The 124,470-nt window shown below is 38.7% G+C and overlaps 4 protein-coding genes across 5 annotated transcripts; 1 reads left to right on the top strand and 3 right to left on the bottom strand.

The window, feature by feature from the left end:
• Window positions 1-52,515: 52,515 nt before the first annotated feature.
• LOC121503652 (homeobox protein Dlx4a-like) lies at window positions 52,516-67,983 on the top strand. Its single transcript, XM_041778163.1, has 3 exons — window positions 52,516-52,840; window positions 56,498-56,694; window positions 66,471-67,983. The coding sequence occupies exons 1-3, from the start codon at window positions 52,516-52,518 to the stop codon at window positions 66,711-66,713; spliced, it is 765 nt and encodes a 254-aa protein (XP_041634097.1). The 3' UTR covers window positions 66,714-67,983.
• Window positions 67,984-84,153: 16,170 nt separating this feature from the next.
• LOC121503774 (homeobox protein Dlx3b-like) lies at window positions 84,154-92,988 on the bottom strand. The gene is made up of 3 exons (XM_041778326.1): window positions 92,637-92,988; window positions 90,053-90,237; window positions 84,154-84,585 (listed from the first exon to the last, which is right to left on the bottom strand). The coding sequence occupies exons 1-3, from the start codon at window positions 92,986-92,988 to the stop codon at window positions 84,154-84,156; spliced, it is 969 nt and encodes a 322-aa protein (XP_041634260.1).
• A 3,698-nt stretch (window positions 92,989-96,686) lies between these two features.
• Window positions 96,687-108,705, bottom strand: LOC121503671 (26S proteasome non-ATPase regulatory subunit 11A-like). The gene is made up of 13 exons (XM_041778189.1): window positions 108,584-108,705; window positions 107,757-107,858; window positions 105,932-106,128; window positions 103,419-103,476; window positions 103,013-103,207; window positions 102,730-102,874; window positions 101,812-101,872; window positions 100,288-100,350; window positions 100,004-100,129; window positions 99,147-99,182; window positions 98,978-99,029; window positions 98,637-98,780; window positions 96,687-97,137 (listed from the first exon to the last, which is right to left on the bottom strand). The coding sequence occupies exons 1-12, from the start codon at window positions 108,672-108,674 to the stop codon at window positions 98,638-98,640; spliced, it is 1,269 nt and encodes a 422-aa protein (XP_041634123.1). The 5' UTR covers window positions 108,675-108,705; the 3' UTR covers window positions 96,687-97,137; window position 98,637.
• A 1,337-nt stretch (window positions 108,706-110,042) lies between these two features.
• rpain (RPA interacting protein) lies at window positions 110,043-120,819 on the bottom strand. Of its 2 annotated transcripts, XM_041817075.1 has the most exons (8): window positions 120,732-120,819; window positions 120,107-120,185; window positions 119,838-120,008; window positions 118,800-118,875; window positions 118,464-118,575; window positions 118,286-118,349; window positions 110,414-110,557; window positions 110,043-110,150 (listed from the first exon to the last, which is right to left on the bottom strand). In XM_041817075.1, exons 2-8 carry the CDS (start codon window positions 120,176-120,178, stop codon window positions 110,121-110,123), a joined length of 669 nt encoding a protein of 222 aa, XP_041673009.1. In that variant the 5' UTR covers window positions 120,179-120,185; window positions 120,732-120,819; the 3' UTR covers window positions 110,043-110,120. The 2 variants fall into 2 exon arrangements, with proteins under 2 accessions (XP_041673009.1, XP_041673010.1); XM_041817076.1 differs by lacking the exon at window positions 120,732-120,819 and having other exon boundaries at window positions 118,800-118,872; window positions 120,107-120,298.
• Between the last annotated feature and the right edge of the window lie 3,651 nt (window positions 120,820-124,470).

Consider the following 124,470-nt stretch of genomic DNA (forward strand, 5'->3'; position numbering starts at 1 on the left):
GTTCCTCCCCAAGTCTTTTGACTTTAGCCATTCAGGCCATCTCCTGCATGATATAAGTGTTAAAGTGGAAATATCTGACCCTTTTAAGACAAGTTTATATTGTTCTCAGAGGTCCCCAAAATATGCCTGTGAAGTTTGTTGCTGAAAAAACACTCTAGTATAGGATTTTTGCACGTCTAAAAGTCCTCTGTTTCAGCCCTTCTCAGAACAAGCCCTTTCTGTGTCTGTGGCTTTAAATGTTAATAAGTTGTCTGACTCCGCCCCCTGACCACTCCCCTCTAGGGAAATGGATGTGCCACTCCTGATGTTAAAATGTTACAGACACTTAACCCAAAGTTAAGGACCTGATTGGGATTCAAACCATCAATCTCAGCACGGTAACCCACTGAGCTATCCAGCATCTCAGCTGGCAGCTGTCAGGTGACCTTGACCTTGGCCTTGACGTCCACTATCCAAACAATTTATCCTTGAGATAGAGTGAGGATTTGCGCAAAGTTTGAAAAAAATCGCTCAAACGAGATATCATGTTCACATGAATGGCCTGGATAGAGGGCGGGATGGATAAATATCACACAGATAGACAACTTTGACATCTGGCCTCAACTATTGCAGGAATAGAGAAGTATAACTATATAGGAATAGTTAAAACTCCCATATGATGTTCATCTACCCATCTTTTTTAGTGTTTGTGTTTCATAACCAGTTTAAAGCATCTCAGTAATAGTCATGGGTTAGTCACACCTGTGGTTACACCTGTTTTTTGTTTTTTTGTTTTTTTTTAACAAGCGATAGATTAGCTGAGAATAAACATGTCAGTTTTGGCAACCCTTATGGATAATGGGGTTTATTATATCTCATGCTAATGCTTTATACATCTTAAGTTTTCACAAAAGTAGCATGTCCTCTTACTTCATTGTACATCTATTATTAATCTTTGCAAGGTGAGGATTACCACAGTCTGTTACAGTCAGTATGCCGTTATCAGGTTGTAGGAATCTCATCAGTTGGCAGCTATGACTGGACTTTCAAACATTTATATGGAAAAAGTCTTCAGTCTGATGATCTGGCTTGCTTTATTGAGTCTGTTTCATAACCTGTTTTCACAGCAGTTTTAATAGGATTGACTTGGATTTACATGGGCTTTTGTTTGTATCTTCCTCCACTTTCCTCAAAGCAAGACTCAGAGCTCTTTCTTTCTTCTAAATACCTCCAAACAAAGAGGTAGTAATCAACGAGCGTGCTTGCACCCACACATACCTCCCATTGGTGCTGTCAGTTACATACTAGAGTGATAAAGGGTTAAAAAGAACATCACAACAGTAATTCACAAAGGACTCACTAGAAGTGATGGTGTGTAAAATGCAGCATTTTTCACCAAACAAAATTAGAGGTTCTTTTGAAGCCTGGCAGACAGCTTGTGGGCACATGCCCCCTGGCAGTGTAGACACCCACAAATCCCCGGCGGTGCCACCCTGCCCCACTGGTGCCACACAGAGACTTGAAACGCTAAATTAGAGTCAGTTGGGATGTTCGATTTGGATGCAGAGTCAGGGTGGGCTCATTGCTGTGGCTGGGGATGTTGGTGAGATGCGGTTATGTGTGGGTATAAAGTATTTATTTTGGTGATAGCGGGCTGTGTGTGTGTGTGTGGTCAGTGTCAGCATCTGTGTCTGCATGCGCGTTAAACCAGGTCTAGTCTGTGTGTCCAACCATGTGATCTTCTGATTAGAATGTCACAACACAGCAGATGGAGAACTAAACAGATTGTCGGATCCAGCCACAGTATATTTTACCTGTAAACAAACACCCGTATCTCCCCTATCTGTTACTCTTTAGTCAAATCTTGTGAAAATTTACATCACAAATTTAAAATTTACATCTACTCTACTTTCTTTTTTTAAGGGGTTGATTAAATCATAGAGGAAAAAATGCTCCACCAGATGTCTATGGTGGCTTTGGGGATCAAAACACATCAGCAATTTAAAAAAATGTGTGATTTACCAAGCACAGAAACATTGCACAAAAGTGGCATGTTATTATCTATACTGTCTAACAATATTTCAAAAGAAAACAAGAAAACTTTTAACCTAAAAAAACACGCAATAGATTTCAATAACCAGATTCAACACTTGTTATTGGCGTAACCCCGGCCTATAACTGCCACAGTTACATTTCATTGGCTTCATTAACTGAAGTGAGAAAGATGAGATTGACTCTTGGAGTGCTGAGGGAGTTAGTCAGGGTGGACACTCCAGGGGCGTCAGTTCTTCTAATGTAGGCACATCAAACTCAGTCAGAGCAGGGGCTGGATTCTGAATTTAGGTCTAACCGGGGAGCCAAACAGGATCAACATTTCACCGTAATTTATCAACCTCATTTCATCAGTGATAAATTATGGGGGGGGAAAAACTGATTCTGAGATTAAAAAAAAAAAAAAAACAAAGTGATTGGTCAAACGTATTAGTTCAAAAAGTCAAATTACAAAATTAAAAGTCAGAATAATGTTTTAAAAAGGCAAACATATGAGAGAGAAATTCAAAATTATGAGTTTATAAAGGTCAAAATATAAGATAAAATTCAAAATCTTGAGTTTAAAGTCAAAACATGTAATTAAAAGTCAGAATAATATTTTTAAAAGGCAAATATGAGATTATATATTTGAAAACTATAAGTTTAAATTATCAAAATACGAGATGAAATTTAAAATCATTAGATTGAAATGTCAACTTCAAGATAAAATTCAAAATCTTGGGTTCAAAAGGTTAATGCACCAAATTAAAAGTCAAAATCATGTTTTTAAATATAAATATATGAGCCAGAAATTCAAAATGATGAGATAAAAAGGTCAAAATATGAGATAAAATTGGAAATCTTACGTTTAAAAGGTCAAAATATGGCATTAATAGTCAAAAAATGTTCTTTAAAGGCAAATTTATGAGATACAAATTCAATATGATGAAATTTAAAGGTCAAAATTTATAATTTAGAGTTATACAATGTTTTTTTAAAAGGCAATTATATGAGACAGAAATTCACAATGAGTTTAAAAGCCAAAATATTAGCTAAAATTAGAAATCTAGAGTTTAAAAGTTCAAAATATGAAATTTAAAATCAAAATAAGGTTTTAAAAAGGCAAAAAAATATGGTATAAAAATTCAAAATTATGAGTTTTAGGTCAAAATATGAGCTACAAATTGAATGTCATGAGATTATAAAGGTCAAAATGTGAGATCAAATTTCAAATCATGACTTTAAACGTCAAGAAAAATTGGAAATTTTGATGTTAAAAGGTAAAAATATGAGTTAAAATTTTTAATTGTTAGTTTAAAAGGTAAAAATATGAGATATAAAGTCAAAATATGAACCAAAAAGGTTCAAAAGTATGAAATAGTAAAAAAAATCAGACGTTTAAGTGGTAATTTTGAGATGCAACATTGAAAATGTAAAATGAAAAACAAACTTTTTTCCAGCATTTTTGACTTGTTATTTAATTATTTTTACTTACTTTTCAAATTTTTTGACTTAACAAGAATATTTTAAATCATCATGGTTTAGTTTACATTTTTATACTTGAGGAAATCTAAAGACCTCATATTGGTGGGTCACTTAAAAAAATGCAGGCCTGGTATAACTGTTGCACGGGCCGAATATGTCCCCCTGGCCTAATGGTTAGATTAAGCCCCATCTACTGGGGCTACAGTCTCCCTCAGGGTCAGAGTTGGTCTCTTATTCAGCCCTGTAGTTTCATGGCTCAGAACAGCCCACTTTAGTTTAAAACCTTTAACTGAAGAGTTATAATTGTGGATTAAGCATTCTTTAAAACAACATTCAAATATAGATTTTTAAAGCATTAAAAGTTATTTTTAGCATTTAGGTACAGACATTTTGGAACTTATTTTATCATGTGCAACTATTCACACACAGCAGGACAACAGCATGCTTGGGCTTTGTGAGTTACTGACAGCAACAATTACACTGAGCTCAATACTAGGCCTCGCACTGCAACTGACACAAAAAACAAAGTATCATTGCACATTGCATCTTATACTATGATACCAATGCTTCTGTCCCAAAACAATGCAGATTCTGCCATTTTGGTCATTAAACACAAGACATTACCAGATGGAGGCGGCCTAGGATTGATATTTTTGTTTCAGAAGTTTTGAAAATGTGATCGATACCATAAAATTTTTAACCTTAAAACTGACATAAATGCAACAGTTCAGGCTCAGAGATAGAACAAGTCATCCTCCAGTTGGTTTGGGTGGTATGGTCCTTTGCCCCCACAGTCCACATGTTGAAGTGTATCCTAAAGCTATGCCGATGGTTGTGTGTGAATATGTTGAAATGTAACTAGATTGGTGTCTGTTGGTATCAATGATTAAACTCCATAAGTGGAGGTCTCTCACAGTTTTGGCTGCCACTTTCTCATTCCTCTTAAAATGATTCTTGTAGGATTGTTGACAGACAGCAAAATCACACAAGAGGGAGTGCTGTTATTCTATATGCACAGCTGTGCAGCCAAGAAGCAAACCACTGATATTTACTACAATAGTACAGTGTACAACCTCAAATGCTATTTAACAAATCACCTCTTCCTCTGTTGTAATCTGAAATATTATTTTCGTTTGTTTTTTAGTGAGCACTACTGGATATGTTTTCAGTTTGAGATGAGAGTAATGAGTGCTCATTTCATTCTCTTTGTAACTTCATTTTGAATCCCTTGTGAAAATAAGACACATCATAAACAGTCAATGAAAATGCCCTCCTTGTATTCCACCCATTTCTCCAGCACTGAGAACACCCGTCTCTTTTGTTTTTGCCTAAACTCTGGTGAAATTCCAACATGAGTCGAACAGGGCAGGAGAAGGACGAAGGAAAAACATGCTGGAATTTTCTTCTCCTCTCAGATCTTCAGGGTTTCTCAGCAGCAATTACACAGAAGTGTTACCAGATGGTTCTCGCCATTGTCAGACCTGAAACCCCGTATCTGCACAAAGTCAGATTGTCGTTCAAGATGGAGAAATGCTTATTTTTGCCAGTGGAGTTTTAAAATTTCACAATTTATTATTAATGAAATACCACAGGATTAATGAGGCTCAGTGTGCACATTTAGCTTGTACAAAAAATGTTGGGATTGCAGTTATATGGTTATTTCCTGACAGCAAAGTTTGCTTTCTGCAGTCATATCTTATCCTTGCCTGCTGGCTTTCTCCAGAGAAAACAGACTTACACAATCTTTACATGTTACTCTACATGTGCAGGGCTACACATCAGATCTATAATGAATATGCTTTGGTATTACATCTTGAAGATACAAACGTGCATCAACATGTTGGTAGTTGTGAAATACATAAATATGAACAGATAGAAAAATGAGCTGCTTCATCATAGTTGTCTTAGTCATCTAAAGCCAAACCAACACCCATAGTAGGCATACAGTGTCTCCACCAGAATGTCACCAAAAATATTCCACTTCAAGTACACCTGGATTTCAAATCCTACATGAAGTATTAACTATTATCAGCACAATTAAGTAAAAAAGCAAGATAAAAGTATTTAGAACGGCAAGCTGGTTCTGTTAGTGTTAAAAATTGTGGAAGATGCAATTATTCTGCAAAACTTTCACTATTGTGAGACTTCTCTGTAAATGATACAGTTCTTTTTATTTACAAAAGCAGATCTAATATTCCTTAGCCACAAAAACAAGACTTTTTTTTTTTTAAATAACTTGGTGTTCTGCTATGAAAAATATAGTCACAGTACCTCCCCTGAGTTTTTCTTTCCAAACTTTTTCATAAAAGGTTTATATCATAAGTTTCGATTTTACTGAGACAATCCTCAGTTAATCATTTTCCTGTGCATCTTGCACAGAAGTTTGCCACACTTGGCACAGACACTGAAGCCTGCACCGCTCCATGCACACTGGTGCACATGAATCAGAGCAATTTAAAAAAATGCTGCGGAGCAAACACCACAATAAGGACAGTGGGAATAGAACAGAGAATCCCCCCATGTTAAAAAATGATAAAGCAAGTCAATCTACAAAAATATCCCCATCTCTACTTAATTTACTAGTATATGCTGAGGAATGATCACAGCCAAACTAAATGCAGAAAATAAAACTAAAAAAGTTATCAAGATGTGCACAAGGCTTAAAGAAATACTAATAAGATTAGATCATCTTTTCAACTCAACTATACATGAATTTTTGCACCATGTTTATTATGGAAAATGTCCTGCAAAATAACTTGTAAAGTGAAATACTTCCATTTTAAATTTTAAGAAGACTAACGGTACTGTAAAACAGAAAATACTTTCTGTGATTTAGGGCTGTGATGATACCTTCAATCTGCAATTCAATGTCACTTCCAATTTAAAGGTCATACAGGACAACATTTCTGATTCAAACATATTGTTTTGTTCCTCTGTTATCCTTAATATATAAATACTTCTTAAAAATAGATATACATTGTGATTACTAAAAAAATATAAGTATTAATACACTGAATTGAGCCACAAGGCTATTTTTCACCTTTGTTGGGTGGCTAGAGGGGAAGTTAGTGGACTAAAAACATGATACAGTATATAAGATGTCAAACAGACTATGTGGACACACAAAGTGAATGAATCCATTTTTACAGGAATATTCCATCCCTTCAGCTATCAAAGTAAACCTAAAAACTGAGATTGAAATAAATTCATCAGGAATGATTTGATAAGTGGTTTCTGTCAGCCATTATTAGTGATTATTTAACCAGTAGTATAAGCTACTGTCCCCTAATAAGTTTTCTTTTTAGGGCTAGTTGTGCATTGATAGTAACAGCCAATAATAGGTTTAGGTAAAACAAATCCCCCTCTAATCCTTCATCCTAACACTTATCAAACATAAGGCACGCAGGTTTAACATTTCTGTAAACTGGCATAATAAACAGTCCAACCTTGATTGAATCAACAGCTTTCTTTGAGAAATTTCAGCTTGAGGCTCTTTAAAACTGTAATTTTCCCTGCTTGCAAAGCAGAACAGAAGACCTGTTTATTGCATGTTTTTCTCAACTATGACACAGCATACCTGTGTAACACCCAGTGATGGAAAACCATAAACTTTAGTATTTAGACTGGACAACAAGACAGCCCCAGAAATATGCATGATGCATTTTAAATGCAACAGAAATATAAGAAACAAAAGACGAGCAGAAGCAATGGAAGGAAACACCATTTGTTGTCCGTCTCATTGTTTCCCTGTTGTTTACAGGACAACTTCATCTAGGAACAGACTGCACCTACAGGAACTGTTACATGTGCCCTGTTTACTCTGCTACATTAAATATTTTTTAAATAGGTTTTAAAGAGCAGATTAGTTACTCTTGGTGTAAAAGCTTTGTTTTAAAAACTGATGAGTTTTACTGTTGTTCAGACCCTTTCTACTATCACCCTACCCATAGTCGATTTTTAAAATTTGTTTATGTATTCTTCTTGAAAGTTTGTGCTTTTATTTCCATCCTGACAGTGATGGTGCTCAACCACAGTGGTCTGGAGAGACAGGCATCTGAGAGAGACGGTCCACAGCCACACTGTCTGGCAGCTAAAATCTCAATCACCTCCTTGTGGTTGACTATAATACAGGCACCAGATACTAATCTCACCGTTAAAGACTAAAAATAACAAGAACTCTGGAAGAAAACAATGTATATAATGGAATAATGTTGGAATAAAACCAACATTTACTCTGTTATGGTTTATTTGAAAATCTGGCCCTCACAATGTCTACCAAGACAAAACATGGCCCTTGAACAAATATAGTTGATGATTGCCCAAGTACTGCATTTCATTATTGCACTGTATGTAATGTTTGCAACGGTAATGTTTTGTTACCAAAATAATGCCACTGTTTTAGTGAATTCCAGATAACATTTTTTCTTATATAGCCTCTATTTTTACAGATATTTGTGCATGTACGTGCATGTGCCCTCATACTACCACTGTTAAATGTAAAAGTTCAGTAATGAGAGAGCATCACAGGTCAACAGTCTATGACTGGCATGGGGGCAGTTCAGCTAAAATCACAACCAATCACAGGGCTGACAGTGCCCAATAGCTCTGCCTCCTTTGAGTTGTCGAATCTCATGGAGGACTGTGTGCGTATCAAATACTTCAGACACAGGCTGCTGTGTATCCATCTCAACTTCAGCCTGCATCAGCCTTCCGTCTTCAAAAAGCAGGGAGCTAATGGTAAATACAGAGGAAACTAAATACCTCTTGTGGGCACACAGAGGGATTATGGGTATATTTCGGTTGTATGGGTGAGCTAAATTTTCTTACATAGTCGCTTTTTGATTTAGAGCAGAAACCTGTTTGATATGTGCAGTCAAACACGCAGATGCACTCTGTAGCTAGCACACACATCTCATCCACACATAAACCCACACTAAATTTTACTCAGTCATTCATGCACACACACAGAGAAGCTGCCTATGCTCTCAGTTTCTCCTGGTGTCTCAAGGGAGAAGATAATTGCTGCGGAAGCCGAGCTACTGAGCGCCAGCCGTCTGTTTGGTTGATAGGGATCAGCGGCCAAAAAGAGGTTGGGAAGAAACTGAGTCCAAGGCAGACCTTCACAACACTGAACACACAAGTTATTTTTTTTTTTCCTGATCTAGTCTTGTTCTTTTTTCTGCTAACAAACTACTACATGTCTTTTTAGGGTCACTTCTTGTAACAGTTGGAATCAATGTTATTGAAAGGAGTTTGGAGATGTTAAGTATTTGTAAAAATTAATCAAGAAATTTGCTTAAAACTCAAACACCAAACTACAATTTGTTGGTCAATACGTAAATATCTACAGTATATGCAGTAGTTATCAAAGGCAGAAAGGTCTGAGTGGTCCTGCTGACAGACTCACTAAGAATGAATTCTTGCTCTTGTAGCTCTACCACAGCAAATTTGGCTACATAAAGATGTTGAGTGAAGAGGGAATGGTTAATTTCTCAAGTGTACCATGAGATTTGACTTGAAAAATATGATGTGAGATTCACCATTTAAATCAAAGCATCTTCCCTTAATGTCTTGAATTTGCAACAGCTCTGTGGTCTGATTTATCATTGTTGCGTACGCACAAAACGGCCTGAAGCTGGGATGTTACTTGATACATCAAGTGTGAAAACTAATTAAGCTTTCGTACAAGTGTTGTCTAACCAGTCCTTCATTTAGATGAACTTCAGTTTCAGTGTTAGTTTCTTTTTTTTTTTTGCTTTCTTCTAGTTGCTGTCACAATTCATTGAAAACCTTAAAATGCCCTGTTTTTTTTCTCAGAGAACTTTACATTGAAGGTTGAATGTAGGAGTGTGACAGCAAAAAAGGAGCCTGATCTATGTGCACACATTTCCTAGATTGAATTTTAAGATTATTTTATTTTTAACACATGTGCATTCACTCACCGTTTCATAAATGACACCCGGTCACGTCAACAATCCCAGACTTAGTGCCCCCTGATTATGTCAAAAAAGTGATATGAAATACCACATACAGACTACTTTACTAATCATACATTTTGATACAAATATGTTTTACATATCACTGGAAAGTTTGTGTCGGGCATTTCTTTGGAAAAACTGCAGCACAGTCACCAACATCTGCTCAATATCCGCTGCCGTTTGTGTATGATTTTTTTTTTTCAGTGTTGCTGCTTTGCAAAGAAATGGGCAATTTTTCCCCTAAATGACTGCACAATGTTAACCTTGCAAAGCAGATGGATTTGCCAGTCACTGGGCAGATCCAAGTGCAACACTCCAATCAACGACATCTATGCAGATCCAAAATAAGTTTGGACTAATCAGCATCAAAAGAAGAGGTATCTATGAGCATGCAATGGCTGATGGAGAAAAAAATGTCATGACGGAAAAGATGTTTTCACTCCTCTGCCGACCTGCTTGAGGTTGTATTTGGCATGTGTGGGGTTGAGCTGTACTGTAAGCCACCTTATACAATGGCTACTGCCATGGCAACGATTAGCTTGGATGTAATCGTAGAAAAGCGTAGGTTCAATCAGATCTTGACCACATTTCTTTGTTATACTGAGAGCAAAGAGCCACTGAAAGCATCTCTCAGCAGAGAAGTTATCATTGCATGCCACCCAATAAGTTCTGCATTAATTTTAGTCACCAATAAGCGTCACTGTTCAGTAACAGACAGAATGCTCAACCAACATTTTGGAAGGTCTTGCCCTTCCCAAACGCTTTCTGTGGGAGGTTTTCCAGATGAATAAGAAATATATATATTTAATATCCATGCAGCAGATTTATAAAACAGTCTGGTTAGCATAATGTCCCATTTAAATGCAAACAGCACCAGCAAATGAAGATGCTGTTTGTTCTGCAGCATGGAGGAGTTTCTTTTTTGTGTGTCATTTGAACAGGTTAAGGTGGACCAAAATCTGCACAGTATTTATGTGAATCAGTCCTGGCATGCCCTCAGCAATGGCCCAAGGATTGGACCCTCTTCACATGTGATTAATATGTGTGCATATAACAAATGCGTTGGTCCAGTAGTTTTACCTTCTTTTGGAAGTAAAAGGCATGTAAAACAAGTAATTTCTGAGTTTGTTGTGAGTGATGTATGTTCCCTTGAAAGTTGCCTCAGTTTCTTCTCTTTTCTCTCCCCTTGAATTTTGTCATTACATGGATATGAGGTTTGATGTTACTAACCAGATGGTTTATTTCATTGGGTAAATGCACATTGTTGGATGTGGATGTGCCAACTGAACTTATGTGGTCAGTGGAATAGGAAGACATTTCAAATAGCAGTTATTTGCAAAATAGACAACAAGATGCATGCATATTAGAATAAGGTGGTTGGCTTAGTTTGAAAAGGCTGCTTCATTAGTCTAACACCTATGACTTCAACTGCAAAACACACAAATACTGACGCTATAATTCTTTAAAATTGTATTCAGGATTGCATAATTACAATATATCTCTACAAATATCCACGTTTTTCACAAGTCTTTTTTTTTTTTTTTTTTTTTTGGATCCTCATCCTGTTCATATGGCTATTGAGAGGCATGCTGAAGTAATTCCTCTCTTTCATGTGGCAGTCATGCTGTTCTGTTATATTGGAGGACATTTGTCTTCATCCACACTACCTTGCTGTGACATAATGTGACCTGTCATCCTCAGTGTGGCATTTGTGTGGTTTGCATGGGGGCAGCATAAACAGCATTTTAGAGGAATTCAGTTTGATGTGATTCCCTCAGCATTGGGTCGACGGCTGCACAAGGGTGGACAGCATGTTTTGAATTTTGAAGCCAAATTGAAGACAGGGTTACCAGAAGCTGCACTTACAACAGAGCATATGAGAGACACAAACATTTATGTAGAGAAACCACAAACACACACAAATGGATGCACATGTACTGTGTTACATGGTTACATAAGAGATTCATGAATGAACCAAATACAAAACACATTGACAATTCGTTGATGATCAGGTGGTGTGCATCTTAATATCGTGAAAAGGATGATGTCAAGATTTATGCAGGAGAAAATTAATGTGAACACACAGAGATGGTAGCAGCGGCACAGACCCCCTAGTCTGTCCACATATGGCTACAATTGACCAGCAGGGTGGGTGGATAAATGGCAGTCGACCAACCAGTGGTATAATTATCTGACCAGCCTCTTTATGTAGCCTTAAATAGCAGCCTTGTTTGCACTAAAAATAAACTGTCATTTCAGCCTGCCGAGGTTTGACCCCCGACACCTGACCCCGGGCTAAAGGGGAAAAGGTCAGCCATCTTGGACGTGGTGCTAAATATAGCAGGAAAAAACACTTTACCCTTGAACCTGAATCAAAAAAGACATGTTTCTTTCTAAACTCAGAAAAGAGTGTTCCTACACTTTCAATAAGTGGAAAAATGAGAAAAAAGATTATATATGTAATGCTAGCTTTGCACCTGCCTCATACTTGATAACATAAATAGTTTAAACTTAGTATTTTTGAATAAACACGTCTTTTAAAAGCTTGACAAGGAATCCAGATGACATATGGATATATGGATTGTACTCATGAAAAAAATTGCCAAATCTTCTCTGCCAATGCCAAACAGCTTAAACTCTTCTTTGGTGTTATTTGGTGGATTTGATGATGGAAGTCTGAAGAAACAAACATATTGGCAATTTAACAGTTTATTAATTTAACAAACAGGAGCCTCAAGAGCGTGTGGAAGACAAACGTCCACACAGATAGTACTGTGCACACAGTGATAGCTTGTCGTTGCTAGATAACAGCCGAGTTTGAAATGGAGGATATGTCGAGGCTTTCTTTAAGTGAACTATTGCCCAATTTGTCTACTGATAAGCTAACTCTGAGAGATGATGCTTTTATTCACATCACTTCTCACACTCGAGACAAAAATTCTCTTTGTGCTTGATCCAGCATGTGAGTTGTACCAGAAGCTCAAAACAAAAGTCAGAAGCAACAGCAAAATAAGTTGCTTGGCATTGGCAGAGAAGATTTTGGCAAATTTTTCATGGGCACAACCCAAATTAGTCATTGCATAAGTGGGCTGGATAAAACCTTCAGAATAATAAAATTTCGGGAAAAAAAAGAGCGTTCTTCTTCACAGAAATGCCAAACTGGGCTTTTACAGACTGGCACTTGAATGCATTGACTGTAAATGTTCTTCCAATGTAGCCCTATATCGTATATAAATAGAAATGTATCTGCAAAATTATGTCAAATATGGACTATAAGTTTAAATAGAGAACAGTCAGTGATGGGATAAAATACTCTATGCAATTCCTGTCTCTCATATTAAAGGTGTTTCTGAAGGCAGAGCGAGTTGAGTCTCCATTTCTGGGGAAGAACAAACTCTTTCTACTCTGTCCTCTGTCTCTGAACACCAGATTACCACCTGTTCACCCTCACAACACACAGAAAAAATAAAAAACCTTCCTTCCAGCAGTCCCATTCACACACAAAGGAGCTAATGACCCTGACCTGTGATTTATGGCCTTCGGCGTTCACCTGCAACTCTGCTCCAGACACACACTCACAACAGCAGACCCCTAACCTCAGTAGTAACACACTGAGCCAGATGTGGTGGCAAAACTACTCTGCAAGCGTATAAATGCAAAGCAGTGCATGGGGGATGTAGGTGTCATTTATACATTTATCAATAACAGCTACAACTTGTAGGAGGCTGTCTTTTAGCTGATTAATTACGATCAACCTTCGAGGTCCATAAAACAGCTCTGAACAGCTGTAGACAAGAGATAACAAGATCATAGAAAACTATGAGTTCACACAGGAGGTGGGAAATTACAATATAACAGAATTTGCTGTTCTGCTTTATTTATTCTGCTTTATTTTAGCTTCTACCATTGATGAGTACATCTGGAAGTTTAAAGTTTTACATAAAGGATATTTGTGTTTGTATTTTAGAAAAGCCTGTGGTTATCCACAGTGCCTTTATGGCACTGTAACAAGCTGGTGACTTATGGCTCAGGAGGTGATGTAAAGCTGATCTTGGGATGAGCTTTACTATAAGGATATGGTTGATCTGCTTTACGTATATTGTTGTGTTTTTGCAGTAGCCTGTACAGAAAACACACTCAGTGCATATCTTGAGCGTAGCAATATGGAGTGGCAGATACTGCCGCGTGTGATTGCCTTTTTTAGCCATTCAGATGTATTCATCATGTATGTGCACCAAACTGAGACAGGGGACAAATACAAATATTGTTATACCCTTTATTATGACCCACTGAGGGAGAAAAGCTGTTAAAAAGCAGCACTACGGACCTGGTACATGTTATTCATCTCAAATTTTTTTGAAGCAAAGTGGCGAGTTGCAGCACACAATAATCATGGGAAAAATTTCTTTTTTCAAAGGCTCTGCCCTTTCCCAAATGCTATGTATGAGAGGTTAACCAGATGGATGTGTGAAACAAACCCATCTAGCGTCAGGTTAACTAAAAGTAGAAATTGATTTTGCGGCACATTTTGGCAAAGCAACCCTCTTCAGCATTTTAACTCTGCTGCTGCCGCTTGTCATTACCAGCATCATGACAGGACCACGTGGCAACCTCCGGTCCTGAAAAATGAAGCCAATGCATAAGTGCAAAAAATTGCAATATGGCGAGTGTCCACTTGAGGCTGACCGCCCAAACACCGGAAGTCATGTACACAGCACAAGTTAAAAAGCAGTTTTTTACGCTAGAAATAAACAGGTTTACAGCCTGGTTTTAAAAAATCTAACGTGTCTCATTAGCTAATGTCTTCATGTGCTATCACAGGTTGGCATGTCTCATTTGATTGACAGATAGCTTGACAGGCAGACGCTACCTTTCTGTCAACCACAATGCTAGCTATCTTAGCTGACAGGAACTATAGCTCAGTGGGCAGGCTCTTGCCTACAGTTAGGTTGATGCAAAGTTTGGATGAGACAGCGATTTCAATATGGAAGCCGCCTTGGGTTGGCTTCAAAAGTTGTTTGAGCCTGCCGTTTGTAATCAAACAGCTGACGTCACACAGGCTTTGTCCAATTCTTTTTACAGTCTACGAACAGAACATGTCTCATTATTTTATACTAGAATATTCATCACACAAAAGTACACATAATAGAGCTCACTAGACAAAAAAGGGTATAAAACATTTCAAACACGCTGGATTATATGGTACTTAAAATGAAAAGAAAAACCAACATGTAAGTTTAATAATCCAGCAGACATTTGAGGACCATGTGTTCATATTTACCCTCGATGCACAGTATACATTTTTCTCAGATTAGTTCTGTGCATTGCTATGTTTGGCATGTGTATCATCTCTTTGAATCTCTTTGGGTTACACGGTGTGCACAACGTTCCAGACACTGGAGAAGGGGTTGTTGGGTAAAGTGCTCTCACAACGGTGTCACATTTGATGAGATATGACATGGAAATTGCTCTTTACAAAATTGCCACCCGAGCAAGGAGTTCATTGCAATACTACAACTCTGTTCTAGGGTAAGTATGTTTTTTCTTCCCCCTATCACTACTGCTTTAACCCATCTACTATTTCAAATTACAGCACACAGAGCCACACCAATGTCAATTCAGTATGTGCTGCAAAATCTATCAAATTACTTCTCTAGATATGAAAACATGAATGTGCTTACATATTGTATAAATATATTTTTGGGCCAATATATTTTTTTTTTTCTGTTTTCTTTTTTTTTAGCATGCTTTTGAGTTTATCTGCACGCACTTTCATGCTTAGCTTCAGAAGTTATTCATACAACAAAACATTTTGCTATTTGACTTGTTACATCTCTGAAATATCTAAAGCATTTCTTTGGTTTTATTCATTTCTAAGATGATCAACTCTGCTGTCATTACTGAGCCTCTTATTTATGTCTCCTGCTAAAATTCCAGCATGTGAACTAATGCATAGGCATGATTCAATGTCTGTTGTTAGGCAAATTCATCTTGCAAACCTCCAACCTGGAATGTTTGAAACTGGTCAGAGAATTAATAGACCAATCAGCATTATTTGATGAGGAGGCAGTAGCTATGGGCATGGTTTAGTTGACCTGAAAGCTGGTAAATAATGGTGAATTGCAATTAGTTTGCTTGATAGCTTTGATTCATCATGTCTGGCTCCACAAAGCATGGCCACTACATCATATGTTTTGTCACTCTGATTGGCCTGTAATGAACGTTACAAACAAAATGTTCCTCCAATAACCCTTCAAGAATTTTTTTTCAAGGCTCTGCCTTTCTGAAACAGACTGCATGCAGTTCCGCAGATGGATATGAAGTAGCTTATATTCCATGCAATAAACATGTGAAACAGTCTTTCTGGCAAGTCAGGTTACAAAATCAGTTTACTAAATTTTTTTTAATACCTCTATCCTCACCATTTTTGTCATCAATTTTTTTTTTTACCTTGTGTTGTTTCCTTTATTATAAAAATACAGTCTCTTTATAGTTAGATTAACAGATAAACACTTTTAACACTGGTCAGGGTCAGGCATGGAAGCATTAAAACCAGAGATTCTGGTAACTGGCATTTTCGGTCTTTGGCCAGTTTCAAGGGCGGTTTTCTGGCAGATAAAAATGGTAGGCTACTAGTCAAAATTTCCAACAGAAAATGTGCCAATGGCCAGATAAGTGAAAACTGAATACTTGCATGTTAGATTTTATGTTACACAGATAATATATTGCGAGAATCATTTCATACAAAGTCAAAGTAGTGTTAAAACACATCATTTCCATACAGTGCTGGGGTTGTTTATCTCCCTGGCAGCAAGCACATGGCTAATTAAGGTACGTATATTCAATCCATGATGCGGATGATGTCAAACCAAGCCTATCTCTGAGTGAGTTTAGCACTACTGGAGACTATGCAGGGAAAGTTTTAGTAGAACACCATTGGAAAACAGAATTTTAATCTCAATGAGGTTTTCTTGAGGACTGCTGGTCTTTTTGACTGGAGACAAAAAAAAAAATCTATCTGAAACTCTGACTGAAACTGCACTTTATCAGTGTTGGTCCTGTACTGCTCTGGCCTCCTGATGGCCATTCTCAAGGCCTGCAACAGTCCCATGCCCCATCTCTCCAGATATCCTCCCAGCTGCTTCCTCCACAACGCACGTGTTTGAACCCAAAATCTGGACTGAGCCACTGTGTCCATTGAATCAGTGTGCAATGAGTTGGATCGGTACTTGGAAAAGCACACCATGTGCTGGTAAAGCGCAACTGCCGTACCCATACCAGGTAGCTTACCCTTCTCATCCCCACTCTCCTGAGCACATCAGCATTAGACATGCAGTCTTGCCAACAACACCCAAAGATGCACAAAAGAGAAGTTGTCATAAAAAAGTCCTACCATCAGCCAACATCCAGGCCTCACAGGTGTATAGTACACTGGGAGGACCAAGGACAGGAAGACTATGACTTTTGCCTGCATGCTCAGATACCAGGAACACCACACTGTCTTGCTCAGCTAATCTATTTACCCATGCTCAAGTACAAGTCTGCAGTTGATCTCAGCCTTGCAGTCAGAAGATTGATGGATTATGTTGCCAAGGTAGGTGATCTGCTCTAATTCTTCCAATCTCTCCCCATTCACAGACACAGATTTAATGATCTAAGGCATCCCAAGATGCCTGGATCTTTGTTCTGCATTCCCAACACTTCAGCCTCCTCACTCAGCAAATTAAGTGCCCCCACAAGGACATCTATAGTCTCTTCAAGGATCACAGCATCAGGAAAGTCCAGGTCAGTGATCTAGACATTGTAAAATGACACCACAGTTCACTGTCACCTGCCCCATTATCCAGTTCATGCAGGTGCCAAGTGTTGGGGCTAAGAGGCACCCCTGCCTCACCCCAAAATCAACTGGGAAGAAGTCAGAGATGAAACCACCATACTTTATAGCACTCTCTGTACCAGAATATGGGGAGGACATCAGCTGGATGAGCGCACGTGGGATCCCGCAGAGCTCCAGAATCCTCTGGAGGGCATCTTTACTCAATGAGTTGATCATCTTCTGGAAGTCAATATTGGCTTCTACCAACCCTAAATTAAATTCCTAAACTAAGAAGGTGTTTTAGTACTACATTTACTGCCTGCTGAGCATCTTAACACTGGAATAGTGATAGTGAGCATGTTAGCATGGCGTAGACTTTTAGTTGTAATCCTGCTTAAAGTTATGACACAAAGAAAAAAAGCACACAATCTCCTTCTCATCTCCCACTCTAATCTCATATTTCCTCTTATTTTCCTTCACAATAAAAGACCTTACCTCTGCAACAAACACAGACATCTCCCATAAATGTGTAGGTTTTCTATTTATGTTCTTCTTGTGCTCCAAGGTTGAAATCAGTGCAGATAATTGGGTCAAGAGGCCCGAAGGCCGGGGGACACAGCTCGGACACACTTCAGGACAGATGTCTGCACACATACACAAACGGACATAGGAAGCAGGGAAACTAAAGGAAGCTATGGTGACAAACCATTTCCCCTGTTCAGCAATTACTAACAATTCAACTGCGCACCGAGGCTCATTACACGCAGGCCTGGAATGACATTTGGAAACGGTTGAAGGGGGCCCGCTCAGCACTGCACTTTGTTGTTGTTATTATTATTGTCTGTGCTGAGAGGAACCCATTAGCACACACTCCAGTCCTGCTTTTGCCTCTCAACACCTGCACACGTTAGAGAAGCTCTTGTCTCAGTTCAGAGGTCTATTGTACAGCAAATTTTACAACTCTGCACACACTGACAGCACTGTGTTTACTTAGATGATAAAACAATATCTTTACAAATTTGAATTGTGCTAAATATGCACACCATTTCTCATAACATTGTGTGTACGTTTTAATTGTTGTTTGATGTTGTTCAAAGTGAGGCTAATACAAAGGTAACAGAAGATGTCTTATGTGTGCATTTTTACAACACTGATTGGTGTCAATTCAATGTTTTAATTACTCATCGTTTGCAAATAAAAACATCTTAAATAAGTGAATCATATAAAAATTTTATATTTATTCTCTAAAAGAATTTTCATCACAAATTCCCATTTTATAAAATACATTTTTTTCCATAAATAGAAACCCAACTTTTCTCAGTATGAATAAGACTAAGTGAAAGATGCAAATAAAAACAAAGTTTTGTACTTTTGAAAAAAATCTGTTCAACTTTTGCATTATGGAATTTAAGTACAAAACTCAGTTACATTTACATACAGTAACATCAATCATACAAATACAGCAGGAAGATTTAAAATGTGTTGGAAAAGACTAAAAACAGTGCTAATTTTCTGTTTTATTGCTTCTTACATGATGATGTACCTGACATTATTTCAGACAAGTTCTGTTGTTTGAAATGTCTCAATTCTGGTAATTTTGTGCAAGTTGCTAATTTTCCCATCAGTGAAATCCAAAGGGCTATGTCTGTAATTGACATTCCACCACTGTTTTTTATTGTTTTTATTATTTTTATAATTATTGTGTCATATGTTATGATTGTTGGGCACTTAAATGACAGAAAAAATAATATATTTAAACTTCCATTTCTTCCAACCCTTTTGATTTTCCCATGACCTTATTGAATAGAAAAAACACAACAGAATTTGAAGTTCAAAACTAAAAACTATTTTTTAAAATTATTTCATTGATATTATAACAAAAACTATAACCTGTGATAATTAAGACCAGCATTAATCCCTATAGGCACAGCAGTAATTAGCCCCGTTACAGTAGTGACAAAAACCTTCCCTCTAAATTTGTTTTGCAGACAGGAGCCTCAGTGTTCCAGAGATAAGATCAATAAATTCAACAATAGTATTCCCAGTTCAAGACATACAGATCAAATACATCAAAACTAACAGTTAAATGCTGAACATTGCTTTCAAAGAAACCCAGTCTAAAATTTCTAACATCTTTACAAAGTTAAAGGGAGTGGTCTTGTGCTAGTTTTGTTGAAAATGTTTTGCTTGACCACATTTGCTTTGATGCATTCATTCAACAGTTGGATAAATATTGTAATACTAAACCCAATTAGACACCAAAAGCATATAAACCCCAGATTAAAAACTGATAAATATTGCAAAGGTATTAAATGTTTTAATCTATCACATTGACTTTTCTTTTTGTTTAACATAAAGCAATGAACTAATCATCTTTCTTTCTTTCTTTTGATACCCATATGTCATTGTTTGTTTATTTTTTAATATTATGACCTGTAAAACTAAACTGAAACTCCTTTTATAAAAATAAACTGGCAAATTTTAATTCAAAATAGGCAACATGACTGGTAGATCAGGATTAATGCTTGTAGTCACCAATCTGATAGCCCATGGTTAATACTCTATTGTCAGCAGCTGAGAGTAGCAAGGTTAGAGTAATTGAATAATTGAATAATTGAATAATTGAATAGTCAGCTAATAGACACTGTGCACATCAGCATTGTGAATCAATAAACTGAAATGCAGCAGCTTCTGAAACAACTCCATTAACCTGTTTGCTTGGTCTGTCATCCACTTAAAGCAGCCTTGGTAAAATTTGTCTCGAGTGAAATCCAAACTTTGTGCATTAACACAATAGATATGTTGGAGTGAGGTTGCTGTAAACACGTGAAAACACTGACATTTATGTGTGAATGAATTTTTGATGCAGGCTGTTAGAAAGTTCTTCACTTCTGTCCTGGCTTGGTTTTATTTGAGCAGGGCAAATCTAGGAGCCCATGACATCACCAGTCTTGATGGAGGATTGTCCCGCCCAAGCAGTTCATCTCAGTACATTCTTATATTAGCTGATGTCACTGCTTTCATTGAAAGTTAACAGTAAGCTACATGGGGGGGGTTTTCTCATCGTGAGGAAAATTTTTCAAATCTATCAGCTTAAAAGTGTCGTAACAGAGAGATCTGTGCCAAAATTAAGTAAATTTAACCCCCAATTTCTGTCTCTCTGCTCTAGCGCAGAGCCTGGCAGCAGCGCTCTGAGAAGGATTTTTTTTTTATTTGAGAGGATCATATTTCTCTGAGGGGGCGTGGCTTCAGCTCATTCAACTGACACACCCACACCATCCTAGAGGATATCCTACTGCCTTATTTTTTTCATGACTTTGAAACTAACTTTAATAAATCAAGAGATGTTTTTCGTGACTTAAATTTGGCCTGGTGGTTCAAAACATAAATTTTTAAATCACTTTACAGGGACTTTCAAAATATTTATTAAGCAGGATAAAGTCACCTACGTAACTAAAAATGGTAACATAAAGTCAGATAATGATGTGCTCACGGTATGTTTTGAAAAATGACGATAAGTTTAATAAAATGTTACCATGATGTGTTTTAACGCAAATTTAAAAGTGAGTAATTAGGGTTTTTCTGTACATCTGTTTGGAAGTCAAATCTGTGTTTTTCATAAAATAATTGCATCAGTTGCATAACACTACAGATTATTACACTGCTTCATCTAGCCTCTAATTATTAAATTGTTTTCTATGTTAATAATTGTGGTAGTAAATTCCCATTAATGAATGAATGCCACATTATGTTATTCAGTTATGGTTACTTGTTGCACTGCTCCTTGGGAGCTTTTTGTAGTGTTCTGGTACAGACAGTAAAGCATATTGTTGACTGAATAAGAATGGCTTCTCTGCTCTTTTAAACAGATTGTATGAGGTTCAAGCAAACTACAAAGTAGACCAACCATTAACTACACCAAAGTACAAAGTATGATTGTTAGACTATCGCTGTTAGAATCAGCTGGTCTCACTTAAAGGGGATTAGTGGCTGCAGCAAAAACCTGTTTTCTTTCTTTCTGTATTAGTACTTTTTGTCTTCTTTCTGGTTTTATCATGGCTCTTTAAGTGATGCATAAATTCACAGTATTTCCTGTGCAGTTCTAATTGCATCTCTATTAAAACTCATAAGATATTCAAGATAAAAAGAGAGACAAACCCCTAAAACAGCTGTCAGTAAGTGTTCCTGGGGTGATTTAGGGTCTGATCAGGTACTGAAATCCTCAAAGTAAAACTCTAAAAGCCTTAGAAGTGCAATATTAAGAACAAGACTAAATAACGTTAAAGGTAAATGAGAGAACTTTTTCTTTTGAGTGTTCAGACCTTTCAAAGAGCAGACAAACTCGGGCTAACCTCAGGAGGGAGGTAGAGGCTTCCAGGTCTCTCAGCCTCTTTTATGGAGGGAAAAGTGTCAAAATTTCCCTCCAGCTTTTTCCACTGCTTAAACACTGAGCCAAAGACGACCACAAACACACACTGACAAGCCTGTTAGAGCTGCAGGAGAACAATAAGACAGACAGTGAAAAATCAATGACAGAAAACAGTTGATGGTGAAGCACACCTGGAAGAGTCAATATGTTTGTCTATGTATATGTGCTGTGCTTATAGAAAGTATTCACCCCCTTGGATGTTTATCCTTTTAAGTCAGTCATATTCAATATAATTTAATTTTTTAACAAAAACAGTTACAAAAAATCTCTTTTAAATTCAAAGTGAAAACAGATTTCTACAAAGTAATGTCAATCAAACAAAAATATGAAATGTAGAATATGCGACTTCATCAGTATTCACCCCTTTAAAGTGACTGACCTAATTCAACAGAGGTTCAGCCAATTGGTGCTAGTCGTCTCACAAGTAGTGAAATGGGAATCACGTGAGTACAGTGAATGCGTCTCAAGTGATTGCACTAAAGACACCTGTGTTTCGAAGGTACAGTCACTGGTTAATCAGAATTTCTGGCTACCATTACACCATGAAGATAAAGGAACACTCCAAGCACCTCAGAGAAAGGTTACAAGTCAGGGGATGGATACAAAAAATCCAAGACATTAACATCCCCTGGAGTTCATTTAAATCCATCATCAAGAAATAGAAGGAACATGGCACAAATAAATCTGCCTTGATCTGGCCGTCCTCACAAACCAAGAGACCATGCAAGACAGACTAGTGAGAGAGACCACCAAGACATCCATGACTACACTGAAGGAGTTACAAGCTTCAGCAGCTGAGATGGGAGAGTCTGTATACAATCACTGTTGCACGGGTTCTTCACCAGTCAAAGCTTTATGGGAGAGTGGCAAAGAGAAAGACACTGTTGAAGAAAACTTGTATTAAATATCAACCAAAACTCACCAAAAGGCATGTAGGAGACTCCATTGTCAAGTGGAAGGAAGTTCTTTGGTCTGATAGGGCCAAAACGGTCCTTTTTGGTAGATAACACTGCAGATCACCACAGACACACCATCCCAGTTGTGAAGCATCATGCTGTGGGGATGCTTCTCAGCAGCAAGCCCTGGAAGAAGATTTATTTCCTGGCAAGACAATGACCCAAAGCATATAGCGAAAGCTTCAATTGTCCGTGTTACCTCTCGGAAGACTTCTTGGATGTCCTGGTTCAAAAATGCTGTCAGAAATATGTGCGTATTGTCAGTAAGACCCTAAAATGTCACCATTCAGGGATTTCCCCATGTGTTATGAGGTAAGTTTCGAATGTTACTGCATCTTAGTGCCAACAGAGGGCACCAGAGCAATATGCAACGTGGGTGATTATGTGGCAGAATTGAGAAAGTTGGTGCAGAACTGTGACTTTGGCGATTCATTGACAATGATCGTTTGATCGGTGGCATAAGTGAAGACAGGATACAGTGGATGCTTATGCACAAGGTTGCATAAGTTTGCAGACATAGTGGATTTGCACGGCATGAAAGAGCCCGATAAATGGAACAGAGTGGCAGGGTTGGTGAACAGGGTCAGTGGCACAACCCAAGCCCCAGCTGGACATAGAAAATGCCATAAATGTGGTGGAGAAAACCACCTAGCCAAAGACTTCAGGTTTGCCTATAAAAAAATATCGGAACTGTGGAAAAGTAAAACACACAAAAAGAGCCTGTAGAAACAATGCAGGGAGGTAAAGAAAATACTAAAAGAAGAATGAAACAAGAGCTAATTTCATTGGGGGGGGGTAGTAAGAATGAGGCAGTTTTCACATTGTATAGCATAAAAGTTTTCACACACTCTGCTATTTTCGGATGATTTTTTTTTCAGATTTGTAAACAAAAAAAAAATCACACACTCTAATTTGCCAGATTCATAGAATGTGGCAAATGCTGAGCTTGGTTAGCTATTTGAAGCAGCGGGTGAAGTTGAAGCAGTTTCTTTTTTTTTTCTTAACCTGAAGACAGTTGATTGTACCAGATTTTGTTTTTATTTGATGCCAAATACTGACTTTTTTGGGTCAAAATTCAAGTTTTTCTTTGTTTATTTGCTTTTTTGTTTTGTTAAATAACACTGTTAACACTATAGATGTGTTTCATTCAAACTAAGCATACATTTCATCAGAGATATGATAGAAAGTCTACTTCTAGCTCACCTCATATCGTCTCTAAAAAGGTTGTTGAATATTTTTTTGGTATATTTTTAACACTCATGGGAAACCTGCTCTAACTCTGAGCTACACTTGATGATTTTATTCCTCTACCTTCCACACTACAACCTAGATTATTTTGCTGCTTCTGTTTCCAGCCATGTAAGTAATTTGGCTGCAAAGATCTTTGTGGATTACAGTGTGTCCTCCACTGTGGTCCAGACAGCCATAGCTTACTGTCACCTCTGATTTGCTGTTATCGTATTTAGTACATTTTTTAGCACTGCATTTAAAAATCTCTCTTTGGTGATCCATTTTCTGTTACACCACCACCAGATCATAATGAGTGGTTTTGACTTAACTTCTCAACAACACTGCTATGAATTAATATGGATACATTACCTGTTAGCATATCCTTTATGCTTTCCCTTAGGACTATATTTTGAGTATATAAAGAACCGTTCAAAAAAATAAAATGTTTAATTAATATCCAGTGATTTCCCTTTCTTATTGCTGTCTATGCTTTAAAAATAACTTACCTTAGATGTTTTCTGAAACATGCAGGACACCAAGGCAGCTTTTGTTACATACTCAAACTAGAAAAGCACTCAGAGAGCACAGACCTCCACAATTAGCCCTATCTCCCAATAGTACAGAATCTTTTAAAAAATTCCTAGATCCAGACGGTGATCCGGATCACTCCCAAAATCGAATCAGTTTTTGCTTATGCCATTTCTGACATTACCTGAAAATTTCATCAAAATCCATCCATAACTTTTTGAGTTATGTTGCTAACAAACAAACTAACAAACTAACAAACCCTTTCGATCACATAACCTCCTTGGCAGAGGTAATAATGTATTTAATGATACATGCTTTATTCCCCAATGCAAAAATATAATCTTGTTAATTTTTTGGCTATGTATGGAAAAGACCCATCAATTTTAAGAATAGTGTTATTTATCTATTTCTCTAAAATAAATCCCACTTTTAGAGGGTAAGGAAGAATTATTTGTTTATAATTGATAGCAGGGAGCGAGAGAGAAAGAGCATCAATGGTTGAATCATCTACACTTTTAAAAAGCACCTTGTCATGTCCTCTCTGTATTTTTTCAGTGTCAGTAGGAATTGTTTTTAAAGTTATTAAATTAGACGGGGACTCTTTGATCAGAAGTAAGGAAAAGGTGGTCAGAATCATTGAGAAGTTTTCTGACTTTTACCTGAGTGAAAGTTGAGTTTCTGTCTTGACTTTCTGTGTCGATGCCCTTTGTGAGTTCAACTTTACATTTGTTGAACAGTTCTTTGGGAAGCTATTAAGTAAAGGTATTTCTGTCTTTTACTAGTCTCTCCTAATTGAAATATTCTTACGGTAGAGCAGGTGGTAGAGAGAATTCAAAGCAGAGGGGAGAGGAAGTTGACAATGTTGTTCATAATTTCCATTCAAAATGTTTGTGACTTCTTTCACCTGTTGCACCTGTTGACTGTTGCACTTAAGTAAAAATTAAGTCCTTGAAGAACAAGTTCATTTGACCTTTCAAATTTGGCCAGCACTGATGGAGCATGACAAACCCAACATGCTAGCTTGTCTTGTTGTTTTTCAGTTTAAGGCAGTTTCGTCTGAGCCTGCATCACATGGAAAAATGGGAATGTGAACTCCATCCTTTGGTACCAAAGTCATGAGGTTTAAACCACATCTACTCTGAGCATGTCCTTTAGATTCTATTACTGCATGTATGCATCACTTTGTTCCCTATAAAAATAACCCATTCAGGAACAATGTACCATCAGAATATACACTTAGAGGGGGTAATGGCAGGTTTGTTTAAACTGAATAAGGTGACGAAACAAAAGGAGTACTAAGAGCATGTTAACAGTGATACTACAATAATAATTGCATGCTTGAGTGGTTTTGAGGGATAATTTCCCTCCCATTGTCTTCAAAATGCACAACACAATTAAAGAGGTGTAACTTTACAGTGTAGCTAGGTAGAAACATACACACCCAGTAACACTCATTGTTATACAATGTTCCAATGCAAATTTTAATCAAGGTGTTCCCTCACAGACTCACGTGGAGTTCCCATACACCAAAAACTATCACGTCCCAGTGTTGCAACATGAACGCACATCGGTTTTGTTGAAGTGAAGGTTGAAAAATAAATATAATAGATGTCCCTGACTCACACGAACATTCTCAGTTCCTTGGTTGGTGCTTCGTCTTTCCCCCCAGCTGTTTTGTTCTGGTTGTCTTTGTGCCAAACTCATAGAAGATACAGCAAAACTGCATCAGAAAGTTTAGGTTCTACCATTGTTCAGCGTGCTCTTCTGTTTCTTTTTCTGCCTTGAGCCATTCTGCCTGCATAGTTGGAGACCGTATTGCAATGTTTGATCCACAGCAGTAAGCTACAAGAGAACGGACAAAATACAGATGAGATTAAAGGGATATTTAGGGCTTTTTGAAGTTGAGTCATATTAGGTAGTTGGTTATAGTAGTGGCGTTAGCTTCCAGTTTTTTCTGTGAAAGTTGCTCCGGTAGTTATTATGAGCTCAGAGAGAAATGTGGCATAGTGGCTGTAGATGGGAACGCTTTATTCATGTAGTTTAACAAGTTTTACATAAAAATGGGCCAATAAAGTATGTTGGCCTGCCTGTATGCTCTGTTGAAAACGTACAAAGCACTTGATTTCTCCTAAAAACCCCTCTGTGTCAGGCACTAACTTACAATGTAGCTGTCGGGATTTTGTTTCCTTCAGCAGCGCACTGATCCTCTGATCAGCTGTGTAGGTCTGCGGGCTTCTACAGGAATAATAACACTAAAACAAGCTAGAACAAAGATAATATGAGCTATTTCGACTTACCTGGTGGTGTAGATGTGGAAAATGCAAACCCATGCTCGGGATTGCTCCACCTCAAAACTTTCAAGTGAAATATCCCTGCACTCTCTTTCAACCCGCTGACCCTCTATCTGTATAAGTTCTTCTTCAGTGTATTGTCGTTCATACAAATATCCTCTTGTATCTACAGTAAACAGTTCATCATCGTCACTGGAGTCAAAATCACTCATATTATCTTTGTTCTAGCTTGGTGTGGTGTTATTATTCATGTAGAAGCCTGCAAACCCACACAGCTGATCAGAGGATGTCAGTGCGTGGCAGAAGGAGACAAAATGGCAAAAGCTGCATCATAAATTAGTGCCTGGCACAGAGGGGTTTTTTTGGGACAAATTAAGTGCTTGTACATTTTGGACACAGCCTACAGGCGAGCCAACATACACTATATTGCCAAAAGTATTCGCTCACCTGCCTTGACTCACATATGAATTTAAGTGACATTCCATTCTTAATCCATAGGGTTAAATAAGCAGCAGTCCGCCCTTTGCAGCTATAACAGCGTCAACTCTTCTGGCTTTCCACAAGGTTTAGGAGTGTGTTTATGGGAATTTTGGACCATTCTTCCAGAAGTGCATTTGTGAGGTCACACACTGATGTTGGATGACAAGGCCTGGCTCTCAGTCGCCGGTCTAATTCATCCCAAAGATGTTCTATCGGGTTGAGGTCAGGACTCTGTGCAGGCCAGTCAAGTTCATCCATACCAAACTCTCTCATCCATGACTTTATGGACCTTGCTTTGTGCACTGGTGCACAGTCATGTTGGAACAGGAAGGGGTCATCCCCAAACTGTTCCCACAAAGTTTGGAGTCTGGAATTGTCCAAAATCTTTTGGTATGCTAAAGCATTCAGAGTTCCTTTCACTGGAACTAAAGGGCCAAGCCCAGCTCCTGAAAAACAACTCCACACCATAATCCCCCCTCCACCAAACTTTACACTTGGCACAATGCAGTCAGACAAGTACCGTTCTCCTGGCAACCACCAAACCCAGACTCGTCCATCAATTTGCTAGATGGAGAAGCACAATTCATCATCACTGCATCCGACGCCTAGCATTGCACTTGGTGATGTATGGCTTGGATGCAGCTGCTTGGCCATGAAGCTCTCTAGGCACTGTTCTTGAGCTGATCTGAAGGCCACATGAAGTTTGGTGGTCTGTAGCCATTAACTTTGCAGAAAGTTGGTGACCTCTGCTTACTATGCGCCTCAGCATCCACTGACCCTGCTCCATCATTTTACATGGCCTACCACTTCGTGGCTGAGTTGCGGTCGTTCCCAATCGCTTCCACTTTGTTATAATACCACTGACAGTTGACTGTGGAATATTTAGGAGCAGGGAAATTTTACAGCTGGACTTACTTACAACTGGACAACTGGACCATCGTGGCTGTGAGAACAAACACACTATGGATTATGTTCCATGGTTGATATCCACATATATAGCACATCAGTGTTTAAAGTGAGGTTACAGTGTGTGACATAGACAGTAACATTTCATGTGTCTCTGTCTCATTTTCGTGCTGAGGTTTTGTTTTTTCCGGAACATTTTTAGTTTCAAGCTGGAGTAAAGTGGGGTTAAGAGATAAGTAAATGGACCTTCAGGAGATGTGATCGGACCAGTCAACTGTCATTATAAAGGGCCAGTGCCACCAGTGTTGGGCAAGTTATTGAAAAATAGTAACTAGTTACAGTTACTAGTTACTGCTTGCAAAAAGTAACTGAGTTAGTAACTGAGTTACTGCTTTGTAAAAGTAACTAGTTACTTTGAAAAGTAACTCAAGCATTACTTTTTTCACTTCAGTCCTCTTTATTGTACACATCACATTAATTTGTGTAGTTATGACAGTGTGAGAGGAAATAACTCAAATTTTATATAACATAGTAGCCATTATCATTATGTTGGAAAGTTGTGAAACAATAGAACTCAGTAGAAATGTTTCTCAATTTTTGACAGTATTAAAGCATTTTTAACACTGTTTAAGAAGTCTAAAATAGATATAGGCTACTCTACAGACAGAGGCTTTTCTCTCTCCCAGGATGCTGATGTGCTTACCACTCTGTCACATCGTCTGCCGAACCGGATGTTTACTAACCTTCATCAACGAGTTGTCAGCTGTAAAAATAACGAGTAACTTGTGATCTAAATTCCCAGTAACGGTAACGGCATTAGGCATTATTAATTTTGAAAAGAAACGCATTACACTACTAGTTACCAATAAAAGTAACGAAGTTACTGTAACGCGTTACTTAGTAACGTTACTTAGTAACGCGTTATGCCCAACACTGAGTGCCACTATGGAGCTGGTGCATAGCGGAAATAAATCATACCGGCCCCAAAGATTGGGAGTGTCTCAGTTATAAACAATCCAGCATGGCAAGGGAGACAGGACTCTGCATTGGTGGTGTGCTTAGCCAGCAAGTCGTATGGGCTATTTAAAACTCTACAAACTCTGGGTGACTCAATTCATGTCAATAGTAAGAGCAAATAACTTCAGTCTTATCTGACATGATCTGAAAGCTGAACCTGCCATTCAAAAGTTTGATTTTTATTTGCTTTCACTGCATCACGACTGCACCACTTCCTGTATTCCCAAACTACGGGATGGGTCGAGGGTCGCACGGAACACATGTGTGTTAATCATGCAACAACAAAAAATATAGTGGTGTTAAAAGTAATTTGAGTTAACGCAAAAAGAGCATGTTAACTTTGAAAACTGTACCTGAAAAAAAAGTAGAAGTTTAAAACTTGACACCATCAATACTTTTGCACTCTAATAGCGGCATGTACACGTGTGAGTCAATTAAAGACATGCCCCGTGAAAAAAACGATAAATAAATAAAAGAAATCTTTTAAAAGATGCCTATAGAGCACGGAATAAGAAAAATAAACACCTGTGACAGCCTTAGGTTAAAACTCAGTCAAATTCATGCACAGGTGCTGCACCAGAGACAACTCTGAAGGAAATGGAATAAGAAGCACTCGCAGAACTGAAAACTGATGTTCTGCTGAATAAGAGGTGTTTACCTACAAAAATTATAATATATCCAAAAGGTAGTTTTGTCTTTAATTCGAGTCTTTTATCAAGTGGGTCACGTTTCATTGGCATGGTACCTAAAAAAGTTACCAAAATCTTTGTTTTGATTTGATTGGGTAGGTATTGGACATGTTGGCACATGGGGCCACATTGGTACCAGATTTTGGTACTTATCCTTACACATCACTGCCAAAAAGCTATTCTGCAGTACAATTTTTATGCCAATCCCCAGTCCTGCCCCATTTTATTATACTGCAGTTATTGCAAAGAAGACAATCAAGAAGAAATTGGGGAAGTGGGATGAGTACAGATGAGGCAGAAGACAGGGGAATGTATTCCTCCTGGCTCATGCATGACTGATATTCCTGCAAGTTTGACTATTTGTAACACCATCTGCAGACATTTATTTTGATTGTTTGTTTGTTTGTTTGTTAAGATCAATTAACGGTATGGGCCTCTACTTTAACCTGCCAATCATGCAGACAAAACACAAACTGTTACCACAATAGGAAACAGGATTAATGATGAAAATACCATCATGAATCAAGCCATTAAAATGTATGATGGTTTAAATCCTATGAACAAAAAAGCTATAGCAAGGTCTCTTTCACTCACTGAACTAAACATACAGCTATATTTTCACGCATATAAACTATTCATCTTCTAAACAGCTCCTATTGAATGATGCCTTTCACCATTTGAACACAATGGGCCAAGGAATGTGTTCTTTCTTTATCTTATGCTCAGACCAATTAGCTAAATCTGCTCCTCCAAGCTGGCACACCCACTGCACCCCTCAGGCACCCAGCATAGTTAAGAGACACACAACCACACAGCAGACCCATGTGCTCACAAGTTTTCAATACAAAACAAACCAATTCCCAAGGAGGCACATGCATAGACACACACCTAGAAACATCAAAGGTAGCACACCTATAACCACCAGTCCGAGCACACACACCTTGACGTGAATAATCAGGGTGTGAAATTAAAATAAATGTCAAAGACATACGTGAGAATACACATATAGGAGTAGCAAATTCACACATTCCCATAGACCAAACTTGGCCATCATATCTGAGGCACTTGAAGGTTTTGGCCCGAGGTCCTACTTCAGTTGACATGGAGCCTCAAAGAGATTAGGGTGTTTGAGTACATGTGGTTTTCACAGGCAAGTAAGTACCGCATCTGGTGACAGATGTGACAAGCATCATGATCTACCTGCCGCCAGTGTCAAAGAGATCACAAAAGATGTTCAGTCTAATTGCCCACTCCAAAGTACCAAATGTACTGATTTCTGTGTCCTTCTTATCTGCCACCTGCCCATCCTCTTAAAAACTTGTTTAAGTTTTCCGATGCGTTGTTCATTTACGTCATGGTATCTTCATTAAAGTGCTGTTTACAACTGTTGCTATGAAACAGGTCAGTGCCTGTTTAGACATCTTCATAGGAAATTAAAAACAATAGAGATCAGGACCGAGAGAGTGCAACATCAAAACAGCTCATACCAAGCAGTCGTTGGTCCTCTGTATTTGCTCTACAAAAAGATGGTGTCAAGGGGGGATCCTTGCCTTTTATTGACCAGTTGACAGGCTACAATCAGAAAGCTAAAAGTGTACTGTAAAATCTGGATTCACAGAAAGAAAAAGCCATGATCGTCACTAAAAAAAAATAATGATTAATTAAAACCTACTGAAAATTAACTAATGAAAATCAGACACTGCTTTTGAATTGTGGTTTAACAGACTCATTTAAAAAAAACAAACTGATGAAACTGGACAAAAATGATGGTACCCTGAACTTAATATGTTTTTGCACAACCTTTTGAGGCAATCACTGCAATCTGCAAGTGATTTCTGTAACTCTCACTGAGACTTCTGCACCTGTTGACAGGTATTTCGGCCCACTCGTCGTGAGCAAACTGCTCCAGCTGTCTCAGATATGAAGGGAGCCTTCTCCATGTGTCAGCTCCTTCCACAGATTTCCAAAAGGATTTAGATCAGAGCCTGCAACCGAGATCAAGCTTTCTGACACTAGTCAGCACATTTCACTCCAGAATGCCTTGATAGTCTTGAGATTTCATTATACCCTGCAAAGATTCAAGCCCCTCTGTGCCAGATGCAGCAAAGCAGCACCAAACATAACTGTGCCGCCCCCATGTTTCACAGTGGGTACAGTATTTTCTTTGTATGTTTCATTTTTGCGACTGTGAACATGGGGCTGATGTGACTTGCCAAAAAGCTCCAGTTTTGTCTCACCTGTCCAAAGGACATTTTCCAAGAAGCTTCGTGGCTTGTCAATTTGCACTTTGCAAATGATTTGCTTTTAGGGGTGTGGACTCTTCGTCAGCTGTCTTCCATTAAGTCCGCTTTGGCTCAAACAGTGAGGGATGTTGGTTCTGACACTGATGTACCTTGACCTCTGAGTTCACCTCCAGTCTCTTTGGAAGTTGTTTTGGGCTCTTTGGCTACCATTTGTATTACCTGTCTCTTCAGTGTCAGGACTTGGACATGGACTTAAGTTTGTGTAGCACTTTTCTAGTCATCAAACTACTCAAAGTACTTTTACACCACAGGTCACACCTAACCATTCATACCCTTTCACACTCACAATCATTCACTGATGGCAGAGGTTGCTATGGAGAATTGGCTGTCAGTATCAGCTAATCCCATTCGTACACTTTCATACCCATTTACACGCCACTGACGCAGCAGTGGGAGCAAAAGTGTTCAAGGTTGAAACCCCACAAACTTCCGACTGTGGGACAACCAGCTCTACCTACTGAGCCACAGTCGCCCCTTAGATGTAAGTTGCTTGAGAAAGCAGTGAGATTTTCAGATATTTAAATTTGATATCTTGGTTGTTCAGGAATAAAAATTGTTAGTTACAGCCTGGCAGTTATATTGCTCATCCCATGTGCAGAGGCCATAGTTGGCACCATTTGATTCTCTGCTCTCTACAAAGTTCCATTTCTCCATCCCTGTTTCTGCCTCCGTCTGCTGCCCCGTTCTCTGCTATAAAGCCTCAAAAAGTCCTGTTTAATCCATCATTATTTTTTGTTTTGTGGTGTCTGACATGTTGCCACCCAGGTTAAGCACTGAGACAAATAAAGATGAATTCATATAGACCTAAAAGACTGTATGTGTTCATACACAATAAAAAAACAACACTGACAGTTTTAAAGGGGACATATTATGCAAAAATCACTTTCAGGCTTATCTAACAAAAATATGTGCCCCTAGTCTGTCTACAATCCCCTCAAACACCAGTAAAATCCATTCCCTTTCACCTTCTTTTTCTCCACCTTTCAGAAAATGTGTGCTAAAACAAGCCGCTCTCAGATTTTACCCTCATGATGTCACATGGGGAGTATGCACCCGCCCCTGCTTGGAAGAAAGTTCCATGCGCCTCTCAGATGCCAGCTGAGATGCTGGATAGCTCAGTGGGTTACCCTGTTGACTTTTGACTGGGAGATTGATGGTTTGAATCCCACTCAGGTCCTTAACTAAAATTGTCTGTAACATTGTAATATCAGGAGTGCCAAATCCATTTCCTGAGAGGGGTGCGGTCAGGGGCGGAGTCAGACAGCTATATACTATTTAAAGCTACAGACACAGAAATGGCTCGTTTTGAGAAGGGCTGAAACAGAGGGGTTTTTAGACATGCAAAAATCCTATACTAGTGTTTTTTCAGCAACAAACTTCACAGGCATCTTTTTGGGACCTCTGAGACCAATATAAACTTGTCTTAAAAGGGTGAAATATTCCCCCTTTAAGAACATCATGAAGTCTGAGCTGACTGTTTCCAGGACATGCCTCTTTGCCTGGGAACACTCCAACTGCTGGATTTTCCTTGAACTAAAAACAAGAGTATCAAATTTGACAACACAGGGGATGTTAACGTCCTGAAAAGTTTTCCGTAGGTTAACCTGTGAAAGAAATGTCTTCAAATACTAGCTTCAGGGCTTCTGTATGAGCTTAACAGAAGGATTTGGTTTTGGCCTTGCTCTTCTTACCACTTCAAAACAATCTGACCACAGAGGTGATAATTATTAGTGCGAAGCGTTAAAATGTTTTGAAGTGGTTCAGCAGAGTAGAACAGATGATTCAGCGGCACCTTCTCCATGTAATCCTTACTATTATTCAGGGATTACAAGATTTATTTTGTACACATGATATGGCTAAGTGAAACATGCACAAACATGTGAACACCTGTGTTCATGTGTACATGGAAAATGTGACCATATATAAGTTTTTTTGTTGAGTTCTTTGCAATAAAAAATGTCTTCTATGTCTAACCTTAACACAAGAGGGGAAATGTATGCTGAAATAGCTGCATTACAAACAGTAATCTAACTTAATTCTATGGCATGCATGAATGCTGTGGAACTACTGACAGTTGGTCTGATCAAAGTCAACTAATGGTTGCTTTTGTAAATATGCAGATTAGTCAATTTTACTTGTCAGATTAGGCCTCAGAAACATAATGCTATTGTTACACAAGTTTTCCAACCTGGAAATTATGTGACTACGGGAAGGAAAGCAGCCAAGGTTTATCTGTATCACATCTTTAAACTTTGTCGCACCAGTCACACAGGGCTTCAAGGTGGAGTGAAAGAAGGAGCATGCAATGAATGAATGATAAAGTTAAAATGTGAAATTAAATCTAAAAGGGGATTCCTTATTTGTGGAATGGCTAATGCTAATGCATCATACATTTGATCTGAATAAAACATGTCAACTTCTGTCTTGCCAGTCAAATCCACCCAAAATTTACATAGAAGGAGAAATCCTTTGCTGTAAAGAAACTGCTGTCATGATACATCAGATCACTCTGGTTTTTAACTCCTCCGTTTATGAAAATATTGGATTGTTCTACTCTCTCATGTTTGTATTTTATATTATATCCAATCAACAATTCTAAGCTCTGGTTTAGAGTAATGAAGTTGTCTAGGCTACAGGCCAGTTATGTTTTTCTTCCGCCATGTTTCTGCCTATTCCAGAAATAACCAAGCCAAATGACGTCCTGTCACGTGTAACAGACATGCACAGTAAGACAAAAATCAAAGGGAGAGACGATTAGATCACGCGTTTCCATGGATGCAGATCCAACAACAATCAACACAATCGAATCACAATCATTCTTTTGATGAAAACAGAATTTCTTTTCAAATGAGCCAGATCAGAGGATTTTATTCTGAATGAGTCGTTTCTATGAAGGATTTTTATTTGGATCAAGCACTTCTACAGATTCCAAGTTGTCCACGTAAACATAGCTACTGACGCTAAAAGATGCGATTTGATTCAGATGTGCATGCTCATGCATTTGATCTTAATAAAACTGCTTTGACATGCACAGTATTGTCCCGCTGGTCAATCTACGCCTTTGTAGTAAAGAGACAGCCAATACTATGCACCGTCAGATCGAGAAAAAAATCCATTGAAACATCTTTAATACTGGTCCTTTACTGAGAGCAGAAACCTCCACCTGTGGAGGGAATGAATTGAACTGAACTCCCAGATTTCCGAAAGTTTTTAGGAGTTTTGTGTCAGAGTGAGAGCACTACAAGTGGCAAGGAACTGTTTGTTGGTTAATTAATGAAAGCTATTAACTTCAGTTTTGGGTTGATTAAGTATAATTTTGTCATTCCTCACATGGTTGGTCAAATGACTTTAAATTTGGCAGACTAGACTGGGAGGCTTAGGATAATAATCTCCTTTTTTCTTATAACTCAAAGTTTACACAAAGGACAGAAGTCATCCTCACTGCATCCAACTGTAGACAGTTGTTTGCCATACAGCTCTTGTTTTTAAAATTTTCCCCTACAAATAAAGTTTGCTCATCTGGTTTACATGAAAGATACAACTGGATATCATTTACATATAAGGATAGTTGTTGCCCAAAGTACTAATAATCTGTTCTACTTGTCACATATTTAAGAGAATAAATTGGGTCCAAGAATTGCTCCCTGGTGTACACCACATGACAAAGATGTCCCATCAATGCCAGCATGATAGTGAAAAATATCCTTTTTTTGTGAGACAGGAGGATGTCTATTTTAATGTAGTCATTAGCATTGATTGCTAAGGCAAATGAAATAACATACTTATAAATAAACAGCAATGCACAGTTTCTAGCATCTGAGGACACTGAAATATAGTTTAACACCTTTATGGATGCTTCCACTCGGAAGGCTGAGTTTTCTTGCTTTTGGTTATAATTGACACCATTTGAATTTAGTATATTATTGTGCTTTAAACAAGTTTAGTATGTCATTAAAATCTTACTTCAACAAATTGATCAAATAGGACGTATATAGAAGTGTATAGTACCAATCCAAGCTGTCATTGGACAAGAGGCAGGGTATACCCTGGATTGTCAAAGTCAATCACAGTGTGACCAACAGAGACAATCAAATAGTTACACTCACACCTACGGGCAATTTAGAGTCACCAGTCAACCTATTAGGCAGGCCTTTGGACTTTGGGAGTAAGCCAGAGTACCCAGAGAGAACCCACACATGCATGGGTACTATATTCAAACTGCACACAGAGAGGTTCTGCTCAATTATGTACAGAACTACACAATGTTTCCCTCAGCATTAACAGTAACTGTTGGAGCTGTTAATGGCCTGACTTGACAAGGAGGGCAGTGGATGAAGCTGTCGGTTATGATAAAAAAGCCTTAATTTCTATGATGTCACTGCATCTGGTCACCCTGTCAGCTGTGTGAGGGTCAATTAAGTCATGCTACACTTTCCCAGGAACATTTTACAGCAGCGGGCAGAGTAGTCAAAACGAGTTGATAAATACTCTGTGGGGTCAAATGGAGGATATGGGCAAGATCTTAGAGCACAGCTGCTGAAACTGCTATCATCTGTCCTTTCATCTCACCAGTAGACTGTTAAGTTCACGCAGTGGTCAGACCATTTTAACAGGCCGTGTAAAAAGAGAGTCTGAATAATCGCTTATGCCCTGATTCCATGATTGCTTAGTTCTCTAAGTTCCAGAGTGCTAAAAAGCGAAATGGTTCACTTGTGCGATAAAGAAAAAAGTTTCAGTTTAATTCACATACAGTAAATATTGCACCATCCTTCACAAAAAAAGTTGAAACTAACCCTTCTCCTAAGTTTAAAGAGTTTTCTGAGTCCATCCACTTGTTTGCAGGGCTGATGTTGAGTAGAGTTTGAGTTTAAAAGTAGTTTTGAAATAATTTGAGAGGACAAGTTGTGCATGAAATTAGAGAGATTTTCAGAGATTTTCAATTTTTTTTTTCAGTGACGAAGCATACAGTAGAAATGCCCCACCTCCCAAACTTGAAAGCTTTTCCACATCTTACAAGCTGTTTAAAAGAGCCACAGAGTTAAGGTGTTTGCACACTGGGTCCGTTATTTTCAGATGCGATTTTTCTGATATCCAATACGGAAGGGAAATAAAAACCCAAAACTTTACTCACTCAAACCTTGCACACTGAGTCCATTGAGCTTTTATTTGTATGGAAAATTCGTAGAATGTGTCAAATTGTTTCATACTGCGACATAAATAGGCAGTGAGGATGAGCTTGTGGCTTTGTCATTCCTCTTAAATAACTCTGAATCCATCCATTCTGACAGAGATCTTCATATGGCACCAGCTCGTACATCACAGCTTGAGGTTGGAGAGATGGAGAGCAACTTTTTAATTTAGTCTATGTTAGGTGGCAATGAGAACAAACTAATGCCTTTATATGTTTTATTTACATGGTTGATATCCACATAATAGATGGGCAAACCATGGTGTTTCGTGAGGTTTCCATGGGGGGGGTAGGAGCGAAGGAGGGAGAAGGAAACAGCAGTTGACTGATTTCATCAATTCCCCATCAAAATGACTAACTGATGTGAAAATTGACAAAACATCAAACCCATTCACAAAAAAAAAATGACAGACAAAAATTTAAGCATCAGTGTAGTTAGCACAACATGAAAGCAATTTTATTTTTTAACATGGCCAAAATTTGGACCAAATAAACAACTTAGTGTGCAAAGGCCTTTAGAGTTAAGTCCAAAACACACCGGCGTGGACTGATGCACATCCAAGCAGTCACTCACATTATTTTTGACCTAGTAACCCATGCCATGGTAGGCAACACGCTGAGGCAATTTATGCCACTGAATTATTCCCAGCAATTTTATGAGACAGCCACTGTTTTCTACATCTCAGCTGCTCTGAGATCACAGAAGAAATTTCAGTGCAACCTTTTATCCTAGGTGCACAATAAATGGGATGCCTCAGCCGCCAGTGAAATATCACTGCTCTAATCTGTTTTTTACTTACCCAGTGAGGCTGTGAAACAGTTTGAATGTTGACACGCTGCTGTCAATGTGGCAATTTGGGTTCCTACAAAACACATTTCATCAACATGAGCCCTTTTATCATCATCATTAATAATAATTATGCATTTTATTTAAAGGCGCCTTTCAAAGCACTCAAGGTCATCTTACAAGGCAAAGTTCGAAACAAGACATATAAGTAAGTCAACAAAAATATACACAAGTTAGCACTGACTTAAAACTTTAAATAAAACCGTGTGCAGGTTAGCTGAAAAAAATCAGTCAGTCTGAGAATGCCAGTTTGAAAAGACATTTTTTGTGAGTTAATGGTGCAAATGTCTGGGAGGGGCAAAGCAGCTGAAGGCTCTAGATTCCATGGTGGTCAAAGCAGGCAAGTGGGACAGTGAGGTGGATAGAGGAAGAAGACCTGAGAGTGGGTGCGAATGTGAAGGAGGTCAAAAAGGTATGGAGGGGTGACTTTATTTATGGCTCTAAAGGTGAGGAGCAGAACCTTAAAGTCAATGTGGAAGTTGACCGGGAGCAGGTGGAGCTGTTGAAGAATCAGGGTAATGTGATTACTGGATGGGGTATTGAAAATGATAAGGGCAGAGGAATTTTGGGAGTTTTTCTGAGAAACTGTAGAATGATCAGTTGTGAGGGAAAAACTGTCCTATTTTGCTGAGTGAATCTAGTTTCAATAAGAAGAACTTCAGTTTTCAGTTTGAGGAAGTTGTGTTGAGAACCAGGATTTGAGTTTCTGTAAACATTCATAGAGGGAAGAGGGTGGAGCTAGGTTTGGTTGATAGGCAGAGCCGGGTGTCATATGCACAGCATTGGAAATTAATGTTAAATTTATAAAAGATGTGACCAAAGGGAAGTATAGATAATGACAAGAAGGGGGGCCTGAACAGAACACTGGGGAACACCACCTGAGACTGGAAAAGGGTGAGATTTGAGGGATATGAATTGTATGAACTGAGTGCAGCCAGTAACATTATCTTCACCAACATATATTTCACCAAATTACCAATTGTTAGTTATTCACAAAGAGCTGAGTTTAAACTTTTCAGATTAAGAGTGGGACAGTGCAAGCCAACTGTCTTTTAAACACTCAATCTACCACTGGGGAAAACAGAGGAGAATTGCCTAGTGCTCCTGAAGAGCTGGATCTTCTGCTTTTTCTTGAAAATAGAAAGGGACTTTTTTGGATCGAAGGGAGTTGGGTAATTGGTTCCAGCTTCAGGGCCAACAGAGAAGAGTTGAGCAAGGAACCTGGCCCTGATGTGAGGTGCCTTTCAGTGGGAGTGAAGACCTGGATGTGGGAATCCAGGTAAACAGGAGAAGTATTGATTCCTATTTTGTAGGCAGTTAGTAGGGTTTTGAATTTGGTTCTAGCTGCAACCGAAAGCTAGAGGTGAATAGTGGAGTGACGTGCTGTTGTGAGTTGGTTGAAGACCAGACGTGCTACTGCATTCTGTGACAGTAGTCGATGCACAATATTACATGAGCCTGTACCAGGAGCTGTGTTGCATGTTCTGTTAGACAGGGTCTGATCCTTTTGATTTTAAAGAGGGCAAATCAGCACGAATGCACAATCGAAGCCATGTGAATCTTGAAGGTTATCATCAAAAACAATAACAAGATTTCAGACAGGCTTTGTAGGCATTTATCATTGTAAGGGAGAAAAGCTTAAAAGTGACCTTGCTTGTTTGTACTGCAAGAGATCCCAGAATGCTCTACACGTAGCTCTGCAGGTCTCCACTCCTCATGTTTTGTAAATGTTTTATATTAAAAGCCCCTGACAGTAGAATTTACATACTGTGTGCTTAAGCGTCTGTTAAGCAAGTTCAACTCAATCTGTGTTTTTTTTTTCTATTAAACACAACGCTGACCAGCTTTCTGCACAAAACCAATTTAAAGCTGTGGAAAACATGTTGGTAAACAAGCATGTTGATCAGATAATAGAGTAGCCACAGATGTCTCCAATGTTTGCCAACCCTTCACTTCTCTCTAGCAACAACTGGTGATAACACATTGGCTGTTTAATTCATCTTTTTCTCTATTATATTGTATGCACTTACACTTCATATGTTTTGATTGTTACTTTAAGTGCAATTATTTTATTTATTTTTTTTTTCAAAGGTGCAAAGGTGCATTAAAACCCCATTAACTGGACTTCATACAGGCACAGTCTTTATATCATTTTCACCTGTTGGTTTTATGTAAACTACTCAAAATAATTTGCCCTGGAAGGGTGATCGTTGATGATAAAACTTTCAGTCATTTGAAGAAGATGATGGTTTTATGTTTGAGGTGAACTCGCCTTGGTAATTCATACTTGCATCATCAATGTGCGTATAAACGAAGGTGTACTTCGGAAAATCTTACTGGTATGTTCACCGTACAGTCACATTGACAAATCCATCACAGTCAGGCTTTCTTTCAGTGTACCACACACCCTCTCCCTTCCCTTACCTCTTTCACACACACACACACACACACACACACAAGAAAGAGACACACGTGGGAGGGTTGACGCCACGCTGTCTGCAGAGCGTTGAGGAGTATTGTTATTAACTACAGTGTGAATAGAGGCAGCAGTACATCCCCTGCTCTCCGGCTGCTGCAGGGCTCGCCTTTGTTCTGCACTCCATAATGGCACGCCATAATTACAGTCTTAGCAGAGGAGGCACAGGCAGTGTCTACCTTACCCCTCGCCTCACATCACCTCGCAGGGTTACACAGTCACACACAGATATACTGAATACAAGTGTGTATTCATGGCAGTATGTCAAGCTGTGATGTGTGTCACTCAAAACAGGACAGTACTGCTCTGGTTGGCTTTCACCTCGAGACACTATTTTGGAGTGGTCAAACAGAGAGAGAAGCAAAACTTGTACCCCTCATCATTCAAGGAAGCAACAGTGTAGATGTAACTGATATAAGTAGAGGACACATCTGTGCTACCCACCTTCTTTTAAGCTCATTATTTACTGACACTGGAGAAGACATAATGTTGGCATAGTGATAAAATATAGTTTGGAGTCTTACATTGACTTGTATTTTGAAGTTGACTGGATGATTTGTACATGCTTCTTTCTGTTTGGATCCATCTGCCCTAAGGGAATTAAAACATTAATAAGCAGACTCCACCGAAAATACTCTGAGGTGCATCTGTACAGAGCGGAATGGTCATTCTGTGAATACCAGAGACGGGCCAGACGAGCGTGTGCAGTTGGACTGCGAAGATAGACTAGATAGGGAGCGGTTACGCAGATTGCTGCTCACACGGAGTATGTGGAATTTGAGGGTTAGCTTCAGGGTGGAAAATTAACTTTTTCACCTATCTGCCACTGTAGCTGGTGAATTCAGATATCTACTGGCCAGTCACTTTCTTTTTCTGCTAGCTGATTTATTACAATGAGCAGCATAATGGCATGATATAACAATCAAGACTTACAGTATTCAAGCCATAGGCTATTAAATGAATTGATTTTTTTTCAAATATTAAAGAAAAAACTGGCATACGGTGCCCAAGAAAGGTCACAACAATTGCAAACACCACAACAAATGCAAATGCCACAGCACAACGACATTAAGCCACAACACAATTGCAAAAGCCTCAACAAATACAAACGCCACAACACAACAACATATTGCCACAACGGAAGTGACAGGGACTCCAATCGTACAATTGGGTTGCCTGGGACTCCTGTTGCTGACGGACCAAGTGACTGAGGCGGAAAGTTTCAGAAGTTTTTATGAACAAAGTTGGAAAAGTAAGTGAAAGTAAGCTATTGTTTTGTAGCCGTGATCAATGTCACTTTCTGATGGTCATAAATCATCAATATTGTACTTTTCAAAGTATTTGTTTGTAGAGTTATTTTTTTCTGCCAGTCACTGTCAGGTTTGCTGCAGACCTAATTATTCTAACTTCAGTGTTAACTTGTGTAATACTAAAGCTGCGTGAGAGGGTCAGTGACAGTTTTATTAGTAGTTATTTGACGACAGATGTAAGCCTTCAATTCTGCTTCCCTTTGTCACCGGAACATGTTATGTCCATTTTGTGGAGTGAACCTTCAAATCGTTGTGTCTTACAGTGGCTCATGTGGAAGAAATGTGCGGTTTTTAAGAGTCTTCATACTGAAGGTAAAGGTGTGGGTATATAACGACTATCATTTTTTTTTTTTTTTGTTTGATACTTCGCATTGTTTTTCAAATTTCTGTTACAACTTAGAGCATAGTTATTGATTCTCATCTCAATACATCCTATTCACATACATTTTATTTGAAGACTTAAAAGGGTAGTTATAAAACATCAGCACTCATATGCAAAAGGTATTTTAAGTCACCTTAAACACAAAATAAATCCACCATGAAGGGCATAATCCATAAAAGATTTTCTTCGTATTTTAACTTGAGATCCTGTTAACTCAAACTTTTGTCTTTGCAAGTTCCCTTATACTCTGAAAATTAAAACATGAAAGCAAGGCTTTGTCAATGGGATGCTTGGTTAATATGGACATTATTCTGTACCTGCTCCTAGATTTCATGGGAGGAACTGCGGATACCCAACATCTTCACAAACCCAGCTCCTCTGCAGTGGGAATGTGCTGTAGAGAACTACATCATACTGAAGGGCATGGCTGGTTTTTAAAACCAACTCTGCTATCCAGTGAACCATTTAAGCGTTTAAAGGATGGAGGATGTAAAGAACACAGAAACTTCAATAAAAATAAAAAATGTACAGTGTCATCTCCTGACAGTTTTTGTAGACACTGCCATAATATTGCCATTTTGAGAAAAGCAGAGTTGTGATGAGCTGATAGGCTCAATCAGGTTTTAGTCAGCTCATTTTGCACTGGTTTTGATGTAAATTTCATTTAAGTTACAAAATTACAAACTACAGCTTTATATTTGTCTGTAATGCAATATTTTCAAGCACATATAAAAAACAATCAACAAATTTAGTTAAAATAAATACAGAATACTCTGGTCTTTTTTTTTTTAATATGAAAATAGAAATGAGCAAAAGCTGCCCACCCAACTTCTGAAGTGCTGATAACTGTAACAATTCATATCAGCACTTTGTCACTGGATACAAGCTCCAACCTACCTACAAAGAAAAGGTAATAGTTCCAGTGACAATGAAATGTTTGGAAACACTAGCTGGAACATGTGGCCACTGCTGTTAATGCAGTAACAATGTAAAACAAAAGCATTTACTGTTAATATTACCTTAAACAACATAAGCAATCAATCAAATCACAAAGTAACTTGCTTCTTGTCTGGCTTTACAAGTTCGTTTTAAGGGACTAACAGTACTGACTGTTTACTGGCATAACATACTCTGTTTAAGACAAGACAATCATTGATGGCAGATTAAAAGCATCCAAAGCCGTGAGAATTCTTTATCCCAAAATTCATGTTGGTTTTAAAGGTGTTGTACCTGTCCAGCAGAGGCAGCTTTAAAGTGCTGGCGCATGTATTTGTCATTGGAAAATTGGAAAACGTGACAAACTGAAGGCGTGGCTTTGGATCCATTCCACCGGGAGGCATGCATAGCACACCTGTGGCAAACATGAAGAGCTCCTCCAGGGATACCAAACTGTCATTTTCTAAAACTGGAAGATATGAAAATAAACTGAATGTAAACATAAACCACAACAGCAGTACTTATCAGAATAAGCAAATAAAATGAAATAGAGGAAATTAATCTTCACACTCAAGTAGGTAGTCTGCCCAGAAGCTCATTGTTTTGTCCTCCTGGACCTTCCTGTTGCTTCCATCTTGACTCAACTGAGGTTGGAACCAAGCGGCAACCTCGGGTCCTAAAAAATTAAGCCAATGTGGAGGTGCAAAAAATTGCTATACCGTGAGTGTCCACTTGAGGCTGGCTGCAGGAACACCAGAAGTCCCATCTATACACATGTTAAACAGCTGGTTTTGACACTCAAAATAAACTGGTTTACAGCCTGGTTCAAAACACCAAACGTGTCTCATTAGCTAGTGTCTTATTGTGCTCCCACTGTATGGGGGTGAATTTTTTTGTACCACGAATGTTTGGATTATATTTAGGATGAAAGCTGATTGGCGTATCTCATTTGATTAACAGATAGCTCGGCAGGCAGAGGATCCGTTTCTGTCAACTGGAATGCTAGCTAGCAGGCTGACAGGAAGTGGTGCTCAGTGGGCGGGCCGTTAGATTGATCCAAAGTTCGGTTGAGACCGCGATTTCAATATGGAAGCCTCCGCGGATTGGCTTCAAAAGCCGTTTGAGTCCACCTATTGTAAGCAGAAGACCGACATCACACAGGGTTTGTCCAATTCTTTCTACAGTCTGTGTTTGGAACATATTTTCAACCTCCAGAGCAGTTAACCTCTTATTCATGTGGCAGAGGACATGAATAAGAATAAGTGATTCTCACTAAGTTCCAATGCTCAGTTGTTTGACCGTGTTCAACTTCTTAACGTTAGCTTAATAATAGCAGTGCCCAATACATGGATGGCAATTTAAAGCTGTACAAGTTGAACCTTATGTACACACGGACTAGCCAATAGAATAATACAAACAAATACTTTGAAAAGTACAATACTGATGATTTATGACAGTCGGAAAGTGACATTGATCATGGCTACAAAACAATAGCTGATTTTCACTTACTTTTCCATCTTCGTTCATTAAAATTTCTGCAACTTTCCGCATCAGTCACTTGGTCTGTCGGCAACAGGAGTCCCTGGTAACCTGGACCAATTATACAATCTGAGTCCCTGTCACTTCCGTTGTCACTGGTCACTTCCGTTGTGGCTTTATGTTGTTGTATTGTGGCTTAATGTTGTGTTGTGGCGTTTGTATTTGTTGTTGCTTTTGCAATTGTGTTGTGGCTTTATGTTGTGTTGTGGCTCTATGCAGTTGTGTTGTGGCATTTGCGTTTGTTGTGACCTTTCTCGGCCACAGTACTGGCATGCTCTCTGCCTGGTTATTATTAGTTGATGCTGCTTAGACTTTTCAATTTCAGCCGAGCAGAAAACCAGGATTCAGTTTACTGTCACAAAAACAACCCCACTATGTTAGGTTACTTTTATTTTCCAGCTACAGAGGCCAATAGGTTGAGCAAATTCATCCGACACTTCTTAAAAATACCCTAATTTGCCACGGTAGTGGGTGCTACTTTCTAACCCTGTTTAGTTTATGGTAATAGATATGAAGTCACAGCCGTGAGTCACACTGATCATTCCAGTCTTTTCAGTTCGATCACTCTAGGCCTCCATATAGTTTATTTAACAAGATGCCACCATTTTCTTTATTGTAGGATTATTACTTAATTGAGAAAAAAAGCTGTTAAAACTGGGACTTTGTCTGCATTGCCTGTGCAGCCTATCCAATCACATTTAGAGCAGTGAAGCTGCTGCTTACGTGAGACAATAGCAGCAAATTTGTAGTTATAGCATCTTGCTATAAGAGCAGAAGGTGCTGGCTACTCCTTGGCAATGGTGGCACATTTGTCAGCATTTCAGACCGGTATAAAATGTACCAGTATAGGATGCAGCCAACATTTTATGGAATAGATCGATTTCTCTCTGCTGAGAATATTTGTCTTTACACCTCTTGATGTAGAGTCAAAGATACCTTTGTGATTTGTCATATTTAAGGGGATACCAGTTTGATATAAACGGCAATTAAAGGTTGTACAAATAAATAGGTGTAGTCTTACCAACCTTCTTTAAAAATGTATACGTATGTTTTTTTTTTTCCAGTTAGTGAACATACCTGACTTTTTAGGTGTGATCACTTTTGGTTTCACCCTAAAGTCGTTAGTTCAGATAATCTGGCTAAACTGGAGCTTCAAATCATATGACCAATCATGCTTGTTCTGTTGTGGCTGCGTGGTCACATCATCTGATCTCAGCTGTTAATAAGGGGAACGAAGTGTTACCATAGCATAGTCAAAATGACAACATGACTAGTGAAAAGAAGGATGTACTCTCGTTTGGGATACAATGTCTATAAGCTACTGTATATAATGACTGTATCCCATTTGTGACCCTACTTTGATTCACCTTATCATGTCATCACACTGGAGCTCTGTTATCAGGCTGTAGACTAGTAATACGTGCCATTTCCTAAAAAATTTAGGGCGTATAAAATGTCAATAAAAACAACATGATAATGTGCATCCCCATATTTGATTTAGAATAGCACAAAGACACCACATTAAACGTTGAGATTCAACATTTCTAGAAAATGATATGCCAGGGACAGGGTCATATTTGACCCTCTCTTTCCTCACTTGTTCATGTCCAAATACAGGCTGTATGTAAACGCCATTACCCTCTAGTTCAAGAACAGCTCACCGGTATGGATCATCACTAAAACCAGCTGTGGGGGGGTTCCAGGCAGTTGGCTCCACACATCCTGTCTCTGGGCTGCTCATGCTTGAGGGGCAAGTGGTTGAACAGAACACAATAATGATACAACACCTTAAAATGCAACACGATACAATACAATACAATATGATACAATACCTTTCAATATGATATGACACAATATGATACAATATGTTACAATACAGTGATACAATACCTTAGAACTTGATTCTACATGAAAGATTACTTTGGAATTCAATACCATATATTATTTGATACATGTCATGATGTGATACATTTTGGCGCGATACAATGATATGATACGATACAATACGATACCTTAAAATACGATTTGATATTTTACAATACAATATGATACGATATGATACACTGAGTTGTCCCCTTGGAGAAATCTGCCTCAGACTCCCAGCATTTGGAAGTCATTTTGAACTCGTACTGGTCTGATTTTTTTAGTCTTTTTCTCCCTCCATTCCCTCTGCTGTCTTTTCTTTTGCCCTCCCTGAAGGTGTAAACTTACCTGCAAGTGTTCCCACAATCTTGCGACGAAGAGCTCCATCTTTTACTGTCAGACTGCAACCCATCTCCTGGTGATGGCGGACAGCAGATTACCTTCATTCAATCCACTGAATCTGTTTGGTTCTTCAACAAGGTCATGGACCCAGTTGTTGAATGTTTTTAGAGTATCTTAGATATACTGTAAGTTAATCCATATATGTTCCTCTCAGAAGTACAGTAGTGCAGTAGTAGCCAATATGACATCACAATATACAATCAGGGCAAGAGAACCAAACTTTGACCAACTTTATTTGAAGTTTCAGCCCTGTTAGGTGCTACATTTGCTTTTAAAACACCATGAGTCAACTGGAATGATGTCTTATTTTGGGCCCCTTAAATCCCAGGTCACTTTCAAGACTTGGATAGATGTAACCCCTCGGCCAGACTGCAAAAGAGAGCCTTCATTTTCTTGGTCTTGCACAATTGAGTTTTAAGAGAGCAATAATTTGCTCCCATGATGCACCTCTCTCCAGTCGATGGCTTTGCCTTTTTTCAGTCAGTGTGAAAAACAGAGCAGAAATGTGACGACTTAGCAAGATTGTGCCTCTAAATAACAGCACTGACACAGCCAGGAGGGTGTGCCCAGCGCACACAGAGGTGAAGTCAGGGAGGGGAGGAATGTTGGCCCGAGATGAAAGCGGCGACGCAGGCTGGGATGTGCCGCGACTCTCCGCACATCGGCCTGTTGGTGTAATCAGCCAGATTGTAGCGGCAGGAGAAGAGAGCCAAAGGAAGGAACATGCCAAAACATCTCAAACTGCTGTAGATGTGTGTTTGTGTGTCTCTGTGTCTCTGTCTGACTACCTGTCTCTCTTTGTTGAAAGTGTTTCCACATAATTATTTTTTCAAGTTGCTATGACTGTGCTGTCAGAGCCAGAGAACTAAATGTATCCTTTGACATTCATATTTCACCTTGAATTCCTTCTACTTTGACACCTGAGCTGTGCCCAAACCACAAATCTGAATAACAAATGATGACATTTTTACAGTGACATACTTTAACATCTTTATTCTTAACAAGAACTTTTTAAAGCACTTTTGAGGAACTTTGAGTTTGTACCAGTTTTGGCATCTTTCTTGGTTTTTTTTTGGGGGGGGGGGGGGGTATTTGACAAAAAAAAGGACTATTGCTTTTCTTTTTCAGTCAAACTTTTCACTTGTGATGAATCTTTGCTGTGGAAACTGTGAGGAAAAAAAGTCCTTTACCATCTTTAATCTGGGGAGAGCAGCAGCATACAAACTAGCAGCAATGTTTTCTGAAGAAATTTCCAATCATAAATAATCTCAGAATTTGTATTGTTAACTTTGAATAATCTTCCCTTTAAAAAAAAGTTAAATACCACTGTTTTGCATTCAAAACTGTTTTTGTTTCATTTGAGATTTGTGTACTGTTGTAAACTGAGGGTAATAGACTTCCTATTAAGATACAGGCCTGAAAAAAGTAAGTAACTTCAGCAAGATCAAAGATTATAGCAGGCACATAGCCACAGAAAAAGGAACTTGTTATGGATTGAAAAGGAAATAAAAGGGGGGCGGGGGGGATTCAAAAGGAAAATGTTTAAAAATATATTATGCAGATGACTTTTGACTTTGCCTCTGGGCTGTTTGGGAGTTTTTTAAATTGAAATGAGACTTCAATCACTGTGGCTGCAGGGACACACTGCTGTGATTTAACCAAGTGTGCTCAAAAGGATGATAAAGCCTGTGATTGCTAAGAGTTAAAAAAAAAAAAAAAACATTGCACTAATTATAAACCTTAATTATGTTACCTTAATATCCTTGAAAAGTGGTGATTTTGGAGATGCCAGGTCTTTCAGCGATATTAGGGTTGTCAGAATTAATGCATTATTTGAATGTAAATATAGGAAGATATAAAAATATTTACAGATGCATATACATATGTGTATATATATTTATTCCCCCGTGACCCCCAACGGGATAAGCGGTATAAAAAATGGATGGATGGATATATATTTATTCTAGCTTAGTGTATTAAGGAGATGCATCTCATTCCTTAAGTAAATAAACTTTGTGTGAAGATAAGTTTACGTTTATGACACTTTATATTCTCTTTCACTTTTCCTTATGTGTTTATATTTAAAATGTTTGTATTAACGTATTGCAGGTGCTTTGTTGTGATATATATTGATGAGCACCTCCTCTTGTTTGTATGCCAGTGTGACAAAAGATTTATTGTGAAAAATGCAGTGAACTTCCTGTACATGATGGGCTTTTCAGTCTATTGTCTGCAATGCTGCTCTGTATGCTGCTGCTCTGTGTTAAAAGTTGGACATTTAGTGTCCTGACTGTTCCCTTTATACCAAATTTACTTAAGTCTGGAAAAAAAATCCTCACAGAAGTTGTAAACTACAATTTGATGTTTGATTTTGTGTGTGTAAGTGTGTGTGTGACTTGGATGCCAAAGTGACAGCGGAGTCTTCAAAGAGTGCTGTCAAAATGGAGATTAGTGCCTGAACAGGGACCTGCGGGCAAAAAGCCCCCTTAAAGCTTTTTACAAAAGGCAGCGTACGAATCCTTCACTTAGTTAAAAGTAATGTTACACTGGAGAAAAAGAAAAACTGCTTTTCAAACTTTAAACTCTTTCTACTGCAGGAGTATATTTTATTAGAAATCAGATCATTGTTGCATCAGTGGGTAACCAGGATGTTAGTTCAGGAGAAGTCTTCCTGCTTTTCTTTTTCTCTGTTGTAATGTTGACGGAAGTTAAATGCGTGGGTTGATGTAGGGTACTGGGTGGGTTAGGGGGTTTGGGTCGTGAGTAATACTGTGAAGTTTTAACTATCTGTCGCCTCTTGAATGTCCTTTTATTGTTTCATGGGTCGACCCCAGCAAGACTAGCAACTGCCCTGGTAGCCACTAATGTGGATCATTTTAAACAAATAAATAAATAAGCTTGAACAGTAGCCAGTTTAGTCCAGTGGTTCCCAACTAAGCAGGACAGGCCCCTCCATGTGGCCATTTGATAAATATGAGATTTTTGCTTTTAAAGCTGCTGTGAGGAGTTTTTAGCTGCTTATGAAACAAACTCAAACTAATCTTGATGACTCTTTATGAAGTAAAGAAGCAATCAGTGCCATTAAAGTTGGGATCTTTTATTCTTTATTAGTCATGAAAGTGAAAGAAACTACTGCTGGAGGGTAGGTGTTAGCTGCAACATTTACTGCATTTGCAGTCTTAACAGCAAAGAACTATATAATATAAATAGTGAAAAAAATTTTTTTCACTTTTATCAGAGAGAGATAGGACAGTGGAGCTAGAAGCAGGGGAATGACGTGGTGAAAAAGCCACAGGCCCGACTTGAACCCAGGCCGTCCATGTACATCAGGTGCAACCTATCCACAAGGCCATCTGTGTGTACATATTTTTGTTTAAAAAAAAAATACTAATCCGACTCATTCATCACCAAGTAGATGTTTCTCACAGGAGCTTTAAGCGACACATTAGACGCTTCTGTACTAATAAATGATCAGCTCCACAGTTTTAAGGTTTCATGAGCCATAAAAGTCTCAAAGGTTTATTTTAAAAATAAATAATTTTTGTTCATTTTTGCTGTATTTTTCTCTGAAATGTTGTATAGAATTATAAAGTAACAGAGAATGGAAACAGTTGACAGCAGAAGTACCTCAAAATTACAGCATTGTTTCCACTAGACTTTCAGTTTACCAGAACAAACCACCTAGTTGTCCACACACTAGAGCTACTTAAAATAAAGGAGCATCTTGTCTTCCAATAAAAAGAATAAATTGACACTAATTAAGCAAATCGATTTTCAGTGTCATGCAATATGCCCATACCTGCTCCCTGCCCATCGAAGATAAATCCCATAATTACATCTGGAGAAAGAGCTTGAATCAGAGTTGTTTATCAGGTTCTAATCACCCCTTTGACATGGAGTTATTGTTTTATTTATCTCTTAATGCCTTTGGTTTATTTGTGTGTTTGAAAGCTGCCCCACAGTCCGGGATTTCCACCGCAAAGGAGCGTAATGACCGAGAGCAGAGTGAAATTACAGTGTCCGAGCCTCTGCTCTGCCCAAATCACAAGTTTGGAGTTTCTCTTGGAGGGCGATGTTTGTTGTAATTGTCCCTCTCGTTGGACCACAGGCGGTGGCCTTAATGTGTGTATGTGTGCGTTTGTTGTATTCATCCATCTTCTTTTGCGCAAAGCTTAGTGTGTTGTTGTATTTCAGCCTAAAATCAAAGTAGGAAGACGTTTGGAAAAATAGTTCTGTGGACCATTGGATAGGTGCTTCATATTTTATTTATTTATTTATTTATTGCATAACAGGGGTCTGCGCCTTGTAGGAGCAGAGGTGATGTAATCTGATCTGCCTGATCTGCTTTTGACACGCAGGAAGGATTTGATTTTGAAAGGTCGCTGTCAGGGCCTTCAGCTGCTCTTTATAGAACAATAAACTAATGTTATTAAATTCAAAGTAAAGCCTATTATTTGGCGCTAACAACAACACATAATGGCTAATAAAGACTTTTAAATTACATTTTGCGTTTTAGGCACATATTCCAAGTAGTACATTTAAGGAGCAGGATACTTGTTTACATATCAGCTAATTCAAATGACACTTATCCTTAATCTTATCCAACAAACGTCATATTACAGCAGTAATTTGTTTTTCTGTTGTGTTATTTATTGAGTTATCTTTATTTAAAGGTTCAAAAATGTCTGAGCTACTTGGTAATTCTTCTCTAAACCATGCCCATGATTTTATCCTCCACCATGTCACCCATGCTGAGTCGTTTGAAATGATGTAATTGTCTGTTTTCTTGTTGCATTTCGTCTCAAATCAGACTTTAAGGCCCATTGTCCGCCACAAACTGAGACGAGAGGATTTTCTGCCGCTGCTGATTGTGATTTGTGTGACACGCAGAGGCGCTGCAGCCAATGAGCTCGCGCCTTGTGCCAAGTGGAGGCAGAGTGGCTCCGTGCAGACTCACAGTGCGCTCTGAAGAGGAGGAACACACTCCTCTGTGTACTCAACTGCCAGGCTCCGGTTCACATCACGGCAAGAAACAGCACAGCTGAAGGAAGGGCAATAACCAGATTTGAGGATATTGAATCATTTCGAGGACTTTTTTGTGCCGGGAGGTCCTGTGTTTGTCGAGTGCCAGGCTCTGCTGTGTTGGCCCACCATGCGCCGTAACGGTAAAACCGTGTGAGTGTCACGTTTGTGCAGCCTTCAGCAGGGATGTAGAGAAGGGCGAACCAATACCTGAACCCAGCCTAGAGACTTTCTGCCATCGAAGGGATTAAAAAGAGTTTTATTTAAGGTGAATTTTACTTTTTAAAGCTGATGTTTGTCCGTCCGAACAGGAAAAACTTGTCTGTAAGTCTTCTGACTCTTTCACATTGATGGGTCTCTTTATGATGCCCCCCACCTCGAGGTCATAACTGACCCTTCTTATTTCCCGCCACATCACAGCCCCACACCCTTATGATGACTATGAGCTCTATATCGGACACTTTAGTTCCGCCTGATCCATCTAAATCGGCGTTTTTGGAGTTCGGCGGTCACGGCTATCCCGGACACCAGCAGCAATCCCCCGGCCTGAGCCACAACCATTACCCGGTCCACGGGTTGCACGCAGTCGGGCCTTCACAGCACGACGGGCCCTTCTCAGGGGCGTCGTCGTATGGTCGCCCACTGGGATACCCACCTTATCACAGCTCCGTGAGCGCGCACCACCCCGGGCCTTATCTGCCTTATCAGCACGGGGGTCACGGCGGCGCGCTGGGACACACCAGACTCGAAGATGGGGGTAAGTGTCACACAGGACATTCGTTTCAGGGCAATGTGGAACGTTTTGTTATGCAATTTAAACCAAGCCTGCTATTTTTTTTAATGTCGAATAACGGTAACTGAGCCCGCTTTAATTGGGTTGACGTCATTTTTCCCACATCTGTTTTGGTTGCTAATTTAATTGACTTTAACAAGAGGCGAACTAAAATATTTATTTATTTATTTGTTTACTCTTTAGGTCATCTGTGTCCTCGTAAATAGAGAGCGCGACCAGTAACACGCTGAAAACACTTGGGACTTAAAATGACGTCTTTCGTAGGCCTGTGTGTCAGAGTGTGTTACATGGGCCCAGTAAAATCTTTGAAATGGCTTTAAAATTTGATAAACGTGGAAAATAAAACCAACAAAGCGCGTAATAATTGGACCCACGCTGGACACGACCACAGCGTCATGTAGGGGCACTTATGGATTGTCTGGAGATGAGTCTAAGGCCCACTCACACCCGTGGACTCCCCACAAGAAGCAGCCGACACCGGGCCTGCGGTGTCCCGCAGCAGCCCTCCACACACCAACACTCAGACCCCTAATAACGTCCACCCTGCGTCAAATACGCACCCCCTTACGTGAGCGCATGTTTAGGAAGCATACAAATACAATCATATTAAATTGTATTATTTAATCATAAAAATGCAAATTAATAATATTCGTCGACTGTATAGCACAATATAATCGAGGAATTCAGATAAAATAAAAACCCAAAACATTAAACTGCTTTAAAAAAAAAAATAAATTTACAAAATCATGTTTTTAACCTCAGGAAAAACTTTCTCACATTTTGTATCTTCCTATCAGCAAGGCCCACTGTGATCCCTTTCAAGCTCACCCTCCACAAACAAATCATAAATGTTGTAGACCTTTTCCATTAATATTATTACAGGAAATGCTTAAAACACACACAATGTAGTGTGTAACTAGAGGTATTACACCTCCTAATCAATCACTCCATAAAATTTGATGATAGGTTGTTGCTTGTGTGGCATGCACTTCAATTCTGATTTCACTGTTCAAAGCAGAAAAAAACATTAATATAATTTTTATGATTTCTTTGATCTACACACTAAATAAAGTCATTTGTAACTGATATACTTTGAAGCAAATCACATTTTCTCCAGGACAAAGTGGCTGTCAACCATTATAGGTTTGCGTTACCAGTTAAATGATTTGCTATCAGGTCACATATTAACAATAATAAATACAGTTTTTAACATGGGCCTTTGTTTACATGCCAAAAAATAGATGTACCGTTTAGCCTATTTGATTGCTTTGATTGATTTTCTGTAAAAACGGTCTTTCTTTCTTTCTTTCTTTCTTTCTTTCCTTGATCCCTCTTCTATATTGTACCCTCTGATCAGCACAAACTTAACTGAATTTCCCTTATAGTTTCACAAACACAAGAACTCTGTTAAAATGATGAATTATACATCAGTGATAAGTCACCAAACTTATTCCCACAATTAAAAGTCAGCATAATTTCATATTTTTATACCCCTGGGTAGGCCGAAGAATGTTCGACTGAACTTGTTATTTATGGAAAAAAGATTTTATTCCATCTCATCCTGTTTTTCCCACTTCACTTCTTTCTAAGTTGGTTCAATTATTCTATTTAAACAACATTTTAAGAACTAAGGATATGCAAGATATGGCCAATATCAGCGCTTCCTGCTTCTTTTCGTAACATGTTCCTGTATGGCGTATTAAAGTGACTTATAACACGTAGAATAAGCTCAGCTTATAGGGTCAAACTAAACAAAATTATTTTTTATTTATACATTTGGCAGTCTTTTAGGATGTGAACATTATTCTAAACTTGGCGATGTATTGAGACATCACTTTTGTCAGCTTTAAAACTACAGATTTTGATTTTCTGTATTGTTATACTGATAGTAATTCATGAGTAGCGAACCATAATTCCAAGGTTTATTTTTTTAAGAGTGACAGTAGAGTTCTGTAATGCATACCATTTTGATTTTTTTTTTTTGTTTTGTTTTTTTGTTTTTTTTGGTCGCTGTTACTTTTTGGGAGAAATGTAAATAATTGATATGGGCAAGTTTAAAGTGAAGGCGTATCACTTTAGCACATATACTTTTATATATTCAACGTTCAGGTAAAAACAAAACTAACAAGTAAAGCACCTGACAAATGAACACAAGAGTTAGAATGAAAAGGTAAAAAAACCACAGACTGTTATTATCTTTTTTTCTTTCAAAATGATCCTTCTTTCACGCTTTGAATAATGCTTTAAATGCACTCCTTGTGTTTCCCCTCTCTGGTGTTGCTCCGCTGAAGTTTGAATCTGCTGTGAATCACAGCCCGGTTACAGAATCTGAACATCTTGTGGGGCCTCGGCTTGTCCGCAGCTGTTCTCTCCTGCCACTGCAGGCTATAAACTCATGTCATAACAAAGATCAGCGTAGGCGAACATACACAGTTGTATAGCTGTCTCCAATTTAAAAAAGAGATGAAGAAGAAGAGGAGGAAAACCCCTCTCAGCCCTCTCAGCGATTGAGCTGCATCAAACCAAAATTCGGGGTACAAAGAGGGTTCTTTGAGATGTCACATCATCTAAAAGTATTCTTGCGTGAATCAAAATTACACAGTGGTGTAGTGTTGTGTGTAGATGTGGGTATGCTCTTCGTTTTAAAGTGAGTATATTTTATGGTGACAAAAATGAGTGGGTATACTCCAAACACCAGCGTATACCCTGTTCTACCTTGCCGACAGTACATACCCTACCATAGTGTCATTTCAAAACCACACTTAAACTTCTTTATGTTTGTAAAAACCAAACTGTATCAATGGAGTCTGATAATGTGGCAACAAAAATACGAGGCCTACGAGAGTCCTATATTGGTTAATATCTTGTTTTAAGCACAAAAATTGCAGGCAAAGACCTGCATGATGTCCATCAAGCTCAGAAACATTGGCAACATCTTTGAACTGAAAACACGCCAATGTATTTGTGCAATTTTTACAGTGTGCAGAAATTTGCATGCAATCTTTTGTGGATGCAGTTTTCCCCTTTTTTTAATGTCTTGTTCTTTAATGTCTGTCTTTTTTTTTTTTTTTTTTTTTTTTTTAGACTTTTTGGGTACTTTTTGCTGCTATTGATCATTAATATTACAGAGACTGTATTATTTTAAACGTGGTATTGAAAAAAGTCTTGAGAACTTTGACAACTTTAACCTGAAACATCTGCGCTACAGGAAAATAATAGAGCCCCTGATATTTTTTCTGTTCCTGGATATTGTGCAAAGTAGTTATATGAATAAACATTGTAGAGGCGCTAAACATTTTCGAAGTAAGGATACATAGATGTTTATTCACTTATAAAAAAATTTCACTCCTCTATTGTAAGATGTTTCATACACAAAAGACTTTTCAAATTTCAGGCTTTTATTTTATATCCATATTATTGCGATCCTTAAGCACTACTTTGGTATAAAGACAGTCATCAGCAGAAAAAGCTCACTAAAACGGAAATTTTTGACATATAAAGCTTTTTATAAGCATAAGGGGGTCATAGGCTTGTTTGTCTCTGTCTCTGTTTGCCATTTCCAAGCTTCAGTCCCAACTTAACTCTTCGGTTTTGACATTCTGCCCCCCTCCTCTCCTGCAGATCACGAGAAGCCCACGGCGGTGATAGAGAACGGAGAGGTGAGGCTGAACGGGAAGGGGAAGAAGATCAGGAAGCCTCGGACCATCTACTCCAGCCTGCAGCTCCAGGCCCTCAACCAGCGCTTCCAGCAGACCCAGTACCTCGCCCTGCCCGAGAGGGCCGACCTGGCAGCCAAGCTGGGCCTGACGCAGACCCAGGTACTGATCTGGACAGCACACACTCACACAAAGAGACCTTATGCTACCTGATTTTTAATCCAGCATGAAGCCAGAAAAAATCAAGCATTAAAGGATGAAAATAACATGGGGTAAAACATTACCTTGCATTAACTTAAACATGATATATGATATGTGGTGACAGGAGTCGGAAACAATATGTGTCAGCTAATTTTCTTATTACAGGCAAACGTTCATCACCACACCCAAACTTCAAAGTAAATATGACACGCATCGAGAGTGCTGTTTGTATGGAGTGCACCACCACAATGGAGGTTAGGCAGATGTAACAGACAGTTATGCAGATGTTTTTAATGGAAAAAGGCAAAAAAGTAGAATCGGATTTTTTTCTAAAATCAAATCTCTTCTGTCATTTATTAAACAATTTCTTGGTTTACTGTGACTGCAACAAGAGCAGCTTGAAAGCAAAAACTGGCGTGTGTACATTCTTAGCAATTGTCATCACTTGTTCTTCTTAGTGCAATTACATGTTGGCATGTGCTCAAATAAACTTAAATGTCATTTGAAGTTTAGTCACACAGAAGCCTGTTGGAATAAAATCAGAACAATTAACAAGGCATTCAGAAATGAACTCCCCAGATTCTAAAGAATGATGGGTGCCTGTGTGAAAAAGGGTGTCTGTGTGATGGGTGTTAACAGTGAATGTGCATTTGAGGGATGACATGGAGAATTGTTTAGCCATTGGTCATCCTTTTTATGTGACAGATTTCTCTCCAACAAGTCAAATTTGCTTACATGCAGCTGAAGTCTGTGAGTGTCACATTAAAAGCAGTTAGCCAATGCTTGATGCTGTCATGTCTGAGCAAGTGATGAAGCATCTTATTTTATATCTAAAAGACACTTAGGAGCCCAGAGGGGAAAAAACTCCAAATAAATAAATGTCTTATTTCTCAAACTCCATTGATATTTGGAAAATGAAATGAACTCTAATCCAGCTGACTGAAGCTCAGATATCTTAACAATACATTCTTTAGTTGTATTTCCTTCATCTTTAAGTAAGCGCTTGCTGAAAAGTGGGGTTTAATAGTTTTACTCAATCATTTATTTATGCTCTAAATTGTTGCCATACAATTAGCATAGGTAAGATTGATACTAATACACGTGTATCCTCTTAAGATAAGGCAACGTCGGCCACAGAAAATAAGTATGTTAGCTTTCTCTCCTGTTTAAAAACGTTATTTAAAGAAAATGATTGGGGTTTTTTGATAGGCTAGTTTAAAGTTAAGGCAATAAATGTGTCTGTTTAGCAAAGCCCATTTTCCATTTTACTATGAGTCTTGATATCCAAAAAAGAAGCTATACATTAAAGCGTATCATGTCGTATTGTATCTTAGCTTGTCTTATCACAATGTGTGGTATTTATCATATAAAATGGTAACACATCATATCAACTTAAGCTAATGTTTAGTTTCAATAATAACTAAATGTGTACTTCTTTGTCTCTAATTTATCACTCTACTCTAATTTATTATGTGTACAGCAATTGGAGTCCAAGAAAAATTATCCCTAGGGAACAATCAGGCCTTATCATGTCGTATCACATCGCATCGTATTGTATTGTATCTTGTCTTATAGTATCGTACCTTGTCTGATTGTATTATATTGTACTGAATTATATTGTATCTTGTCTCTTTTTATTGTATTATATCGAATCCTTTCTTATCATGTCGTTTTGTATCGCATCATATGGTATCAACTTTAGCTTAATGTTTAGTTTCAACAATGGCTACATTTTGTCACTACTTACAAAATTAAATCATTTTATTCAGTATTTTTTAAAATACTGAGAGTACTGAAGTAACTAGAATGACGTTCTTTCTCCCTGAGCAATAATTTAACACCTTTTTAAAAAGATTAAAACTGTGCTGTATTTCCACCTCAGTGGGTCAACTTTTCCAAAGTTTTGGTCCTTTAACAGAGAAACAAAGATGGTCCAAATGAGTTACCGTTTACTGAAGCCCTGAAAAATCCTAAGCTAAACACATAATCATTTTCTAATACAACAGTGCCATCTTATGGGGCATTTTTCTGTTTTTATTGTGTGGTTATATAACGATATGAGGAGTTTCAAACGTCTTAGTTAGGCCTTCCAGTATGACAGATGTGAAAATGTCATGCACAATTAGCCAGCTGTGCTTAATGAAAGTTACTTTCTGATGACTCTGCAGCTTGTTTTTCAAAATGGCAGGTGTATGTCTTGATTACCTAACATTTTCAAACACACTGATTGGCCCATATTTAGCATGTTACTTAATATTCCTTTGCACCCCTTCCCCTGAAACAGTAAAAGCTGTGTTGTAACTGAAAGCAGCAGGACAAGTCTTCAAAAATAGAAACCTCTTGCTTGATCTCCCACACATCAAGCACTTCAAATGGGGTGACCAAGTCACAGTGCAAAGCCATTTAGAGCTGTTATCATGATTATGATCATTGTTCGTCATGAGGCGGCAGCACAAAGGGAGAGAGCGAGAACAAAAGGAAATGCTGGTGCCAGGAAAAAAAATGGGTTAGTGTTGCTTGATTTTTCATTCCTCTGTTGGGCTATTTAAAAACACTTACACTGAGAAGTGAAAAGTCAGAGTTTGAGAACTGAGCCTGTGGCCCACTGGGAGAACAGGATTGTTATTAAAGACCTTATTTGAAATAGGATCCATACCTGTGTGTATGAGTGCGCATTTTTTGTGCACACTGAGTAAGCAGCCGTCAGATGAGCTGTCCTAATCCTGTATAGATTAACCATCACGGCTATGTTTACACTGAGAGTAAGAGATGATCCATTCATTTACCTTGGTCTTTTGTGGAGCCATCATGGTTTTAAATGTGGTCTGCTGCAGGATATACTCACATTCATGATCACCAAAGCAGTGCGTTTTAACCCTATCTCTCTGTGGGTATTGTTTGACGTGTTTGGATCACATGATCTTTGATTAAAAATAATGTTCTTTATGGCAGTGTCTGACTGACAGAAGAGTTCAATTGCAGCATATCTTTAATTCAGTATGATTAAAAAATGTGGCTTCTGTTCCTAACCCTTTAAGTTAAACAAAGCTACAGAGAGCTAAGTTTCCCATAACAGATGTTTAAATTTTCCCACTGCTATTTCTCAGTCAAGGTCCCAAGCAAGCTGATCTGAGATTTTAAAAAGTGAGGTAAGCATGCAGCAGACTTTTGATTGGTCATTGTGAATGGTAACCTTCACATAGCACATCATATCCCCCATGCCTGCAGTTTAAATATATATATATATATATAGATGATATGATATGACAAACAATAAAAATTAGAACAACTGGGCACAGTCAGTAGAGCAGGCACCCACATACAGAGGATGGGCACACTGGTCACATGTTTGAATCCTTGACCTGTTTGGTGCATGTCTTCCCCCTCTGCCTCTTTAAATTTCCTGTCTCTCTTAAGCTTTCCTATTCATTAAAGGGAAAATGCCCAAAAGATTAATCTTTAAAAATCCAAAACAATAAATACTTTAAAAACTTCAAATCAAAATGTTTTTTTTTAAATTGTGCTCATCTCAAAGAAATGCCTGTTTCTTTATCAGTGAACAATAAAATGTTGCAAAAAAGCATCAATAAAGGCAGAGCCATTATATTTAATTGTCAAATCTCCTTTTTCCCTCCCAGAGAGTTAATACCTCTTTATTTTCCATCTGTTGTTTTATTGACAAACTTGAGTTTTCAGAGAAATGATAAATGCCACTCTTAACAGCACAACAGCAGTGTGTGAAGTCTCATGGGGCCCCGTTTGGGAGGTTTCCTACTGTCGTTGTAATATTTACATGTTTTGTGCCTGTGCTGTGGTTAAAGTTTGGCACCTCTCAGGGGCCAAAATATGATCTGGGGCTCCAAGCATTGTCCCTCCTTGCCTGATGACAAGCAGTGCATCTGCATCTATGGCCTACAAGGGTTTCTTTTTTTCAGATTCACAATATGAAATTGGCTGCCTATTAAATGCGTGGCATTGCTAAACTAAATGAGGGAGGATTTGAAGGGGGCTATTTGCAATGGAAAACAAAACCAAGAAAAGTTCCTGGCTCCTTAAGTCAGATAAGATAAGTCAAGCCAAACCATGCTGTAGATCTGAGACTTAGATGTGCGACATGCTACGATTTCCTGGTTATACATATAAATAATGCACTTATGTCTGCACAAACACACATTTAACCATGAATATACATGAATGTATGTAGCCTGTGTGCATTTTCATACACATATGGAGACACAAGCGTAAACACACTCACTTGAAGATAGTGATCACACACCACATTTCCATCCTGCCTTCATGTCATTAGGCCAACAGCCAACTGCTGCTGACCAATGGCACGTAGCATGGTCCTTGTATTTTCCATTGAACTAAAATCCTCACAGATATCAAGGCACACATGGCAGAGTTTGGTTGATGTGTCATGTTCACATACATATGTACACACACAAAGTGGCACCTGGCCTGCCTCTGAGCCACCCTCCTTTGCTAATGTTGGTGTCATTAGTCGCGCTCTCAGAGAAGCTGTCAGCTCCGTGTTGCTACTGGAATATGAAACCAATAATTACAGCAGAAAGCCTCTCACTGAGGCTACATTTACTTAAGGTGCTGTTGATTGACTCCTGGGCTCATAAACTTATATGTGACTTAAATAGTGACTTAAGGTTTTCATCTGTGAGCTACCACTTTAGTGGAACGCACATTTATTTTACTGCTGGACCTGCACTCTATTCATTGTGGTTGTGATTACATAAGTGTGATGGGGCTTTGCTCTTAGGATTGGCTGGATTAGTATGAGACAAGTAATTTCTATACATTTTATTTATGGATTTTGCACTGATTTAGATAGCCCTTTGGAGAAGTTGGTGAAAGAAAATTTTCCAGTTTATTTCTGTAGCATTGTTTCCTTTTAATGGCAGTGGTGAATGACAGAGTGAAAGCTTATTTATCTGTTAAAACTTCTAACGGGCTGTGATTGACGTCATTGATTACTCTGGAACAATAGTAGACAGACTTAGAGTCAAGTTTTGCTCTTTATGGCAATTTAAAACGCTTCAGCTCAATACTGGGTGTGAAAGCTGGCACTTTTTTGAAAATCCAAACTTTTTCCCATATATTTAGACTCAATTACACCAGTCTGAAATTAGATTTTATATGGAAGCAAATATACTTCATAAACCACTTCTAACCATCTTCATAAATACCCATAAAATCCCAAGATAAGATTTCATGAAACTGTGTTGAGAAAAAAACAATTTTAGCGCCAAGTATGTTTTCCCCACTCTTTTTTTATCTCTCCCTTTCGTCTGAGCTTTTTTCTCCACTACACACGGCTTCATTTTTAGCTTCACGGCGCAGTTAAAACCTGTTTTAGACAAAGTATCCTCGTCCGACTGCTTACAATTATTCATGATTCATTTGTTCCCGCTAAGCTGACAGGTTGCCCTGGAGGCATGTTCGTGTAATTTAATGCTCAATTTGCAAGCAATGCTAGAAAACAGAGAACATGGCAGTTATATCAACAACAAAACAAGTGAATCTCCTCTAACCATAGTTTGATATTTTGACACATTCATGATACCTGTCTTATTCACACACATTCCTCTGTTTTTGTCATAGTCAGTGCTACTGACATGTTGTTTTTGGCAAGCATTGTCAAGCATCACTTGTGTTATTATCAAGTAATTATTGTGCAATCCTTGTTTATCTTTTTATCTCATTGTTACTTAATTGTGGGTTATTTTGCATAGTTACCTTTAATAGCATTCTGAAGAGGTGCATCTGTGGTGCAATTGTGTGTCTGTTTTGTGGGATCCATTGATGTGAATAAGAGCAATAAAACACACTTAACTTGTTCAGTTTAACTTGAGGTGATAAGCATAGACATAAAATGAAGACATTAACTAAAACCTTGTGGTTTAAAGATCATTTAATCAGGATTCTAAACCTGACTACTAACAACACAGTAATAAGGTACATGATATTTTGCTGCGTTACTATAGAACAAATGAGGAACGAACTAGTGGTTGATTTTGAGTGAATCATATAGAGTTGCTAATGATTACTTAAAGGATAATGATAGTGAGATAATATTTTATTGAACTACTAGTCAAGTTATTACTTACTTAATGCAGATTCTTGATTATTTTTAGTAATTTGCTGAACAGTATTTAAGCAATAACAAATAGTATACTTTTTGTTACACGCTGAGTGTTGTGGAGGATCATAATGTGTTGTTATTTAGGCTACTTGGTATTAAGTCATTACTTAATCATTACTTGACTGTACTTGTATAGTACTCAGCGCATCATAATTACTGTTCGGTGTATTGTGTTACAAAAAAGTCAGTTAGAGTAATCTCATCTATTTTTACCTCCGCCAAGGAGGTTATGTCATCGGCAGGGTTTGTTAGTTTGTTAGTTTGTTTGTAAGCAACATAACTCAAAGAGTTATGGATGGATTTTGATGAAATTTTCAGGAAATGTCAGAAATGGCATAAGAAGAACTGATTAGATTTTGGGAGTGATCCAGATCACCGTCTGGATCCAGGAAATTTTTAAAGGATTCTTTACTATTGGGAGATAGGGCTGATGGTGGAGGTCTGCGCTCTCTGAGTGCTTTTCTAGTTTGAGTTATTATTACTTTTCCATACAAGTAATCTGGTGCTGAAACAAAACTTTTTTTCCTTTCCTTTCCTTTCTTTTCAATGCAGACAAAAAGAAATACATAAAACCATCTGCATGCACGGTTTCTGTTTCTCTCCTACCTTTTGGCACATAGCTCCATGCCAGTGGGAGGTAAACACATCTGTAAAGGACGGCATTACACTTAGCTTTAAAATCGTCAATATGCTGATTTTCTTTGGATGAAAGGGGCAACATCTTAGCAAAATTTAGGAACAAAAGCTGTTGTTGTATTGTCAGCTTTGCCATAGCGCTCTTTCAGTGAGGCATTCAGACTTACACACAGCCTGTGCATAATGCATAGAACCTTTGTGTCTACTACAAAGCTATTAAAAGTTATCACATATAATTCTGTCATTAGTCAGCAGAGTCACAGGTTATGTCACTTTAACCTCCAGAGACCTGAGTTTTTGTTTGAATGCATTTTAAGTGTCTCTCATTTATTTTGGACAAGTAGGGAGGTAGGACCTGATAAGTTTAAATAGTTTTGACCTAAAATGATGTCCACAAATGTCCTAAAAGTCCTTTTTCTGTAGAGATTACAGCACTGGATATGTTTTAGAGTAAATGTTTTGGCTATGTTAACCAGATCATCAGCTGCTGGGATTCTTCAGTCAGTGGGAAATGGTGTCAGTCATTGAGAGAGGTATGCTGGAGTCATTTTTGACGATGGACCACAAGGACTTGTTAATGCCAAGCATGAACCAAAAATCCACTTAAAGTTTCTTTGAGTTTTCTTTAAAATCCACACAAAACGCCCAACATTTAAAAGAATTGACCTAAAATTTCAGTGAAATTTGTGAGAATATTTCTAAGTATCACATAATAGTACCCCCATGTTTCAGTGAAACTTCATCATAAAGCCTAAACATTCTTATAAAAACTCCCCCAAACCCATATAAATTTCTAAAAATGTCAAGCAAAGTCCTTTAAATTCCAAAACATATTTCTCTGAAAAAATATTTAAATTTGAAAACAAAAATACCAAAAATTGGTAAGGTTTCCAGAAGTTCTTAAAAGGATAGCATAGCTTACAAACCTTGCACAGTTTTAGAGCTGGTAGCATATGCTAACATAAACAGTAAAGACTGCCTATAATTTAAGCTAACACTTCTGGGAGAGACTTAAAAGAGAATAACTCTAGCGTTAGCTAGCATTAGCCTACTGGTAGAACATGGAGCTATTATCTAACTAGGGCATAGATTAAAAAAGAAAAAAAAATGACTAGCATTAGCTTACATAAATAAGAACCAGTTATGCTAGCTACACTTTCTGGGAAGGGCTTAACTTGTTACCTAACAATGTTGGCAGCAACTTCAAAGACAATAATATGAGGTCTCAATTTGTGGAAGACACTTAAGAAGCAGTTATTAAAGCTTTAAATAGAGCAAAGATCTAAAACAGGTCATACTAGACACAACTTTTGACCGGTAAATAACCAGTTATGTAAACAAAAAAAATCTAGAAGATGCTGAAAAGCTGGGAGTGTTAGCTAACATCTATGGCAGAGATAACTGGGTCATGGTCATGGGAAGATACGTAAAACCAGCTATTTAAGCGATTCTGACAGAAATCTAAGAATTGGTAATATTATCTCATGTAGCAATGATGGACAGGGGCTGTTTGTTCTGTGCCCAGCATTGTCATATATGACATGTAAGAGACAGGTTAAACAGTGTGAAATATCTTATGAACCATAGATTGTAGCCACTACTTGTTTTTCCCTCTGAAAGCCCTCCAGTTCAAATAATGTTGTCCATGCCTATGTATCCAGGATCTTGGATGATTAAACCCTCACCAGTAACTCTAATATTCAACATGTTTTTAACCATTTTATAATCTTTTTTTTTTTTTTTAATCATTCCTGCCACTAGCTTTGGCCTTAGCCACCATATCACTTTCCCACAATGCATTGTGATGGGCTATGACAAACAATAGCAGGCTTTTCTGTCGTTTTGCTTTTCCAAAGAGGGAATGTGTAAACACTTTGAAACTGGAGGAGAGCGCTGGAATGACTTATAATGGAGAAAGAGAGACAAGGTCTTTTTTTGTAAATATGTGAATATTTTAAAGCCTTTTTGTCACAGGATGATAATTTTTTTTACTTTTGATCCACAAGAGATGGGAGAACAAGTTTGTTAAAAAAAAAAAAAAAAAGGCTTAGTCATTATTGTTTTCTGTTTGTGACACATAAAAATCTTTTAGTTTTAATTTCTGTTTAGTTTTTTTTCTTTTGTCTTTATAGTCCCATAACTTTGAAAAAATTCAAGTGACATTACTGCAACACACATATTCCTAAAGCCCAGGTTGTCCCGAATGTTTAGAGCTTGACTGTGCACCGCAGGATTGATGTTTTACAAGTTTAAGCCAAAAAGTCCAGGCGAGACACAATGGTTAAAAAAAAAGAATGCCCAGAGAGTTAATGGAACAAGTCCTTTAGATTGCTAATCTGTAGCAGAACATATGGAGATGTGACATTTTATTTCCTAGGTACCCTAAGTAATGATCATTGATAAAGAAAAAAAATGACTCACTGAACTATAACAGAAATTTTTCTTGTTTAAGATATTTTAGAAGCCAAACTCATTTTTTTACTAAAAAGTAATGCAGGGCGCCGATGGCCTAGTGGTCAGGTTGCCCCCCATGTACGGGCAGACGGCCTGGGTTTGAGCATGGCCTGTGGCTCTTTCACCACATGTCATTCCCCACTCTCTCATCCCTGTTTCCAACTATATCCACTGTTCTATCTCTCCAATTAAGGCAAAAAAGCCAAAAAAAAATCTTCAACAATGCAATTTTAACTCCTATTTCTAAGTATGGAAAAATAAAGTTATCCACACAGATTGTTCAAAATTGTTCTTTTTTATTTATGAACTGGTAGTCCATAGTTTTTTGTTGAAAGAATAGGTCACTCAAAAAGGTGTCCATCTTGTTAAATGAGGTTTTTTATGTTTTGTTTTTTTTTTCTCAATATAGTTGAAATAATCTTGCAGAAGGACTACAGCTGTTGTAAATCATCTTCAGTACAGTAATTCTGACCCTCTACTTGTCTCTTAGGTCAAAATTTGGTTTCAGAACAAACGATCCAAATACAAGAAGATTATGAAGAATGGGCCCTGTGGACCTGAGGGGGACCACCTTGCCCCTGCTGCACCATCCTCCTCTTCTCCATGCTCCCTATGGGACATCAGCATGGCTGCAAAAGGTGCGCAGGTGCACTCTGGAGGATACATGAACAATTTTGCTCACTGGTACCCGGGACACCAGCAGGACTCCATGCCAAGGACTCAGATGATGTGACAGAGAAGAGGATGCAAAACCTCCAAGAAAAATAGTGGATTTACAAGCTGACTGGAGCTGTTACAGACACTGACACTGTTGAGAGTGGGAGTCACTCTGGAGGCAAAAATAGTCAGACTGGATCAATTTAAGAAAATGTAGAAGCGTATAAATAACTAGCATCTTCTTAATATGTTAAAATGTTTAGTCAGCAAAATAAACTGGCTAGTTATTTACTGATTGAGCAGTTGCAGAGACGAAAACTCTCAAAGTCCAAATGAAACTGCACACTGATAGATGTCTAGATTAGAAGGAAGCTTTGCAGGTAATGTATGCACTTCATGTGGGCTAGCAAGTTTTCTGAAGGAGGTGATCTCTAATCCCTGGGGATTAGAGAAGAAGCTCAAGGATGTACTTTGAACACAAACTTATATTTGAATGGGATCTCAGTCCAAAAGCCAAAGCCAGACTGAAATTAAACCAAAGCAATTTGGTTTCAGGAGGAACGTATTCAGCACTAGTAGGCCTTCAGAATACAAGAAGGCCCTGTCAGCCTCTAGCTTTATTGGACTAGTCTGATTAAAATGGAGGTTTGAATGGTGAAGTTACTGCCTGAAAATTCACAGATTTGTCTGCTGTTCTTTTTACATCTTATTGCTTATTAAATGGTGTATCCTAGTCAAAATTCAATTAATTCAGTTAAGTTAATGATAAGTTACATAATGCAGCAGTAGTAATTCAGAGTGGAAAAACAGACCCAGTAATGTCACAAATAATGTAGCAATGTTTATGCAATTTATCAAGTCTCACAAAAAAAATGTCAGTCAGGTTATCTTTGCCTTCAGTGGGGCTCTGCTTTTCAAGTTGGTATCATTTTTCAGTAAGCTACAACTTAAGGTAATGACAACCCTAACCAGCATCTCTGTTTCTGGGCATTTCAGGTATTTTTCTGTCTTGGGGGAGTTTTGTGGTACAGGTACACATGAAAAGGAGGGGTCTTCAGGGTTTTTCATAGGTTTTCTTGATGGAACTGTACTGATCTTATGTTAAAAAACAGATCAAAGAACTTAAGAAAGTAGAAAAGTTATTTTGACTTTCTGCTGCTTTTTGTGAATGATTGCAGGGTGTAACATAAACCTTTAAAGAGCTGTATGAAGGTCTTCAAAGTATCAGTAGGGTCTCTGATGGGGTAAGCATAAAGTGATTTTTTTTGGTACTTAAAATCCTATTTTTAGGAGAATGTGGGGATGTCTGCTTTAATGTGTCAAATTTTATATATTTTTTCATTTAAATAAAGTGTAAATGGGTAAAATATCAAGCCAAAAAGAAAAAAATGCCGAACTGTATTTGAAAGCCATATTTGTATAAAAGAGTTTTCCACACATCAATCATGACTAATGTGCTGATTCTTTTGTCATTATCATAATTCTCATTATAATTAACTTTACATTAATATGCACAGACCTGGGAGTGAAGTGAAAATATTTAAAGCGCCCCCTTCTGGATGTTTCACCCTTTTATTGATTTTATAAGTCAGTCGTGGTCAATATAATTTGGCTTTTCTGACAAAAAAAAAAATCTCTTCAATGCCAAAGTGAAAGCAGATTTCTGCAAAGTAATGTCAACTACATCTGGACGCATCTGGAAGCTGCAATTTTACTCCATTCTTCTTTGCAAGACTGCTCAAGCTCTGTCAGATTGCACATAATGTGAACAGGCCTTTTCAAGTCCAGCCACAAATTCTCTATTTGAGGTCATGACTAGGGCTGAACAATTGGGAAAAAAATCTAATTTTAATTTTTTCCACCCGATATTGCAATTGCGATTTCATATGTGATTATTTCTCGAGTTCCACATCTCATGTATTTTCCAATCAACATATGCGCTAAATTATTCCATATTATAACCAACACAATATAAGACTAAACCAGGATTGAACAATTTTGCAAAAAAACTGTAATTGTGATTATTTTGACTCCTATTGCAAATTGGATATGATATGATATGATTAATTTCCCAGCCCTAGTCTGGACTTTGACTCAGCCACTGAATAACATTCACCTTGTTGCCTTTATACCTTTTCTGTGTAGCTTTCCGTGTATACTTCAGGTCATTGTCATGCTGGAAAATAAATCTTCTCTCAGACTGTAGTTCTCTTGCAGACTGAGTAAGAATTGTCCTCCAGGATTTTTCTAACTTTTGCCACTTTCATTTTTACCCTATACCTTTACAAACCTTTCAGGGTCAGCTACTGAGAAGCATGCCCACAACATGATGCTGCCACCATCATGCTTAACAGTTGGGATGATGTGTTTGTGGTGATGTTAGGTATCTGCCAATCATAGCATCTTGTCTGATTGCTAAAAAGCACCATTTGGATCATATTAGACCAAATAACTTTCTTCCTCTTGACAATCAAGTTTCCTACATGCCTTTTGGCAAACTCTAGTCGAGATTTCATGAGTTTTCTTCAAAAGTGTCTTTCTCTTTGCCACTCTCATAAAGCTTTGACTGAAGAATCAGGCAACAGTTGTAAGCTCTCCCATCTCAGCTGCTGAAGCTTGTAACTCCTTCAGAGTAGTCACTGGTGTCTTGGTGGCCCCTCTCACTAGTCTCCTTCTTGCACGCTCACTCAGTTTGTGAGGACGGCCCGATCTAGGCAGATTTACACATGTGCCATATTCCTTGCATTTCTTGATGATGGATTTAACTGAACTCTGAGAGATGTTCAGTGCCTTGGAATTTTTTTTGTATTAACACCCTGACTTAAACTTATCAATATGCTTTTTTCAGTTGCTTGGAGTGTTCTTTTGTCTGGGTGGTGTAATGGTAGCCAGGAATATTGATTTACCATTTACTGGACCTTCCAGACACAGGAGTCTTAAAGACCATGTAAAGTGAAAACCTAAAGGTTGTGTCTTAACACACTAGATATGTTGGAATATGGTTGCTGTTAACATGTGAAAACACTGAGATCTGCATGAGACTGAATTTTGGATTTAGACCGTTAAAAAGTTTTTCACCTCTCTTTTGGCTTGGTTTAATTTGGGCGGGGCAATTTTGTGGGTTCATGATGTCATGAGCCCACAGAGGGGAATGACCCCGCCCCTCTAACACTAAAATATAAAATGAGAGAACTGTTCATCTCAGTACAGTGTGTTGTTAGATGATGTCACTGGCTTTATTGAAAGTTAAAGTTAAATGCTGTTTTTTGTTAACTGTGAGGTAAACTTACCAACACTATCAGCCACAGTGGCCTGTGGGTCATTTAAAGTATCATAACAGAGATTTGAGCCAGAAAAAGGGCTTTGACTTTTCTCTGAAACAGAGCCAGGCCGCTGCACTCTGATCATAAGGTCAAGGGGCAGGATAATGGCATGAGCGCTTTTCTCCATTCAGATTGCAGCATTTTTTAAATTTGGGAGGATTATATTTCTCCTGTCTGGGCGTGGCTTCAGCTCATTCAACAAACACACCCACACCATCCTGGAGCAGAATTTACTGCCTCATATTTTTATGATTTTCAAACTCAATTTCATAAACTTGGAGATGTTTTATTTGACTGAATTTAAACTAGGGGTTCATAACACAGTGACCTGTCATACAAACAAACCTAAATACAGATGTATTTTCACTTTACAGGGAGGGTCTTAAATCTTACAATCACCTGAGACACATTCACTGAACCCAGGTGATCCCCATTTCACTAATTGTGAGATGACTAGCACCTTTTGGCTGGACCCAAGTTGAATTAGGTCAGTCACTTTAAAGTGGGTGAATATTTATCTTACCTTACCTATTTTTGTTTATTTTCTAGAAATCTGTTTTCACTTTGACACTAAAGAGGGTTTTTGTCAGAAAAAAATAGCTTGTCCAAAAAAAGCCAAATTATTTTGACCATGATTCATTTAAAAAATCAACAGACGGGTTTAACAACCAACAGGATGAATACTGTTATAGGCACTGTAAAGGTAAATCAGAGAATGACTATGTATTTTTGTTGAGTTCTTACATTACCTCAGATAGGTTTTGGGAACAATTTTGGTACTTTTGATGCCCCCGTGAATCAGGATCAAAACATTTTTGTAGCCTTCTAGTGAAGCTACTCCCAAATTTATGATGATTGGAAAATCTGTCATTGAGTTGTGGGCATTTTTGTGGCAGGCAGAGCAAGCATGTATTTTTTAATATTGCCAGTTTATTCTCGAATGGACAGAGATGGTTATTGACAGGTAAGGTGTTTGTGCTTCCCCACAAATTAAACCCTGTACTAAGGCTAACTCTTCATGAACTTAAGTGCTGTTTACAGTGCTATATTATGCTGATATATCTTGACATCAAGATCAAGATTTTTTTATATCATGCGATAATCAAACCCACAACTATTTGATCTTATTTGTTTAACTTTCTAAAGTGATAAAAAAATGTGTGTGAGTTTAGAGCCATTTTCTTGTAGTAAATCAGAAGAAGCAGGTCACCTCTTTTGCCCCGCAAACATCTGGAAAAGCGAAAAGAGTCGTCAAACATCGTCAATGATTTTATAAAATGACCACATAAATTATAGGTAATTTAGGACACAGCTCGTTAAATAAAGCTTTCACTCCAATGCTGTAATTATCTGTAATTGCTCGTCGAGGGAATATTCTTCTGCCTCAGGCAGAAAACCTAGGTAGTAGTGGATTTCACCACAGAAGTCATGGGATTACTGAGGGCTAATCCTCACACAACAAATTGATCTTTTTAATGAGTATTAGTAGAATGCATTCAACAAGACAGATGCTTGTGGTTAGGAAAGTTCAGACTTCTGTGGGATTTGATTTAATTCACTTTTTGGGGATCATGTAATAGAGCTGAAATTATTAGCTAAATTGTCAGCTGTTGTTCTGATTTTCAAGGACAAAAAAAATTAAAGTTAAATTTTTTTGTGGAGCTCAGACTGCCCAGTGTTCAGGTCTGGCCTGTGGCTCTTTCACATGTCATCCTCTAATAATAACACTATCACATATCAATATTAGCATTCCTACTCCCCTTGTAATAATTTATTATTTAAAAATAAGATTAATAAGATTAACTATTTTACTTTCCATGAGTAGTTCAGAGGCTGCACGGTGGGAAAGAGGAGCAATCTTTCCTGGTTTAAATCCCTTGTCAAACAGGGCCTTTCTTTGTGGAGTTGCATGCAAGGGTTCTCTTTAGGTACTCTGGTTTCCTCCCATAGTTCAAAGACTTACCCATTAGATCCATTTGTAACTCTAAAATGCCTTAAGAATGTGACTTTGAGTGTTTGCCTCCGCATCTGTCTTGTGATGAACCAGTGACCAGTCCGGGGTGTATCCTGCCTCTTCCCCAGTGGCAGCTGGGATTGGCTCCAGCCTTCCTGCAAACCCAAATGAGACAAGCTGTATACACACTCCCCTTCAATTGGAACAGTGAAGCCAATTGCTTTATTTTTGCTGTAGACTGAGAACATTTAGGTTTGACTTTAAAAGATGAATATGAGTCAAGAGATCAACATTTCATCTTTTATTTCCAAGTGTTCACATCTGGACAACTTAGAAGATAGTCTGTAATGGAACACCAAATTTTTAAGTGATCAAAAGTATTGGAACAGATGGACTTAAAGTAGATTGAAGTGATTAAGACTTAATATTTAGTTAAAAATCCTCCGCTTGCTATGACTGCATCAAGCCTGTGACCCACTGACATCACCAAACTGTAGCTTTCTTCTTTTGTGATGCTTTCCAGGCTTGCACCGCAGCCTCTTTCAGTTGTTTGTTTTGAGGGGTTACACCCTTCAGTCTCCTCTTTTGCATGCTCTGTAGGGTTAAAGTCTGGAGATTTACTTTGCCAGTCTTAGGCCTTGTTTACATGATAACGTTCTGCTTAGTTTTCCGTTTTCATCTTCAAATAGTTCTGCGCTCCACAGATGGCAACATTTCGAAAACACGAGACCTCAGGAAACACAAAAATGCTCTAGCAAAGTGACTTACTGCCCAATAAATCTGTCTCTACAACAATGACAGTACTGCATATTCACTGTTTTTCATGTATTTTTGATGACATGTAACATTTTTATCATACACAGGTGCGTGAGAGTAATTCATCACTAAATCCTCCTCCATCATAGCATGGTATTAAAATTTCACAGCACATATAAACACAAAAATGCATTGCTAAGCCAGTCTTGTTATAACAAAGATATTCTTTAAGACTGTTTAAAAAAGGCTGACAAATTTTTCTCCTACAGCCTTTAATTTCTTGGGATTTTTCAGAAAGTGCAGCGCTTTCTGCTTAAAGCGCAGCAGAACGGTTATAGCCTTTTCATAATGATATTTCTATTTCCCCTTTTTAATTTTATCTGCGTCTTGGAAGTGATTACAACTACCTTTATCGACGTTAACACAGAAGAGTCTACGGGCTGAAGTTTCCATATTAAAACTTTAAGAAAAAAAGATAAAGGCTAAATCATATCCAAGAGGCAGAGATATTTGATAAAGGGGAAATAGAAATATCATTTTGAAGGCTCTTAGTATTTAATTTAAATTTAAGGTATGTAAATACTTTGACAGGTTGTATAAAGGGATTAAAGTTTCCCATTATCACTTTATTTTCAATGCTACATCTCAGTATTGCAGGATGTGTGATAATTTCCTGTTTGTCATTAGCATGTGATCAGATCAGTATTCCTTTGGGGAGTCAAGTGTTGAGAGTTTTTCTATATAGCAATGATCACCATCAATAATACTGCATAATAGTCATGCGTAACTAAACTAGAACTAGAACTGCCGGTGCTTCCCATTAGTGGAAGAGATGGTCATCTATGTCAACATGAGCTGGCTTTGCTATCAAAAGGTTTGAGTGTATAAATGCTTCACTAAATTGTTGGCCTTCCTCTTCCTCTTCTATCTACTGAAGACAATGGACATCAGTCTTTAAAAGGGAAAGATGGTTGCAAACCTGAATATTTTGCCACGATATCAGTGGAAATCAAAAGGACTTCACTTTTTAACATTTCTGGTAAACTCTCATTTTTTGAGCAAGCATAGCATTGGTTAAACTATAGGTGTTATAACTTTTTGTTGCCATGGTCTTTCCAAACATCTCTCACATGATCAAACATCTCATTCAGAAAATGCAACCAGTGGAGTTTCAGAAACGTATTTAATCTGCAACTTTGAACAGCATCCTGTTGCCTTTGGCGAAGTTCACACTGCTGAGTTTTATGGACAGCACAAATGTGCTTCTTTGCAGACTTCAGACGTGTTATATTGTCCTAATTAAGTGGAGGAAGCCTGTTGGGGGCTGAGAGAACAACACAACACAAAACCTGCTGGGAAGAGGGCAAAGAGGAAGATTTTCACAAGAAAAAAAAATAATATGATATATTACATCAAAACTGCCTGTGGCAAATGTTAAATATGGAAGATCATGGAAAAAACATAACTTTTAAAGCCTACAAAGACCAACCTTTGGACAAAGACAGCATAAAGGCAAAACCTTGTTTTTAAAGTTTCACATGTATTATCATAAATGTTTCTGGGAACTGTTTTGTTTAGAGAAGAAGAAAACCTCAGGCTTTTGTTGCAAAGATAACTGTGCAGAGCTGAGTCTAAAGTAAGTAAGGCATAGATGCTACCCACAAGTAAGCCACCAGAGGACACCATCGGGTAGAAAGGAGGACTCACACAACCCTGGTCATGCTCTGGATGTCCTTGTTAATTATCAGGGGCATTGGAAAATAGTCTGTTAAGAAACCCTAACCCTTACCTAGGTGGGAAGAAGGGTTGCCATGAGCCCTTGGTTGTGCTGTGGATGTCCTAAGGGCCTGAAAACCCGAGGTTGTTTTTGTTACCAGGGGTGAAACAGCCCAGACAAAAGAGGTGCTGCCAGGCTTAAGTATATGCCTAAATATTATGCACATTTCTGTTTTTCTTTTGACACATTAATACAAAAATATCTGAAAAGGCCTGTCTAAAATGCAGACATCGTCATGTTGTCTGCAACATTATGGACAAAGGTCAAAGGACAAGTCAGAATGTGGTTTCTGCTGTCTATAGGCAAAGAAATATATGTGAAAAAACACACACCAAAGCTGTGGAGATGAACAGAAAAAAGACAGTAAAACTCAACAGCTTGCGTGAGGACAGAAATGTAAAAACTATTAAAGGTAAAGATTTTACAACTTGCTACTGGGCAGATGACAGCATGAGACCCCAGGAGAGTAGAAAGCAGAAAGAGAGAGAGAGAAAGAGACATGAGGGGAAAACAAATTAATTAGAACAAGGAATAAACAGTAGGGGTCACTTTATATTTGCTTGTTAAACTTGACCCCGCTGTGAGTGAGCACATTCACGTTTACCCAGAGTGCAACTGAGATACTGCAGGATTTTGCTTTTGGGTGTCCGTGTGCCAGAGAGAGCGTTTGTGTATTTATGTGGTGTTTTGGCTTACATGAACAGTGTTATTAGAGTCAGACTAATGTTTTTGTTTGATAATTGCAGACTTCTTGTCACAGCATTTGTACATTATTAGAGAATTTGTTATGATGTTTTGCTTTCTGATTGGTGTTATAGAAATAATCTTGTAATAAATCTTTGAATCCCAATAATATATTAAATATAAACATAGCACAAGAAGTAAGTAAAATTTGTGTTTGGTAGATTATTTTTTTATTGTAACAATGCTTCTTGGCGATAAAACTTATATCGTGTGAAAGTCTGTTTATTACCCTTTTAAATGGTGCTACATCTGTAAGGAGCATGCATTTGTGGGATGAGCAGCAGAGCTGATTATGTGGGCTGCGCCTATGAAAAATTTGCCAAATCTTGATGCTTGAAACTGGACTTGGTGATGCAGCCACACAGTTTTTGTGCTTACATTAATTCCAGTGGAAACTCAGAACGGTTCAGCAGGGATCAGTAGAGTGTTGGTGACTTTTACGCACCATGCACCTTAGCAGTCGTTGACCCTGCTCTGTGGTTTTACGAGGTCTTCTGCTTATTTGCTGTTGTTCCTAAATGCTTCCACTTCTAATAATATCACTTCCAGTTGACTGTGGAATATCCAACAGGGATGAAATGTCAAGAAACGTCTTATTTCAAAGGTGGCATCCTATTGTTGTGCCACACCTGAAGTCACTGAGTTCTTCAGAACAACCCATTTCGTATCACAAATGCTTGCAAATAGAGACTGCATGGCTAGGTGTTTGGTTTTATACACCTGTGGCAGCAGGTCTAATTGAAATACCAGAATTAAATAATTAACAAGCTTGGTAAAAACACTTTTGTCCATGTAGTGTAATTTTAGAGTATGTAGGCAGTATTATGTGGTTTCGGATGCAGTATTTCACCTCTGGAAAGAGCCAGATGAGGATTTTCCTATTTCTGTTTTTTTGTGCTAACCTAAGAGGACTTGTGGTAAATATTGACTCTGCTATGGATGTGCAGATAGAAAAATAACCCACTACATAAGAAAACTGTTATTGTTTCAATAAGGCAGTATCTGTTCATAAACTAGACTTATTTTTATGTGGTAGGATAAACATTTACTGAAAATTATAGTATGTTTTAACAGGGGGGTAAAAAAAAAACAAGGTAATGTGACAGATTTTTCCAGCTCCCTTCAGATTATTTCCATAAATGTGTTGTTTTATATCAGTACCACTTACCCTTGACTGTAAGTCCTCAGTGTTGGCTTCAGTATCGGCTTTCAAACCCATGTATCAGTCCAGACGGGTCATAGCCGGAGGCAGGGAAAGGAAAGTAACGTCAGCTCCAAATCTTTCAAGACGCTGTTATAAACTTTCCTTCCGCTGCTGAGTTTTCCTCTCAGCTCCACTCCAAGCTGCTGATGTCATCACCTTGTCTCACCGCCTCTTTAGTCTGCACGTTAATGCCAAGGAGCAGAGTATAAAATGTTAACCTCAGCTCACCTTTTAGTACAGCACTTTTGTTGTGACATAAATGACCAGGAATTCATTTCCTCAGTGCTCAGATATTGAGTCTGGACAGGTAAGGATTCCTCACAGTGATACTGTAAGTAGGTAAGCACAAACCCACCAGGCTTGTAGGTCTTTAGTTTCACACTGCTGTTGGTTGTATGAATATACAGTAAGACAATGCTTTTTGTTGAAACCCTAACCCGTCAGAAACCCACATTAGCTTTAGTAAAAACCATTTTTCCTACAGAGTACCAGTCACAGGTTTCTACAAGTCCCTGTTGGCCCTCTCTGTGTGATGTTCACATACATTCCTCTCTGACACCTGGAAGCTGAGGGCTCAGCACAGGAAGGCAAGAGCCTGAACAAACACTGAAGGTGTCCCAGTTGATCTGTGGTTAAGGGTCCACACCCTGCATACTAACGGATTCAGGTGAACGTGCCCATATAGATCTGTTTTCTCCTGTTTCTTTACTACATACTCTGAATTTTTGATGGTCTTTACTGTTCTACAGTGCTTGCTTTTGAGAAATTACCACCACACAAACCTGAAAGTGGACTTAATGTGAATAACTTAGTAAAAGCTTACACTTAATTCTCAATTTGAACCATTTTATACCCTCAGGAAACAAAGCAAGGGATGTACATACAGTATATGTACATGGTTACCATGGTATACCATGTTCAAAATCTGAATTTAGTATGTAAATATTCTATTTTTTTCCTATTAACAGTAAGGGTTAAAGTCAAGTGTTACAAAAAATTCATAAATTTTGCATCATATCATAAATAAAAAGACTGATTGAGTTCCGTTTATCCTAAAGATGGTTTTGATGTTTTCATTAGGTTATGCAGTCATTTCTATTGTGGAGGAGACTTTTTATTTCTTCATTTATCAATTATCAATCATATTTGTTCTGTTCAGGGTATTTGGGGCTGCAGTCAATCCCAGCTGTCATTTGGCAAGAGGCAGTGTACACCCCAGTCCTTTACAGGGCTGAAATACAGAGAGAGAGAAACATTCATACTCACATCTACGGGCAATTTAGATTCACCTATTAAGCTTGAATGCATGTCTTTGGATAGATAATCCAAAGACAAGTTGCTAGCAATATAGAGCTATAATTTCTGTAAAACTATTTACAAATGCCTATAGATCTACAAATGTTCACACAAATCTGCACTATGAAGAGCAATTTTTAAGTGTGTACATAACAGTTAATGGCAAAAACAGCTTAGTGCCAGATACACAAAGATTGGATTGTACCTACCGTCTGCCTCCTACAAGCAACCATGCCCACAGATTTTGCACTAGTTATTTGCGGGCTTACAAAAATGGCAGCTGGGCTCACTTTGCGTCTGTACTGCCACTGGTCATGTGGCAAATCAGTGAAATTGTGTCAAGATTACTAGATAGACTGGGAAATGGCAGAGTTAGGCAGAATACACAAAAATCAATGCTAAAGACTCACATAAACAAAAAGCTAGAGAAATCCACAGAGACTTGATATATTCCTAGCTAGAGAATATATTGTAATTGTAAACATGGAGCTCTCCGTGGTGCTGAAAGTCATGATGCAATATAGATAGATATGGTTGAAAATGTAAGGCAGTCAAACTTAGTTGGGCCTGATCCCCGAAATAAAAAGACAGCATCCACACAATGGTGCTACTGCAAAATGTTACTTAATACAAACAGATAGAAGTCAGTAATCTGTCAGTCATAGCTGAGAGAAGTCAGTCCATGTGATATTACATTTTCCACTGTGCTCTGCCATCATAAGCTCGCTGGACCTTTCTTTTACAGGAGTTTTAAAAACATTTAACAAACAAATTTTGGTGAAATATCTGCTTTGTCTGACAGGATGAAAAGATTGTTTTGACTGCTTTCATGTTGTTTTCTTGTCTTGATCAAATAAGCATCCAACAAGATATATTTACTAATTAATATGTCATTCTTTTCTTTAAATGCATGGTAGAAGAAATCTACTGAAAAGGCATAGGATCTATTGCTAGACCCACAATCTACTACTGTTCTCTTGGCTATGACACCCTTGAAAAAGAGATTTTTAATCTAATTGAGGTTTTTCCTGCATTAATAAAGGTTAAATGAAATTAAGTTTCAATCATTTGTGGATCAGTCTACATATTTGTAGAATCATGCAAATGATTTTGCATTAGTTTACTTCCTGTGCATTGAAAATCATCCTGTAAAATTATGTAAAAATAAGTGCTTGAAAAAATCTTGGATGCCAAATCTTAAATAAAATTGAAGCAAGAAGCTAACTTTGTAAAATGCAACTTCTTCAGTTTTATTAACTAGCCCCTTAGATGCAGTAGCAGCTCCACTTTGAGCAAATGCCAGTATTCCTTTTTGGTTAAGGGTTCCTTGTGTTTGAACTTATGTTTTAACTTACATCTTAAGTAGGAGGTGTTCCTTCAGACAGTCACAGTATTCTGTGTTTGGGATATCTGCTTTAGTATTCTCTTAACTCTTAACTTTTAAAGGTGCTTAAAAAATTATGAAATTTGGGGCACATCGTTTAAATGAGGGAGTTGGAATGGATGGGACAGTGTGATTGTGTTGATGTGCACTTTTTGGTGTCTGCCAAACATAGTGTCTTCTCTGATGGTCAAAAATCAATGAGTTTTCCTCAGCAGTAGGTTTCTCATGCCCATAAAGCTTTGACTGGTGAAGAAGCAAAAATTCCTATCACAGCTGTTGAATCTAGTAGTGATAGGTGTCTTGGTGGGCTCTCTCTGGGGTCCCCTTCTTGCACGGTCACTAAGTTTGTGAGGACAGCCTATTTAGGCTGATTTACACATGTACTATATTCCTTCCATTTCTTCATGTTTGATTGAACTGAATTCTGTGGGATTTTCAGTGCCTTGGAATTTCCTATATCCATTCCCTGACTTAAACTTTTCAATGTTCAACTGTTTGCTGGCAAACAGACAGGGTGTGGGTTTATCTTGGCACCCCAAGAAGAGTACTTGGCATCACCTTCGACATAGAGCAAATAGATACATAGCACAGAAAGTTCAGGACAGTTTGACTATGATTGACAAGTCAGAGCATTTCAAGCAACAGCTAATTCCAGTTAAAATGCCAAATTCATTTCCCACATTTCTGTTACATGTAAGAAGTAGACAAGAGGAAAGATATTGCTCTGATGACTCAGATTATGGGTTGTGTTATCTTTAAACAGCATCAAACTACTTTTTCCCACTATTTTAAAGCTGTATGCTATGCTCAGATTCCATTTACTACTAAAAAGCATTTTGTTGGTGCAGCATTGTTTGACAGTACGTCTCATTTTCTTTATTCCGTACCCTTTTCTCTGATGCAAACCTGTGGGTTTGGTTGGTTGAGAGCAGCTTGTTAGTCACAAACAAACACGTCTCCTCCCCTTTCCAACTGTGTGCCACATGAAAGCAGAGTACACCCGTCTCTCAGTGTCAGCGGTGTGTTATTAGTATCCAGAGACTCCAGAGTGTCTGCAGCACTGTCACCTCCCACAACCTCCTTTACACGCACCGGTGTGTGTTTGTGAGGTGTGTGAGTGTAATATATAGATGGGTGCAACCTGTATCTGTTTTCTGACTCACTCCAACAGGAAGGCCAGGAGAGCACTGTCAGCACACTTTAAGTGCCTTTGTTGTGTGTGTACTGCATAACATGTAAGATACACAAAATTCAACAGATGAATAGCTGATTCAGGTATAGACATTTATTTTGACTCATTTTCTGACATAAAAAAGCTCCAAAATGACATGTTACTATTGATCTACAGCTGACAATATAAATTAATCACCTATATAAAGCATGTTTAAAAGAATATACACAACTTCTGTTCTGAGGGCTTTAGCACCAACTTCAGTGAGCCCTTGAGCTCCTTTAATCAGTATTTTAAGACTTAAGATCCTTGTAGCACTTTCAACTATGAACTGAAGGGTCATTAAAAATGTCATCAGTGACATTAATGACATGACGTCTTCTGTTTCTTTGCATTAGTAAAAGGATCGAAACCAACAAACGTTTGCCCTTCTAGCCTATCTGTGATCCAAACGTCTTAGTGTTTTTATCGTTCTGAGGGACCCAAAGCTCTTTTTTTCACTCCAGGGACCATATCTGGATTAACTCTGGTGCAGCTTCTGCTACTTAAGGTGAACTCACACCTCAAGTTAAATGATCTGTTTTGTAGACCAGGCCAGGCCAGCTAAATACCAAGACATCAGCTATGACTTCAGCAATATGAACCCAGCAGTGATTTACTGGAAAGGAAGTCTGAACAAGTTACAGGTTTTGTGAAGACACAGATTCACAGTGATCTGCATTGTTTAGTGGGAATTTTTATGATATTCATTAACTTTGGTGGTCGATGTTTTGAGGCTGGTTCAGTTTTAAGTGGATTTGAGTGACATTATGTGAACTTTCACAACAGATATTTCGTGTCAGATTTAATTTTAAGTTGATTTTTGTTGGCTTACATGAATTCTGTGACAGAGGTTTTGTGGCAGACTCACATTAGAGATGGTTGTTTGAACAGGGCGGTGCCGTGGATGGCAGTATGAGTTTAAATGTCTAATAAGAGCTTGTGTATATTTAAAATTCAAATTCATATATTTTTACCTGTTTTTAATTTGTACATTTTATGTTTAATTCTTGTAAATTGAGATCAAACCTATCAAGAGACAATTTCTTTGTTTGCATAAGTCAGGCCACTGATTCTGATTTGAGTTGTCTGACATGAATTTCATAACATGCATCAATTTTGTATAATTCCACATTTAACTGTGATTTTAGAATCTGTGTCATGCTGATTTTGGCAATCGGGATATCTCTGCATCACTTTCTGTTTTTGTCTCATTCTTTATCAGAGTCTGACCCTCTCAAAGCAAACAACTTTGCAAGTCAGATAAAAAAAAAATCAAACACCGCATAAAAATAAACTCGCAAGCATGCTTCCTTTATCCACTTGTTGTCTCTCACTTCAAAACTGTTGCCATCATTATAATATTAGATGAGAAAGGTCATAAAACTGCCAATGTATAATGAAAGTTTATAAAAACTTATCAAAACCTATGCAGATACACAAGATGCTAACTCTATTATTGCTTTTAAGCAAAATCTGGTACCTGCACTGTCTGCCCACACAACCGAACAGTTTGGATTAAGATCTCAACATCTTAAACTGCTAGCAGCTAATATAAGTTTCTGCTACAGACAAAAAGCAAAGTGAAGACTTCTGGCATGCTCATGTAGAACTCCAACACTTCAAAATGTTTACATTTATAAGCTTGGCAGCTGACAGCCTGTGCAATGCTGGCCCTAATGACATCAGTTAAGGAACATTTTAACAAAGCCTTTGCTCCACATAGGAATTACAGGCCTGCCTAAAGAACCCAGAGAACAGGCCCTTCCCAGTTGTGAGTTTTGATGATATCAAAGCATGTGTGTTGGATCAGAAGCAATGGTGCAAGCATCCTGGTACCAGTTACCCCACTTTAGAGCTGAAAAGTATGTCAAACTAATACTGGCTTCTGATGTTGAAATTATTTTTTGACAGGTGAATCACAGATCATAATAACCCTTTTCACATTTTTTTCTGCCCATTTTTGCCATTTTTAACTGATTTTGACCACCTCTCTCCCCTTTCTGCAAACTTTAACTTTAATATTGGCCCTTTCTCCCCCTTCTTTTGCTACTTGTTGCTATTTTATACACATTTTTTGCTGCTTTTGTCCCTGTTTTCCCCTAATTTTTGACACTTTTAAACATTTTTTTTCTGATTCTCAACCATTTTTTTGGCCACCTTTTATGTTGTGACTTCTAGATTTGCCAAATTGTGTCACTGTTTGCCACTTTCAGCCCACTTTTGCTCCTTTTTGACCTTTTATGCCTCTTTAAGCCACTTTCAAACAAATTTTGCCACTCTTTTGCTACTTTTAACACATTTTTTTGCTGCTTTTTTTGCTCTTGTATGCTGTATTTTTTCTACTTTTAGCCATTTTTTTTCTGATTCTCAACCATTTTGCTACTATTTTTGCCCTAATTTTGTGACTTCTTTAAGCCAAGCTATCCTAATTTTTCTAGATTCACCCATTTGTGACACTTTTTACCACTTTCAACCCATTTTTGCTGCTTTGGGCCTTTAATGTCACTTTGAACCAAATGTTTGCCACTTTGCCATTCTAACCTATATTGGCCACTTTCTGCTCAGTTTTTGATTCTTTGCACCATTTTTCTTTACAATAAAGTTGTCTCAGTTTTTTCTGCTTTATTTTCTGGCATCCCCATATTTGTGCACATGATGGCTTAGCCTTTACCCCCCTTATGGACAGCCTTGCAACTTAGTCTGCTCTTGATGTGATTTGAAGCAAAAACTGTACACCCTTTAGCAAAAATAAAGAGAAACACATACATGTTGCTATCATTGTGACCTTTTTCAGTCATGTGACTATCATCTTGGCAGAAGTGCCAGTGCTGACTGAGGCTTTTATGCATCTTTAGTTGAACATAACATTCAAGGTGTACTTTGGAGCCATAAAAGTAACAGAAAGTAACATAATATAATCAGCCTACTCATCACAAATGTGACTACCAGTGAGCTGAGTCACCTTAAAGGTGCTAACAAACAGAGAAGACCGTACACATGCAGGGATCTTAAAACACAAAAAAGCATCCATGCCTACATAACTGTCCTTGTGAACACCTGTACGTTTAGTGTTTCAGTAAAATGGAAAATATGTTTAGTAAACTACACAGAGGCATTGATGAGCACTCTTTCTGATTTCAACTTCTAATTTAGTTGAGAGTCACCAGTAAACTGGGTCATGTTTGAAACTCAAACACCACGTTAGTGTTAGCCCAGTCAGTGCTTCTGTTCTAAATAAGACATTGCTTTGGAGAATGCTGTTTTCATAAAGTGATTTGTGATATCTAATACTGACATTTTACTGGTATACTGTAACATACCCTCTTTAGCTTTCCAGGCTGGGGTAGGGCACACATTGTGACGTCAGAGTCAAAAAGGTTTATAATTCCCAGATCATTTCAGTGATTCACACTGTTGTTCGTCTCCTGCAGCTGCTTGATGCTGATGTTTCTTTTAAAGGTTAAAGAAGGCTTTCAGTGCTGTTCACTGTCCTTACTTCATTTAACTGAAACCATGCAGGTACCTGCTCATTTTAAGCAACAGAAGTCTGCCAAGTTGAAGAGGTGGACTGTAAAAGTTTGGTTGAATTTCAGTAGTCTTCAGTTTTGGAGTGAATTTTTTTTTTCTTCTAAGAGAATCAACTCTGTCATTAAAATGGAGATATAAAAATATTAAATAAAGTAAATATAAGCAGTTATCTGTGATTTTAAATTAGATTTGTCAGTGTCAAAAAAGGCACATTAGTCAGCACTTTTTCCATCATGACCTCTGTAGTCTGGGTTCATAAACTCTGCAGGGTATCTGAGGCCAGCACTCATGTACTGGATACAGGCCTCCTTTAAATCTCTTGAGCAGACTCCATGTTTCAGTAGACGGCTCCCAGACTCTGTGCAGCCGACACCGAGCCTGATGGTGTGTGATGCGCCTGACCCGACTGCTGCAGACCTAAATGTGCACCCTGCTGCTGGTACCAGTTCTGATGTGTATATTCTCCCATGCAGGCGGGCGAGGAGTCAACAGGAGGATGAAAGTGGGCCTGCCCCCTGCTAGTAGGATCTATCACCGCGTTATTGCTGCTGCTGCTGTTGTTTGTATTGTTACTGTTGCTAGTAGTGTTGCTGTTGCTGCTGTTGTTGTTGTTGTTGTTCTCCCACACAGCTGGGGACGGAGGAGAGTTGCAGGCCATGGAGTCGCTGGCGTCGGGGCTGTGTTCAAGAGGAATATCTCCAAGTGGAAACTCTCCATTCTTGTAGAGCTTTTTGAACTTGGAGCGACGGTTCTGGAACCAAATTTTGACCTGGAGGAAGAGCATCAAATGTTGAAGCAACTTAAGACTCAATCAACACACAATATAGTTTCAATTTTTGCTCTGGTTTGTTCAACACCATTAGAATTGTTTTCTCTGAAAACATCCGCCTGCCGTCATTGGACAGAAAGTAGAAGTATGAGGTAGATGATGTAGAACTACAACTAAGAAGAAGCTGTGAACCTTTCCAGATGAGAGCTCAACCCATTTAATAGCTGCATCTTAAGACCAGTCACATCACTTTTCTGATCCCAGAGCTCGTGAGAAACAAACAAGTCTGTTTGACATTGTCAGGGCTACAGTTGAATAATAATACTCAAACATTATCATCCATTGGAAAATATCAAAGCAACAAAGTACTTTAATGGTGTACATCTACTGTAATTGCATCTAACAGATGTAGTCACAGTCAGATCCATTATACACTAATGATAAAGCATTAGTTTTATGAGCCATTACTTATACTTTGACAAAATAGATTCTGTTTTTATGTCTTCATACTTATTCAGTAAGATAATTACCACAGTTTTTACCCACTGAGGGAAGTTCATGGTTGAATTACTGTGCCTATGAAAAGTATTCACCCCCTTGAATGTTTTGCCCTTTTTTGATTTTATAAATTAATCAAGGTCAATATAATTTGGCTTTGTTTTAACCTGAAAAAAATACAAAAAAACTCTTTGATGTCAAAATAAAAACCGATTTGTACAAAGATATGTCATATTAAAAAAGGGACTGCATAAATATTCACTCCTTTAAAGTGACTGACCTAATTCAACAGAGGTCCAGCCAATTGGTGCTGGTAGTCGCACAATCTGTGAAATGGGGGTCACCTGAGTCCTGTGAATGTCTGAAGTGATTGCAGACACCTGTGTATGGAAGGTCCATTCACTGTTTAATCAGTATTCCTGGCTATCATTACACCATGTAGACAAAAGAACACTCCAAGCAACTCAGAGAAAAGGTTATTGAAAAGTATAAGTCAGAGGATGGATACAAAATAATCCAAGGCACTGGACATCCCCTGGAGTTCAGTAAAATCCATCATGAAGAAATGGAAGGAAAATAGCACATGTGTAAATTGGCCTAGATCAAGCCGTCTTCACAAAACTGAGTGACCATGCAAGAAAGATACTAGTGAGAGGCCACCAAGACACCTACGTCTACTCTGAAGGAGTTACAAGCTTCAGCAGCTGAGATGAGAGAGACTCTACATACATCAACAACTGTTGCCCGGCTTCTTCACAAGTCAAAGCCTCATGGGAGAGTGGCCAAGAGAAAGCCACTGTTAAAGAAAACTCATTAAATCTCAGCTAGAGTTCGCAAAAGACATGTATGAGACACCATGGTCAAGTGGAAGAAAGTTCTTTGGTCTGATGAGACTAAAGTGGTGCTTTTTTCGCCATCAGACAAGATGCTTTGTTTTGCAGACACCAAACTCTGTCCTGGGCAACACCAGTAGCCACATAAACCTTTCATTAGAAACAGGATTCAGTTTCAGCGATCTTTATGGGACCAGTTGGCTCAACAGGATGATGAGACAATCTGTAGGTTGTGCCATTGAATGATAGCATTAGATCTCCTTCTACCTACAGCCCAACAGTGTCACTCATATCTGGACAAGCTTTAACTCTATGTCAGACTTTATACGATTATCTTTTTTGTTCATTCGAATATCTGACGACTTTTACTATTAATTAGAACACAATTTATGATTTTTCATGTTGCAGAATCATGGCTTTACATAGCCATGTGGCTCTTTATTTTAACTGAGCTACATGGCTACCTAAAAAGTATGTTTTAGTTTTGTTTTAATGATTGGCTTGTTTAGAATAAAAACCTCATTAGCATACATGCAGGGTATCCTGACTATTAAATTCCTTTGACTTTCTTTGTATTCCTTCATATTGTGCACCTTTACATTTATATTTTTTTGTATTTAGCATCTTTTGCATTTTTCTCTTGGGGTCTAGTTCACAGGTGAGGGCAGAACAGACTGTGGGATTAAAAGGCTGATTGGTGCTAACAGGTGCTACAGATACTGTACCAAAACCATCATGGTGAAAAGCAAAGCTTTCAATTTACCAGTCAACCATTGTTCCAACTTTTACCTACGGCCATGAGTTTTGACTATTGGCCGGACCAATGAGACTGTGTCAAAATACAATTCCTTAGGAGGGTGACTGGGCTCAGCCTTGGAGAAAGGGTGAGGAGCTCAGGCATCCAGAGGGAGTTCAGAGTAAAGCCTCTGCTCCTTGGCATTGAAAGGAGTCAGTGGAGGTGGTTTAGGCATCTGATCTAATCTTAACCCTAACCCAGACATGTACAACTGGGACCCTGTGGCAGACCCAAAACTCACTGGGGGGTTTATAAAACCTCAGTTCCAAAAAAGCTGTGGTGCCGTGTCAAATATAAATTTAAAAAATGCAATGATTTGCAGATTTCATAAACCCACATTTTATTCACAGTTAAATATAAACAACATATCAGGTGTTAAAAACTGAGTCATTTTACTATTTCATGAAAAAAGCTAATTTTTAATTTGATGTCAGTAACACATCTCAAAAAATTAGGAACAAGGTGAAAAAAGGCTGGAAAAGTAAGTGGTGCTAATGAAAAACAACTGGAGGGGAATTTTGCAACTAATAAGGTTAACTGAAAACAGGTTAAGGAGCATTTAAGAGAGGCAGAGTTTCTCACAAGTAGAGATGCGAAACCTGTGTCTAAAATTATGAAACAATTTCAGAAAAAAATGTCAAATGGCAAAGACTTTGAATATCCCACCATCAGCCCATATCAACAAGAAATTCAGAGAATCTGAAGAAATCTCTGTGCACAAGGAACAAGGCCATAAGATGCATGTGATCTTTTGGCCCTAAGGGGACACTGCATCTGAAACAGGCATGATTTTGTTCTAGAAATCACTGCAAGCACCATGAACCTGCCCAGAAATCATTTACTGTCAACACAGTTTACCCTGCCATCCACAAATGCAAGTTAAAGCTGTATTATGCAAAGAAGGACCATATGTGAACACGATCTAGCAAAGCTGCAATCTTCTCTTGGCCAAAACTCATTTAAAAAAGACTGAAGCAAAATGGAAAACTATTCTATGGTCAAATGAATCAAAATCTGAATTTCTTTTTGGAACCACAAAGTGTCCTGCAGACTAAAGAGGAGAGGGACCATCCAGCTCATAATCAGTGCGTGGGCAGCCTGCTTAATTAAATAGAAAGATACTATCAACGCTGAAAAGTATACAGAGGTTTAGAGCAACATATGCTCCCATCTAGACAACATCTCTGCAAGGGACGCCATGCAAGGTTTAGCAAGACAATGCTAAACCACATACTGCATCCATCACAACAGCATGGCTTCACAATAGCAGAGTTCGGGTGCTGAACTGGTCTGTCTGCAGTCTGGGCAACATAAAACGAGAAATTCAGCAAAGAAGACCCAGGGTTGTTGAGCAGTTACAATCCTAGATAAGACAAAAATGGGCGACATTTCTCTCCCAAAAGGTGTCCTAACTTCTCAGACATTTATGGACTGTTAAAGGGGACATATTTTACCCTTTTAAGACAAGTTTATATTGTTCTCAGAGGTCCCCAAAACATGCCTGTGAAGTTTGTTGCAAAAAAAAAACACTCCAGTATTGGATTTTTGCATATTTAAAAGCCCCTATGCTTCTCAGAATGAGCTGTTTCTGTGTCAGTGGCTATAAATGTTTATGGGCTGTCTGGGCTCCGCCCCTGACCACACCCCTCTCAGGAGATAGATGTGGCATTCCTGATGTCACAATGTTACAGACACTTTAATACAAGGTTACAGACCTGAATAGGGTTTGAACTATCAATCTCCCAGAACAAAGTCAGCAGGGTAACCCACTGAGTTATCCAGCATCTCAGCTGGCAGCTGAGAGGAAGACAAGCAGAGGAGGGTGTAACTTTCTTCCAAACAGGGAGGGCCAACCAGACCTGGGGGCGGTGCTAACTCCCCACATGAGGTCTTGAGGGTAAAATCTGAGAGCGGCTTGTTTCAGTACATATTTTCTGAAAGATGGAGAAAGAGAGGGTAGAAAAGAATGGATTTTTCTGGTACTTTAGTGGATTGTGGACAGGCCAGGGGCACATATTATTGTTAGAAAAGCTGGAAAAAGGGATTTTTATATTATATGTCCCCTTTAAAAGAAGAGGGGATGCTACACAATTGTAAACATTGCCCTGTCCCTACTTTTTTGAGATGCATGCTGCCATCAAAGTCAAAATGACTCATATTTTTATGGTAACATGTCTCTGTTTCTACATCTAAAATGTTGATTGTCTATTATGAATAAAATATGCGCCCCAGCTGTTTTGGAATTGAGGTGGTATATCCCATCTTCCTCAGGAAAACCTCAGAATCCTCCAGGAGGAGCTGGAAAAATGCAACTGGGAAGAGCACCCAAAAACAAACAGAATACATATGAATCTTTGTGTTTACTCTATAATCGCTGGGTTGCTAGAAAAATAATTTTTCTGCTGTTATAATAAAACATCCTAATTTAACCACTGGAGATAAAATTTAGGTTAAAATGTGTCATTTATCATTATTACTCAGACTTTTAGTTTCTCAGTAATTTCAGCAAAGTTTATTTTGTTTGTGACTCTCAGCCTCAACGCATCAAATCACATCTGGACAGAGGGTTTTTTTTAAGTGGCTTTTTGATGGTACTGATGCTTAAATTTAAACTTACACTTAGTTTTTAATGTACTGTAGGTTCAAGTCTAGTTAACACTAGAACAGCCACTGGGTAAAATTTACCCAAGGCTGTTCTTCAGTTGGGTCTTACTTCAAACTGATAAAATGCTTACGTCTGTCAGTTTGTTCTGTAGCATGGGCTGTCAAAAAAAAAAATGTTTGCATATCTTTGAATTTTATAAATGGCCATTTAAATGTACCCCATTAGAAACTTTTGATTTTCCCTGTTTTATTTCACACCAGCAGATAATGTTGCAATGAAAACACCCTTCTTTCTTTACTGCTGAATAAGAAGTCATAGATCGTCTCTGAGCATGGACACTGCAACAAAAAGATAAATTACTGTGAAGTGTCAAAAAATATGCTTAATGCTTTAAGTGAAGAAAAATCTGATGTGGGGGCAGTTTCAGGAAAGACAGTTTTGGATGTGATGGATCATCATCCAACAGTGATCTCAGTCTCTTTCTGTGGTTAATGAGCTGTTCATTATCTGTGTTAAATAATTGCTCTTTATCATTGCTATTAACGAAAATGAATGCACTCTAATAATGAGTACATTTTACCCACAGGCTGTTTTATGTATATAGAGATCTCTGTCCTTTCTAGAGTTAAACTTTTTAGTATTAATTTCATTGAACAGTCTCCTCTACTGTTACTGAACTCTTTAATAGTACTTCTTTTTATAAACTGTATTTGATGATACTGAGTGCAGCCCCACCTGTGTCTGTGTGAGTCCCAGCTGTGCTGCCAGCTCGGCACGCTCCGGCAGGGCCAGGTACTGCGCCGACTGGAATCTCCTCTGCAAGACGGCCAGCTGGTAACTGGAGTAGATGGTCCGGGGCTTTCGCACCTTTTTGGGCTTCCCGTTGACCATACGGACCTCCACGAGGGGTTCCTCTTTCACTGTTAGAAAAGAAGAAAAAGAAAAAGTATTTTAATGGTCATGTGGGGAAATTTTGTCTGCCTTCGATCTTCCTCCTCTTTGGTCATTTTTAAATCTAACTCAACCTGTGAACGACTTTATCTTCTAGTCAAGTGTTTTTCCTCCATAATAAAATCCTGTTGTGTTTTTTCTTCTCAGTGCAGCTTGTGTAGATAACTCGTCCCACAAAAATGGCCACTGCTACTACAACCCTGAAATTTCAAAGAAATTCCGCCAGCACTGTCAACTTATAATTTTGGTCAGAGTGTCTCCCACAGCCAAGAAGGGAGAGGAGGATTTATGGGTGCTTTTCATGTAGCCTGGAGGCTCTCTTGTATACATCTTTCCTGTTTTGTGCTGTTATTCTTGGAGCCCCTTTTTCTTTTCCATTTAAAAAACACAATCGACCTTTATTGATCACAACTGTTGAGATTTTACCAAAAAAAAAAAAAAAAACATTTCATAACATCATTCATTCATCCATGCCATTATTTTGGGATAAGGGATGACTAGTTAATTCATCAGGATCTCAAGGGAATGGGTGCAGTGAACTCAGGTATTACTTGAATTATTTTTATTATTTTTGTAATAGATGAATTACTATTTTTAGTCTTTATAATTAACTGGAAATAATTGTTTATTGTTTGTTTTTGTTGTAAATTTCAGGAAGTATTACAATTTTCTATCAACTATGACATCAACTATGCCACCCATTTTAATTGTTACTTATTTATTTAAAGTTATTGTTATTTATATTTAAAGGCTATATAAAACATTATTTTATGTTCTTTTATTGAATGGGACAAAAAATTGGGAACACTCATTTTATTGTATTTCTACTTTTGCATCTGATATCTATTTGCTTAAATGATTGTACTGGTGGTTTTGTTTGAACATTTATTAAATGTTTTTTCTCATGTTCATGACCAACAGGTCTTATCTGTGAATTAATTCCATTTCCTTTCCATGTAGCCTGTGTATCGAGTTGTTGGATTATCAGTGTTTTTATTAGGGTGTGGCCTTGCGAGAATGATTCAAAGGCCAAGACTGACTGACATGCTGATGTGCATGGCTGAGGGCCAAAGACCCCTGGGGCCATTTCCAGGAGTCAACTCCCAACTGGAATGTCAAAAACACAACAGCAGTCAGTCGAGTTTGTTTTTCCTTGGTGTAGTTTGCACACAACCCCAGCTCAGAAATAAACAACACAGTTAAAGTGCATTGTTTGGGAACAGTTTGAGTTAACACGGTATTCAAAACTCAACCTATTTTATTCCCCTATTACAAAAGACAAGGATTGAATGAAATATTTCTACCTTTAATTCATAGTTTTCATTTATAATCTGCTGATTAATTTGAGCACAAACTAATAATGCTGTCTGTTTTAGTCATTAAAACACGACTGTGTTTATGAATTAGTCTGCAAATATTTGATTTGAAATGTTACAAATAGATAATGGCATCCATTTTCCTGTCTTAGATAAAATCTGAAAAGTTCAGGGACACAATAAGCTGACAATAAAGAAAACAGAAAAAGTGAAACACACAGCAACAACTGAGCCAACTGGATATTCCCAAACATCAGCTTTCTCTCCTTTATCTCCTCTTAAATCACATCTAAATCCTAAAGTGTCATAAAGTGTGTTTTCCAGCAAACTTGTGACATTACACTGCAAAGGAGGTCATTAATAAAATTGCAGCTCCAACCTGTGACATCCTGCACGTGGCCTTCAGAATCAGAGCCTGCCCAACCTCTAACAAACGCTGATAACAAACCGTCTATTTTCTTTTATCCAAATGGAATAAAGATTTCTGAGAAAGAGGGGCAGAGATGTCTAACATCCCATCTTAACTGACTGTTCATTCCTTCAGTTCACACTAAATACTAAAGCACCCCGGGAAAACTATCCACGGGCAGTAATACGAGTAGATGTTTGAGCTGTTTCAAACTATTTTGCCTTCTTTACTGCTGCACTTGCATTTCCTTCTACTGTAGATGTTCTGTAAGTCCTTCACTAATGTTGAAGATCCGCTTGTTCATTGTTGGGGGCATCCTCCAGATTAGAAACTAGCTGATGATCTAGGGCATATGGATAAGATACCTTCGCTGTCTCTCGTGCGTAAAACTCATGCGCAATAATTGGGTTTAGGAGGCTTGACGTGAGCGCTTGCCACACATCACCCTCAGGTGGTCAATGTGGCTTTTCTAGTTCTTGGACAAAGATGGAGAGCTGCGTGTAAGAAGGAAAACTGCCCTCTTTCCGGGTTATTCTTCATTTGATTGATCCAAATTTAAACTCTTATCAAGGATCGATTGCGCCACTTCCAAAGTGTCCTAAAATAAATCAAATGTTCCACTCTCATGTTTGGTTGGACTCACCTCCGTCTTGCAGTGTTGACTGCACCTCTCTGCTGAAGGCACTGTGTTCTCTGTATGCCGCATGTGGGTATGGGTACTCTGTCTTGCCTACGGAGTACGCACCGCCCGGACCCATCCCGTTCAGGTTGTAAGGATGATACGCGTACGGGTTCATATGCTGAGCTGAGTAGGGCTGCTGCGCCTGGTAGAAATCCTGCGGGCCGTGGAGCGCACTCTGGCCGCTGTAGAAACCCATGTCTGTGGATGAAGACTCCGGCAGAGTTGGAGAATCCTTGGCGGCCGAGATTGAGCTCCCAACCACTGGGAGGGGAGGCTTCTTCTCTTCGAAGACAGGTGAAGATTGCCCGTTCATTTCCTGACTTTTTGGGGAGTTGTTATGCTTAAAAGAAAGGTCTGAACTCCTCACCGTCTGGAGCTGGCGTTCCCAAACTCCCTTGACGCAGCAGCCGGGCTGTCCACCGTGGCGGCGCCCAACCCAACTAGAGCTCGTAATTACAGGGCGCGCCGAGCTGAGCCAAGCCGGGCAGGACAGAGGGGAGTGGATGTCTCCTTCTCATTGGCTCGCCTGCTCGCTCCCTGCCTCTGCCCTGAGGCCAAGACAGCGCTGACTGTCGCCTGTCTGGCTCCCTTCTCCTCCCCACAGAAACCTCCAGTAAGCCTTTCCTTGGGCCCGCAGCACGACGCGTAAACAGTTGGCAAGCCCGTAAAGTCCTCTAACATCTACCTCTTCAAATCTTAGGCAACAAACAAGACTCTCAGCACAGTTGATAAAGATTTACCTACCAAACCACGCATAATGGTGTTTTGACAAGGGGTGTTTACGCACAAGCTTGATGGTACTGCCTCCCATTCAAATGTAGATCTGGAGCCAAGTGCTGCTGTCGACCCATGTCGGGGTTATTTGCAGTTAATCGAGGCTTATTTTGAAAAGGGCTTTTCCTTCTTTGCATGTGTTGACTTGGGCCCCAGGCTTCTCCCATGCCTCAGGGAGGACAGACGGCCCCCACAAAGCACAATAAACCATAGATATATGGGCTGTAACATTCCTAAACTTAGATTAATTTAAGGCAACAATAGCCACATTTTAAATATTAACCCATTCAGTAAATTTTGTTTAACTGATTTAAGAGCAGGCTTAAAAACAGTAAAGTGTCCCCAACTTCTTTATTGATTGTAATGTGGCAATCTCACCACAAGATGTCACTAGTTAAAATCTCCGACCACCACTTCTGTGCTTACCTTACCTAGCCCACCTTAGACAGGTGGGATAAGTGGTTTTAGGGATCTGGAGGACACAGGCACAGATCAGTATGAGGCCTTTTCCTTTTTAGCTAAAAGCAATCATAATAAATGAATAATATTCTAAGCATCTCAGAGAACTAAAGGGCAAACCCAAATGTAAATTATAAAATAAAGAATTCCACCAATTCATAGTTTCATTGTGTCTAAAGGAATCCATCCAATAACAATATGCTTCACATAAAGGCATTTGGGGCTTTTGAAAGAGCTCAGACCTTCTTGTTGGGTGAATTTATTTGGATTATCAAAATTTTTTTTGTACTTTTTTATTCCCTCTTGGCCCCTAATTAGTCATTTTAGATGTGTACCTCATTTTTGATGCACACATAGAATATCATGGAAAAGTTCATTTCTTGCTATGATGTAATTCAAAAAGTGAAACTTACATATATTCAAAATTTGTTGGAAAGTCAGATTTCTGGTCAGTTTTTCTGTCATTCTGGTTCAGTACACACAACTGCAATCATGAGGAAGACTGCTGACTTGACAAGTGTCCAGAGTACAATCACTGACATCCTCCACAAGGAGGGTAAGCCACATGAGGTCAATGCTGAAAGGGCGGGCTGATCTCAGAGGCTGTATCAGAGCGTATTCATGGAAGGTTGACTGGGAGGGAAAAGTGTGGTAAGAAAAGGTGAACAGGCAACGGGAATGAGTTCAGCCTTCAGAGGACTGTCAAATAAAGCAGATTGAAGAACTTAGAGGAGCTTCACAAGGAGTGGACTGAGGCTGGAGTGGATCAAGAGTCACCACACAGACGGGTCCAGGAAATGGGCTACAGTTGCTCAGTGGTCCTAAGTCCTGTTCTCAGATGGAAGTAAATTTTGAATTTCGTTTGAAAATCAAGGTCCCAGAGTCAGGAGGGCAATGAGAGAGGCACAGAATCTAAGGTGCATGGAATTGGGTATGAAGTTTTCACAGTCAGTGATGATTTGGGGTCTCATGACATCTTGCTGGTGTTGGTCCACTGTGGTTTAACAGAGTCAACACTGTCAGCTAGATTTAACAAGCTTTATGGAGATACCGATTTCCTTTACCAGCAGGACTTGGCACCTGCCCACAGTGAAGCCAGAACTACCAGAAGACTGGTTGGCTGACCCTGGTGTTACTGTGCTTGATTGGCCAGCCAACTGGTCTGACCATAACCCCGTAGAAAATCTCTGAGGTATTATCAGAGGAAGAAGAGACACCAGACTCAACAATATAGACACGCTGAAGGCTGCTATCAGAGCAACCTGGGCTTCATAACACCCAAGCAGTGCCACAGACTGATTGGCTCCATGCCACATTGCATAGATACAGTAATTAATGCAAAAGGAGCTCCAACCAGTTACTTAGTACATACATGAGCAGAATTTTCCAGGTCAACATTTCTGTATTAGAAATCCTGTTTTTGGTCTGATGTTTTGTGATTAAGAGTTACCCATTATGTCAAACCATACCTGCATGCCTATGTATCATTTTTAGCTTTTCAAACCATTAAATTTGATAGTTGTGGCTAACCTCTTCTTAGGCTACATTTAGGTCATTATTTTAACAATTCACCCTTTGGTTTTAGGTAACCAGGATTCACTTTTGGCAGTTTCTTATCTATCCATTGTTTTTTTTTTTTTAAAGATTTATTTTTGGGCTTTTTTTATGCCTTATTAAAGAGAGGACAGTAGATAGAGTCGGACACAGGGAAGTGAGTGGGGAGAGACATGCAGGAAATAGTGCCACGGGCCGGATCCAAACCCGGGTCGCCTGCGTACATGGTGCGTGCCCCAACCACTCGACTACCGGCACGCCCCATCTATTGGTTTTTGCCAACTAATCATTTCTCTTATTTTGTTTTGTTAATTTCTAACATGTAACCATTTGGGCCGGTTGTATGAACATAAACTAAAGAAGAGATATATTTCCCAAATAAAACATACAATATAATACAAATGAAAGTATAGCGTAGAAGCTAATGTATTTTTTAATGCACACAATTCCAGACTCACACAACTTGCAGGTTTAATTTTTTTATTAGCTTTTTTATCTTTGTCATATATGGTAACCCTCAAGTCCTTGCAAATTTGAGTTCCCAGAAATTTACAGCTTGATTTTTTTTTAAAGAGAAACCCACACTTTCTGCACAACTATCACATCCCAAAATGCAGAGTTCTGTCTCCAGTCACGTGTCAAGCATCAAAAGCACTTTGTGTGACTGACCGAGCTCTCTGCGGCGAGGTTCATTCTGTTCTTAACCCATTATAAAAAAGGGGAAAGTGTGAATACATCAGGCCTTGGACGAACAGAGGCGCTTGGCTTTGTTATATACAAACAGGAAGTAGGGGTGCATGGGGGGGATTTGGGAGACCCCCAGTGTGGTGAGGGTCATTCTCCTTTCCTTGTGACATGGTCCCAAGTGGAAAAAAAAATCCCTGTTTGGTCCACGAGTCCCAGAATGCCTTTTGAGTAAGCAAGATCACTCAGGAGGAAAACAGGTGAGGGGGGGATAAAGGTCTTAGTGAGGGGAAGGCAGGGGCTGTTCTCACAATCTCAGTTTTCAAAACCATTCAGATGACTTGTTAGGTGATTTTTCAAAACCACAGAAAAATTAAGAAATTCAAACATTCAGTTCCAGGGCTGGTTGGCAAATCGAACAGAGCAGGTAGAGTCCAGTGAGGGACACGGACCAACCAGCCCATGCTTACACCCGGTTACACTCTGAGAACAGACAGAGCACGTTCTTTTTATATATATAATACATGTATGTAGAAGTACTGTATATGTATTCTTTATTGGTATTTTACAAGATTCCCTGATGGCCAGCGCAGAGAGAAACAGAGGAAAAAAAGTGGGGCGAGGGAGGCAAGTCCAATTTTACATACAGTAGAAACCAGTGGTGGAAGGAGAGAGGAGGGGCACAGTGCCTGGATTTGTCCATGTTGTGTCAGATCAACCCCAGTCAGATTGGAAGGAGGAGACAGGAAGGAGAGAGAGAAGAAGTGTGCAGGCGGACAAAGAGGAGCAGCATGTCCACCCAGTCAGTTTGTTGTTCTGATTAAGTTGTCTTCAGTAATCAGCTGGTCTGTTTGTTTGCTTGCTGGGTCATAAAGTGTTCAGAATCTCCTCATCCTCCTCCCTTCGTCCCTTCCAGGTTGAACTGATCAATCAACAGAGGTTTGACTGGCCCGCATTGCTCCAGAAAGGAGGTCCAATGGTTTCATTCTCTCTGAGGGTGAGAAAGAATGAAAAAAATGAAAACATTTTGTAGAAGTTTTTTCCCAAAACTTTACAAATGTCAACAAGATATGGCTGGTGTGTTTTCACCTTAATGACAGTTTTGCTTACTTGAGGGTTTTTTTTTTTTAATTAGTGTTATTTATTGCAGAGAGTAAGTGGCATAGTAAGGGCCTGAGTCCACTGCAGCCGTTTTGTTTCACTGACAGCACTCAGCTCAGCTCAAATTTTAAGCCTTTGTAGTCCAATGTTTTAACACTCAAGGTGAAAAAAAAAACCCTTAGCGCTCTCAGTTGAAAAATATTACTGGGTCAAATTTTAGTACAAAGCATATTTAAAACTTCTAGAGAAATATCCTAAGATGAAAATTTTTCTTTAGTGGGGTGGGGTGATATAACTAAATAATGTGAAGACGATAAAAATAAAGTATGACAAATGTTATTTTATTTTCAAGTAAAATAGGCAAAAGTGTTCGACAAATTAATTTTAAATCAGCTAACAGCTGTGTCCCTCTCTCTTTCTCTCACACTCTCATTTATTGAGAGTAATGATTTTCAATTTGTCTTTAAAACTTTTTAAATCGGAGCACAAAAAGTGACAAGTAACCCCCCGTATCAGTAAGATGATTTTATGTTGATCTAAAATCACTCATCAACTTTGTGGATCAGTGAAAATGTGAGGATTCTGATTGATCAAGGCTGCTCACTTATTACCTCTGCCAAGGAGGTTATGTGATCGGCAGGGTTTGTTAGTTGGTTAGTTTGTTTGGTAGCAACATAACTCAAAAAGTTATGGACTATTTTTCATGAAATTTTCAGTAAATGTCAGAAATGGCATAAGGAAGAACTGATTAGATTTTGGGACTGATCTGGATCACTGTCTGGATTCAGGAAGTTTTTAAAGAATTGTTTACTATTGGGAGATAGGGCTAATGGCGGAGGTCTGCGCTCTCCGAGTAATTTTCTAGTTTTCTCTATTTTCAGATCAGATGTGAGGATTACTTCTCAGACATGTGCTTTGTCTCTTTGTGACGACTATGTGTTTTTTTGGGTTCACTTGCGAGCCCGATCTGATCAAAATAGACTCCAATTTGAAAGCAATGAAAGCTGCACTGTTTTTTTAAAATGAAAACAAAAGGGAACTGACATGTTAATCCTTTAGATCACCCCAACCTATAAAAGGGGGTCTGCTCTTATTCGTTCATATGGACCGCGACTCTGGTTGAATATGGGGCCCAGCCACAGTTTGACTCATGATCTTTATTAGAGGAATTAAGGTAAATTAAGTCTCTTCTACCTGAACCATCAACAGCTGTTAGCAGCTATTCATGTAATTCATTTCACCGCATAATTACAGTTTAGTCTCTAGGATACAGCTGTAATTGGCTTAAAGATATCTCAGCCTCCTCAGTTACGTTTAGGTTGCTACATAACGTTATTTTATTGTACCAAAGCCAAAGACACCCTCATCATTTATTCTTCAAAGCCTGACCTTATGTGAGCTTCTTGGCTTTGTTGTAGAGCGAGTCGACCACTTTGCTCATGTTCTGAATGGTCTCCAGGGCCGCTTCATATGTTTTGTCCACCACCGGCTCCTCGAACACAATCAGCACACCTTCACCTTGGTCCAAAATACCTGTAGGATGGGTCAAAAGGTATAATAATGGGAAGAAACAGTAGGACAAAACATTTAAATAGGGCATACTGCTAAAAGACCACATTTGATATCGAGTGACTGTACACAACCAGAAAACCAATATTGGCAACCAGAAATCCCTCGTACTTTGCCAAGCCACTTCTTGAATATAGAGCAAAAGATCTGTGGACACATACCGTGAAACTTTTTGTCCAGGATCATCTGTGATAATTTTCTCTCCACATCTCCCTGGAAGGAAAACAATCAGATTTGAGACATTTAGTGAAAACTTGGGGGGGAAAGCATGTTAAGTTCACTAAAGTGGAAGTATAAAAGTAAAAACTGATGAAGATGATCAAATCTTACCTTTGAAAGTTTGATGAGGGAGGAAATGTGTGCTATCTGTTGGACAAACAAAAATTAAAAGGCTTAAATATCTTGAAAATTTTACCTCAGTAAGGCTGGCCACACACTAGATGATTCAAATCTTAAACCATTTTAAAAACTTGAAAGACCAGGCATAAAGACAATTTCAAATGATCTTTCATCTCTAATCCTGTAAATGCACACACTAGACAACTCAGCCAGACCATCAGATCACTGGAGACCACACACCTGCCAACCTGCCAATAACCCCACGTGATCTCGAGATTTAGAAGAAAAACAAACAGGGATGTCTGTCAATACCCTCCTGCTGTCCCTCCACAACAGGCTGCCCTGGCATGTATTACAGGTGCAGCAAAAACCATAAAACAAGGAAAATAATCAGGATGAAATCCTGGCTTGAATGAAGGTAAAGCTGTTTGTGAGTGGTGAAAGTATGTATGATCCAGCTGGTGATGCTGCCTTGTCCGCTTGCTCTCATTGGTTGTTGTGGGTACTCTGTGGGTGGGTCGGAGGTACTACAACCTAGAATCATAAATATCGAGTCGGGGTTTGGGAGGCTATGACGTGATTTGGTGCAGCAAAATAATCGTGTTGACACCATGAGTGATATTCAGACAAATAGTCATTTGCGACGAGGGATACACCCCAAAAACTGCCAGAGGAGGCACATCTTGCCTCAAATCAGGCATAAAATCCTGTAGTGTGTGGCCAGCCTAGCTGGATTTTAATTCTATCAGATCCCAGTTCAGAAACAAAAGACTTCACGTTTTGGACTATGTGCTGTGCTGTATTTAAACCAACTGTGTTTGAATAAAGATACAAGCCAAAATGATTACCTGGACTCTGGAGAAAGGTTCGATGACCCTGATGAGGTTCTGCTCCAGCAGGTTATCGTACAGCTTGGTCAGATGGGTGCTAATGATGGGGTCATCCCTCAGCTCTGCTTTGTACTCTGTTAGCGCCTAGATGAAGACAGTCACAGGTTCAGTTAAATTAGACCAGGACATGAATATACAAGAGACTTCTATTCCCAGCTGTTTTATTTTTAATTTGGAGGACAAATCAGTTTCTCAAAAGCCTAATAAAGATCAACATAGAGTATCAAACTGTAAACACAAACCTGCTCAAAGTCTGCAAGCGATCGGTTCTTACTGGCTAGAGCGACACATTTCAGTGAGTCGGTCTATAAAAAGAGAAAACAAGCAAAAGGTTACGGAAACATGGCACATCAATCTTACATAACTAAATCTAAATATTAGCTACTTTCATTAAATCACACCTGTCCTCAATGGTGACAGCGAGATCCATTTCAACTCTTTTACCAAGAATTTTCTGAAAGCATGACTTATAACTGCAGACAGGCTTGACTGCGCCAAGAAATGAAACACAAAGATTTGTTTAAAAAGCCTGACACTACTGCCAATCTCATAGTGAAACACCAGCTCATGAAAAAAGGATGAATTCATTTCAGCTATATGGAGGTGCCCACTGAACATTTACATAAATTTGCCCATTTCTCTATATAAATCATGATTCAAAGTCATCTTGGCATACATATAAACTTATTTGTACTTCTGAAAAAAACTCTGAAAATAGGTTATGTACTTTTGACCGAATCTCCGTTGTAGCCTAAGAGATGAACCATTTGATATAAACAAACTAAATAATTCAACAGATCTTGTCTTCTTGCAGTTTTTTTGGTATTTATAAGTGGTTTGATGCATTTCTTTTTAAGACGATCAAAAATGTCACTGTGCATTTCATTCTACTTTGCGCTGCTGTGAACAAAAAAAAAACAACCAGTCTTCTGTTTTTTATTTTGATATTTGCTCCACAATGGGTTTTTAGCTGACAGTCTAGGACTAATCGACCACAGACAAAATCTAACCAATCAGATTAGACTATGTAAATCCTTAGTCAGGGACACCCTAAGCAAAATATATTGACTTTTAGTGTTATTTTTGGTAGCATCTTAAGTTTTTATAGATTTATAATTTTTCATTTTTGATGAAAATAACAATAATGCAGTGGTTCAATGTGTGCTGTTTATAAATCCCTACCACTAGGTAGCAGTGTTGTAACACATACTTAACTTTTGAATTTTCAATGTCAATATACAGTGTACATACAGACAAAAGGAATTGAAGCAAAGCATCAACAACAAAAGGAGTGTTTAACAGGAAAAGTCAAGGAAAAGACTGCCTGGTGTTTCTGGTAGAAAAATTCCAAGTTAAGAAAATTTTAAAGAATTTAAATTCACTAAATGGCCACCTAGCAAAAAGGCTGAGACTAGCAACTGCAATATGTTCAAGAAAATACAGTAAGCTTTCTGGAGTCTAAAAGAAGCAAATATTAAATCACTCTGATAATCAAGACCTGGACTCTTCTGCTACAGCTCAATAAGCACAGGGCTTATTATAATTTTTTTTAAATGCAACTAGTGTACTTCTAAAAGCTCTTGGCCTTATAAATTGCTGCTGATCAAGGAAAATGTGCCAATATTTGCAGTACCCCTACTGAAGTCCTGTAACAGTTTTAACAAGAAACCGTTTTAAATGCACAAGCCTTTTTCATGGAGGAGTTTAGCAAACAACAACTTCAGTTTAAATAGGAAATTAAAATTCTTAGGAATAAAAACGGATACCTGTCTTCCAGCATATCGCAGTGCTAGTTTGCCACTGATTAGGGCCTGCACATCCTCTGGCCTGAAGAAGAAATAACATACATCAGAGCAGGTTAAACACTCACACTGGGTTCAAAGACAGTGAAATGTGATTAGCAGCGTGTTTTGGCAGCATATATTAAAGCTACTACTTAAAATAGTCTATAAACTTTGATCTGGGTGATACGTCACCATATGACCATGGTTAAGGGATCAATAATGTCAGTGATAACATATGATAGTTATTCTGTCAATTGTTTGATAGTATTGCTTATGCTTTTTTATATGAGGAGCCAAATTACCTGAGGTCTCCTGCTCTTCAACACAAATACAAAAACTAAAAGGTAAGGTGTGAAAGACCCCAAATACAAACCGGTGCATCTCTAGTGCTTTTGAGTGGACACACTGTGCTTATAAGATACTGCCTGCTGAGCTGTCAACGATGGAATCTGAAATCCACCTTTTTCTCATCTTTGTGAAATATCAGGAGTTTATTCTCAGTGATGTTTTTGTGCTCAGTGATTCCACTTATTTCTCTCTCACAGAAAAGATCACTTATTTCACAGGCAGCTTAAAAGTAGCAGTGGAAAGTGAACATGTATTCTGGAGTGTACAGAAGATTGCAGACTAAAAGACTGTGATTTTTATTTTCTGTTGTATCATCTTTTTTCTCAGTCAAGTAAAATAGTTTAAAAGATTTTGTTTGGTTTTACTTTCTGAGGATCTCTACTTTCTATCACCCACGCTGGGTACATCTTATATTACATTCTTGAACTTTTTTTTTAATGAATGCTTGTGCTGAATAAAAATATTTGAACTGACTGTCCAGTCATTTTTGCAGTTGGCTTTAATGTGTATAGATTTGTTGTGCATCCTGTACCTGAATGGTGTTTAACTTACGCGCTGAGCATGATTTTGCAGAGCAGCATGTATTTAAGGGCTGTAATGGCTCGGGGGCTGTCGATGGAGTCGTAGCCTTCAAATGCCTCATAGAAGTAAGAGTAAGCGGTCTTCCAATCTTTCTCCTCTGCTGCATGAATGATCCCTGTAAAAGACAATCAAACCACACAAGCCAATGTTAACTAGACCAAAATAGCTACACCTTAGCTTCTTTTAAATACTTTTGATAAATAATAGTCCTGAGCCTTCTGCCATTAAACAACAGATCTGTCCTGCTTTTTACCTGACTGCATGTCTAATGCTGCTTGTAGTTTGGGTGGGCAGTAGATGGCGTTGGCGGTTGTTCTAGCAGATGTAAGGGCGGCACGGGCCTTGGGTAGGTTACTGAGCGCATGGTATGTTTTACTTTCCAGCAGCTGGACTTCCACCAGTAGGGCTTTGTCGTCCATCTTTTTCAGCTCCTGCAGCAACTGGGAGCCTGCAGAGGGAAGGGAGTAGTGCTTTCAGCTAGTAAAGTCCCCACGTATAAGTACTTTCAACCCTCAGGTTTTACCTCCTGTATGATTTTGATGTTGGAGTTTGAAAAAACATCTCAAAGGTAACATTTTCCATTGTGCACTTTAACCACCCTTCAACTTTGTATTTTTTTTATAACAGTATGTACATTTCTCAGTTGATTCACCACTTACCCAGCTGTAGTGCCTCCTGGTAGCACTTTGTGTCGAAATACAGTGAGATGAGACGAGCCTAAGGAAAGAGGGGAAGAACAGCATGTCAAGGCTCAGATCAACAACACATCCAACTCTAGCATTTCTGCCAATTGTTTTTGATAAAAATGTTTTTAAAGAATTGGAAGACTTTCTTAAATATAGACTGATTATGTATTATTATTAGTCAGAAAGCAAAGTTAAGTAAAAATCGTTCACAATGCCATTTCAAGGTGCAACATTTACACTTCTTTGAAAATTCACCTTCACCATGAACATCGTAGAGGAGTAATCAAGGACAAAATGTTCCCCCCTCTTTGAATGCTTCATAGGAAGTTATAGAGCCAAGACTGGGATCAGCAGAGCCAGCAGAGCAGCACAGCCGTAACACAATGCAAATTCAAAAGGGGGACACCAAATATCACACTGTTGCGGTACAACATGAATGTATCAGTTTCTTTACACAGGCAATGTAAATATCCTCCACCTCAATTTTATTTTTGGGACTGATTGCTTAAAACCTCATTTTGATACCAAAGTGATGCAATACGACTTTAATCCTATCTTAGTTCTACAAATGAACTAAAAATAAAAATGACAGGGTGCATATGGCCTTGTGGTTTTGCCCAATGTGAGTAGCCTGGGTTCAGGTCTGGCCTGTGGCTTCCTACTAGCATGTCTCTCCCCCACTCTCTCATCCCTGTTTCCAACTCTATCCACTGTCCTCCTTCATGAATAAAGGTGTAAAATGCACAAAATATATCTAAAAATATCAAATAATACAAAGTATAATTTAAAGATGCCCTTAATTAGACCTGCAAGGCTGATGACCATGTTTTTAAATTCAAACAAACTAGAACATTCCCAGAAATGTTTAATCTTCTGCTGAAAATCATCCTGTAACAGCTCTAAAGAATGTTTGACATTCATTTAAAACGTGAGACTAATTTACGCTGATATCTGAGAAAACTTTGACACCAACATTTGAAAAGCATTAAGTCAATTTAACCTACAAAATTCTGATTTGGGTCCCGCCTTACAAGCCCATAAAAGTTTGTTTAAATATGTAACAAGTAGGGATGGTTACCAAATTCTGTACTTTTATAGGTAGTGACGGAATTCCTGAGTTCCGATTGACGTAAAATCAAAGGGTACCATGTTTGGTACCTAAACGCATCCTTGTCACTGCAAGAGAGTGGAAGAGTAGTCAATTTTCCATGCCAGATGCCAATGCAGCATTGCACGCACGAGAGTAATGACGCCATCAACAGCTCACTGAACGAACAAACAAAACAAGCATGGCTGATAGGAGGCGGTCGAAGGTAGCGCTCCACTTTTCAAAATACGATGCAGGTTACGCTGCAATACTTGTGACATGAAGTTCAGTGTTTACCACAGCAAAACTTCTAATCTGAGGAAGCAGTGTGATAATTGATGATTCGGATTGGCTCCCGCTGTTCCTGCTCGCTCGCCCGCCCTCATACTGAATCCTCCCTTTATACACTGTGATTTGCCTGTTTATCATGTGGATATCAACCATGGAATCATAGTAGATATAGGGATACATTTGTTCGCTCAGCCACCTAACAGACACTGGATTAAGGCATGGTGCGGACTAGTGTGAGTGCGTCCTAAAAGTTGCTCTCCATCTCTCGAACTTGGCACAGCTGATGCTGTTTCAAGCGCTCTGTCAGGATAGATGGATTCAGAGTGATTTTGAGGGAGTGACAGACTGCTTATTTTCATCGCAGAATTAAACAATTTGTCACTTTCTATTAACTTCTTGCAGTAAATAAAGACCGTATAACAGATTCGGGTGTGTGACGTTTTTTCGTATTAAGGCTCGGTTGTGCTTCTGCATGGATGGGTGCATGATTGTTTGATAAGTGAGGAGCAGACTCTGCTCTTACCAGGGAAAGATGACGTCTTAGTTTTGTTGGAAAAAGAACTGCATGAGGAAAGAAGGTGTGCAGTACATAGTTCATGGTAGAGGAAGAAGTTTGTTTACTTTCATTTGTAATACTTTGATTGGTAAAATTTTATACCTTTATAGTTTTTTATTTTGACTCTATACTTTAATGTTCATTTGTTTTAAACGAATTGGCCCTCCATGGACCCCAATGCACATTATTCCAATAGGGGAAATTAGAGGAACAGGGGGCAGTGGGGCTGGGGTGTAATTTGTGCAACATAAAGAAAAACCACAGGGTAGTTATACTGGTTTAATTTGGAGTAATTTGTAAAAACACTTGTGATGTTACCTTACAAATGGTGTTTGATATTGTTTTGATATATTTGATATATGATAATGTCTTGATATTGAGAAATAAATATCTAAAATTCAGAAATTTTGAGGTTGTATGACATGTATCATTGCACATTATTCACACACAAAAGTACCGAAAATGTTTACCGGTACCATTTCACAGGTACCAGGAACCGGTACCGTAGCGGTTCAGATGTGAAAGGTAGCCATCCCTAGTAACAAGTCTCACCTCTAGGGCCTGTCTGAGGAAGGTCCTTTTCTCAGCCTTGGCCCACTCTATGCACTCCAAGCAGAGCTCGACCTCCTGACCCGTGGCAGCTTCCATGTCCAGGAACAGGTCCAGCAGGGAGCGGACCAGCCGGGCTGCCTTGGCCTTGGAGATAGAGTTGAGGAAGGGCCGTACATACTTAAGCAAACCTCCGAGCTCTAATAATAAGATGCAAGAAGAGAAAATAAATACAGTAAAGTGTAATCAGAAGACAGCAAACATTAGATGTTTTGGTGTTGATTTTTTGTTTTTTTAAATATTTGATTACACAACAAATCTAAAAAGCTGTGAGAACATTTCAGACAGCAAACTGTTCATCCAAAATGCTTCCCACACTGTTACAAGAAGAGTCTCAAGACAGTCCCTTCGGTGTTTAGCCCCTGGAGGTTTTTAACTTTAGTTCTAACAAGACAACACAGGGAGTTTAAGAGGGCTAAATTCTGATGTAGAGATGCACAATAATACCAGTGTGATATCAGTATCAGCAGATATGAAAATTTCTACCAATATTTTCAACCAATATACCAGCTATGAATATTATCCGTCCATAGGAATAAAGTGCATGTTTAAGGACTTAAGTTCCAGGTCTGAAATATTATTACAAGGAACTGTACATCAAATCAGATTTCAGTAAGGTAGGTTTTGTAGGGATCCATTGAGTAATTTGAAGTCTCTGAGTTATGTATGCAATCTGTTCTCTGCTACTTCATTGAAAAAGGTTCATTTAGCTTCCTATTCCACCACTGTAGTGAATCACAGTACATCCTTCTGCCCACATGTAAGGGTAGAGACAAATTTTCTTCAGAGCTCCCTCAAGCTCTGACCTTCACATTAAAGACTGGTCAATTACTCAAGCACTTGTTGTTGAAAACCCTTATTTAAGTAGCATTTAACCAAGCTTGTGTTGTTTTAGGCTACAGAATTAGCACTACATGCACAATGTCTGCTTTGACAAGGGAATAAAAGTTCTGAAAGTACTATGGCAAAAAAAGACAAAAATAACACACTGTGGGGTCAAACTTGATATTTACCGACATGCATTTAAAGCAACAACAGGCAGTCTCACATGACACAATTTGCCTGTGATTTTGCGAAGATACAACTGTAAGGATTAGCCTGCAAAAATTAAGATTGTTGGCTAGAGATATGCTTTGATAAAGTCTTGTGGAGGATGATGATCTCCACAAGATGGTGGCAAAAGTCAAACCAGAAAAAGAGCCACCATGGTAAACAACAACAGCAAGAGTGAAAAAGTTTTACGAATCAAGGGCTGATTTAAAATATGTCAAAGAGAATGGCACAATGCAAAAAAACAGTGGACCACCACTAAGCAGCTATTGAGGAGCAGGGCATGTTGTGTGTGCTTCTGTAGATAAATAGTGGGCTAGGTTTAGGAGGTCTGTGTCTGACAAATGTTTTAGTGGCTAAAGGGCTTATGGATTTAAAACATTAAAAATGACAGACTATGCTCATCTATAATAGCCGATACCTTCCTGTCACAGTGATTTCTAACAGATTTTCACAAGGAGATTTTCAGAACAGGTTTTTTTTATGACCGGGATTTAACAGAATTCCTAGTTTAAAAAGATTACTTAAGTACAAAAGTTATCAAGTGTGTGTTGATTTTTTTTCTTTGCAGGATTCTTACTTAGGTGACATAATTGAGGACTGTAGTGTTGGGTGAATGAAATTTAACAAAAGTCGACTTAAACAGTCTGGTGTAAAGCTTTGCACACATCCAAATAAAACTGGTACTGGATGTATGAACATCATGTCCTCTTGTTACCTGCAGCTTGTCCAGTCTTGGCCAGTAGCCCACCAAGCTCCAGGATGCTCTGCTCTTTAACACGCACCGCCTCCTCATCACTCTCCTGGATGTCCCGTTTCACTACAACACACAGTGATGATTAGAATGATGATGTAATCATATCCCTACTGACATGAATCAACATGATATGCAAACTGTATACATGCTGAAACTAAATCTCAGCTTCCGTATATGAGGACTAGCATGAGGTCAAGTTTTTATCATGGATAGTTTGGACTGGATGGAGAGTCGCCAGGAAGCTAGCGAAGCTCAAAAATATTGAACCTGCCAAATTAAAAAAAAAAATAAATAACGTTAACCACAGGTACATAACAGTGCTCAAAAACAAAAGCGGATGAAAAATAAATCCATAATAATATACAAGAGGCCGCGAAAAAGAAAGCGCGGTGACACAGTAAACTCAGTTTCACGTTGATTTCCTCGTCGGCCTGGCTGACACCTGACAAGATAGCCGCTAACAACGCTGGCTGCATGCTAACGGTAACTAGCCTGCTGTCAGCCAAGTTCCCGTCAAATGAATGAGCCAAAGAAGCTAACGTTAGCTTGTCTGATAAGCTTGCCGGTATGTTGCTAACCGGCTAGCCCACTGCTGCTGACTCACTGTGCAAGCTAGGAGAAAAAGAGACGGCAAGTAATAGGCTAGCTAACTTAGCTTAGCTGCTAAGTGGCTAACTGCAACGGTGGCTAACTTAGCTACTCTAAAATGGGTGTCTGGGTGTACAGCCTCAAAGCAAGACCACACTATGATATCCTTTCTAGTGTCATACAGTTTAAATAATATTTACCTATTGAATGTAAGATATCGATAGAGGCATTCCGGTCTGTTCCAAGAAGAGACTGTGCTCTCTGAAACTCAGCCACTGCCGCGGCTGCCATCTTGCCTCCATAGACTTCTTCTTCTTCTCCTTTCTTGGGGTTTATTGGCGGTTGGCAAACAACGAAACGGTACGTTTCCGCCACCTACTGGTATGGAGTGTGGAACGGAATATCTAATACCAACACTTTAATTAAATGTAAAAAAAAAAAAAAGGATTATATTCCCTATCACCTGTGTTTGTCTGAGATACTGAAATAACAACCCTATAACAATTCCTCTATTGACATACGGTGCTTCTCGTTACAAAGTTTTGTCCATCCTCACGTCCTCTCTCCTCCACCTACACAATCCTTCTCATTTCACATTTTAGTATCCTTCCTTCCTAACATGTATATAACCGGGGGCTAGTGGGCCAAAGTTGTCTTTGGTTTGAATACGTTTCAGTTTGGCTTGCTGAATTTGTAGAGTGATCAGGATAAAAATTCATAAATTGGATCTCAAAAGTTAAAATTAAAAAAGTACCAAAACTCAGAAATGAGGACAATTCATAAGACTGATTTCATAAATATGAGCCAAAAATCATTAATACACGATAAAATGAATGTGATTGAAAAGCAAGAAATGCAAGGTACATATTCGTGAATAAGAGATCAAAACCATCTTGCAGAAATAACATGAATTTTTCAACTCATAATTGTGATTAACAAACATAACTTGACTGCTGCTTTGAGTATTGTTATATTTTTATTTCTCATAACTGTTTTGTTAAGTTATGTCACTTTGACAATGTGCAGTTTACATTACAACCCCTGAATAATATATTGTAATGCAATATGTACAAAATTAACTTGCTCACTACTTGAGTAGTTTTTTGAGGTACTTACTCTTACTCAAGTACTTATTTTTATGAGTAATTTTACTTCTACTTGAGTAATTATTATTGTAGTAACAGTACTTTTACTTGGGTACTGTAACTGTGTACTCTACTCACCACTGGACATTTCAACCATAGTAGCTGTGCTTTTCTTGAGTACAGTAGTTGTGTACTTTTTTCACCACTGGTCATTCACAGCTCATTCACACTGATGGCAAAGGCTGCTGTGTAGAGAGGCAATTACTGTCACACAAGGCTTAAAGCTGACTGATGCAACAGTTGGAGCAATTTTGGGTTTAGGGTCTTGCTGAAGGACATGTCAATATGTGACTAATGGAACAAACCAATGACCCTGTGGTTGATACTGATCTACAGTGAAGTGTTAGGCAGTTCAATATAACAAAAAAAAAAGTTTGTTATTGTTTTTTAATAGACATGTAACTTTATGATACTTTACATAATTAACAACTTAAACAGCTTAAACAGGGCCATTGGTATGAAATGGTGGAAAGAGGGCAAGCACACAGAATGATTAAAAGCACCTACACACAAATACAAAAATAGCCTTTATTTCACGAACCATAAAATCTTAGTATCTCTTGAATTAGGAAATTCCTGGGAGTGTCTTCTTTCACAAGACAATGGACAGGTAATCACAAACCTAAAAGCAGGAAGAAGAAAAAACAATAACATTTGTGTTGTCACAACTCAACCACAACCAGTTATTTAACAGCACAATGAGTAATTAGATGCATATGCAGAATACAGATTTGTTTTCAGAAATATGTTCTTTAAATTACGTAATAAAAAATGTTACGTTTCAGGAAGATGCGTATTTCAAGCTTTACAAAAAAGATTACATTTTAACCAGTTTAAACATAATGAATGTTCTCCAAAAACGACTTAGCAGTGACTGTGCAGTACCTTGCAGCTTATCATCAGAATGGGAGAGCAGCTGTCTGTGTTGGGAGCAACAGAGAAAACAGGGTTGTGAAGACAGTCTTCCATGTGCTCCGACATCCTGGACTCTAGATGATGCCGCAGGACATCTGGGGTGATGTTACGGTTCTGATGACAAAATAAAAAACAGTGCAGAACATCAGCTAAAGGATTGAGTCATTTTTAAAGTAACTTTAATGTATTTGATCAAAAAAACATCCCCATAGCTATTTGCTATTTCTGTGTCTATGCTGAGTGTGTTGAGTTATGTGTTTGAAATTAACTTTATGTTCATCAGACTTCTTTGTGGTTAGCTGTGAGCCACTCCACCAGAGTAATTTGTCATGTAATTTATATGCGTTTGTGTTGTGGCACTTTGATGCCAAAGTGTGTCAAAACTTCTGTTAGCAGTTATGGTTTGCACTACATCTATTGATGTACAGCACATGCATCATACCTGGACTACTACATGACAAGGAAGCATTAAAACTTGATGACTATCAAGCCAGACCTAGATTATAAAAAGTGTTTGTTTTTATTGCCTAACTTCTCATCACACCTTTAAACCATGAAGTCATCTAAAAATATACAGATCATCAAAATTTGATTCCGAATAAATTTAGATTTTTTTACTTTAAAAACTGCACATTACTCAAAAAAGATATAAACAGCTTCTCAGATCTTCAGTGGGGTATAACATGAGGCAAATAAGACATACATAAGCTTCTTTGGCAAAGCTTGCTAAATAAAGGCTGAAGTTGTAGTAAAGAGATATCAGGCAACACAAAACTGGTTATGAACTAGGACTGTGCAATATCATTTTTAAAAACAGTCATACCCTACCAAAATTTTAGCACCTCCAAGATGTTACCGCCAGGTATCTGAGCACTTGTTGGCGTGCACATGCAAACAGAGCAAGTGTTACACACCTCTACAGCGCTTCATCTAATCCCTCATTAAAATGCTTTAAGTCTAAAAACGTGTTATTAGGAGATATTAACAGGAGTGCTGGAAGTTATTTATAGTTGAAGAGCAGTTCTTACACCTGACAAGTAAAAGAAGTTGTATGAGAACGGAAATTTAGATGACATTTCTCTCTTGTTCCAAATTATTATGCACATACTATTTTTGTTCATTTTTCCCAGTCTCTATAATTGGATTTCAATAGGACTGAAATCAAAGTATCCAATTGAATTTAATAGGATAAAAAATTACTCAACAATTATATTGTCATCTGGATTTTCTCAAAAAAAAAAAAAAAAGCAATATAACAAAACCATTTATTTGGCAAAATAACTCAAAATGCAGGGTTACAAATTATTAGGCAAAACACTTTCTAAACACTCAGTTTCTGAAGGATTGAAAATAGAAATCTGTTGTATTTTTTGGTAACAGGAGGTATTTTTTCTCAAATCAAAGCTAACAAAAACATCTTTACAGATCAAGTTAAATATTAACATAGGAGCCCTTCTTTGACCTCATCCTCCAATGAGTTCAACTTGGTTCTGACCACAGAGCCAGCTTTTTTCACCAGTTTGTTCAGATGCCTTGCATCCTTGTGTTTTACACTGCCTCCCCAGCAGACTGTAGCATAAAACAGAACACTTTCTACCACAGACTGATAAAACACCTGCAGCATCTTACTGCAGATGTATATTGATCGGAGTCTTCTCAGGCAAAAAGAGGCGGCTCTGCCCCTTTTTGTAGATGAAGTCTACATTTTTAGACCAGTCCAACTTATCATCCAGGTGTACACCTAAATATTTATACGATGTCACCACCTCGATGTCCACACCACAAGTGTTCACTGGCTGAAGAGGGGGTTTGGATCTGCGGAAATCTATGATCATTTCCTTTGTCTTTGAGGTGCTGAGTAGGAGGCAGTTTTTATGACTCCAGTCACTGAAGGTACTGATCAGATCCCTGTGTTCGACTTCTTGTCCATTTCTGATACATGCCATGATAGCAGCGTCATCCAAGTATTTCTGGATGTGGCAGGACTCAGTGCTGTATTTAAAGTCTGATGTATACAGTATGAACAGGAATGGAGCCAGGGCTGTCCCTTGTGGAGCCCCCATACTGCTCATTAATGTCCCAGAAACACAGTTCCCCAGCCTGACAAACTGTGGCCTTCCTGTCCTGTCTTGTCTTTGAGTATGGTGGGTTGGATGGAGTTGAATGCGTTTGAAAAATCAAAGAACATGATTCTCACATGAACATCAGGCTCCTCCAGATGAAACGGGGCACGATGAAGTATGTAGAGGATTGCATCATCCACTCCAATGTGTTCTTTGGATGCAAACTGCAGGGAATTGAGTTTGTCTTTGATATCAAGCCTCAGTAGATGCAGAATCAGCCGCTCCAGAGTTTTCATGATGTGTGAAGTAAGGGCAATAGGTCTGTAGTCATTTAGTTCAGCCGGACATTTGTTTTTGGTACCGGTAAAATACAGGATGTTTTCCACAGAGCAGGCACCCGCCCCAGCTGTAGACTCAGGTTGAAGATCCTGTGGAGAGGTTGGCACAGTTGTGCAGCACAGTCTTTAAGCAGCCTTGGACACACACCATCTGGGCCAGCTGCCTTCCCAGAGCAAAGTCTCCCAAGCTCCAACCTCACCCCTGTCTCTGTGACAGAGAAGAGCACAGCTGCTAGAAGGGAAGTGGCTGCAGCATTGGAGACGTGTAGGGGACGGAGAAGGAGAAGGAGGAGCTGCAGTGGAGATTACCACATGTTGAGGAGAAGAAGAAGGAGCATACTTGAGCATATCAAGCATACTTGATATCACGTGAACAACTGTCATCTGTTGAACTTGTAAGTCCATGTATAGTTTCTGCCTGTATTTCCTCAGAGGATGCCAGAATTGCCTCCCAGAGCTGCTGTATTGAGGTAAACTTACATCCATCCTCAAATGAGCTTTCTTTTAAAGGATGCCACAGGTTCTCAATAGGATTGAGGTCCAGGGGTGATGGTGGCCACACCATGATTTTTTTCTCCCTTTATTCCCATAGCATGCAGCCAAGGCTTCAGTGGTATTTTTTTGCATGGGATGGTGCATCGTCTTCCATGAAAATTCATTGATTTATTTTATTTAAATCCTCAGAAAACACATTGAGGAAGAACCCTCTTTTACAATGGTTGGTGAGGTACAGACAACAATAAGACAACTAAAAACATCACCAAGGGGAATAACAGTCAAGGGGACAAAACATGAAACAAGAAGTTCAACATTCACAAAACTGTTTGCAGTGATGATAATAAAATGAGTAAGACATTAAAACACAATTATATGATTAAAAGCAATGACAGCTAAGGTCAATGAGATCAGCAATTAAAACTTTGAATTGGCTCATGGGCATCAATGTGGACAATTTTAAGTGTTTTTGGAGCAGATTCCAAGTATTTGGGGCATAAAAAGTAAAAGCAGATCTTCCTTGCTCTGTAATTTTGGGAACTGTCGTGTTAGCCATGACTGGGAGTGGGTACAGTAGTTCCCCCTATTAATTGTGAGGAGAACTGAGAGATAGGAGGGTAGTTTCTTTGAAAGTGCTTTGTAGATAAAAAGATAAAAGTGTTCTTCTCTCCTTACTGACAAATCAGGTCTGTCTGTTAATATTAGATCAATCAAGCTTGACTTGTCTAAGTTGTTGTTGGGGCAAGTGGGATGGGAGATGAGCTGGGTAAAGTTAAGGGTATAAAAGTTCTCTTTTATATTATTGGATGCTGAGGCAAGCCAGTCTAGGAAATAAGCAGGCTTTCCAATGGTATAAAATTTGTTGCCAAGAAGCATTATTACATCAAAGAAATAATCTACCAAACAAAATTTCCTTACTTTTTGTGCTAAGTTAATATTCAAAATATTTTCGAGTAGAGCCTGATGACAGTACATGAGCAGAGACTGTTGACTTAACACAGACTGCAACACCCCCTCCTTTACCAGCTCTGTCTGTTCTAAAAATATGAAAATCATTAAAAGAGACCGATTCATTGCAGGGCTGTACTTTAACTTTTTTTTTTTGCCCATATCGTGGTGCTACAGAGGTTGACAATCTTGTAGCACAGAACAAAAACCTGTAACACAATATATAATATGTTTGTTACATCTCTAAAACCAAAATGTAACCAAAATATATGCTTGGTTAATGAATGTACTTGAAAAACAAAAACAAAACAGCCTAAATTACAGCTCTTAATGTCTACCAAAGCAAACAGCCGATCACAGAGAAGGGAGACGCTGACGGTTCATCCCCACATTAGACACAAAACAAGAGCAAACTGCTTGAAGCTGACTAATTTTACAGAAGTGTTGGTGCTTGAAGATGATTATAGCAGTATAATATGGAAGTCAGATTTTGAGATCGGACAGAGGAGCACATGAGTTCAGTTTGTGCTGCCATTTGCTGCTGGAATCCTTTTGTTTGTATTCTTTTTTTTTTTTTTAACTTTAGGCAGGACCAACAGACAGCTGATGTCTTTTTCTGTGTTCATACCATTTACTTAAACTTTAGTGTGTTCTAGAGACTGAAATATGTTTCTTTGTTCATCCTTAAACTGTGTTTCAAGGACTGAAGTACATTTATATATTGGTATTGATATCAGCTAAATTCAATTTGTAAATATCCCCATATTGTATAAACCCCAATATTGTGCATTCTTAGTCAAACTAAGAAATATAGTAAAGTTTTAGGTTCTTATGTGGGCCTTTTTAATGGATTTCTGGCAAGCCATTTCAAAAGGACCAAGGGCCACAGTTGGCCCACAGGCCATAGTTTGGACATCCCTTATATATTTACTGATACTCAGAGCAATAGGAAAATATTCCTAACATTAGTAGAAATTAACTAAACAGTGTTAGAGTTTGGTCCATATTGTACTATCACACTGGGGTCTGATGCTTATAGAGCTAATGTAAATTAACAGATGCCCTTTTCTCTCTAACAGTGTAATCATAACATCAGTACTATTTGAGTTCAACAGTAGTAAAAAGAAACTATCTCCAAATCGCGTCTTTACCCTAATAATACACACAAAGCAGTGTGGAGCTGTATTGATGTGCTTCTCCATGCTCCTGTCTCTCTCTCTTTCCCTCATCTCTCCCTCATACACTGCTGTCTGTCTGTGTGTCATATCAGACCTGTATGCTAAATTCAGATGCATATTAGCTTGTAAGGTAAACAGCAGCAGCTACAATATTAGTGGGGAAAAAATGCATCGTTTTATACATAAATCATTAATCAGAAGTCAGCGCAGACTGAGAGCTCTGCCCTCTCACTGACAGCCAACTCACTGCAACCGTCAGTGCATAATTGGAAAGGACGAGGCTAACAGAGAAGTAAGCTAGAAGATACACGTTTTTAACATCGTCTAGCTTACATGCCCGGAGCCTGCCCCATCTATTAGAGCTGCAGCCACTCTCTCAGCATTGCGGAGCATGGCCGCTCGCACTCCAGACGCACAGGATTGCGCATGACAAGAAGAAAGAAAAAAACATTCCACTTGAGTCTAAAATTTACCAGAAATAAGAAATAAATAGTCTGGGCATGAAATTAAAATCTCAAATCAAAGTGGAGTGAAGTTTTTGGGGCAACAAGTCAAACCTAAAGTCTTATCTGCGCATCTAGCATGCACACACCTCTCTCACTTTGTCATAGCATCTGTGCAATGAAGAGTGAAAACCTCTTAGCACAGACCAATTTTCTCGTAGCATTTGCGACATATATGTGGCACTGTACAGCCCTGCATTGTCTCTCTTTTAAGCCAACTCTCTGTTAGAAAAAAAGCATCTGGATGAGTTTGAGATAACAGGATTTGTAGGTGATCATATTTATAAGGACTAAGTAAGCTACAAATACTTAGATGTAAAAAAAACGAGGCCATTTCTTGACTTATAAAACGTGGATCATTTTGATTACCTTCTGCGGTGGCCAGAGCTGCAGAGGGCACAGAGGCTGTAGGTTTTCTAACAGAGAGCAGGTGCTGAGTATCAACAGTTGTGCAGTTTGGGAGACATGCACCAGATTCTTTATTATTTGCTCTCCAGTGGTAGTGAGAATTAATCATCACAGAAATAGGGTAATCACCAGTGCCATTTTCTAATCCAGCAAAATGGTTTTCAGTAATTTATTGCGAGCCATGTAAAGAAGGTGAGAAGTATCCATAGCTGCATTATATGTGTCTTTGATTGTAAACAGTCAAGTAGGAGGGCAGGATAGGGTACAGTGAAATATGTTTGCTGTTAACATACGTGTGCCACGTGGATTTGGGTGAATGCATCTCTCCGAAAGAATTCAGCACGCAGCAAAAAAAAAAAAAAAAAGACTGAAGCTGTCAACACAGGGGAAGTTCAGAGCTTTGCATCGTACTTTAAACAACTCTTGGAGGCTTAGCAACCTGCTAAATTGCTCCACCCCCTGACCCAGCATGGGAATGGGACCTGAAATAAAGCAGGTTTTTCCACAGGATTTTAATAATTTTAAAAGTTCATCAAAGTGCTTTTTTTAAAAGTTCAGATTGTTGCCGGCCAGTGTCATTGGAGCCAACGTGTACAACCACCTTCTTCACAGTGGGGTAATCATCAAGAAGATTTGGAATGGCACGTACCAGATTGGTGACTTTTGCTTCCAGGTAACAGATGGAGACAGCCAGTCGTGGGGGTGGTGGTGGGGGGGGGGGGGGGGGGGGGTCATTGAGGTCCTCTGTGTTGAAGCCAGCCATGTGCAAGTCGAGTTGGATAGTCTTGCTGGTTAGAGAGGGTTTCAGGTGTTTGCTCTGTCTGGGTTCATTGTTCTTAACCTGAACCCATGGCTCTTTTATGGACAAAGTAGAGCAAACCCATGATTTGGGTTTTGCTCCCATGCTGATCCATACGTCTTCCCCGGAGGTGGAGAGGCCCGTGGGGGAACGATTTCACCTTCGGTCCATGGAATAGTGACATTGCTGTCCTGGGGCTCAGCTGTGTCACCTGGAGGGTAGGACTGGCTCATGGTTCCAGCACCGTGGGTGGCCAGGAAGAATAGCTGTCTTGAATGCTCTGTGGCTACAGCTGTCAGGTCCATTATTACCCAGTCCGGTCCCTCTCTCGAAGTTCAGCCTGCAATTTGGTTACTTCAGCCTCCAAGATGGCAAAGGTAGGACAGCAATCCACACACACAGCCATAGTTTATTTAAGTCTACAGTTAGGTTCTACCAGGCAGCACCAAGTTAAACCCGAGGATAAGTGTGGCTGGGTACTCAGCCCACTGTCAGCGGTGACTCAGAAACAATGCCTTTAAAAATGGATTTTACTCTGGAAGGGATGGTTCCTTTTAAACCATGGCACGAAATGAGCAGTGAGGAACCCCACGTTTTGCTGAGGGCATTTCCTGCACCTTCAGGCCCCTGAAAGGGGCCTACCAACTCACTTCCTATGATTCCATCCCAAAACATCACTCCATCACCTCCTTGCTGTCATTGCAGCCTTGTTTGACATGGTGACCATCCACCAACCATCCAGAACTCCATCCACCTGGACTATCTAGTGTAGCATAGCATTCATGAGTGAATTAAACTGTTCGAAAATGAATCTTCATGTATTTGAGTCCACTGTAATGGTTTCTCTTTGTAGTGATTGGTTAAGGGTGGCTGAAATATAGCTTTATCTATAACTCTGAAATTATCCTGGCCCTTACCAGGTTGAGGGATTAAAGTCTGAAATTGAGCCAGCTTCTTGACACTGAAAACTGACTTTTTGACTCTACAGACATGGCTTACCTTCTATTCTCAATTCATGGTACACACATGCTAAAGACATTTTGAGTGAATCTCTTCTGTTTAAATATAACCAGGTGCCTCATTTATTATGAAATAGTTTAAGAAACAAACCTTAGTGTTAATGTAAAGTCCACAGGGGCAGGAGATGAAATAGCTGTTGATGTTCAAGTTTTTCCTGAGAGACACAAGCAGCATGTTAATTTCACAGAGGTAAAAAGATACATAAGGTAGCAGATATGTTTTAATCTATTTTTCATTATTTGCCAACAGCAGTTTGATTTTTACTCACATTTGGCATATAGGACAAATAATATTCATCTCCTCCATCCCCTCCACCATGGAGGATATACACTCCTGCTCAAACTGAAGGTCTCTCTCATACTCTTCAATGATGGACATTTCTGTGGGACAAAAAAAGAAACAATTGAGGAAGGGGCTCATCTATGATCAGTGCAGATATAAATAAATCTTGCTTGTCTAATAACTGTAATATCACTTCTAGATACATGCTTACTTCAAAGAACATATACAATAAACAATGTTTAGGTTGTGGTTGTTGGAATCTTGAGTTTTTCTGCCGAGCTGACAAAACACAAGAAGCTGTAATATACAAAAAATGTATTACCGTGAGACAAGAGCTCCTGTTGGATCTCTTCAAATATTGCCAACTCATCATAATCCTCCATGACACTGAACATCTGCTGATGATATGAAAAGGAAAAGACCTGCTGTTTGGACGGGGTTACAACTTATACGACAATCAGCAATTTCAATATTGTGACTCTGCTCTAGATCAGTGGTTTCAGCTGGTCCTGCCTCAGGCACCACCTGCACCCCTAAATAAAACATTTTGAGGGAAATTAAAAAAAAAACTGCCTATAAAATGTATTTAATGAAAAATGTTACAGTTAGGACCTTAGGTTGAACAAAACATGTAAATGAACAAGGAGACAGGACAAAAAAAAAAAAAACATGTAACGAAAGCACATTACTAAAGAAGCCCTGGGAGAGCTTTCATAAATACATTTTATTTTACCATCTCCTTGGAAAGCATGTACATTGGAGTTTTTTTTTTTTAAGATCAAGAAATTAGCACATTTTACAGCAAATGATAGCCTGATGGTTTTGTTTTCTTCCTTTGCCTTTCTGGTTGCCATTTTTGCTTTATAAGTTTTCCCCTCTCCACTCAATTTTAATGAAAGTAAACTTCGAAGCAATGTCTGAAATGATGCATTTTAGTCAGATTTTCAGAAAGAAATGTACAACATTTGCCACCTCCACCCTTTAATAAGGTAAACCTGTTTAAGCACATGCTTTTTCACAGGATGAATGATCTCACAAATTGAGCTCCACTCTATTATTTTGATCTCTTTTAATTAATGATTCAAATACACAGAATCAGCAGCAGGCATGCCACAACTACTGGGTCTGTTGTTTTTTTCTAAACCTAATAGTACTTTTTTGTTTGTTGGTTTGTTTTTTTGCCATGTAGAAATATGTATTCAAAAACACTGACTGATCTGGTTAGTGATGTTGGACTGCTGTTATTGTGAACACAACTGTATGAATGACAAAACTGACATTAACTCAAAGAGAGACGAGGGTCAGACAAGTTTATAAAGAGTATGAAATAGAGACTAGACAGTAAGGTTGAGAGACAGACCTCTGCTACAGGGAGGACAGACTCCTCTGACTGCAGGGCGCTCCATTCCTCCTCCATAACCTCCTGGACGATGATGGAGGCCCCGGAGCCGCAGCGTTGCGGGCTCTCTCCCATTTGCCGATATCTCTCCAGCAATTTCGACCGGCAGTTCTTCAGTCTGTCCACACATCGCTGCGAAACATAGAAATCACAAAAGACATTTAGACAATAACTTCTCACCGTCTGGCATGCTAGCTAGCTCGCTGCCAAGCCAACGTTTGATTCCTCACTTTGCGATACGTTTCTTTCCATGGCGGAGTCCTTCCTTTGTAAAGTGAACGGTGTCTGTGTAAGGCATCCATCTGTAGGCTGACGGAGAGTTAAAAGTAGTGTAAATATGCTGTCTTGTTCAAATAAACAACCTAATCCGAAGTGGGACTTCTAAAACAAAACATTTTGCCGGCAACCATTTTCACCCGGAAGTAGACGCCCACTTTGCATTATGGGTTATGTAGTTTAGTGCACACCGACGTCCTAAAAGCAGAGAAGCAAGCGCTCTGCATCTTTTTTTCTATAGTTTTACAGGCATAATAATTTTACATTATAGAAAACTGCTGGATTTGAAAAGCAACTACACTCTTCTCACTGCTTAAAATTAAAAGAAAAACATTTAAGTCAAACAATTCTTTTATCAAACCAAATTAGACCAAATATAAGAGTCTGAATAAACCAAACTAGACCAGATTTAACCAAATTACAAGAAATTAGAATTATTTACTCTATGAAGTGTGAGAATCAGTGATGTCAGAAGTGTGTTATGTGCATGAGTGGAGACAATGTGTGTACATGTTGTAAAATGCAAACATAACTGAAGTTCATAGCATAATGCCATGACTAAACAAAAGTGTGATATACCTGTATGAAGGCCAAGTCAGAGAGTGAATGAATGTGTGTCTGCAGGAGCCCAATTAACTTCTACACACTGGGCCCAGGTGTGTTACATTACTCCAATTAGGGAGCTGCACTCCCAGTCACAAGTTGGAAACACTCAGCTTACAATACTAAAGAGGATATCATTGACATCCAAACATTAACCTGCCACTCACAGCAGTTTGGTGAGGAGAATTGTCCATCCATCCATCCCTCCATTTTCTTCCACTTAGGTTACAGTTGCAGAAACCAAGCAAGTTGACTGAGATATTCCTCTGCCTAACAACACTTTCCAACCCTTTCAGTGGGATGTGCATTCATTTTAGGCATGCAGGGCACCACAGTTAAGCATGACACTTGTCAGCTATGTGTGTCAAGGTCAAGCTCAACGGCATCTATTTTGTCTTGGCCTTTTCACACATGGCTATATACCCAGATACCGCTGGCAGTTTTCAGGCCCTTGGGACATCCAGGGCTTGTGGCAACCAAGGCGCCCCAGACAGTACTCTAGGCCATGTTTCCCAAACTTTTTTCTGGCAAACCACTTTTTACAAGGTCCAAGCCATCGCGACCCAACAACTTTGTTTTCCACTGAAGGCTGGAGCTAGCTTTAATTATGTTAATTCCAGACTCAATCTGGTCCTGGCCTGTTGTTTTCTGTTTTACAAGCCAGGAGGAAAGCACTTCACCTCCATTTTATAGGCTTTCTTCAAATGCTTGACCCCTTGGGCCCTCAGTAGTTGTCTGGTCTGGAAAAATGCATTTCCTTCTCATTAACCAAGCATCAGTTACTGTGACTTAAGCTCTTTTGCCATCCAGTGGCTGGTTTTGTGTTTACATTATGGTGGAGAGGGTTAGTGTCACATTGAATATTGTTGCTAGGACATTACAAAAACTCATTTGACGACCCAAAAAAACCTCCTGTGACTCAATTTCAGTTCCTGGCTCAGACTTTGGGAATGAGTGCTCTAGGCCAGTGGTTCCCAACCTTTTTTCCACTGAGCCCCCCTTCACATATCTAAGAAGAGCTGCATCCTCCCAGGACCCACAGGGAAAAAAGTGACATATTTCTGTCAAAAATACATATAAATTTTAGATGTTTTAATTGTTTAAATCCAAACACAACAGCCCCAACTACAAGTGTTATTAGCAAAAGACTTTGGCATGGGTTTTATCAGGATTTTAGATCATTTGAGTGAACCTAGTTTTAACAACCTCAGAGCAGAAAGGCCATCACACCTGCAGCATGCAGTGTTTTTGAAAACAGCATTTATTGAGTGTTATTACCAATGCTGATATGAAATGTTTGCCTATCAGGATCAATCAATGTGACAAATGAAAGTTATCTAGCAGTACAGATTACAGAGTCATTTTGGATTTGGATTGTGGGTTGTCAATATGGAAATTAAAATCCCCAAGGAGGAGAACAGAGGATGAAGTGGAACATAATTGGGTCAGGAGGTCGGGAAATTCTGTAAAAAAGCTGGGGTTTGGCTTAGGGGGGGCGATAAATGATAGCGATAACCAGGGATGTGGGACCGGGGAGTTAAGGACAGGGTGTTCAAAAGAGGGGAAAACAGGGGTTGAAATGGCAGTAATTTTGAAGTCCTTCCTGTATACAGCAGCACCCCCCCCCCCCCCCCCCCATTGTCAGTGATGAAATCATAAAGGAGGGGACTTTTATTGTTTAGTGAGCGAGTGTTGAATAAAGATGGTTTTAGGTGAGATAAGTCATTCTATTTTTTTCTAATGCTGCCTCATACATTCAAACAGATTCATTACCATGGTTTCCACTGCTAAGAACTGAGCAGCCTTCATCAAGTCAGCCACTAGTTACCCACGAACCCATGACTTTGACAGTTTGAACCTCACCTGGGAGTACCCTCCATTCAGTGGGAGCCCAGAGGTGGACAAGCAGAGGTTTACCCTGCTGGTTGAGGTCAGTATTGACCACAGTTTTCATGATAGTTATTTATCAGATTTGCTAAAGCCATTCAACTGGTATGATGCCTTACAGATAGGATATATAAAACACTTGGTTAATATAACATTTCTTAAAAATTGTGGTGGCACTGGAGACACAGTCCACAGCAACTGAAAAGCTTATAAATTCTGCAGGTACACTGTAAGCCCAGATGAGTTGAATTTACTTTATAAATTTGAGGTAACCGGTTGCCCTAAAAGATTTAAGCAATGTATAATGAAAACTTGAGTGAATTTATCTTGAATTTTTAAGTACAACATGCAAAGTTGATTTAACTCAAAATCTTTTGCAAAGTCAATTGCTTTACATAATTTTTACACTTTTAGTTGAAGCCCATTGCATGAAATCACAAGTTTGACCTAAAATCTCTTGCAAAGTCAAATGCTTTGCATAAATAATAACCTTAATATTTTAAGTCCATTGCACTAAATTCCAAGTTGACTTAACTGAAATTAATTTGGAAAATTAAATTAAGCCAACTTAATATTTTCAAAATGTGTACACTGTAAAACAAAATTAGTTGAATTTAAGGTTGCAGGACTTAGGATAAATCATCTCCTTTGAGTGTGCCATGTTTAATATTTTTAGTGCACTGTACACACCGATAGGTTCATAGAACTCAAATATCATAGTCAACTGACTACCTTAACCCTCGGATCCTACTATGTCCATTTTGAGGAAATTCATCATTTTTATCATCATTTTTTTGAGTTGATAGTCACATTTGTATAGATTGAGGCATCAAATTTGGCCAAAGTTATTATTTTTCTTCATATAAAAAAAACAAACAAAGAAAAGTGTCACCCATAGAACTCGATTGACGAAATAGCTCCATCCATCCTTGTTTGTCCAAAATCAGACACGTATTCCATCAGCTGAGGATCTGTACTGACAGCTGTTAACAGCATTAAGATGTAGTTATTTTTTTAAAAGCACTTTCAGCTGAAATAAAGCTGTTTACTGCTTATTCCAGACTGATTTCTGTCACTCATCCTTTCTATAACTCTGTAGCTGGAACAGCTGACCCGCGCTGTCTGTAACTTCACATGCATGCTTTTACAGCCCCGCCCACCCAAGTAAGAGTACGGGTGTCTGTGGAAACGCAAACTATTTTGGGGTTTAGCGTACCAAACCATACCAAACCAAACTGAATCAAACTGGACCCCCTGATGGAAACACGGCTATAGACTAGGCTATAAAAACTCATTTTTTGACTGTATGTCTATGGCACCAAAACAACTTATAACAACTCTTTTGTTGCAGTCAGTCGATCACCAGGGATCTAGATTTCCCCATCCCACAGTGATCCTGCAGATCGCGCCAGCGCATTATTTTAACCCCTTCGGTAACGCAGACATTGTTTACCTTCCATGGACTCAGGCCGTTTGGAGCGCTATTTCACCCACTAAACATCATCAGAATTAAATGAACCGATTCATGCCACTAGATATGGATGTTTGAGAGTGTAAGGAAAAGTTTGTGTGCTCCTACGTGTGTGCTTGGGCGCGAATCTGCGTCTGTGTTTACAGCCGGACATGCCATGTGGAGTGTTTACAATTGAAAATGTTACCTCTGAGTTCTGCAGTCTGGGACAAAGAAAGGGGGATATTTGGACCATTTCCACGTTGCCCTCACTTCATAGCAAGTGGATGGACATGCATGAGGATGCACGGGTCCTTTCGATCTATAGGTAAGAGTATATCATATCTCAAAGATGCAGTAAATTTATATGTGCGCGTA

This window comes from Cheilinus undulatus, linkage group 21 (assembly GCF_018320785.1).
Source record: "Cheilinus undulatus linkage group 21, ASM1832078v1, whole genome shotgun sequence".
Taxonomy (NCBI): Eukaryota; Metazoa; Chordata; class Actinopteri; order Labriformes; family Labridae; genus Cheilinus; species Cheilinus undulatus.

Coding starts and splice junctions, on each gene's coding strand:
- LOC121503652 (XM_041778163.1), top strand. CDS start 52,516: ATGATGACTATGAGCTCTATATCGGACACTTTAGTTCCGCCTGATCCA. Junction 52,841..56,497: donor CACCAGACTCGAAGATGGGG/GTAAGTGTCACA, acceptor CCTCTCCTGCAG/ATCACGAGAAGCCCACGGCG. Junction 56,695..66,470: donor TGGGCCTGACGCAGACCCAG/GTACTGATCTGG, acceptor CTTGTCTCTTAG/GTCAAAATTTGGTTTCAGAA.
- LOC121503774 (XM_041778326.1), bottom strand. CDS start 92,988: ATGAACGGGCAATCTTCACCTGTCTTCGAAGAGAAGAAGCCTCCCCTC. Junction 90,238..92,636: donor GTCAACACTGCAAGACGGAG/GTGAGTCCAACC, acceptor CTTTTCTAACAG/TGAAAGAGGAACCCCTCGTG. Junction 84,586..90,052: donor TGGGACTCACACAGACACAG/GTGGGGCTGCAC, acceptor CTCTTCCTCCAG/GTCAAAATTTGGTTCCAGAA.
- LOC121503671 (XM_041778189.1), bottom strand. CDS start 108,674: ATGGCAGCCGCGGCAGTGGCTGAGTTTCAGAGAGCACAGTCTCTTCTT. Junction 103,208..103,418: donor CCAGGAGGCACTACAGCTGG/GTAAGTGGTGAA, acceptor TTCCCTCTGCAG/GCTCCCAGTTGCTGCAGGAG. Junction 102,875..103,012: donor AGCATTAGACATGCAGTCAG/GTAAAAAGCAGG, acceptor TGTCTTTTACAG/GGATCATTCATGCAGCAGAG.
- rpain (XM_041817075.1), bottom strand. CDS start 120,178: ATGGATGCCTTACACAGACACCGTTCACTTTACAAAGGAAGGACTCCG. Junction 118,350..118,463: donor ATTTGTCCTATATGCCAAAT/GTGAGTAAAAAT, acceptor TGTGTCTCTCAG/GAAAAACTTGAACATCAACA. Junction 110,151..110,413: donor TTCTGATGATAAGCTGCAAG/GTACTGCACAGT, acceptor TCCTGCTTTTAG/GTTTGTGATTACCTGTCCAT.